The sequence below is a fragment of the Carassius auratus genome, chromosome 15 (assembly GCF_003368295.1).
Source record: "Carassius auratus strain Wakin chromosome 15, ASM336829v1, whole genome shotgun sequence".
In the NCBI taxonomy this organism is placed as follows: Eukaryota; Metazoa; Chordata; class Actinopteri; order Cypriniformes; family Cyprinidae; genus Carassius; species Carassius auratus.
In genome coordinates, this window is record NC_039257.1 from 7,653,522 (window position 1) to 7,797,700 (window position 144,179).

Sequence of the window (144,179 nt, forward strand, 5' to 3'; positions counted from 1 at the left end):
TGCAAATCTGCGCTTTACACACTTACCTCATGGTTACAAAACATGAAACTCATTAGTTTCAGGTTCATTTTTTGGGGGGAGATGTGTTTGTGGCTGCTTATGAAGCAGTTTTCATGTACTTTCTTTTGTGTCGATGTTCAAGTCTCTTGTCAGTGAGAGCAGAAGAAACGAGAAACATCCACTTCCCTTTAAATCCACAGCTATTTCTGGCAGTTTGCAGCTGTCTTGGTTTTGAGGTATGTCTGGAGAGACATGAGAGCAGAACAAAATAAAATAAAATAAAATAAAACTTTCAAGCTCTAGAAAATAAATAAATAAATAAATAAATAAATAAAAATATCTGATCCTCTTCGTAGAGCTACACATTGCCTCATTTGAAAATAAAATGAAGTAGACTCGCACTAGACTGCTACAGTTTCATACTCAGACAAACACTGCTGTTCATTCACGTAAATTCTGACCAAAAGCCGTTGAATTTGACAGTGTTATATCCTCTGGCAAACACAAAACAACACACTCATCTTTTTTAGACCTTGTACTTGCTTTCATTATGTTTTAACATTTTCTTTCCCATTAATATAATTATTCAAAAGATTTTCAATTTCCAAATACAGCCAAATTGTAACTCCAATTACAAATCCATCAGTTTATTTGATCATGTAAATTACATATTCTTCCTCTTCTCCTAATCATATGAAAATGAGATCCTCTTCAGTCTGATTTGGCCCTACAGTTTGTCCAGTGGAATTATGTGCTGATACTGCCACCCTGTGGTCAAAGATTGAAAGCACCTCATTTAAACCTGCTATACGTGACAAAGAGCTGCCGGGGCCCTCACTGTATTCACAATCAAAATAATGGTGACATTAGCAAACCGCTGTGAGGTCAGCTGATGTTCAATCAATGTGAAGTTGCATGATTTTTTTTTAAAATATACTTCCAAGGGTGTGAAGCAATGATTATGTATTTTGTTTATTTTATTTTATATAATTGTTTTCAAAGCAAAAATATATAATTTCATTCTAAAATTTTGCAACACACAGTATTTTCCTGTGTATTTCTGTGAAGCTGCTTTGAAACAATCTGTTTTATATGAATATCTATATAAATGAATTAATTACATTAATATAATTTAGCTCATATAAGTTAATTGATTAATATATATATATATATATATATATATATATATATATATATATATATATATACCGTAGCTTTAGGATGGACATAATATGGATGGACATAATGTTGTTGTTAATATGTATTCAATTTATCAATTACAGTTTTAAGACTATGAACTATTTACAATTAATAGGAAAAGGAAAAGTTTTTTTTATTATTATTATAAAATTATATAATTAATTATATAATTATTATATAATTTATTTGAATAATTATATTTAATTATTGTATTATTAAATAATAATAAATACATGTTTATTTAATGGCATGAAAACCTGGACATATAATACGTCAAATACAGTGAGGCTGGATTACACATGTGCTCTGATTGGTGGATTAATCGGTTTAGTGTCTCTGTGTTTTATTGACTTTCATACAGCAGCTGTCACCTGTCACTTTACAGGTATGTCTCATAGCAGAGCTTCAATGAAGTGAACTGAGAGAAGTCTGCCAAGAATGTGCAATATTTAACCTTTATTTTACTTCTGCTTGATGTTTGTACCAGATAATGTATTATTCTTTCTTACATATCAATCATATCCATATCTGTTTGATTTTCTGCAGGTTTTTAGCCAGTGATAGGATTTAAACCTTCTTTCATTTCTAAGCAAATTCATATTACACAGTCTAATGTTTAGTCAAATGTTTAACTTGCATTATTAGCTGCTTATTCCAGGTATTGATTTCTAGCTGCTAGCTAATCATTTTTATCATTTATTTTACCATCACATTGTCAGTTCAGTAAAATCAGTATAATCATTATCTTGTGTTGTATATGAGTAATCTCATCCCTCCATCCCTCCTCAATCCTTCATATGGCTCTGATTGACAGGCTATGATTTGGTTTACCTTATGATGAATCTTGCCCTGACTTTACTTTTTAATATTTCTCCATTTGTAATTATCTGTAAAATAAAAAATGCAATTAATAAACTAACCACATCACATTTAGACAAATTACAGTGTACACACGACTGACCATTAATATGTTTTATTGTTTTTTTAAATGCTCATTCTTTTATGCTCATAAAGGCTGCATTTATTTTATTAAAAAAAAAATAATACAGTGATCATTAATATTGATTGATTCACAGACGCACTGTGAAATGACTGGTTACATGAGCCTAAGCTCTTTTCAATAAAATCCATGCAAAAGTTAATATCAGATCATTTTAGAATACAGTATAGGATGTATCGAATATCCTTCAGTTTTATGCAAAACAGAAATATGACGAATAGAATATCAGACCTCTGTCATACAGTATGGCCAGAAATAAATGCAAAAAAAAAAAAAAAAAAAAAAAAGCTTTTTGCATAGTTGTCTTTGACACATGAAAACTGTAACAATGCATTTTACAAGGTAACATGATGTAACCTTGCTCTCACTCGAAATGTGTCCCCATATTAAGTCCTTGAATTTTAGTTTATCATAGTTGATCATAACTAGAGATGAAATAGCATGGAAATTTCATTTCATGATTATAGTGACCAAAATGATCACGGTTATCACAGAATCCTGTTCAAAAAGTCCTAATGCTACTCAATAAAATCAATTCACCAAGTTTTATGTAGAAAACCAGCAAATAACAAATAAAATTAGCATCAATATGTACTTTTTGTTTACGTAAACATTAAAATAATAACATTTAAAATGATGGCCAGATTTTAAAGGAGTGTCTTGCAACGTTATTTACAATGCACAAGTTCAAATAGAGTTTTGACAAAAAAGGTTTTATAAAAAGATAAAACTCACATATTTCAGCCTCTAAATAATTTTTATAAAAGTCAAAAAAGATAAATTCCTGACATTTACAATGCACATTATCCTTTATTATTAATAGTATGCGGTCAAATATTTCCCGTTGTGTCTGTCGTTGCTATGCAAATATGCAGCTTTACAGGGGGTATGGCTTATGTAAATGAGATGTAATTAGATGTAAATGAGCCCTATTGTCACTCCCAGCAGTGAGAACAGGTGAGAACTGCACAATCTTTAAAGGCTATTTTCTGCTTTTTGAGCTTTTTTGAGTAACTACCTTCAAATGGCCACAACTTCTCCAAATATTATCAGATTTCCATGTGTTACACATCGTTGGAAAGCTTGGAGACTACTCTTTCAGAATCTGTGAATAACTCAAAATGCCCCAGAACCGACTTGTGTCCCTACTTTCCGTGATTGGTCACATATTTAGCTTCGCCAACATTAAACAATATTCAAACAAAATACAGATGTTTATTTTGCTATGGGATCTACGCCCAGAAACTGCTCAATTATTTATTTAGGAACTACACAATTGTGCTGAGGCCAGTTGAGGACACAGACGACATCCTGAACTTCACATACAGATAACCCTCTCCCAAATAATTGACAAGGTAATCTGCCAGACAATGCACAAAACCACAGCCTATCAGAAAATGAGCTCAAATGAGGACACTGTAGAGACAATGTTGTCATTCTGTTGGATTACAAATGCAGATAAATGTGTAAGAATCATGAATTCTGTGTCATAAGTTATTCAGTAAGGAAATCAATGGTAATTGCAAAAATAAGCTAAAATAATGTCCAAAGTTATGCATTTGACAAAAGAATGCTATTTCCTGTAAATATTGCAATAACTAAACAAAAAAAGTTTAGTTTAGTTTAGCTTTGTTCATTTTATTTTGTACAACCAGGGTTGCACAAAGTGCTGTACAAGCATAATAAATAAATTACAAAATAATTTACAGATAATTACATCCTTGCTGAATGAAAATGCTTTGCTTCTGCATCACAGGAATATATTACATTTTAAAATATTCAAACAGAAAATAGATCTTTATTTCTGTTGGGTTAAGGAAGCTAACTAGTTTATTAAATACAGTGATGAAGTGAAGATTTTGAACTGTGTTTAGAATGTCCGCCATTCAGATGAGATCTTTCTGAAAACTGGCCAAACCAAAGCTTTAAGGAAATGTATTTAGTGAAAGTGACATACAGCCAAGTATGGTGACCCATAATTTGCACTCTGCATTTAACCCGTCCAAAGTGCACACACACAGCAGTGAACACCCAGACACACACACACACACACACACACACACACACACACACACACACACACACACAGAGCAGTGTTTACAGAGCAGTGTGTACATTATTATTTAAGTATGACAAGTTTGATTCTACAGCTGGTCCTGCACTGAATTTGGAGGATACAGAATGTGTTTGGGATGTAATATTCAAACGGACACCATTATTTGACTAAATTTGTCTATGTTAGTCTTAGTCACATCTAGTCTTAGTCACATCTATCTTAAATAAATCCAACTACAATGAAATGTAATAATTAAACTGAATAGTTTTTGTCATGTCAGTTATGTATACCCTTACGAAAAAGAAGTTTATTCAAGTGGGCTATTACTATACTTCTTTTAAACTAAAAATAGGGAAGTATGCTTTTAGTTTACTTTTTATGTACTTCTCAGAAATGGGCTTTATGTACTCCTTAGAAATATACTTAAAATGGCATTTAATATACTTGACTTATACTTACAAAAAGTCTGAATATATTTTAGCTATACTCCTAGAATCTGTGTTTTCATTATTATACAGTAGGGGGCGGTAGTACACGCACTACTGCGCACTCCTTCTGCAAAGAAAAAAAAAACACAAGTGAAGGAGAAAAATAAACAACAGACATTTACACATGTAATCTAACATGATCATCTGACATGAAACAACATCAAAACTGTAACGTTATGGAATAAAATGTTGTTAAGAGGTAATAATGACTGATCGATTCACGTTTTGATTATCATTCTAAATCCAATTCATAGTTGTTGTTTTTTCAGCTTTTTGTTCAAACTGTTATTTCATTTTTTTATTAAACTTACCCACATTAAAGTTTTTTTTTTTTATTTTATAAATAATGCATGAAGCTAGAATAAAATGTTTTTGTTTACAAGAAGATACCCTGTTCTTTCTTTGGATGTTTTGTATGTTCAGATATTAATATAACAAAATATATACAAATTCAAACCTAAATAGGGACATAGTAGTACAGTATACTTAAAGTATGATGTTTAGTTCACTTAAAGAAAATTATTATGAGTATACTTGCAGTATAAAACTACTAAACTAGTAGTTTACTGAGACGCTTCAAGGTGTACAAAGTGTTTAATTAGTAAACTACATATAAGTTCACTTTTAGTATAATTGCAGAACAAACTACAGAGGTAAACTAGTAGTGTACTCAAAGTTTGCTACTGTTATACTTTAAGTATACTTTTATATACCAGAAAGTGGGCCAATTTAGTCCCAAGGAGTATTGAAACATTACATTGGCATTACACTACATTACATATACTACTAGAACACTGATATTAAAATACTTTCTACATAAAGTGTAGTTAAAATATACTTGAACTTTACTTAAAGCTGCGGTAGGTAACTTTTGACGCTCTAGCGGTTAATAAACAGAACTGTTTGAGTCTTGCGGAAGAACATCGTAGCCGGAACTACTTCGAAGCAATCTAAAATAGTCCGAATTACTTACTTACTAAAATAGTCAGAATAAACACTTATTATAGGTGCACCCTAGTGATTCAGGACACTACACGGTTTGGAAAATGGATTCATGGTGTACTCGCTTATTATATAAATTTTTCTACATTTTGAACACAAACTAAGTTACAGACCGCAGCTCTGATTGGTTGTTTCTTACCGGGAGTGATGGATTTCTGCAAATGGCAATAGAACCACTGGGAGGAGCCAGAGGAGCTTGATTTTTTCACAGATTATCTGTCTCATATTCTACTGTCAGGACATAATGACAGGTTTAATAAATATGTAAAAAATATTTCCCTACAGCACCTTTAAGTATACTTATTAAACTTGAAGTATACTACTTTTTGGTAAGGGGAAGTTGTGGCCTAGTGGTTAGAGAGTATGACTCCTAAGGTTGTGGATTCGAGTCTTGAGCCAGCAATACCAGGACTGAGATGCCCTTGAGCAAGGCACTGAACCACCAACTGCTCCCGGGCACCGCAGCATAAATGATGCCCACTGCCCCAGGTGTTTGTTCACTGTTTGTATGTGTTCACTGCTCTGTGTGTGTGCACTATGGATGGGTTAAATGCAGAGCATTAATTGTGAGTATGGGTCACCATACTTGACTGTATGTCATGTCACTCTACACTCATGGTGAAAACCCAACAAAGGAATAGTTTGCTCAAAAATTAAAATACTGTCAGTATTTACTTATCAACAAACCCAAATTCCAGTCATTTGATGAGGAAATCCTTGAGTTAAATTCAATTAAATAATCAGACAAATTAACGAATCAATCAAGTGATTCAAATATTGAGCAAATATGTTAGTCTTGTTCCTTCGAATTATTAGTTGACCACTATTCTTTGCCACGTTTTTAGGGGAACCTAATTACTCTACATAGGCTATAAAAAGTCTACACACTCCTGTTAAAATTGAAATTTCTGAGAAAATGAATCCAAGCAAAATCAGTTACAGTAGATGTTCTTTGGAAAAAAAACTGCAGGCCTTCATTCATAAATCTGTTGATAAATGTATGAATAATGAGCTCAAACATACAATGAAGTCAAAGGAATGGCCCAGTCAAAATTCCAGATCAAATTCTATCAAAAACTGTCTGTGAAATGAATTGAAGAGGGCTGTATACATAAGATCGCCCCCCCCCCCCCCCCCAAACAATATGATCAATCTGGAGCTCTTTTCCATGGAAGAGTGAAGACTTTTTTTTTACCCTGTGTAGAATGACCCAAACTGCTCATTTACTGTAATATCTTTACTCTTGTAGCGCTGATGATTACTATGGACACCAACTTTGTGATCCATCATAATGGCCAGATCATGTGGCACACTCCAGCCATCTCCAAAAGCTGTAAAGTTGACATCTCATTCTTCCCCTTTGACGCTCAGCAGTGCCGTCTGACCTATGGGTCATGGACCTACAAAGGCAACCATCTTGACATTTTGAACATCATGGAGAGCACAGATCTCACAGATGTGGTCGACAACGTGGAATAGGAGGTGCTGGGAATGCCAGACAAGAAAAACATCATTCTGTATGGCGGCTGTGTAGACCCTTATCCGGACGTGATGTACACTCTGAAACTGAAGAGTAGGGCCTTGGTTTATGTGTTCAACTGGCTCATTCCCTGTTTGATTCCTCTGGGTTTCTATCTACCTGCAGACTCTGGAGAGAAGGTGTCACTGGGAGTTACGCTCTATGTGTTTCAGCTGTTGGTGGCTGAGATCATGCCTCCTTCAGAGATTGTACCCCTAATCATAACTGCTGTAACATGGTAACATTTGTATAAATATAAAGTTTTAATATAAAGGCATAAACTAAATATTGTAATATAAACAGTGCGGATATGCTATTTAGAATTCAGCCTGGGCATTTTAGACAGTTTTACATCTCTTATGTAGTTTATACATATATAAGTATTTATTGCCCCTATAAGTAGCTTTAAGTAGGTCTTACTAGTGATAACAATTTTTAACTTGACTATAATTACTGTACACTTCTGAGAAGCTTTCACACTAGCTAGGCAAGTTTCGGTAACTCCTCTAACACCACTAGCACTGAGAGAAGCTTCTTTTTTAGAACAAGTTTCATTTTGTAAACACCGGAAACAAATGAACTTCAATTCCTTTAAAGGTTCTCACACGTCTATTAGTCAGAAAACTATTCTAAACTATACTGACGGACAGTTTGTTTTTTACAGGCAGTACTTAATAACATTGTGACACTCTATATCTTTTTTTTCTAAATACTCTCAACATTGTGCAATATGATTTTATTCTTGTTGAATATTTATTCTCTAAATGTACTAAAATGATCATTAATGTAAAAGTTAAGAAACAACATAGCTTTCATCATTAACTGATAATCTGTCATTCTGAACTTTTCAGTCTAATGTAATCATTTCCTGGCAATATCATTGACACTAAACGTTACTAAACATTCTCTTGCATTCTACAGGAAACTATTACATATCCACGATGACCATGTTCACTCACTCCATCCACTGCTCTCACCATCTTTATTATTAACATACATCACACATTTGTCCCCAAGGCCAAACTCATCCCAAACTGGGCCAAGAAATGCATCCTGCAGTATCTGGCCAGGATTTGCTTTGTCTACGAAGTTGGCAAGAACTGCATGACCTCACAGCCAGAGAGACTACACGCTCAACCATCAAAACTGCCTGACTCCAACTGCAACATGCATGGCCAAGCTGGGAGGATGACTTTGTGTTCAAATTTGAGAGAAGTCAGAAATATACATTACCCCTAAAATCTACATTATTATAGTATACCTTAGTACTGTTAAAAAATAGATAAAATACTTTGAGTTTAAGTTTTTTTATGTGAGAAATAAGAGAATTCTTCAAAATGTCGCAATTTTGAAAGTGACGTGACAGACAGCCAAGTATGGTGACCCATACTCAGAACTCATTCTCTGCATTTAACCCATCCAAAGTGCACACACACCTGGAGCAGTGGGCAGCCATTTATGCTGCAGCACCCGGGGAGCAGTTGAGGGTTCAGTGCCTTGCTCAAGGATACCTCAGTCGTGGTATTACCAGCCCAAGACTCAAACCAACAACCCTAGGGTCAGGAGTCAAATTCTCTAACCTCCAGGCCACGACTTCCCATTCTGGTCAAAATGCAGAACTTAAGCACATTATTCCAAAAGTATTCCAAAAAAGCTGTTTTCTATGGATAATGTATGTTAAAGCAATTTAGCCTTTGTGATTGAACAATTGAAATCTTCTTTGCTGTTTACAGACATAAATAATTAAGTAAATACGCTAAACAAATCCTGTCCTCTCCTCTGATCTAAATGTCTGAAACAGAAGCATTAAAACACCGATGACAGATGTTGTGGATCTGTTTGTTGTATTGTTTTTCTCCATGTCTCCTGGAGCTTAACCTTCATTGTATCCTGCATTCTCAGCTGAAGTATGTCATACACAAGCAGTGGATCTCTTTTTCTGTCTGTGCATGTCAGTATCCTCCCTTTAAGTGCTAATAAAGTCTTTGTTAATTAAGTTTAATGTCTTTTCAAAGTAAAAAACATCTTACCCACAATACTATTTTTACTGAATATCTCTTTCAAAAAACTCATCCTGATATCTCTGGCTAACAACAATACATTTGTATCAAACTACGGCTATGTAAAACAATCGCCATTTGTGCGATTCAGTAAAATGAGGAAGTTCTCCAGAAGAGGAAGGATGTATCTTGTACGTATCTGTAAGCTTCTAAACTGTGAATGGTTTGACTTAAAATGGTCAGGGCACATTTTATTGCTTTATCTTTTAAATATAATTAGAAAATTTTTTGTTGTAGTTACAAGACTTTTTTCTAGACTTTTTTTCTAGTTTTTATATACGTACAAAGTATTTAGATAATGTTAATTTTGGACAATAATATTAATAAAATGGAAACAACTGTGGAAACAAAGACACCTACATCTTGGATGCCCTTGAGGTAAGCTAAAACATACCAAAATTTAATTTGAAAGTGAACTATCCCTTTCAAGGAGAAAGTAAGTAAACATATTGAAAACAAACAGGAAGAGAATGAAACAGAGCAGATTAAGTTGCTTGAACCTGATCTGACCAAAAACAACTGCAGCAGCATCATCAAATAAATAAAAGAAGACGAAGGAGAATAGGTTTTCACAATTGTGGGGCATGGCCAAACTTTATCTAACGCCAGTGTCAAAATAATCATCCGAGGTAATGCATACCTTCGTTTGGCAAAGTTAAACAGGTCCCGTTTTTGCCTGGAGTTTGCAGTTGTCTTTCAGTTCTTTATTGTTTCAGAAGGATGTTCTGTTTCAGATGTTTTAATGATTTCATAATCCCAGCAGAGGAACTATACTGGACAACATGCTATGTGTACTGCTACGTATACACTGCTACAATATGTATTTCATTGTATGATTTGAATATATACTCAAAGAATGACTCAGAAATTTAGACTGTGGTAAATGTCAGCAATGTCTAACTTCTTGAGTACATCTATTTGCAGACGAGCCTATGATGAACATTCCTCTTCTCAGTGAGGGAGAGAAGGCCGATCTGACATGTTCAGCTCCTTTTCCTTGTCCTAAAAATCCTCCAAATATAACATGGTGGATCAGGAAAAGAGACGGAAAAATCAGTGATTTAAAGGAAAACATCACTCTGAGCCCCTCCAAAAACCTTTCCCTCTCAACTTTGACTCTAACTCCAACCTGTGACGATCACAATGCCACTATAGGATGTGACGTGAGCTACGGAAGCAAAATCATCAGTACAAATAGGACCCTCGAAGTCACGTGTGAGTTTACAAATCTACATTTTAACTATTAAAACGTTTAATGTATAACTGTTCCTGTGTCTCAGTTGTAGAGCATTAAGTTAGCACTGCAAAAAGTTGTGGGTTCAATTCCCAAGAACAACACATACTGATAAAAAATAGAAATGTATAACCTGAATGCATCTCCCTTTCTTTTTTTTCTTTTTTTGCATACAAGTGAATGTGCTGTCAAAACTGATGATTTTTTTTCCCCACAGATATATTCATGAACCAAGCGTCTGTTGGATCTGTGACGATAACCACTGTGACAAAGGAGCATGCTGGGGTTTACAGCTGTATGAGGACATTTCAGAACAAGACCCTGAATGCATCCATCACTTTAAATATAATTTGTAAGTAGAACCACATTCCACTGATAACCTCTTACAACAGTCTTACAACATCACAAATTATGAAATGAAAATGTGCCAGCAACCATTGAAATACTGATCTGCGATACATAAATCCTTCAAACATCAGGAGAAGTTCATCGGGTGTTTGCAGGAGACGTTCCTAAAGTCATAATATGCCTTTACTAATCATAAAATCTAATTCATCACATACCAGGTGTTACAACTGATTCAAAAGGGAACAAGTCTTCCAGTCCTAAATGTAAAAACAACACACAGAATGACATCAGTAATGCTACAAGTCACCTTTATTTATATAGCACTTTAAACAAAATACATTGCATTGCGTCAAAGCAACTGAACAACATTCATTAGGAAAACAGTGTGTCAATAATGCAAAATGATAGTTAAATGCAGTTCATCATTGAATTCAGTTATGTCATCTCTGTTCAGTTTAAATAGTGTCTGTGCATTTATTTGCAATCAAGTCAATAATATCGCTGTAGATGAAGTGACCCCAACTAAGCAAGCCAGAGGCGACAGCGGCAAGGAACCGAAACTCCATCGGTGACAGAATGAAAAAAAAAAAAAAACCTTGGGAGAAACCAGGCTCAGTTGGGGTGCCAGTTCTCCTCTGACCAGACGAAACCAGCAGTTCAGTTCCAGGCTGCAGCAAAGTCAGATTGTGCAGAAGAATCATCTGTTCCTGTGGTCTTGTCCTGGTGGTCCTCTGAGACAAGGTCTTTACAGGGGATCTGTATCTGGGGCTCTAGTTGTACTGGTTGTCCTGGTCTCAGTATTACTACAGGTAATACTGAGCATTTACATACTGCAGAAACAGCATCTTTATTTCAGGGTGAATATGATTTAGCCATTTAGGAGATTTTATTCTTGTTTGACATTGTTGCGGAACCACACTGCTCTCAACCAATCAGATTTAGGGTGATGGTTAAGTTTAGGATTAGGGCTGGGGTTGAGGACTAAACAAAAGTATTATTAAACTAATATTTCCTTCTAATTTTACATTCAAGATAAAGCGGCTATTCAAGTGCATGTGGACATCAAAATGATAACAGCATTTCTGATGGGAATGTCAACTTCAGCAGTCATCTTCTCTGTGGTTTTGTGCAGTCAAGGGTCCTGGAAAAGGTATCACCTACATATATAAGTGAACAGCTAAAATGTGCAACACTTTCAACAAAATGCATAGATTTTATATACTGATCATATAAAGGTGTTTGGAATGGTTGTTTGATTAAGTTTCTGGTTGATGAGAAATCATGTGATTGTGAATACTGTCATCCGTAAACAGACACTCATTATTTTAATATGACACTCAAATAATTTACTGTGCTTTGATTCTGTCTTATTGCCTACACTCTTAAAAATAAAGGTGCTTTAAAGGTTCTTAACAGTGATGCCATAGAAGAACCATTTTTGGTTCCACAAAGAACCATTCAGTCAAAGGTTCTTTAAAGAACCATCTCACTGACATTTTTATAATCTGAAGAACTTTCTTTTGTCACAAAGAAACTTTTGTAAAGCAGAAAGGTTCCTCAGATGTTAAAGGTTCTTTATGGAAACATTGAGACCAAAAGGTTATTCTATCTCTGGCATTGGGAAGCACATTTATTCATAAGAGTGTACATAATATCTTTTCCTGCAGGGACAAGACATATGAAGTGGTGGCCACGAACACATACACTGAAGTTGTACTGGAATATTTTCAAGGAAAAAGTTTAAGGAGATACTGTATGAAAGAGTGAGATTAATCATTTGGATTAAATGATTTGAATTGATAATTTATAGTTTTTTTTTTATTATCATGTTGGATATAGATTTTTCTGAAATTGTAAAATATAATATATTAAGTCACTTCTTCACAAATTTAGAAACTTAATTCTGTCTGAGTTTATCTTTGTTATTGCTGAATGATTTCTCCTTGTTCAGAGATATTTTCTTTGACAAATAAAACAGTGTTAATTAATTCAAAGTGTTTAAATTTCATTCTTTCAGTGTTTTAGACTTTAGAGGATGTTATAGGACCAAAGGGAATTTTAGACTACTCAGGTTTACAGTACGTATATGATAAATGCAGATGAGAAGCTGTGAAGAACAGAATATATTCATTTATTTATTCATTCATTCATTCATTTATATACTTATATATAATTACTAGTAATACTTTAGGTACATTTGGTATAAGATTAAGGATGAATTTGTGCATATTGTGAATTAAAATGAATAAAATAAACAGAATTTCCTGACATTCCAGGAAGCCTTTTAGTAAAATAAGTCTATTTTTTTGTGTGTGTGTTCAAATACATTATTCACCATTTTTCTTTGTTCCTTATTCACTTAAATTCCTTAAAATTATTTAATGAAAAGAAAAAAAAAAAACACATTATATTTCCTTTGATGCCCATGAGCAGTATCATGAGGTGAGTGGGCAGAGCTTCATTGCAGTTCTTTATGTATTTAGGACGAATGCCGTTTTTAAGGCCCTGTCCCAATAATAGATGTGTATATATGTGGTCACAATACCCACACTAGTGATAATAGCAACTTGAGAGCATGGACATTTAACAGGAAGTAAGTGCACCAGACTGTCCCAGGTCTGAACAATGTTCAGTGCCCTCAACACACTAAATCCATACATGCCCTGAAATCCCAAGATTTTAAGGGAAAACTTTAAAGTGTAAATTAATTTAATTAGACATTACATATATTTTCTGTAATAAATAAAGTATTGAAAATTTTTTGGTTTTGATATGAGTGTGTGTATTTTATAAAACATTTGTAGCTGCTTTTTTTCACTAAAATAAAAGCACCACAATTAAACTGTGTCTTAGGAACTACTGAGCAGAAACCTATTTATTATTATTATTATTATTATTATTTTAAGTGCAAATAATAAAATGAACAAAAATGTGTAATTAAAACACAGTAAAAACTTTACTTGCATTTATATAATGCTATGTTGTAAGTGTGCCCCATTAGTTAATCAGAAGTTCTGTGCACTTGTGGTCCTTACACCCACTTGAACCAAATAAAGGAAATACATCAGACAAGTGATCAGTGCAAAGACTACAACGTGTGGGTATTGGGACCAGCCCAAATGCAATGTGGTGATCTGTTCACAAACAACTTTGTACTCTATTCAAGCTTGTATTAGAGCTGACCACTTGTGACCAGATCATGAAATGCATATTAATACCAGATGGAAAGGCTTTAAAAGTGAATCAGCTCCTTCCCCTCTTTTAAATCAAAAGCCTTAAGTAGACATTTTTTTTTCTTCTCTTGATGCTCTCTACATTTCTGGCCATAGATGCTTTCTTTCTTGTATCCTGCTATCCTGTTCCACTGTTTACTATAGTGATCTTTCAAATACACAAACCCCCAGCCGCATGCTGGTGCAAACTTATTTTTGAAGGCATTTTAAAGAGGAAGTACATAAGAGGAAGGGTGCATTTTGTACATTGTTACTTGTATGCTGCTTCTGCAGTTCGGAAAACGAACGCTTCTGAGAACATTGTGACGGGGTTAACTTGAGAAAACAGTAAGAAGCTTTCTCTTTAACGCCATACATATGTTCTGTAGTAGGTTCTGTAATATGTAGTATGTTTAAAAATGGTAAATGCTGAAGTATAATGTTGTTTTGTTCTGTGCAGATTTGTGGAACACATTTAAAATGCATATCATCTCTTGCTGTACAATCCTCTTTATTTTTGACATGTCGTGTACAGGTATACATCTTATATTGTGGCTTTCTAATGTTTTACATTTATCCTTATCTTTTTTTCAGTTAATTATGCTTTAAAAAACATTATTGTGTTAAAAATGCTCTGTTCAAATTGTTTTATTTAAGACAAATGAAAATGACAGATACAATGACTGGAAAATCACCTTCAATCCACCAGAAGTGACCGCCGTTTCAGGATTATGCGCTCTCATTTCATGTACCTTCATTCACCCAGACAAAGATCAACCTCAAATTGATCAGGAAAATGTGTGTAATAATCCAACTGAATGTAAGAATGAAACTGAGATACAAATCGAAGGAAAACAGCTATTTGAAACAGAACAGATTAAGTTGCTTGAACCTGATCTGTCCAAAAACAACTGCAGCAGAATCATCAAAGAAATAAAAGAAGATGAAAGAGAAATTGTTTTCAAAATTGTGCGGAATAAAAAAACTTTATCTAAAGCCAGTGTCAAAATCATCATTCAAGGTAATGCTTACCTTTATTTAGCAAAGTTAAACAGGTCCTGTTTTTGCCTGGAGATTGCAGTTGTCTTTCAGTTCTTTATTGTTTCAGAAGGATGTTCTGTTTAAGATGTTTTAATGATTTCATAATCCCACAGAGGAACTTTGCTGGACAACATTTCTTAAATAAAGAAAATTCAGCATATAGTTGTGTTAACCTAACTGCTACGTGTACACTGCTACAATATGCATTTCATTGTATGATCTGAATATATACTCAAAGAATGACTCTAAAATTTAGACTGTGGTAAATGTCAGCAATGTCTAACTTCTTGAGTACATCTATTTGCAGACGAGCCTATAATGAAGATTCCTCCTCTCAGAGAGGGAGAGAAGGCCGATCTGACATGTTCAGCTCCTTTTCCTTGTCCTGAAACTTCTCCTAATATAACATGGTGGATCAGGAAAAGAGGGGGAAACAGCACTTATCTAAAGGACAACATCATTCTGAGCACCTCCGAAAGCCTTTACCTCTCAACTTTGACTCTAACTCCAACCTGTGACGATCACAATGCCACTATAGGATGTAAAGTGAGCTACGGAAGCAAAAATCATCAGTACAAATAGGACCCTCAACTTCACGTGTGAGTTTACAAATCTACATTTTAACTACTAAAACATTAAATGTAAAACTGTTCATGTGTCTCAGTGGTAAAGCATTGCGATAGCAGTGCTAAAGGTTGAGGGTTCAATTCCCAAGGAACACATACATGATAAAAAAATAAATGTATAACCTGAATGCACTGTAAGTCGCTATGGATAAAAGTGTCTGCTAAATGTACAAAAATGCACTAAAACATTACATAAATAAAAAATCAGAAATATACAAAACTTTCAGTTCAGAAGAGCATATCTGTTACTGTAAGATTATTATTTATTTATTTTTGCATACAAGTGAATGTGCTGTCATTCACTTGTCATGCGACTGCTGGATCTGTGACGATAACCAATGTGACAAAGGAGCATGCTGGGGTTTACAGCTGTATGAGAACATTTCAGAACAAGACCCTGAATGCACTCATCACTATCAATATCCTTAGTAAGTAGAACCCACTGATCTATAATATAGAACTGGATTGCTCATGACATCATGAAGTGAAGCCGCCGCGCAGCCTTATTTGTAATCCCTAGTGTACATAAATGTTCTATTGAATTAATAGGTAATTGTATGATTTTAATGAAAAAACATCAACTAACAAGTCAGCATTTGTAAATCTGAAGTATCTCTGTACATTATTACAATGCAAACACCCTAGGCATGTAAATGGATATTTTTTTTATATCTAGAATTTCCTCTACTTATTAAAAAGCTACTTTTGTTACAGTAGCGAACATCATGAAAACGATAAACATCAGATGGACACAACCTCAACATATAAAACAAACGACAATGTACTTGTTCTGAAATCTGAATTTATTCAGAGAAATAACTGACTATATACAGCACGGATTTAAAGACATATAGCTTTATTTCCAAGATAGTAAGTCAAGCTTTATATATATATCATTTCAATTATAGAGCAATATTAACAACATAATCATATTATTCATTGTAACGTATTCAAATTTCTGATACTAATATGTTCATGTTTTAATAATTACTAAATAATTATATGATAATGAAATAAACTATATTTAGTATCGGAGCGTTACCTGTGTCGTCAGTGCGCAGCAGACACACAGACCTAAACAGTTTACATTTATAGCTTATCCTGCCCAAAAGACTGTAAACACTGCAGGTAACATCTGAAGTAAAAATTAATTTACATACACTTAACATAAAAACTAGTCCCTTTGCCTGATATGCTTCAAATCGAGTGATTTTAGGACAGCGGTTTGAATGTGTCTCATTGGTGCTCTCAGCCAGTAGGGATAAGTAAGATGGCGGATCGAACACTTCCGGTGGCTTCACTGTCTGTTGGCAGTTTAGAACGCGATGAGCGATCCAGTCATATATATACTGTAGATCAGAGGTAGAACCACATTCCACTGATAACCTAACAATATCACAGTCTTACAACATCACAAATTATGAAATGAAAATGTGCCAGCAACTATTGAAATACTGAACTGCGATACATAGATCCTTCAAACATGAGAAGAAGTTCATCGGGTGTTTGCAGGAGACGTTCCTAAAGTCATAATATGTTTTACTAATTATAAAATCTAATTCATCACATACCAGGTGTTACAACTGATTCAAAAGGGAACAAGCCCTCTAGTCCTAAAGGTAAAAACAACACACAGAATGACATCAGCAATACTACAGGTAATACTGAGCATGTACATACTGCAGAAACTGCATCTTTATTTCAGGGTGAATATGATTTAGCCATTTAGGATATTTTTCTTGTTTGACATTGTTGCAGAACAACACTGCTCTCAACCAATCAGATTTAGGGTGATGGTTAAGTTTAGGATTAGGGCTGGGGTTGAGGACTAAACAAAAGTATTATTAAACTAATATTTCCTTCTTATTTTACATTCAAGATAAAGCGGCTTTTCAAGTGCATGTGGACATCAAAATGATAACAGCATTTCTGATGGGAATGTCAACTTCAGCAGTCATCTTCTCTGTGGTTTTGTGCTGTCAAGGGTCCTGGAAAAGGTATCACCTACATATATAAGTGAAAAGCTAAAATGTGCAACACTTTCAACAAAATGCATAGATTTTATATACTGATCATATAAAGGTGTTTGGCATGCTTGTTTGATTAAGTTTCTGGTTGATGAGAAATCATGTGAATACTGTCATCTGTAAACAGACACTCATTATTTTAATATGACACTCAAATAATTTACTGTGCTTTGATTCTGTCTTATTGCCTACACTCTTAAAAATAAAGGTGCTTTAAAGGTTCTTAACAGTGATGCCACACTGTAAACCCCGACAAGTTAACTTAACTCAAACCGTTTGAGTAAACAGGTTGCCTTGATTTAAACCATGTAAGTTTTAAAACTTTGCATTCAAGTAATTAAGTGATTAACTAAGTGCTGATTGTGAATTAGTGATGAACAGCTGCTGTTAACAAACAGAATCACTGAAGAAAAGAGAAACACAAGAACTACTACAACTGACTTCAGACACAGACTTAGATGAAATCAACTGAAATAAAATACATGAAATCTCTCAAGATCTGATTAAACAACCCACAAACAGCATCAGCAGCTCCACTTATTAATAACCAGACTGACTTTATTTCTGTCAGACGTCTACAGAAGATCTTATTGAGAATGAACTAAGGTTTAGATGTTGATTTATTGTTTCATTTGAAGTAACCATGTTAGAGATCACTGTTTGCTTTAGTTGTGCTCTTGACCCCTGCCTTAGTCTTTTTTCTGGCTGTTATAACCGTGTGTTTCTAAAACACATTTGTTGTAACTCAAAAGCCCAGAAGAAATGCCATCAGGTGTTAACCTGTTAGAGTTGTGACGTTCGCGAACGAACCGATTCTTTTGAACGGCTCATAAACATGAACGATGGGAGCCGAGTCGCGACTGGAGAGGAGCCGTTCTTTCTATCGTTCTTTTTTCCTATGCGTGTTCATACAAATGAGCTCCGCCAGGAGACAGAACAGTTATAGGGGGAGGGGCGCACCCAGCGCAGGCCAACCCTTTATAGCGTGATGATATTAGTTATTAGTTGTGCATGCATTTACATTGCATTTTGTGTTCATTTAAAACTTATTTTAAAATCATTAAAAATGTTCTTTTGTGATACTGTACTTGTATAGAAATTTTTCACTAAAAGCTGTTTTCCACAGACATTCATTGCAGCCCACTTTGTTATTGTTCATTGACTTGAAGGGGTTGATGTCCTATTTGCAAAGTTTACAGTAGTAATAGTATGTAGTATGTAGACATTTCCATTTTATTTATTCTAATTTTATCTACTTTAAAAAAAAATAGTTTTCTATCAAAATGTTCTTGTGTGATAACAATGTTCTTGTGTGGAAGTGTTTGTAGTAAAAGCTGTTTTGCACAGAAATTCATTGCAGCCGGCTTCGTTTTTTATGTTTATTTGTGAGTAGGTATTGTATGAATAACATAAGTCAACGTAGTTTTACACACACACACACACTTTGTACTAAAGGTAAATCAAAATAATGATGTCACTGTCTAAGCAGAGGGATTTGTGCAACCCTATGGAATATAGTCCACACATGAGAAATGAGGTAACAATCAATATTTCAGAATAATTCAAACTCAGATATTGGTGTGTGATATCTGAGCTTTAATTATTTGACTAACAAATCTCACCTCATAATACCTCCCAGTGATTATTTCCAGGATAAACTGAGATGCTCCCAAGCTGGCTTCTTAAAACTGACTAAATATTTAAAAAGAGCCAAAAGAGCCATTCTTTTGAACGGCTCTTTGAAAGGAACGGATCGCGAAGATCCGGATCCCCTCAAAGAGCCATAAATCCCATCACTATAACCTGTACCTAGATGTAGGTTGTTATACTTTATATTGGTATAACAACCAATTATATATATTATTATGCAACTGCTAGGAGTCTAATCTCTGATGAAATATGGGTTGTGTAATTAAATTGACTATAGTGAAAGTGATTTTTAGAGCCAGTGGTTCTGTAATAATCAGTTAATACAAAGACTTTCCAAACAGTGTGGTCTTCTATGGTGTCAGTTAGTCACACACAGACATCAATAATCAGAATATGAACCTCAACAAGGGTGACCATAAAAGAAAAAAAAAAATGCTGCAGAGCATGCTGGGAGCCATGGATGAGTTTTGTACTACAACCCAGCATGCATTGCAGCATGTTTTTTTGTCACCATTGTTGAGGTTCATATTCTGATTATTGATGTCTGTGTTTGACCAGTTACTGGCATAGAAGAAAAATGTATGTGTACAAAATGTTTATGAAATCATTTTTATATTAACTGATTATCACAGAATCACTGGCTCTTAGTGTCATTTTTATTAGGTCCACTTCTACTAATTACACATTTGTTTAATCAGAGATTAGACTATGTATAGATCAATATTTGTGAATAATAATGAAAAATTATCATCACAGCTATAAAGTACAACAATCTACATCTAGGTACAGGTGAACACCTGATGGCATTTCTTCTGGGCTTTTGAGTTACAACAAATGTGTTTTAGAAACACACGGTTATAACAGCCAGAGAAAAGACTAAGACAGAAGTCAAGGGTCAAGAGCCCAACTAAAGCAAACACTGATCTCTAACATGGTTACTTCAAATGAAACAATAAATCAACATCTAAACCTTAGTTCTTTCTCAATAAGATCTTCTGTAGACGTCTGACAGAAATAAAGTCAGTCTGGTTATTAATAAGTGGAGCTGGTGATGCTGTTTGTGGGGTTGTTTAATCAGATCTTGAGAGATTTCATGTATTATATTTCAGTTGATTTCATCTAAGTCTGTGTCTGAAGTCAGTTGTAGTAGTTCTTGTGTTTCTCTTTTCTTCAGTGATTCTGTTTGTTAGCAGCAGCTGTTCATCACTAATTCTCAATCAGCACTTAGTTAATCGCTTAATTACTTAATTGCAATGTATATCTTCTTTCAGTGAACTCAACTGAATTAAGTTCAGAGTACTCGTAACTATTAGTTTTTTTAACTTAAATGGTTTAAGGCAATCAGTTTCCTCAAATGGTTTGAGTTAACATAACTTGTCAGGTTTGAGTGAGGCTGTGTCTGAAGTCAGCTGTTGTTCCTTTCTCTCTTTTCTTCAGTAATTATGTTTGTTAACAGCAGGTGTTCATCACTAAAGCTCAATTAATCACTTAATCACTTAATTGCAATGTATATCTTCTTTCAGGGAACTCAACTGAATTAAGTTCAGAGTACTCATAACTGTTAGTTTTTTTCAACTTAAATGGTTTAAGGCAATCGGTTTCCTCAAACGGTTTGAGTTAACATAACTTAAGGATATCTGTTTACTCAAACCGTTTGAGTTAAGTTTACTTGTCGGGTATTACAGTCAAGGCAATCGGTTTACTCAAACGATTTGAGTTGAGTTAACTTGTCGGGTTTTACAGTGCATAGAAGAAGCATTTTTGGTTCCACAAAGAACCATTCAGTCAAAGGTTCTTTAAAGAACCATCTCACTGACATTTTTATAATCTGAAGAACTTTCTTTTGTCACAAATAAACTTTTATAAAGCAGAAAGGTTCTTTAGATGTTAAAGGTTCTTTATGGAAACATTGAGACCAAAATGTTATTCTATCTCTGGCATTGTGAAGCACATTTATTCATAAGAGTGTACATAATATCTTTTCCTGCAGGGACAAGACATATGGAGTGGTAGCCACGAACACATACACTGAAGTTGTACTGGAATATTTTCAAGGAAAAAGTTTAAGGAGATACTGTATGAAAGAGTGAGATTAATCATTTGGATTAAATGATTTGAATTTATAACTTATAGTTTTTTTTTTTTATTATCATGTTGGATATAGATTTTTCTGAAATTGTAAAATATAATATATTAAGTCACTTCTTCACAAATTTAGAAACTTAATTCTGTCTGAGTTTATCTTTGTTATTGCTGAATGATTTCTCCTTGTTCAGAGATATTTTCTTTGACAAATAAAACAGTGTTAATTAATTCAAAGTGTTTAAATTTCATTCTTTCAGTGTTTTAGACTTTAGAGGATGTTATAGGACTAAAGGGAATTTTAGACTACTCAGGTTTACAGTACGTATATGATAAATGCAGATGAGAAGCTGTGAAGAACAGAATATATTCATTTATTTATTCATTCATTCATTCATTCATTTATATACTTATATATAATTACTAGTAATACTTTAGGTACATTTGGTATAAGATTAAGGATGAATTTGTGCATATTGTGAATTAAAATGAATAAAAAAAAAAGAATTTCCTGACATTCCAGGAAGCCTTTTAGTAAAATAAGTCTATTTTTTTGTGTGTGTGTTCAAATACATTATTCATCATTTTTCTTTGTTCCTTATTCACTTAAATTCCTTAAAATTATTTAATGAAAAGAAAAAAAAAAAACATTATATTTCCTTTGATGCCCATGACCAGAATCATGAGGTGAGTGGGCAGAGCTTCATTGCAGTTCTTTATGTATTTAGGACGAATGCCGTTTTTAAGGCCCTGTCCCAATTATAGATGTGTATATATGTGGTCACAATACCCACATTAGTGATAATAGCAACTTGAGAGCATGGACATGTAACAGGAAGTAAGTGCACCAGACTGTCCCAGGTCTGAACAATGTTCAGTGCCCTCAACACACTAAATCCATACATGCCCTGAAATCCCAAGATTTTAAGGGAAAACTTTAAAGTGTAAATTAATTTAATTAGACATTACATATATTTTCTGTAATAAATAAAGTATTGAAAATTTTTTGGTTTTGATATGAGTGTGTGTATTTTATAAAACATTTGTAGCTGCTTTTTATCACTAGAATAAAAGCACCACAATTAAACTGTGTCTTAGGAACTACTGAGCAGAAACCTATTTATTATTATTATTATTATTATTATTTTAAGTTCAAATAATAAAATGAACAAAATGTGTAATTAAAACACAGTAAAAACTTTACTTGCATTTATATAATGCTATGTTGTAAGTGTGCCCCATTAGTTAATCAGAAGTTCTGTGCACTTGTGGTCCTTACACCCACTTGAACCAAATAAAGGAAATACATCATGTAAGTAGACAAGTGATCAGTGCAAAGACTACAACGTGTGGGTATTGGGACCAGCCCAAATGCAATGTGGTGATCTGTTCACAAACAACTTTGTACTCTATTCAAGCCTGTATTAGAGCTGACCACTTGTGACCAGATCATGAAATGCATATTAATACCAGATGGAAAGGCTTTAAAAGTGAATCAGCTCCTTCGCCTCTTTTAAATCAAAAGCCTTAAGTAGACATTTTTTTCTTCTCTTGATGCTCTCTACATTTCTGGCCATAGATGCTTTCTTTCTTGTATCCTGCTATCCTGTTCCACTGTTATACTGTTTACTATAGTTATCTTTCAAATACACAAACCCCCAGCCGCATGCTGGTGCAAACTTATTTTTGAAGGCATTTTAAAGAGGAAGTACATAAGAGGAAGGGTGCATTTTGTACATTGTTACTTGTATGCTGCTTCTGCAGTTCGGAAAACGAACGCTTCTGAGAACATTCTGACGGGGTTGACTTGAGTAAACAGTAAGAAGCTTTCTCTTTAACGCCATACATATGTTCTGTAGTAGGTTCTGTAATATGTAGTATGTTTAAAAATGGTAAATGCTGAAGTATAATGTTGTTTTGTTCTGTGCAGATTTGTGGAACACATTTAAAATGCATATCATCTCTTGCTGTACAATCCTCTTTATTTTGACATGTCGTGTACAGGTATACATCTTATATTGTGGTTTTCTAATGTTTTACATTTAACCTTATCTTTTTTTCAGTTAATTATGCTTTTAAAAAACATTATTGTGTTAAAAATGCTCTGTTCAACTTGTTTTATTTAAGACAAATGAAAATGACAGATACAATGACTGGAAAATCACCTTCAATCCACCAGAAGTGACCGCCGTTTCAGGATTATGCGCTCTCATTTCATGTACCTTCATTCACCCAGACAAAGATCAACCTCAAATTGATCAGGAAAATGTGTGTAATAATCCAACTGAATGTAAGAATGAAACTGAGATTCAAATCGAAGGAAAACAGCCATTTGAAACAGAACAGATTAAGTTGCTTGAACCTGATCTGACCAAAAACAGCTGCAGCAGAATCATCAAAGAAATAAAAGAAGATGAAAGAGAAATTGTTTTCAAAATTGTGCGGAATAAAAAAACTTTATCTAAAGCCAGTGTCAAAATCATCATTCAAGGTAATGCTTACCTTTATTTAGCAAAGTTAAACAGGTCCTGTTTTTGCCTGGAGTTTGCAGTTGTCTTTCAGTTCTTTATTGTTTCAGAAGGATGTTCTGTTTAAGATGTTTTAATGATTTCATAATCCCACAGAGGAACTTTGCTGGACAACATTTCTTAAATAAAGAAAATTCAGCATATAGTTGTGTTAACCTAACTGCTACGTGTACACTGCTACAATATGCATTTCATTGTATGATCTGAATATATACTCAAAGAATGACTCTAAAATTTAGACTGTGGTAAATGTCAGCAATGTCTAACTTCTTGAGTACATCTATTTGCAGACGAGCCTATGATGGACATTCCTCCTCTCAGTGAGGGAGAGAAGGCCATTCTGACATGTTCAGCTCCTTTTCCTTGTCCTGAAACTTCTCCTAATATAACATGGTGGATCAGGAAAAGAGGGGGAAACATCACTGATCTAAAGGACAACATCACTCTGAGCACCTCCGAAAGCCTTTACCTCTCAACTTTGACTCTAACTCCAACCTCTGACGATCACAATGCCAGTGTAGGATGTAACATGAGCTACGGAAGCAAAATCATCAGTACAAATAGGACCCTCAACTTCACGTGTGAGTTTACAAATCTACATTTTAACTACTAAAACATTAAATGTAAAACTGTTCCTGTGTTTCAGTGGTAGAGCATTGCGATAGCAGTGCTAAAGGTTGAGGGTTAAATTCCCAAGGAACACACATACATGATAAAAAAATAAATGTATAACCTGAATGCACTGTAAGTCGCTATGGATAAAAGTGTCTGCTAAATGTACAAAAATGCCCTAGAACATTACATAAATAAAAAAATCTGAAATATAATATAGCATATCTGTTACTGTAAGATTATTATTTATTTATTTTTGCATACAAGTGAATGTGCTGTCAAAACTGATGTATTTATTTTGTTATTTTTTCAGCTGTAAAGAATCTAAATCAAGTGATGGAAGGTGACACTCTCAGACTGAACTGCACTGTTGAGAGTCACCCACCATCATCTGATCCTGTACGGAGTTTCAATGGAAACATAGAAATATTCATGAACCAAACGTCTGCTGGATCTGTGACGATAACCAACGTGACAAAGGAGCATGCTGGGGTTTACAGCTGTATGAGGACATTTCAGAACAAGACCCTGAATGCACTCATCACTATCAATATCCTTAGTAAGTAGAACCCACTGATCTATAATATAGAACTGGATTGCTCATGACGTCATGAAAGTGAAGCCGCCGCGCAGCCTTATTTGTAATTCCTAGTGTACATAAATGTTCTATTGAATTAATAGGTAATTGTATGATTTTAATGAGAAAACATCAACTAACAAGTCAGTATTTGTAAATCTGAAGTATCTCTGTACATTATTAAAATGCAAACACCCTAGGCATGTAAATGGATATTTTTTTTATATCTAGAATTTCCTCTACTTATTAAAAAGCTACTTTTGTTACAGTAGCGAACATCATGAAAACGATAAACATCAGATGGACACAACCTCAACATATAAAACAAACGACAATGTACTTGTTCTGAAATCTGAATTTATTCAGAGAAATAACTGACTATATACAGCACGGATTTAAAGACATATAGCTTTATTTCCAAGATAGTAAGTCAAGCTTTATATATATATAATTTTAATTATAGAGCAATATTAACAACATAATCATATTATTCATTGTAACGTATTCAAATTTCTGATACTAATATGTTCATGTTTTAATAATTACTAAATAATTATATGATAATGAAATAAACTATATTTAGTATTGGAGCGTTACCTGTGTCGTCAGTGCGCAGCAGACACACAGACCTAAACAGTTTACATTTATAGCTTATCCTGCCCAAAAGACTGTAAACACTGTAGGTAACATCTGAAGTAAAAATTAATTTACATACACTTAACATAAAAAATAAATCCTTCAAGCATGAGGAGAAGTTCATTGCATGTTTGCAGGAGACATTCCTAAAGTCATAATGTCTTTAATAATTATAAAATCTAATTCATCACATACCAGGTGTTACAACTGATTCAAAAGAGAACGAGTCCTCCAGTCCTAAAGGTAAAAACAACACACAGAATGACATCAGTAATGCTACAGGTAATACTGAGCATTTACATACTGCAGAAACTGCATGTTTATGGGTGATTATGATTTAGCCATTTAGGATAATTTTCTTGTTTGACATTGTTGCGGAACAACACTGCTCTCAACCAATCAGATTTATGGTGATGGTTAAGTTTAGGATTAGGGCTGGGGTTGAGGCCTGAACAAAATTCTTATTAAACTATTATTTTTCTCTGATTTTGGAGGCTATATATATGAATAAATATTGGGTTAAATGTTGTTCTAGACCAAAAGGAAGATTCCAGGAACATGTCCTGCTTGGCCAAATCTAGTACTCCCAACTCTGAACAATAGGCATGTCTTAATAAACTTTTATAGATATCATTAACAATTCTCTGTAAATTCAAGGTATAATAGATTTCTTGAAGAACTGGGACATCCCAAAGATAGTCACATTCGTGGCAGGAATGGTGTGCTCGGCTCTCATCTTCTCAGTGGTTTTGTGTTGTTGTGTGTCTTGCCACAGGTAGGCCTATCATTTACTTCCTTCTTCTCCTAAAAGGTGGCTGAAAGTTCGTCAAAATTTTATAAAGTTTATATGACTGGTTCATGTCTCAAGTCTCATCAACTGAAACTCTTTTCTTAACAGAGGCAAAAAACACAAAGTGCCAATTACAAATCCGGACACTGAGGTTAATTTGGAGGTAAGACAGAACCATAGGAACATAGGAACCGATATGTATAGTATTCAAATTTTTTAAAAGTTTAACTATAACTTTTAGTTTCAACACACTTCATTTGGAAAGATCAAACACCATTGTGTCATAATGTCTTTTATGAAACAAAAAAATTATCTTCTTTACTCTACCTAATATCGTTTGAAATGTTTGATTTTTTGTTTCTCTAAAAGCAAGAGCCTTAAAAATAGCTGACGTTGCATCAGGGCATCAGTGATGGGGCTCACAATCATGTATATAATAGTAATTTAATAATATTAATTAAAAGAAACTACAACTGATGTGAATGACAAAGAATATTCAAATATTGCACCAGTTTTGACAGAATCTTTTAATTACTTCCCTACCATAAATAAATGTCAAAAAATAAAGATATGTTTTGTATGTATCAGATGGTGCAGACAGATACAGCTCAGACTGGAACAAATGAGGAAACACCTCTTCAGGGACAGCTTAATGGTGGGAACCCAAACACGACTGGAGCGACAGACGGAGCAGAGGAGGATGAAGCAGTCAGGATGGAGGGAAAAGAGGTCGACTACGCCAGCATCGACTACTCCCTTCTAAAGGACAGACCGCCTGAGGAGGAAGAGAAGGAACCAACTGACACAGACTACGCTGAGATCAAGAAGGACAAGATAGGAGATGGGAAGCAAAAGGAAGTCCTTCAGGATGGAGATGACCAGATTGAAACACAAGACCAGATGGAGGGAGAGGAGACACGTTATTCTAACTCAGAGGAGCTGAAAATTTAAGGAACTACACTCAACAATACGACAATTTGTAAGATCATTTTTACATATAAAGTTCAGATGCTTAAGAAGTATAAAATGTATTTTTTTTTAGCTTTAATGTGTATAGCATTTATAGTTGGTAATTGCAACATATGACACTTCATTTGATTATTCTCGAACATCTGTTTATTTTATTTCTTTTATTGCGTGAAAACATAAATTTCCCATTTTTTGCAAGTTATTATTTTTTGTTTCTATATGCTTTTAATGTGCATTTAATGATGCTTCTGAGCTTTCTGAAACTGTTGCAAACTAATCTGAGTAAATTAAATAAAGATGCTTTTATTGGTACAAAAGTGTCAGATTCATAAATAATTCAGCATTTAAATTGTTTATTGTTATATGGAGCTGTTATTTGTCAGCATACAGTAGGGCTTTGGTGATTTGGCAATCAAGGATAGTTTCTGAATCTTCTTTCCGATTGACACTTGACCTGAAGCGACTTCTGCAGTTTTTGCAACTGAAAGCTTGCAAAAGTAAAATGCATTGCAATCATTTCACAGAGTCACACGTAGGCCTTAAAGCTAAATCCACAAGATCTGAATAACGGCAAAAATTATTAGCATTGTCACACAACTAATAACTAACTGTGAAGACACAAGTAACACCAGCATGAATAAAGTCACCAAAAAAAAGAAAAAGAAAAAGAAAAAAAAAAACATGCTACAATGCATCCTAGCAACCTACAAGCTTTTAACAGATCAACACAACATTGTACAATATGACATTGTATGTTCAGACTTGGCCTAACACCGAAATGTAATCTGCTTGTTTCTCCTCTGGAAAGGCGTTTGTATGAACAGGATTTGGTCTTAGATAACAGGATTAGAATGTTCCACACACTACTGAGAATCCGTGAGAGTGTTGTCTCAGTTGTCTTGTGCAGGTTGATATTTTCCACCATGTTCCTGTGGTCCACCACACTGGTTGTCATCCTGGGGTGTGTTTCCCAAAACCATGGTGGCTATAACCAAGTTAGCTACTTTGTTGGTTGCAATGCAATTTCCCATTGCCAACCAACTAAGTAGCTAACAGGTTAGCAGCTATGGTTTTGGGAAACGCACCCCTGTATGATCTGAAAGAAGGAATGCAATAGGATGGATGTAGTTTAAACCACATCAAAGTTTTTTATCTACTCAAATTAAGATTCATTGTTAATATTTCTGAAAAGAAATTTAAGTAACTTATTTTCACCTTCAGTTAGTAGTGTAATGCTTGGCAAGTCAGTTTTGAAATTCAGAATATATTTGCTCTAAACATGCTTTTGACTGGCCAATATGGAATGTTTAAATGCAACTATTATGACCCTGGATAAACTGCTCTATTTGTATAGTTAGATTTTATATTTGTCAGAAAATAAATTACATTTAGTTCAAAATAAAAGTATGTTTGTCTGTTTTAAAATGTGAAAATGCATTGAATAAAATAGTTAAAAATATATATAATTCATATTTTATTATTTATATAGTGTAAACAATCAAAGTCGAAGTCGTTGTCGGATTGGTTGAACCCCCTCACAAGCGCTTATCAGGATCATAAACATTGGAGTTTAAAAAGTATGTATCATATTGAAAGTTCAAGGCATATAATCTTCAGATACGTCCGAGAGTTTTACACCCCGGTCTGTTATGTCCTCATGGGCAAGCCTTGTGTAGGGAGTCTTGACTTGCTGGAAACTCTAAAAGAATCCATAGGGAAAAACTACATTTCAGATATAAGAGATGCTTTGGTGGATATGCTGATCAGCAGAATCAGCATTGCAGTCATTGGGGATGGAAATGCAGAAAAAGCCACTTCCATCAACTCCAAAATCTGAGCCAAGAAGATGAAGGAGCAGCCCGCTCTCCATTATCTGCTGCCCCAGAGGAACTAGCTGTAGTCCCCAACCTAAAGCATCCTGACTTTCGCTTCTGGGATCTGCCATCAGTCTCTAGTGACACAACTTTTGAGGCTGAGGATTATATAGAGCGATTTAAAGTTATGAGATACAACTCCATCATAAACGAAAAAATACAAACTATACAAATGCTACACATAAACATTGTACCTATACACAACTAACCTATAATAATAATAATAGTAATAATAATAATAATATTATTATTATCACATCATTTAATTTCATAGTTAAAATTATTTAAACCAATAAAATATATAATATATAGTAATAATATATACACCATGCAATAAAAATCTCTCATCAGATTTTCCCAAATAACATATTTTAGATAAAAAATGTCTGTTATTGCCAAAAGGTGACATGCTTTAATCTCTGTACATGCATAAGGAAAGTCTGGGTTGATTTGCATGAGAATGTTGTTTAGATGTACTTTAAGGGCAATGGTGCACTTCTGCTATTAAAAAAAAAAAAAAAAAAAAAAAAAAATAATAATAATAATAATAATAATATATATATATATATATATATATATATATATATATATATATATATATATATATATATAAACAACTTTAAGATCAGTTATGTTTCCTTTTATTGTTCTCTTGCAATTTTGATCATGAACCCATGGATTTATTTTAGCCTTTCATTTACTTCAATTACTTCATTTACTAAGTCAAAAGTTACATTTAGTGTGTAACACCACAACACCAAACCTGTACATGTGAATTACAGTGGGGTAAGCATACAGGAAGTTCAAAGACACAGGCCATAATACATTTGAATGTGTTTCTTCCTTTCAGTTTAACCTCAAACTGACTACTTCAAAAAGGCAAGAATTAAGGTTACATTAGTTCTATCTTTCTAAACTCTATTTCTGTGTTCTGCACTTGTGGTACTGATAAAAAATATAATAAATAAATAAATAATAATTATTATTATTTGGGACAAATTTCCAGATATCCAAAGTACTAAGATATGGATCTCTTTTTAAGAGCACTTTATTTTACATTATATGTACTTGCAATGTAATTAACTAAAAAACGACATGGTTAGGTTTAGACTTAGGTTTAGGGTTAGCACCTAGCTAATTTAATTACCATAACAAGTACATAGTATGTAGATGGGGAAAGGACTGTCTGTAGGGAATAAAAAACTACTGATCTTTCTATAATGGATTTCATATCAACATTTCAACATAATTATTAAACTCCCATTTCCCCGGATAATGCAACTTTAAGGAGTATAAGATCACTGGAATAGAATTACTGTTCATTCTGGGTGGCATCTTTTCAAGAAGAATTCAGAACCAACTGTCAGATCTTCTCCAAGATGTTGTTTGTGTTCTTTGAGGAAATCTTTGTTTTTGCTCTCTCGTTCAACACAAACAAATAAAATGATAACTGACCTCACATAGACAGGACATTGGCTTGCCTAATCTAGGAGCTACATCCTCCACCACCCTGATTTTTTTCCACAAGTTCAGACACCAAACCATAGCAGGATTCCATCACTTTGACCAGAACATTTTTGGTTTTGGTTTCTTCAGCTCTGTGTAGTTGTAGACACCACCTCTGGGTGTAGAATTTTTCTTCAACTATTCTACTTCGCGAATGATCTTTAGCACTTGCCTGTTCTGCAACTGCGGCTATTAATTCACCTTTGCACTCCTGTAAGTCCACAATTTCAGCACGAAAAGGTGGGACGATTTAATCTCTTCACTGGTGTTTAAATATGTTTTGATAAAAAAAAATTCAGTATCTCTCTTGTTGAGTGCTATGATGATAATCTCTTGAAGCTTTTTTTTAATATCACCTTTAGATTTTCTTGATGCTGGACTATTTATTGGTGTCTGACCATTAATTAATTATTTTAATTTCCTTTCCATTTCCTTAAAAGTAGAAATCATCTTATAAATAATTTGTAGGCCTAAGTTCAATGTGGTTTGGTCATTCAGCAAATTGTATTCAGTAAATAAAATAAAATAAAGTCTGCTGATAGCAGCTGTTTGACAACTCTATTAGAGGGGATTTTATTTTCTGAAAAGTTTTGACAGAACTAACCACTGGAACAGGAAGTGAGCTTCACACTTACATGACAGTATTAACATATATATATATATATATATCTTTATCTCTACCACGAATGTGTGACTTTAGCCTTGTTTCTTTTATGTCTTTAAGGTTAACTATGCAAATATGACAAGCTATAAATACACTTGGGTGAAGTTCTCCTTTTGTTTCTCGATTTGAACATTTTAAGACAATTATTGAGAACAGTGGGTTTGATTTAGAAGGTAAAAGGTTTTTATCTTTCTTTTTTTTTTACTGTGATAAAAATATTTGGTAGTTGTCAGTTTATTAGCATAATCAGTTAAGATGAATAGCTCATGCATGAGAAGCACTGTGCTTCTTCTAACAAAAATATTGTTGACATGGCAATGAGTCATTAATAGATTTTTTGAGAAATATTAAAAGGTGTCATCAAGTTCTTATATACAAGACTGTTACTGTTGAATGAATATGATGAATAAATGATTCGGTAACAAATTAAATAAATATATATGTAATTAAACGCACACACATGCTCGCACAGAGAAAATCAATTCTAAATAATTACCAAATTGAATGTAGCCAAAATTACACTTTGCAAAAAAAAAAAAAAAAAAAAAAGGAAAGGAAAGGAGAGACACGCTAAATCAACATCTGTGACTGCAAAAAAAAACAAATTTTCACCCACACACAACGGCAAACACCGAAAGTGCTGGAGCTCAAGAGAATAACATAATATAATATCTTTATTTTATTAGCAGCACACAGAATAATGCTTCCTGAAGAGATTCCTCTGCTTCTGCTTGGTGAGTATTGTATATGCTGATTTCTGTAAATGATTGTGCTAATTTATTGGTACACATAAAAGTCTCACTGATGGTGTTTTTTTTTTTTTTTTTATTGCAGTTCTTTTTGCGGGCTCCTGCATGAGTTCAAAAGAAGTCCTAGTTAATGTGCCTGAAAGAACAGAAACTACTTATGAAGGGTCATCTGTGACCATCCCCTGTTCTTACAAAAAACCAGTGGACACAAATTATACACTGCTGTGGTTTAAAGATGCAATTTATCTAAAATACCAGACGTTTGACGGGACTATTGTGTACAGTAACACAAAAGAACGTCCCCAGTCTCTGCATTACTCCAGCAGAGTGGAATACATCACTGATGCAACACCAGAAAACAAACAAGGAGACTGGATAAAATGTGATTTAAGAATAACCGATCTGCAAAAGACAGACAGTGGGAAGTACACATTTCGATTGATTTCAGACACAAGGTTCATGAGTAAAGCTCTGTCTCTCAAAGTTAAAGGTGAGCAAACATTTGATGCTGTGATAAAGGCTGTTTTCTTATATATATATATATATTTATATATATGTTCATCATTTATTCACCCTCATGTCTATCTATATTTCTTTAATCATGAAATAGATGTTTTTCAGAAAGTTCATGCTGCGTTTATTTATTTATTAAAGATTTTATTGGCTTTTAGACTTTAATATGATATGGACAGTACTCAGGACGTGAAGAGGGAGAGAGAGAGGGGAGGAGGGGCTGGTAAGATCAAGAAAGGTCCACGAGTCATGACTCAATATATGTATATGTGTTATATGTTGGCACACTGCCCATGAGGCCATTGGCAGTGACCATGCTATTGATTATTAAACGAAGAATCTGAATGGGAACACGGGCTTTATGAGGTTACCAATGGTTCCCGTGTGTCTCATAATCAGCCACAATTCTCCAAATATGAATAAACATCTTTTATTCACACAAATAAAACTACGACAGAGTGATATATATATATATATATTACAAAACAAAAAACAAAAACTGAACAACATGAGGGTGAGGGTGACTAATTTTTTATTTTTTTTATTATAGTTTTAATAATTTGATATTGCAACTTTTTATCTCACAATCTGACTTTTTTTCTTGAATTCTGAGTTTAGATTTCACAAATCTGTCTTTTTTCTTAAAATTTTGAAGATATTGTTGCAAGATATAAACTCAGAATTACAAGATATTTTCTTTATTTATCATTTATTTGTACAGGGACAATGCACAACAACAGTGTTGCGCCAGAGTTAGCTATAAAGCTAATTTGCATCTGCAGTCCCTGGAGACAAACTTGTAATTCTGAGAAGAAAAGACTGAATTCTGTGATATTAACTTGCAATAGGGGGTAAAATATCTAGTTTTGTCACAGAATAAGTAAGGAATAATTGACTTTGGGCAATTGAATTATTAGAAAAATGCACACCTTCGTGTCGTGGCCGTTACACCTCGGGGTGTGCATTATTTTTCTAATAATTCAAAGGCCGGAGTAAATTATTCCACTTATACTACGTTTACCACACGTCAAGACATCGATCAGAATACTGTATATACTTAAAGAGATTTGTCTGGTTTTTGTACTAGCTGTTGTGAGTAGGATTATTTCTTCCGCATCTCATCTAATTCCTCTTTTGCTAGTACCAAAATGTTATTTTAAAGCTGGTAATGGAGGCTTGAGCCATTTATAGCATTCTTATGCAGTCTTTCATTAGGCTAACGTACCTCGCTACTGTGCGTCTCTAAACAGGGCAGCGCTGACAACATCTTTTTGTGCAAACTGCATGACCGGTATTACGGTTTTACTATGTGAAGTGATATGGAACTTTAATGCAGTCAGGAGAGCTGCCTGGAAATACGTTCGCCGTGTGTTTCCCAGAAAATAACTGCACACAATAGAACGTTTGTCAGCCAATCAGATTCAAGCATTAAAGGCAGGGTAGGCAAAAAATTTATAAACAACTTTCTTCCAAATTCGTTTAAACTTTCTATATATATCAATGCATAATTAAAATGTAAGTACTCTGATATAAAGAGTATAAAAATCGAGTGACTCTAGACCGTTTAATCTGTATTAAACACAGCTCATTATTTCCATTCGGGACGAAACATAGGATTGGCTTAGGCGACTGTCACTCTCTCGCGACCATGGCAACCACACTTTTGCCACACATGACCTGCCCACTTGCGCACGTACGTTTGATTTGAGGAATTCAAGAGGCACGGATCCTAGGAATACCAAAACAATTGTAGAGAAACAGCAAGCATAATTCACAGTACCGGCCTATGCAGTTAGTGAAGGCAAACCAGGCAAAAAAAGGAAGACAGTAACAGTACAAGAAAAGGCAATGAACAAAAAGTCTTTGGATAAACAAAGAAATAAAACGTGAGTTAATATCGGCGTGGCTTTCCAGCGATGCGAGAACTGAGGGAACTCAAGGGGCTGAAAAGTGACTCCTTGATGGCTTTATTTCTGCTGGACAGGTAAATCTTTATTTTTGTATTTTTATCATACATATTTTTTTGTTTATTTTTTCATGAAGCATGTGTCATTAGCACACGTAGCTGCATAATATAGCTAACATAACATTACTTAGCGAGCCGTAGTAGAGACGATAAATAATCTATAGGCCTAGCTCAAGATGATCGCTATAGCGTGGCTTTGGAAGGAGCCCAGAAGGGAGGGGGTGGAGTGAATGGAAATAATGAGCTGTTTTTAAAACAGTCGTGAGAGGTCTACAGACACTCGATTTTTATACATTCTTTTTCAGAGTACTTACATTTTAATTATGTATTGATATATAAATAAAGTTTAAACAAATTTGGAAAAAAAGTTTTTTATATATTTTTTACCTACCCTGCCTTTAAACGGCCCTGTAGTACAACAGGAAATAAACAATTCTGGCCTTATATAGTTCCAATATTTACAAGTTTATTCATTAGAAATTGTGCTTGTCTTCTCAGAACTGTGAGTTTATATCTCACAATTCTGACTTTTTTTCTAAGAACTATAATAACTCGAATATATTTCTTTGTTGGAGAAATTCTAACCTGTTCTCATTCCATATTCTTTTCAGACAATCCTTGTAAGGTGCACATTGAACCATCAGAGCTGAAGAATCCAGTCCGTGAGTCGGACAAATTAACTGTTCGCTGTTCCACACTTGGTTCCTGTGATCTTCATCCTGAGTGGCTCGTTCATACATCAGGACAAAAGCAAGAATGGACGTCCACCTCATCTACTGATATGATTATAGAGACTGAAGAAGATAAAGAAGGCAGAAAGATCACCAAATTGAAGCTCAGTGTGACATGGAAGGATGACAGAAGGATTCTGTCTTGTCGTCGAGCGAAGAGTGAGGACAGCTTCCAGATCAGGAATATCACACTGTCTGTGGAATGTGAGTGAGTATATCATGTGTTTTTGAACAATTACTCTATATTTAGTGTAAACAGTCACTGACTGAGCATTATTCACTCCAGCTGCCCACTTCATCTCGTTTCTTCTCTAGATGCACCTAAAGAGGTAAAAGCAACAGTGAGCTCTGAGGATGTGAAGGAGGGAGATTCTGTAACTCTCTCCTGCACCAGCAGAGGTCAGCCTGATGTCAGCTTCTCATGGTACAAAAAAGAGAGAATAGAAAAGTCTCAACAAATGTCTGACTTGAAACTAAATAATGTCAAACCAGAAGACAGTGGAGAATATTACTGTGAAGCTGAAAACAAGCATGGGACACAGGAATCAAATATCATTCAAATTGATGTGAAGTGTGAGTATAATGTTTTATGTAAACAGAAACCTTTGAAGAACCTTATGAGGAACCATTATGAACTTCAGTACTTCATCTATTAAAATCATTTATTGTTAAATATGCATTTCTTGTGCCTGTGCACTGCATTATTCAGATGGTCCAGTGGGTGTCAAAGTGCAACCTGTTAACATTAAAGATCTCAAAGAGGGAGATGAACTGACACTCAAGTGTTTAGTCGAGAGGGGTAACCCAGCAGTCTATCAGTTCATGTGGTACAAAAATTCCCAAGAACAGAGTGAAACCAGCGAGACATTCATCATCAGTAAAGTTACTAAAGAGGACAGAGGATCTTACCGATGCCAGGCTGATAACGGGATCAGAACAGAAATATCAAATAACTTCACAGTATCTGTAAAGTGTAAGTATTTCTGTATAATATTTGTAGCACTTTATATATCTGCACCTCCAACAAACTAATAAAGTGATTTGGTTATTGTTTATAATTAAACATCTTCTAAATATTAAATCAAACTCTTAACAGTCAGCTTATAAATTTATGATAGTTAATTTTACTCCATGTCATTTAGAAAGCTTATGCAAAATTAACAAATTTCAATGCTATATATATCAAAAGCATGTTAGATGATAAATCTCTTCATTTATATTGTGACAATTCTCTTCACATTTTTATTTTTTCTTGTCGCTCACAGATTCACCAAGAAGCATCAAAATAGAGGGCTCGACCTCTGTAAAAGTGGGCACTTCACTGACTTTGACATGCTCAGCTGATGCTGAGCCTCAGCCACACACATACAAATGGAAGCACACACCTGGACTGTCTCCTGTCCCATTATCAATGGAAACTGGACAGTTAAACATCGAGAAAGTGACCATTCAACATGCAGGACAGTACACATGTGATATTACCAACACTATGGGCACAGGATCACACGCTGTTAAAGTTGATGTCCTTTGTAAGTCTGTTTTGCTCTAAAACCTATACCTTAACTAATCAAAGTTAATGATTTCACAAATAGGTAATTAAGACACTTTTTCTTTTAAACTCTGCAGATCCTCCATCTAATCTCAGTTTGATCATGCAGAGGGAAGCGAGAGAGTTTGAAGTGATCTCCATTATCTGCACGGTTCAAAGCAATCCTGTGTCACACCTGACAGTGACAGGACCTCGGGGGAATCTGACATATATTCAGAACAATCAAAGGGAAAGCACTGCATCTGCAAAAAAAATGACAGTCTACTTGAATGTTACAGAGTCAGATGCAGGAGTGTATAAGTGTAACGCAGAAAGTCAAGAGGGAAAACAAGAAACTAAACAAAAGCTAATTGTGTTTCGTAAGTAATAATCTTTTGAGAGAGATGAGATGATTTAATTTTACTTGAAAGTGACCAAACTGATAATTAGGACTTTGAGCAATACTTCTCCTAAATAATTTGAGTTTCATATTTTTATATATTGTGTATATATAGATGCACCCAAAAATGTGACTGTAAGTGTTAAAGGAGAACAAACATTTGGGAGTGAGCTGACCCTTACATGTGAGGCTCGCGCCGATACTGCTCCATCTTCATATGAGTGGAAGAAAGGCTTCAATGGCCAGTTAAAGACAATTGAACAGAAACATGAACAGAGACTACACTTTCTATCTCTGGAAATCTCTGACTCTGGTCAGTACGCCTGTATTGCTCAAAACTCCATTGGAAAAACACTATCTCCATTAGTAGAGATGAATGTGAAATGTGAGTACTTATTCTACTAGTTATTTGACACACCTTTTTTTTGGGGGGGGGGGGGGGGTGCTTCTTATTTTTTGGAATTTGTCTTTTCTGACAGATATAAGATTGTCCAGTGTTGTGTGATTAGTTTAACTAGTCTAATGAATTACTTTTGTCATTATAACTGGATTAATATCACACTGTCCAAATTTGTCATTGTGTAACAATCGGATCAAATTATCATTGCTTCCATTTACTAAATATTTTGAATATATTCATATAATTTTGCCTATAGATGTTCCAATCATAAAAATTGTCCATAACATGACAACATTAACTCAGTGGAATTGGGAGATTCCAGTCTCTCTGACCTGCAGTGCAGATGCACATCCTCCTGCCGAGGTCTACAACTGGTACAGAGAGGAGGACAACGTGACCGTACTTTCAGAACATCAGAACTTCACTGTTCAGCCTCAGAACCCAGGAATATATTACTGTACAGCAGCCAATGATATCGGAGAATCACGATCCGAAAACATCATGTTATTTATTGGCAGTGAGTATGAAATAACACATTTTAAATATGTATTTTCCAAATGACTCAAACTGCATTAAGCTAGAAATTATTCTGCCAGACTTTAGACATTACCCTCCATTTACAACTGCCTCTTTGGCATAACCGTGATAACCAAGCAATTTTTTGTGTGTCAACTAATATTTTAATGATATTTGTCAGGGTGTAGGATAGTTTTCTGCTCATCACTCCATGGAACCTTTATGAAAGCATAAAAATACTATGGTATGTTGAAAGATTTTTAGGAAACATAGTTCAAGTTCACATAGGCCTACTTGTTTCTCAGAAAAACAATGCTACAGCCTGTAATTATACTTTGAACCATGTGATCCTGCTTATTTACATTTACAGTAAAGACTCCAGGTCACCAGTTGGTGGAAAACACCTTTTTCTAATATTTTGAAATTGTACTGCAATACCTACATCAACCACTAGCTATATTTTATTCCGATTAATCATGCGGGGTTATTTTGAAAACGATGTCTTGATCTCTCCCCAAATCTCTCTTAATTTAGGTAACTCTCCTATGGTGTTCTACAAGATCATCTTCCCCATCATTCTCCTGTTGATTCTTATTGTTGTGGTTCTCTTCTGATACGCAGGTAAATACCTCTTTCTTTTTATAGATGTTAAAGTGCCCCTATTATGCCTTTTACGACTATAACCTTTCATGCAGTGTGTCATGTACTGTAGCTGTATGTGGACATAAACTATCTGCAAAGTTGTAAAGCCAACAGTGCATGATAGATAAAGTTATTGTCTGTCAAAAAGTCAGCTCTCAGTTGCCTAAACGAGTCATCGGGGATTTTAATCTTATTCTGTTACAGCTCTATGTCACACAGTAACACATTTGCATAATGTTCGCCCATGTTTTAGGGTCCTGCCCACAAACAGAATAAAAATTTCTGTGTGGTTAACATCATGTCGAGAAGACAATGTATCATACGCTGTGAGAGTAAATTTTGATCAAAACTCAAAATTACCACAAACTTATCAACACTTGACACTTACCACTGAGAAATGTCCTGCTTCAGTCATGCTTATCAATCAGTCTCTTGTCAATCAACCACTTCATTCATTTCATCATCAGATTCAGGCTTGAGTTGGTAAGCTAAGATCCATACCATCTTTTCTGTGTATTGACAAGTCTCCAGGCCTGTCATTCTGCAATGGCAATTGGCATTTCATTTCCGACACACGCTGTATGCGGTAGACCAATCCATAGCCACAGACAGATCTCTCTATGGATTTGGACCAATCACAAAGGACTGGGCCATCTGAGCAGTCACAGCAGATAGGGCTTACAGAAAGGAGGGGTTTAGAAAGACTGATTCTTTTAACTGCTTCGCACGAGTTGTTTATGAATCATTTAGAAATTAGGTAAAATTTAACATATTTTGAGAAAACGTACATGTTTTTTTTTTTTTTTTACCTTGCATGCATGTTTACTTGTTTTAGGAGACTCGTGAAACAATATTAGCAACCTTAAAAATGGCATAATAGGAGCAGTTTAAGTTAAAAATACAATAATACCAAATACTAAATTAACTTGTATCATTTACCAGTTCATCTGCATATTAGTGCAGCCCTATCAGGTGTTGAGTTTGAAGGTGTTAGTTATTCTGATTATTGCTCTTGTTATTTTACAGGACTATCATCAAGGCAAGATCATATCAACAAAGTGGAACAGATAATCCTTTGTGCTTTTTTCCAGTATTCCTGTCACACTCTTCTACAGTGACAAACTTACTTTTATTGGTTATTTTACTTCTGTTTGTTTCACAACTGGGCTACTCACAGTATAATATTGAAACCAACGTTACATGCATTTTTTTAAACAATGAAATGTATCAGTTTGCTTAATAAGAGATAAATCCTGTTTTGTTTGAAATACTTAAACACTTAGGGATCACGTAATGATACCCAGGAGAATCTGTCAGTGGAGGGCATTCCTGATTCAGGTTATGGAAGAGTTAATCAATCACGTCCAATACCCAATTCCCAAGATCCCACTCGAGCACAGGACCCTGATCCAAGGTAATAGCAGCAGAACTAATTGTAGATATACACTAATTGTAATGATATTAATTCATAGTTTTTTTTTTCTCTCAAGGCCGAAATCTAATATCCATACGGTGTATGCTGCTATTAAATTACCTCAAATGAAACAGGTGAGACAATTCCCAAAGCATCTTATCTGTTGAGTACGAAATAAGACATCTCTGGTCAGTTTTAAATAGTTTCAAATCTTGGGAGTTCTCATCACGAAAAAAAAAACTGTATGGAGTTTCCCACAAAATCCACCCTGACATGTCCAAAAATATAAAATAGGCTTACTATTGTAACTCAAGGTAAGACAAAAACATGGTTTGGACGAGTAATGATGTACTCGCTTAAAAAATAGTTAACATAATTATGCTCTATTCATAATAGTTTTATTGTATTACCATATGTCTACAGAACACACACACTTACAATAAGTTGTTCACAATAAAGATAAACCAGAGATTTTATGGAGCACTTTTTATTCAACTCTACAGTATATTGAGAACATGTGTTTTATTATTTTATCCTCTTCCTAGAATTCCCAATCAGAAAATCCAGATTATGAAAATGTTTCTTCTGCATGTGTGCCAAAATTTTCATTCACAAATATGGACGGTGAATCTGATACCAGTGAAGAAGATGAAGTGAATTACTCCACTGTGTCTGCTGTTAAAGAACCCAGACATAACCAGAGGAGCCGCCTTATCAGTTCAAGCTCTGATGATGAAGACAGAACTGAATATTCAGCCATTAAAACATAAACAAAAGGAGTTTCCAATTAAAGAAGTATTATATCCTTAATCTGTATTATAGTTATAATATTTTTTTTCTACAATGTTATCTAAAACTGAAAATATTATACAAATTTTTATTGTGATCTATAAGTGTGGCTTTTTAATTTTGCAGTGTGTTCCTATGCATTAATAAAATAATAACAAATATAATTAACAATGTTTTAAAAAATAGTATCTCATTATGTATCAATGTACCATATATTTGTGTGATCAACTAATGGGTGAAAAAAATGACAAAAATGCTGTGAAAACTACATTGTGTGAAAGGCAACAATAAAGCTTTGTAATCTCATTAAACATTTGTATTGGCCATTGTTGAACTGCCAAGATGAGAGCATTTGTCTGGTTGGACTGCATAAAACTGTGAATTAAAAACAAAACAAACAAACAAACAAAAAAGTCTCCAGAGCTCAGTGATTTCAAGAATTAAAGGGATAGTTCACCCAAAAATGAAAATTAGCTCATTATGTACTCACCCTCGATCCATCCTAGGAGTATATGACTTCATTCTTTCAGACAAATCCAATCAGAGTTTTAAAAAAAGAGTCAGAAAAAAAGTCCAAGTACAGATCATCAGTCCAAAATTAGTGAAATAAAGCCATCCATCCCTAATAAAAAATGCTCCGGGGGGTGAACAAGGCCTCCTGTATTGAATCGATACAATTTTTGTAAGATAATTATCTATATTCAAAACGTAATAATCACTTTAAACTAGCTTGCACCAACAGTTGTACACGGAAGCAGCTCTGGGAGGATGACGTAAGATGTTGCCGTTGTGCATGCGCACAAGTCTCATGAAAACCAATGTTTGTTTACAGCATCAAAGGAAGCCAAGTTTTCGTACTTTATCAAAGAAAACCAGTCTCTTCAACCCTCTACATTGCAAGTAAATCACTCGCATATGTGACTAAATCTTCACTCTGGTGACTAAATAATGTATAAAGTTAGCCAATGTCTAATAAATTCTCAGATTTTACTCGCCAGTGTGAGTTTGAGGCTAAGTATAAGTTTAGCACAGATATATATTAATTCACCGAACTCTCTCTGACTGAGCGCTTCTGAGTTTCACTCTCCATTGTAGCAGAAATGAGTCAAATCAGACAAATCAAAGAGTCTATCAGAGCTGTGTGCATTGAAACATGAGCTGAATTCCTCAGGAAGTAGTTCATAAATCAGTTCTAGTGCCACAAGAACCAAGCAAGATAACCAACCAACCAACTTGTTCACACAACAGCTTTCAACATTAACACCAATAGAACAATTATTGACAATTTTAATTCGAAGAAGAGATTGTCAAATTTATTGTTCGTGATTGGAATGCAACGCTGGACATCACATGTATACCCAGGAGATCAAGTTAAATACTTGCATTGACTCCCCCCCCCCCCCCAGCCAGTGAAACCAGACTGAAATTCCTAAGGGGGAAGGGCTTTAAACCTTTGTCTTCACAGAAAAGTCCTTTGCCAGAGAATGGCAAAGAAACCCTTTTTATACATTATATATGGACCAGAATGAACTCAAAAAAGACTTATGAATGAATCATTCCATTGCTTAACTCCATATTCATTTATGTGTAACCCACACATTTGACTATCATGTATAATCACTTATTGTGTATGTCTTTTGATAACTATAGGATACATAGTCATGTCTAGTATTGAAATAATCGCATTTTCTTGCTTGATATTGTCCTGACAATCATTTATTTGTAAAATATATCATAATCATGTTATAGGAATCATGTCCAAAATTAGACCCTGTGAGGCAAGAACCACATGCTTGGTAAGATAAACAAATGATTTATGATACCCACCCCAAGAACATATCTGATTGGTCAAGGCAACATTTGAGGGGTGGCCAACAGGAAAGTTTAAATACTTTGGATACGATTAAATTTTTGCTTTTAGTTCTAGTCTAGCTGCTGCTATTAGCCATGTCGGCTTTTAGTCTAGCATTGCTTGTGCTATCAGTCATGCGGGCTTTTAGTCTGCTTTTAGTTCCAACCTTGCTCGTGCTATCAGTCATGCCTGCTCTTAGCTTTTAGCTTGTAGCTTTGCTACCTAGCTTTAGCTATAAGCATCTAGCCATGCGGTTAGTCGTCATTGTTCTTTGAGCGCGGTTCCAGCGTGCCTGCCTACTGCTTCTATGCCACAATGAGAAGGAACACAACCTAGTCTCGTCAAACTTTATTTCTTTTCTTTTCCATTTGAGAGTTTCGTGTTCTGAGTTAAGTTTTGTAACGTCGAGTCTCCGACGCCTGACCTCGGATGCCCGTTCAACTTCAACCAGCGCACACGACTCTGCACTTTGAGCCAACGCCCAACAACCACGGGCTTCCCAAGACGTCACTTCACTACTGAACTTCCAGCCAATCAGCGACGCCGGGATACCCCTTTCAACGGGAGTCCCTTTCACAGGAAACTAAGGCAACGTATCCCCTGATATTTGTTGTGCTGGTGTATCTAATATAATTTTAGTCACATTGAGGAACTCAATGCAAGGGCTAATTACGTGATTGATGGTTGTTCATGTCTATGCAATTTAACCTACTGCTGTAAACTTGGGATTCCATATTTCCATTCTCTTAAACTCATCTTTCCTTAACTTTCGACCTTCCTACAACTTGTGTGAATGTGTGTGTGCGTGCGTTTATGTGTTAGATTAGTTTATATGTCTTAGATTTATCTAATAAAGCCTTATTCATATTGAAAAGAGAAGTATCTTGTGTTTTGTGCTTACAAGTTAATGTCTTAAACTGCCGATCTTGTTACTGTGCTAATTGATAGTGTTTTCACTATAGTTTGGATATTAGTATCCAGCGCAGATTTGATGTTAAACGGCTCGTTCACTGAACCGCAGGCGCGTCTCCGTGAACAGCCGTGAAACAGTGATTCTGTTCAAATTCCCTTTAAAATCTTAAATGATTCCCTTTGAGCTAAATTGACCTGTTTCCCTTACATTTATAATGGTGGAGAAAATGCGGGGAGTTTAATCTAAATTGTGAGCATAAACCAAGTTATTTAATCTTTGATTTTGCTAAAGGAATGAAAGATGAGAAGCATGCGAGACCTGAGTATGTGTGTGTGACGCGTGACGTAAGCAGCGCGCGCCCTCCCGCTTGAATGAAAGGAGCTAGAGGAGACTTTAACTCGAGTCCGTCTCCCCTTTGTTAACAGCAGTAAGTGAACTTAAAAGTAAACATCTGAGATCGTACAATAAGGTAGAAATTGAGCGTGTTCCTCATTTGTGTAATGCCTTGTTTTATAGCTGATTTGATTTCACTGCGTGTTCCAGTGTCTCAAACGCTATCTCAGTCACTGTTTGCTGAACGGAGCTAAACTGTTAGTGTTTCAAAAGGGATATAAATCGGTGAATAAAGAATAGTTTTGAGCGGGTTCCTCAATCTATTTATCAAAGTCCCCGTATTCATATTTCATATAGTTTGATTGCCAGTGCGTGTTCCACTGCCGAATCAAATTTGATATTCGACTCCCCTAAGTTAACGTTAAACATTAGAGAACAATGTTTGCCCATTTGTATCCGTTCACAAAGTGAATGCAATCTCGCGTAACACGGCGTGTGTCCGAGAGTAATTTGAATGGGAGTGTTTTAAAAGCTTGATCAAGTAAATTTTAACTGTGTACCAACAGCGAAGGAAAACTTTTATGTTTGTGTCCAGAAAAACTGGCACGGAGAATCAAATTGCTGAGATTGATATAATAACTACAGCAGGAAGCTGCTATTTGAATTAAGATAAATTTAACTCTATACAAACTGAGAGTTTAAGTGCCACATCGCAAAACCAACTGAAAGGCGGTGTTGTTATTTGTACAGTGTTGAAATGAGCCGACATTTCATGTAACATGCTTAACTGTATTTGCAACAATGCAACGATTCATGTGCTAATCCACTAGAATGTGTTTTGGTTGCCATAGTGACGACCGTGACCCGGAAGCCTAACGTACTTCCGGAGCAACTCTGAACTGTGCACGTGCAGCGCACAAACTCCGCGGTTTCGCTAAGCTAACGAAACCATTGCATTTACATTGAAGTCTATACTAAAGCCACTAGCCTCGAAGGTTAGCCGTTAGCATTACCATCCAGTGGTAGAATAATGTGTGTTTGGGCAACGCTGACGTGATTTAACCATTTTAAACATCTTAACTAACACTTGTTAGTCCCTTTCTTTTTATCGCTCTCTTTTCTCACTAGACCACTTATTTTCATTTTACTAGAAAGGGAAATACTGATCACAATTATTAATTGTCAAATTGAAATTTAATTGAAACATTAAATTTATTTTGAATCATTTAAAATTTCCCTCTCAGATCATTTCATATGAGCTTTTATTTCTAGTATTCTCTTTTGGGTCTAATTATTTTAGGAATGAATAAGCCTTGAACTTTGGAAGTTAAATAAACTTATTCTTCCTAATTTATTTATTACCCATCTGAATATATGCTATTCAGACCTTTACTTATTTGAATGCGTTTTACCCCTCTTCCTGTTTTGGTTATACACTTAACCACTATTGTTTTACGTATTGATTTCCTCTTTTTAATTTCATGTTTGCATATTTTGCCCATTTATTAATTTTTAAATTTTCCTATTTCTTACCATTTCTTTTGTGTATCCTAGCCTGGGAACGACAAACCTGAGCCCCAAAAGGAGACATTGTTATCCCTCACTACGAGTTCAAATAAATTAGAAAGACAACCCTCTTTCACTTAAAGTTTATTTTGTTTGATTAGTTGTGCAGCAACTAACACAACGCTCTCCTTGTAGTTGAGATAACCGCTACTGAGACTTACCATCTCCGTCCTCTCTCTCCTTTACTTTCCTCTTCTCTTTTTACATTTGTAGGACATGTAAGAACCATCAATCAATTCTAAGTGAAGTAAATACACAATCGTGCCAAAGACGACGAATCATCCTTATGAATTTGATTGTAATCATCCTCTCATTTGTTCTTCCTAACCTCCCTACATTTGGAAACGCAATCCAAGTTTTAGCATCTCATCCAACGTTGCGATCAATTTAATAGAGATACGTGTTGAGCAACTGTCGCCTCGCTGACTCCCTGGTGAGCGGTCCAACTGAAAGGTGTACGGTGTCAATCCTGTCAGACTAAGAAAAGAGATATCAGAATTATTATTGTATTATTTTGTCCAAAGCAAGAAATATAATAATATTGTTTATGTTTTTGATAACATTTAATTGGAAAAAAATAATTTTCCTCATTTGAAAAACAGAAATTTTGCTTGTCAGTTGAATTTGTTTTTCACCTCTGTCTCTCTTTTCCTCTTCCTCATTAGAGTGACAAAGTCTTCGCATCTCTAGTCTACTTAGACACCCTGAGACCAACACAGTCATCAACACATTTCACTAGTGGTTCACAATCACTGATACAACACTTAGTTGTCCCACCACACATAGGCTTTTACTCCACACAGATCTGTGTCAGTCTCTCTTCTTCCCAGCGTGCCAACATGCCGCAGACTGCAGACCCCATTTCCCATGGGGAAGATGTGAACATTTGGCTGAGAGGCATAACAGACAGCCTCACTCCAAAGACATTTGAACTGTTTTTATTTTTAATAATAATCCTAATCCTGAGAAGATTCCTGACACAAGATTCAAGCCAGAACAACAACCACGAGGAGCTAGTCAAGATCACAAGCTCACTAAGCTATGCCTTCACAACCCAGCTGAAACTGAGCGACAAGCACATCACCCACCTTCAAGAGGAGCTGACACGTGCTCAACATCGCATAGACAAGCTGGAAGTGAAAGTTCAAGATCAACTCAAAGCACCCAGCGAGAGGGAGCAGGATACAACAGAACAAGTTATGAAGCTCCAAGCAGCCCTGGCAGCAGCTCAGCTCGACCAGCAACATGCAACGTCTGCTCAGAAAGACCTGGTAAACAGACTCCAGTATGCCGAACAGCTACTAGAGAAAGCCAAGATAGACATCAGAAACAAGAATTCTGAAAATGGTGCTTTGAAAGACCACCTTGAAAGGTACAGAACTGAAACGGACAATCTGACCCAACAACTAGACGATACCAACGATGAGCTCTACATGGTCAGAAAAGAACTCCAAAATGCTTACAAGCACAAACTAGAGCCAAGAAAAGAGAAACATCTCTTAGCCTCATCACTGCTGAGCAGAGCAGAGTCCCACGTCCAAGAACTGGCATATGACGAAAGGAGCGAAGGTCCACAACCCAAAACCTCACCTGCCTTCGCCACACAACCCTTTCCTGCCAACGAAAGAAAACCTCCCGTCCAAGGCCTTGAAGCTGCACACGGGATGACCATCAAAGACCTCAACAAGCTGTCTAAAAACATCAGCAGGTTCAACCCGAACTCCACAGAGAGCCCCGACATCCAAGCTTATCTGCGAGATATCGAATTTCACCTGGAAGTGAGACCTCATGTGACTGACAGAGACTGGTTATACCTCCTTAGAGCCACGTCCAGTTCCGAGGTACGAAACTTTCTAGATCGACAGCCCAGTCAAACCAAGTCAAACTACCAGCGACTTCGTGAGGTCCTGATTAAAGAGTTTACAGACCCAGAGTCTGAACATGGACTGTTAACTGCCTTGGAAACCAAACAAGGTCGTCAAGAGACTCCACAAGCTTATTACAACCGACTCCGACAATCCTACTTTGGTGCACACAACAACTCTGACCTTGAAGAGGATGTGAACTTCAAAACCCTCTTCCTAAAGAATCTGCACCCTGGAGTCAGTCACCATCTAGGTGTCATGGCCTGTCCGAACTCCATGACCATCCAACAGTTGCGTGACCTAACACAGAAGGCCTATAACAAGCAGAAGTTGGCCTCAAAGAAAGGTAACAAAACATCCACACTCTTGAACTCTGTCAACAAAGACTCAAGCCTTGCACTGGACGACACCCAGTGGCATCACAACACCAGAGTCTTCCATCAAGAGCACAGAGAACGTGACGCCCATATCCACGACCGCTTTCAGCCCAACTGCTGGAAAAATCCATGGGACCAGCCACGCTTCTCAAGAAACCAAAAGGATAACATCTGGAAACCTAACCAGATATCCAAAGGTAATCACCTGACTCATCCAAGAGCAACTCGTGTGGGTAAGCGACAACAAAACCCACCTCAGCACCACTCAGACATGCACAGTGCTGAGTATGCACAAGAACATGACCGCTTACCATTAGAAGACACGGAACAAGTCATGGAACAACTAAGAGAGTTCCTTCAAGACAATTTACATGCATATGACCACAAAGTTGAGTCATGCTCGCTGTGACCAGCGACAGAACGGAAGGCCGGTGATCCCCTGGTGCACCACATCAGAGATGACAAGCACCTGTTCAACAACAACCCAGAATGAACAAGTCTTTCACGGCCAACTGTTGATGAAAAATCTGAGGTACTAAAGGACATCACCTCGGTCACTAACAAACTGTCAAATGAACTCCAACTCCAAGTTCCAAATTCCCTGTCTGTGCAACAGCAACCACCAGAGCACAGAAGGTCAGAAAGTCTGCTACAGCCAGAAGGCATCACAAGAAGAATGCAACATAGGAGACAAGTTTTGCAACTCAGCTTCACACAGCCATGCCAAACTGCCTCCGACTGTCTGCTAAAGAACTTCCTGCCTTGCTGGACTGACCCCTCATTAGACCATGGACACGCCCTCATCCAAACCAAGGATGCTGAGAGCCAGTCTTAAGTGACATGCTAGAAAAAGGGGGAGACAACACAGATTTGAACAGATCTGACCACACATGCACTACACCAGTAACACACAACATTACCTACACCCAGAGGTAAACACATCTACTGATAACACAGTCAACAAACATATTCTTCCCACAGGTAGAATATCCAACTTTTAGCGTAACAAAGTAACACATACCATCCATGAAGAAACGTGCAGCCATCCTCACAATAGGTAGAACACCTGACACTAAAGTGAAAAGTGAAGTGAAAGTGAAGTGACATTCAGCCAAGTATGGTGACCCATACTCAGAATTTGTGCTCTGCATTTAACCCATCCGAAATGCACACACACAGAGCAGTGAACACACACACACACACACTGTGAGCACACACCCGGAGCAGTGGGCAGCCATTTATGCTGCGGCGCCCGGGGAGCAGTTGGGGGTTCGATGCCTTGCTCAAGGGCACCTAAGTTGTGGTATTGAAGGTGGAGAGAGAACTGTACATGCACTCCCCCCACCCACAATTCCGTCCGGCCCGAGACTAGAACCCACAACCCTTCGATTGGGAGTCCAACCCTCTAACCATTAGGCCACGACTTCCCCCAAAGTTAAGGTTCACGACACACTAGCTGCACCTGACATCCTAGCTCAATAGTAGTTGTGACACATGCTAGGAAAACCCACAGCAGCCTTGTTTTGTTTTGTTCTTCTTTTACCTATCCTTCTCCTTCCCCTCTTTCCTGAGTAGGTGAAACGCCTAGACACCCTGTGGGGGTCGAAGGTCTGATATTAGGATTGACTCGCAACGCCTAATATCCGCCAGCCACTCTAAACTGAATGGAAGCCAGAGAGCTCCATGCATGATAGGTCAATTCATTGAATTGAAAATGAAATTACTAGAAAACTAATGGTAAACATGTAAAGTAAGACAACCTAGAAGAACCAAACAAAGTTAACCACAAATTTGATTGATGAATCAAAATAAAAACAATTTCCAAGACGATCTAAACTATCCTCAATGTGCTAAACTACATTGACTAATTGAACTTAACCACGTGTACCTAAATAACCTGATGCCTGCACCAGTACAGTAACTGTCATGGAGGTGTTGTCTTGCTGTTTGCTGTGTTTGTCTGCTTCTTCTGCCTTTGTTTCTCCAGCGATCGACGATGTCTTCACCTAAACACCTCGCCGATCGAAAGGGGGATATATGTAGCAGAAATGAGTCAAATCAGACAAATCAAAGAGTCTATCAGAGCTGTGTGCATTGAAACATGAGCTGAATTCCTCAGGAAGTCATAAATCAGTTCTAGTGCCACAAGAACCAAGCAAGATAACCAACCAACCAACTTGTTCACACAACAGCTTTCAACATTAACACCAATAGAACAATTATTGACAATTTTAATTCGAAGAAGAGATTGTCAAATTTATTGTTCGTGATTGGAATGCAACGCTGGACATCACATGTAAACCCAGGAGATCAAGTTAAATACTTGCATTGACTCCCCCCCCCCCCCCAGCCAGTGAAACCAGACTGAAATTCCTAAGGGGGAAGGGCTTTAAACCTTTGTCTTCACAGAAAAGTCCTTTGCCAGAGAATGGCAAAGAAACCCTTTTTATACATTATATATGGACCAGAATGAACTCAAAAAAGACTTATGAATGAATCATTCCATTGCTTAACTCCATATTCATTTATGTGTAACCCACACATTTGACTATCATGTATAATCACTTATTGTGTATGTCTTTTGATAACTATAGGATACATAGTCATGTCTAGTATTGAAATAATCGCATTTTCTTGCTTGATATTGTTCTGACAATCATTTATTTGTAAAATATATCATAATCATGTTATAGGAATCATGTCCAAAATTAGACCCTGTGAGGCAAGAACCACATGCTTGGTAAGATAAACAAATGATTTATGATACCCACCCCAAGAACATATCTGATTGGTCAAGGCAACATTTGAGGGGTGGCCAACAGGAAAGTTTAAATACTTTGGATACGATTAAATTTTTGCTTTTAGTTCTAGTCTAGCTGCTGCTATTAGCCATGTCGGCTTTTAGTCTAGCATTGCTTGTGCTATCAGTCATGCGGGCTTTTAGTCTGCTTTTAGTTCCAACCTTGCTCGTGCTATCAGTCATGCCTGCTCTTAGCTTTTAGCTTGTAGCTTTGCTACCTAGCTTTAGCTATAAGCATCTAGCCATGCGGTTAGTCGTCATTGTTCTTTGAGCGCGGTTCCAGCGTGCCTGCCTACTGCTTCTATGCCACAATGAGAAGGAACACAACCTAGTCTCGTCAAACTTTATTTCTTTTCTTTTCCATTTGAGAGTTTCGTGTTCTGAGTTAAGTTTTGTAACGTCGAGTCTCCGACGCCTGACCTCGGATGCCCGTTCAACTTCAACCAGCGCACACGACTCTGCACTTTGAGCCAACGCCCAACAACCACGGGCTTCCCAAGACGTCACTTCACTACTGAACTTCCAGCCAATCAGCGACGCCGGGATACCCCTTTCAACGGGAGTCCCTTTCACAGGAAACTAAGGCAACGTATCCCCAGATATTTGTTGTGCTGGTGTATCTAATATAATTTTAGTCACATTGAGGAACTCAATGCAAGGGCTAATTACGTGATTGATGGTTGTTCATGTCTATACAATTTAACCTACTGCTGTAAACTTGGGATTCCATATTTCCATTCTCTTAAACTCATCTTTCCTTAACTTTCGACCTTCCTACAACTTGTGTGAATGTGTGTGTGCGTGCGTTTATGTGTTAGATTAGTTTATATGTCTTAGATTTATCTAATAAAGCCTTATTCATATTGAAAAGAGAAGTATCTTGTGTTTTGTGCTTACAAGTTAATGTCTTAAACTGCCGATCTTGTTACTGTGCTAATTGATAGTGTTTTCACTATAGTTTGGATATTAGTATCCAGCGCAGATTTGATGTTAAACGGCTCGTTCACTGAACCGCAGGCGCGTCTCCGTGAACAGCCGTGAAACAGTGATTCTGTTCAAATTCCCTTTAAAATCTTAAATGATTCCCTTTGAGCTAAATTGACCTGTTTCCCTTACACCATCATGCAATCTGTGATAATTTTCAGTATATCTCAATGGATGCACAGCATACCTGTGTTTGTGTCTTGGGTGTGCCTTAAACTCTAATGTGAAGGCGCACGAATCACGTTGCTTTCTCTCACATGCGCGAAGTGAGAAAGAGAGAGAGCGAGCGAGTCTTACATATCATGCAGAGTTGATACGTCACATATAAACATTGTTCTTTGTTGTATTTTCCTGTCAAAATAATGGTCCTTTGGAATTTGTTTTCTTCATCTTTTTTTTTTTTAAACTGCCAGGTTTTCTGGAAGTTAGCGAAACTAATGTGCAAACGACAATCTCATTGGTTGGTGCTTACTTTTTATCGTCGCTGTTTTGATCTCAGCAAATAAGTTCACGGAAATGGACACAACCTGATTAATATTCATAAATCCAGCCACTTGTTCATCTTTAGAGCATTTTTTTTTTTACTTTTGTACTTAGTAAAAAAAAGTAAAAAAAAAAAGTACTTTTGCTGTTGTTATTAGTAGAATTCGGATTATTATTGTCTTTTCCCGCTTTTTTTTTTTTTTGTTACAGAAACACTGAATGACAAACAAAGCACCACCACCAGTCCTAAATTCAGTAAAAATTTCTGTGTATTCATACATGGTTATGATTTATAATTAGTAAAGTTTTATCATTAAATAGTACTGGATTATCCAGATATCATATTATAATGCCTGACTGACTGTTTTGGAGAATGAAAAGGGACCGTGTTAGGTGAGGTCTGATATCTCGCCATGCTCAAGGGGTGTCAGTCAAAACACAGGGTCTGATCAGTACCATCCAAAGAGTAAAATTTCTCTTAAAATAGGAGTAATTTGCAACCAAGATGCAAACAACACAGCTGTACATGGGCATTGCAGGTGATCAATTGGGTATTTGTTGTGAGAGTGGGTGTGTATGTGGTCTACAATAGAAAAATAATTGTAATGAGTTACATGTTTAAAAAATATTATTACAAAGACATTCACATTAAATACTTAGTTTCTTATTAAATTCTCAGGTTAAATATTATCAAAGAATCACACTATGTAAACAATGAAACATAACACCACTACCACCTTGTGGTTAGAAATGGAAACTGCTTTCATACTCAAACCACTTTATGAGGTAATTTGCATAAACTGCACAGAAGCATGAACATCGTGTCCATAAAGATCAAATAAACAGCGATTTAGTTGCTAATATGGCAGTTACACACAGTGGGATACTAAATCTGGCATTCGTTCACATCATTACACCATAGTTTGAGAGAACTCGAGTCATTATGATCATGACAGCACAGCAAGGCACATTCAAACGTGCTTGAACGTGCGATTAACACTGATAAATGTTTAAACAACGTGCTAACACAGACACAACAAACACATTTATAATGAACTGTTCAACTAGCAATTATTACAAACTTAAAGGGGGGGGTGAAATGATAGTTTTCACTCAATATCCTGTTAATCTTGAGTACCTATAGAGTAGTACTGCATCCTTCATAACTCCAAGGAAGAGGATTATTTTTATTATATTTATAAGAGAAAGATAGTCTGTACCGATTTTTCCTGGAAAAACACGAGTGCCTAGAGGCGTGACGTGTGGGAGGAGCTAAAGAATCACGAGCGCCAGTAGGCTTTTGCGTTGAGAGTGTTTGGAAGCTGTGACACAGATCCAGAGGCTGAAATTTAACAAGAGCAGCATCAGCAAAGGCGTCTCTGTGTGGTATGTACTGAAACTGTATATATTTGCTTAGCGGTTTTGGAAAATGACTAAGTTCCACTTTATGTCGTCTTTTTTTTTTTTTTTTTTTTAGCTGTACATGTGGAAAGTGCAGTTTGATGACAACATCGCATGTTGTTTACTTGATGTGCTTACGCGCTGATAGCCAAGTTAACAACACAGAGATATTTGAAGCAGTTTTACTCACCGCATGTGGTTCCAACACACGATCGTGACCCTTTTTCGTTGGGACTGCATTATCCTTAAGAAATAAACGATGTGCAAATCCGGCAACAAACTGGGCCTTGTTTGTAAAACAAGCATCTTCGAAATGCAGGGAACAAACAAAAACACTTGCACAACTCCGTTGTTGCTCTGTAAAAATAAACTCCATCCACTGGTCCCTTAATGCTGTTTCTCTTTTGGTAATCTGTGCAGGGTTGTCTTGGCCTGGCAACCAAAAACACACTTCTTTTGTGACTTTTCGCGATGCTCTCGCTCTTATCAGGGAATGCCTGTTGTGCTGTCAGTGCTCTGCTATACATGAGCGCGCTCTTCCGGCAGAAGTGCCTTAGGACCCATATAAGGAAATTCCGCTCCATCTAACATCACACAGAGCCATACTCGAAAAAAACTTTACGAAACTTTTAAAGAAGAAATAAAACAAATGTGATTAAAAAAAAAAAAAAAAAACTTTACGAAACTTGTGACAAACCGGAAGAAGTTTTTTTGGAACAAAAATACTCCTTCAAATGTACAACTTAATTTTTGAAACTTTGTCCATGTTCAGCATGGGAATCCAACTCTTTAACAGTGTAAAAAACTCAGTATGCATGAAATAGCATTTCACCCCCCCTTTAATAATCAGATAACTTACTTTTGTTCAGTGACGCACACATTAACCCACGTACAGTCAAGTACACTCTCGCACTGTCGCACATTCTGCGCTTGCGGAAGTGTCAAAGGTGGCGCACGCGCACAGACCCGACCTGTGTAACACTGACTGATGTTATGTACTTTCAGGTATATAAAAAGTTGTGCCATTTTAAAAGCATATACAGTATTATACAGTACACAGTATGTATGTCCGTAGAGTGGTGTGTTGTTGTTTTTCGAAATCATCCCTTCTTCTTCTCCACTTTTTTATTATTGATGGATGCGCTTTATTTTATTTCTTTTGGACTGATGAACTGTAACACCCGCTGACTCCCATTAAAAAGCTTGGAAGATCAAAGACTTATATTTTTAATATAGCTTATATTGGATTCTTCTGAAAGAAGAAAGTAATATACACCTACAGTAGGATGGCTTGTTATTCGTGGTCTAATAAACTTTACCACTTTTAACACTTTAATTAGCCACAAGTTTGTCATGAGAAGCAAATAGGCCTAATTGTTCATTTTTTTTTAAAAATTCTTTTATTTAGGCTATACATAATCTGAAAATTGAATAAATAAGCTTTAGGACCATATTTGGCGGAAATACAACTATTTAAAGTGTAAGGTGACGTGACATACAGCTAGTGATGGGAAGTTCGATTATTTTCCTCGAACCGGTTCTTTCGGACGGTTCGATTCAATAAACCGGTTGAAAAAAACGGTTCATCGGTTCTTTCACACTCGACGTAATGACGTCATTGGTGATGACGTAATGGCGTCACGTCTATCAAACATTCAAATATATAAAGTCAGTAATCATAACTTTTAGTCAGTTAAAACCTCGTAATCATGAAAAGTTTACATTTGAGTTTTGCAACAACACCTATATACAGTAACAGCCATAATGTGCATATGAGGATTTAAGTCTTGAAGATATAAAGTAAATAAATTAGGTGTCATCAGTGCAGAAACCATGATCCACTTACTAAACATAATCCATTGCGATGTATTTGTTATTAAATGAATTTACGTTTCACCAGATTGCCCTTCATCCAAGCCCTCGAAATACCCGCGCTCACAACATTACTAGTACAGAATCAGAATCAATCACCAAAAGAATCCCTTCGGTTCAGACATGCTGTGAGTCTGTTGGCTTCACGCTGAATTGCGCATGCGCAGTATCATCAGTTCATCGGTTCTCAATTCGGACGCGTCCGACAGAAACGATTCTCGGTTGAGTGTACTGATGATCCGAAAACCGAAGCAACCGGTTCTTGACTCGAGAACGAGAATCAGCTCATCGGTTCTCAAATCGGACGCGTCCGACAGAAACGATTCTCGGTTGAGTGTACTGGTGATCCGAAAACCGAAGCAACCGGTTCTTGACTCCAGAACGAGAACTGCTCCAGCAGTGGGCGTGTTCGTTCATTATCTGGCTCGGCTCGGTGTTCATCTTCAGTTCGGTCTTCACAGCATTTCATTCACTGTACTCTTTCAGTAAATGGATTACCCCGGGATATTGGTTTATTCTGACTCAGAGGGAGTGTCAGTCACGTTAAAAAAGTTAACAGCTTAAGTAATTTGTGGATTTATGCTTAATGGAGACGTGAACCGTTTCAAACGATTCAGTTCGATTTGGTGAACTGGTTCAACCAGTTCACTAAGAAGAATCGGTTAAATTGAACGATTCGTTCACGAATCGGCCATCACTACATACAGCCAAGTATGGTGACCCATACTCAGAATTCATGCTCTGCATTTAACCCATCCAAAGTGCACACACACATGTCACGGTTGGTAAACCGTGATCTCGGGGTGTTTACACTTTGTGGTGAATTATGTGTGTTCCGCATCTGCACTGATTAGTTGTGGGCGTCCCCGTTAATTGTATCAGCACAGGCCCGACGCCACAAGGGGGCAAAAGGGGGCAATGCCCCCTCAGATCTGACTTGTGCCCCCTCTGTTTAATTTTTGTATTCATGGTTAAAAATAAAATGTTCAACCTTTTGAGTTAAATAATAATTTAACCTTATCGCCATGGGATTTAGAATGTTCAGTGTTGTAACTCGTGACATCACTGCCAGATTTTCAAACGTCTTTCGCGTTGGTTGGCGCTGAGCCAGATACGGAGGAGCTCAATGCTGTCATATATCACAACTATGCAGTGTTTTCAACCTCATAATGTTTATTTTAGATTTCAGACATTTAAATAGGCTACACATAAGCACTGGTAGAACAACAGCCTACATTTGGAGTCTGTGAAAGCAGCAAAAACAATCTATTCAAATATAATTTGCCGACGTGTGTTTTTCATATCAGATAAACACAGTGGAAGTAACGTTAAAGTTTACTCTATTGTTATAAAGATTTTTAAACTACCAAACACACTCACTTACACATATTTGAGAATCGGAATATAGGATAGTTGATGACATGGTAAGTAAGTTTGTGAATATTTCAAATAAAAAAGGAAAAACGAAATGAAATATGCCTACATCTGTTATACGGTGTTATTATTGTGACTGCGGTGTTTCACGTGACAAATATGACGCGTTGCCATGGAAACATTAAGGGGAGACGTTCTAAAATAACTGTCGCCTTGAAAAATCTTACTCTCGGGAGTCAGTTAGAATGTTTTAAACTTAAGTGTGATTCAGTGCCAAATCAAGGAGACTGCAGCTCTTCTAAAAAGGTATAGGACATGATCTATCGTCATTACACTGTATAAAATTTGCTAGTCTCTGGTTACCTGCAGTTGCATATGGAGTGTTTTAGGGAGAGCTGTATTTAAAAATCTGTCGTTGCAAAGCGAGATCTCAGTGTGTATTAATCATTGATGGTGTAATAAAGTTAAGCCCCCTTAACAATTTCACATGCCCCCTCAGTAATTTCATCCTGCAGCCGGACCTGTATCAGCAACAGCTGCCACTCATTACTCATCCACTATATAATGGCTTGTCTCACGTCTTGTGATTGTGAGATCGTTGTTTAATGTTTGATGTGATTACCCTGTTCGTCTGGCTCTCCGTGTTGTTTGCGCTTGGATGTCTGTGTTTCCCTAGAACCTCATCCACTCTTCGCACGTTCACTCAGCCACGGACACATACCTTCGGCTCTATTCCCCGCAGTTCCTGTGCCACTCTCTCCTGCTGCCTCACGCCGTCATCATTCGGATTACTCACCTTACCTCCACCATCAGCTGGACTTCTCACCTCTTCACCATCCCCTCGGACTAGTGTCGCTGTCTCATCGTCATTGTTTGTTTATGTACCCACGTTATATCTTCTCATTAAAATCAGTAAACTTGCATTTGCTTCCAGACTGTCCTTTCACCCACCGTCACAACACAGCAGTGAACACACAAACACAGCACTGGGCAGCCATTTATTCTGGAGAACCCAGGGAGCAGTTTGGGGTTCTGTGCCATGCTCAAGGACACCTCAGTCATGGTATTGCCAGCCCGAGATTCAAAGCTTTAGGGTTAGGAGTCATATTCTCTAACCACTAGGCCACAACTTCCCCTTTGAAAAGCTGGAATCTGAGGATTAAAAAAATAATAATAGTATATATATATATATATATATATATATATATATATATATATATATATATATATATATATATATATATATAAATAAAATTGATTCTAAAGTTTTAAATGAAGTCCATGGCAATGCATATCAAAATTTGAAATTTTCTCAATTTTTAACCCATGTTGTCTCGTTTCCTGCCTTGTCTTGCCTTCGTGTTTTGTTCTTGGATTGGTTACCTGGTTTTTGCTTATTTTTGGATTACCCTGTCTCGCCATTCTGCATTCTGACTTTCGCTTCTGGGATCTGCCATCAGTCTCTAGTGACACAACTTTTGAGGCTGAGGATTATATAGAGCGATTTAAAGTTATGAGATACAAATCCATCATAAACTAAAATATACAAATGCTACACATATACACTGTACCTATACACAACTAACCTATAATAATAAGAATAATAGTTATTATCACATCATTTAATTTCATAGTTAAAATTATTTAAACCAATAAAATATATAATATATAGTAATAATATTTACACCGTGCAATAAAAATCTCTCATCAGATTTTCCCAAATAACATATTTTAGATTCAAAATGTCTGTTATTGCCAAAAGGTGACATGCTTTAAAGGGGGGGTGAAATGCTCGTTTTCACTCAATATCCTGTTAATCTTGAGTACCTATAGAGTAGTACTGCATCCTTCATAACTCCAAAAAGTCTTTATTTTTATTATATTTATAAGAGAAAGATACTCTGTACCGATTTTTCCCGGAAAAACACGAGCGCCTAGAGGCATGACGTGTGGTCGGAGCTAAAGAATCACGAGCGCCAGTAGGCTTTTGCGTTGAGAGCATGTGGAAGCTGTGAGACAGATCCAGAGGCTGAAATTTAACAAGCAGAATCAGCAAAGGCGGTATGCTATGTGGTATGTACTGAAACTGTATATATTTGCTTAGCGGTTTTGGAAAATGACTAAGTTCCACTTTATGTCGTCTTTTTTTTTTTAAGCTGTACATGTGGAAAGTGCAGTTTGATGACAACATCGCATGTTGTTTACTTGATGTGCTCATGCGCTGATAGCCAAGTTAACAACACAGAGATATTTGAAGCAGTTTTACTCACCGCATGTGGTTCCAACACACGATCGTGACCCTTTTTCGTTGGGACTGCATTATCCTTAAGAAATAAACGATGTGCAATCCGAAATGCAGGGAACAAACAAAAACACTTGCACAACTCCGTTGATGCTCTGTAAATATAAACTCCATCCACTGGTCCCTTAATGCTGTTTCTCTTTTGGTAATCTGTGCAGGGTTGTCTTGCCCTGGCAACCAAAAACACACTTATTTTGTGACTTTTCGCGACGCTCTCGCTCTGATCAGGCTGTGCTCAGCCTCTCAGTGCTCTGCTATATGGGAGCGCGCGCTCTTCCGGCAGAAGAGCGCGCACTTAGGACCCATATAAGGAAATTCCGCTCCATCTAACGTCACACAGAGCCATACTCGAAAAAAAAAAAACTTTCCGAAACTTGTGACAAACCGGAAGAGGTTTTTTTTGGAACAAAAATACTCCTTCAAACGTACAACTTAATTTTTGAAACTTTGTCCATGTTTAGCATGGGAATCCAACTCTTTAACAGTTTAAAAAACTCAGTATGCATGAAATAGCATTTCACCCCCCCTTTAATAATCAGATAACTTACTTTTGTACCCCCCCCCCCCTTTAATCTCTGTACATGCATAAGGAAAGTCTGGGTTGATTTGCATGAGAATGTTGTTTAGATGTACTTCTGTACATCTGTTAGTGCACTTCTGCTATATAAAAAAAATAATAATAAAAAATAATATATATATATATATATATATATATATATATATAAACTTTAAAATCAGTTCTGTTTCCTTTACTTGTTCTCTTGCAATTTTGATCATGAACCAATGGATTTATTTTAGCCTTTGATTTGCTTCGCACACTGCACAGCTTTTTAGTATAGTCAAAACACATAAATTACAGTGGGGTAAGCATACAGGAAGTTCAAAGACTGTGTTTCTTCCTTTCAGTTTAACCTCAAACTGACTAAGAATCAAAAAGGCAAGAATTAAGGTTACATTAGTTCTGTCATTCTAAACTCTATTTCTGTGTTCTGCACTTGTGGTACTTATAAAAATATAATAAATAAATAAATAATAATTATTATTATTTGGGACAAATTTCCAGATATCCAGACTACTAAGATATGGATCTCTTTTTAAGTTGCACTTTAATTTGCATTATATGTACTTGCAATGTAATTAACTAAAAAACTACATGGTTAGGTTTAGAGTTAGGTTCAAGGGTTGGCACCTAGCTAATTTAATTACCATAACAAGTACATAGTATGTAGATGGGGAAAGGACTGTCTGTAGGGAATAAAAAACTACTGATCTTTCTATAATGGATTTCATATCAACATTTCAACATAATTATTCAACTCCCATTTTCCCGGATAATGCAACTTTAAGGAGTATAAGATCACTGGAATAGAATCACTGTTCGTTCTGGGTGGCATCTTTTCAAGAAGAATTCAGAACCAACTGTCAGATCTTCTCCAAGATGTTGTTTGTGTTCTTTGAGGAAATCTTTGTTTTTGCTCTCTCGTTCAACACAAAGAAATAAAATGATAACTGACCTCACATAGACAGGACAATGGCTTGCCTAATCTAGGAGCTACATCCTCCACCACCCTGATTTTTTTTTCCACAATTCACCAAACAATAGCAGGATACCATCACTCTGACCAGAACATTTTTGGTTTTGGTTTCTTCAGCTCTGTGTAGTTGTAGACACCACCTCTGGGTGTAGAATTTTTCTTCAACTATTCTACTTCGCGAATGATCTTTAGCACTTGCCTGTTCTGCAACTGCGGCTATTAATTCACCTTTGCACTCCTGTAAGTCCACAATTTCAGCACGAAAAGGTGGGACGATTTAATCTCTTCACTGGTGTTTAAATATGTTTTGATCATTTTTTTCCCCCAGTATCTCTCTTGTTCTGTGCTATGATGATAATCTCTTGAAGCTTTTTTAATGAGAGATCACTTTTAGATTTTCTTGATGCTGGACTATTTATTGGTGTCTGACCATTAATTAATTATTTTAATTTCCTTTCCATTTCCTTAAAAGTAGAAATCATCTTAGAAATAATTTGTAGGCCTAAATTCAATGTGGTTTGGTCATTCAGCAAATTGTATTCAGTAAATAAAATAAAATAAAGTTTTGACAACTCTATTAGAGGGGATTTTATTTTCTGAAAAGTTTTGACAGAACTAACCACTGGAACAGGAAGTGAGCTTCACACTTACATGACAGTATTAACATATATATATATATATATATATATATCTTTATCTCTACCACGAATGTGTGACTTTAGCCTTGTTTCTTTTATGTTTGTAAGGTTAACTATGCAAATATGACAAGCTATAAATACACTTGGGTGAAGTTCTCCTTTTGTTTCTCGGTTTGAACATTTTTAAGACAATTATTGAGAACAGTGGATTTGATTTAGAAGGTAAAATGTTTTTATCTTTCTTTTTTTTTACTGTGATAAAAAAATATTTGGTAGTTGTCAGTTTATTAGCATAATCAGTTAAGATGAATAGCTCATGCATGAGAAGCACTGTGCTTCTTCTAACAAAAATATTGTTGACATGGCAATGAGTCATTAAAGTGTGAATAGATTTTATGAGAAATATTAAAAGGTGTCGTCAAGTTCTTATATACAAGACAAAATGATCATGAATAAATTATTTGGTAACAAATTAAATAAATATATACGTATACGTAATTAAACACACACACATGCTCGCACAGAGAAAATCAATTCTAAATAATTACCAAATTGAATGTAGCCAAAATTAAACTTTGCAAAAAAAAAAAAAAAAAAAAAGGAAAGGTGAAGCATGCTAACTCAACATCTGTGACTGCAAAAATACAAATTTTCACCCACACACAACGGCAAACACCGAAAGTGCTGGAGCTCAAGAGAATAACATAATATAATATCTTTATTTTATTAGCAGCACACAGAATAATGCTTCCTGAAGAGATTCCTCTGCTTCTGCTTGGTGTGTATTGTATATGCTGATTTCTGTAAATGATTGTGCTAATTTATTGGTACACATAAAAGTATCACTGATGGTGTTTTTTTTCTTGCAGTTCTTTTTGCGGGCTCCTGCATGAGTTCAAAAGAAGTCCTAATTAATGTGCCTGAAAGAACAGAAACTACTTATGAAGGGTCATCTGTGACCATCCCCTGTTCTTACAAAAAACCAGTGGACACAAAATATACACTGCTGTGGTTTAAAGATGCAATTTTTATAAAACACCAGACGTTTGACGGGACTATTGTATACAGTAACACAGAAGAACGTCCCCAGTCTCTGCATTACTCCAGCAGAGTGGAATACATCACTGATGCAACACCAGAAAACAAACAAGGAGACTGGATAAAATGTGATTTAAGAATCACCGATCTGCGAAAGACAGACAGTGGGAACTACACATTTAGATTGATTTCAGACACAAGGTTCATGAGTAAAGCTCTGTCTCTCAAAGTTAAAGGTGAGCAAACATTTGATGCTGTGATAAAGGCTGTTTTCTTATATATATATATGTTCATCATTTATTCACCCTCATGTCTATCTATATTTCTTTAATCATGAAATAGATGTTTTTCAGAAAGTTCATGCTGCGTTTATTTATTAAAGATTTTATTGGCTTTTAGACTTTAATATGATATGGACAGTACTCAGGATGTGAAGAGAGAGAGAGAGAGGGGAGGAGGGGCTGGTAAGATCAGGAAAGGTCCATGAGTCATGACTCAATATATGTATATGTGTTATATGTTGGCACCCTGCCCATGAGGCCATTGGCAGTGACCATGCTATTGATTATTAAACGAAGAATCTGAATGGGAACAGGGGCTTCAAAAATGACACTTAGCAAATAATAAAATAGTTCCTGTATTTGTACACTGTATTTGACTATTTGAAGTCTTTATGAGGTTACCAATGGTTCTCGTGTGTCTCATAATCAGCCACAATTCTCCAAATATGAATAAACATCTTTTAATCACACAAATAAAACTACGACAGAGTGATCATCATTAAGAATATTCGAAATAATAGTATCCTTTATTTTTGTCACTTTTTTTACCAAGACATATATATATATATATATATATATATATATATATATATATATATATATATATATATATATAAAAACTGAACAACATGAGGGTGACTTATTTTGATTTTTTTTTATTATAGTTTTAATAATTTGATATTTCAACTTTTTATCTCACAATCTGACTTTTTTCTTTTCTTGAATTCTGAGTTTAGATTTCACAAATCTGTCTTTTTTCTTACAATTTTGAAGATATTGTTGCAAGATATAAACTCAGAATTACAAGATATTTTCTTTATTTATCATTTATTTGTACAGGGACAGTGCACAACAACAGTGTTGCGCCAGAGTTAGCTATAAAGCTAATTTGCATCTGCAGTCCCTGGAGACAAACTTGTAATTCTGAGAAGAAAAGACTGAATTCTGTGATATTAACTTGCAATAGTGGGGAAAAAGTCTAGTTTTGTCACAGAATAAGTAAGGAATAATTGACTCTGGGCCATTGAATTATACAAAAAATAATGCACACCTTCGCGTCGTGGCCGTTACACCTCGGGGTGTGCATTATTTTTCTAATAATTCAAAGGCCGGAGTAAATTATTCCACTTATACTACGTTTACCACACGTCAAGACATCGATCAGAATACTGTATATACTTAAAGAGATTTGTCTGGTTTTTGTACTAGCTGTTGTGAGTAGGATTATTTCTTCCGCATCTCATCTAATTCCTCTTTTGCTAGTACCAAAATGTTATTTTAAAGCTGGTAATGGAGGCTTGAGCCATTTATAGCATTCTTATGCAGTTATTAATGAAGTTATTAGAAAAAAAAGTGAGAGTGACAGAGACAGAGAGAGAGAGAAAGAAAGAAAGAGAGAGCTGGTGTGAATTAGGCTAACGTACCTCTGTGCGTCTCTAAACACTCGTCAGGGCAGCGCTGACAACATCTTTTTGTGCAAACTGCGTGACCGGAATTACGGTTTTACTATGTGAAGTGATATGGAACTGTAATGCAGTCAGGAGAGCTGCCTGGAAATATGTTCGCCGTGTGTTTCCCAGAAAATAACTGCACACCTCAGAACATTTGTCAGCCAATCAGATTCAAGCATTAAACGGCCCTGTAGTACAACAGGAAATAAACAATTGTGGCTTTTAACTCACAATTCTGGCCTTATATAGTTCCAATATTTACAAGTTTATTTATTAAAAATTGTGCTCGTCTTCTCAGAACTGAGTTTATATCTCACAATTCTGACTTTTTTTCTCAGAACTATAATAACTCGAATATATTTCTTTGTTGGAGAAATTCTAACCTGTTCTCATTCCATATTCTTTTCAGACAATCCTTGTAAGGTGCACATTGAACCATCAGAGGTGAAGAATCCAGTCCGTGAGTCGGACGAATTCACTGTTCGCTGTTCCACGCTTGGTTCCTGTGATCTTCATCCTGATTGGCTCGTCCATACATCAGGACAAAAGCAAGAATGGGCGTCCTCCTCGTCGACTGATATGATTATAGAGACTGAAGAGGATGAAGAAGGCAGAAAGATCACCAAATTGAAGCTCAGTGTGACATGGAAGGATGACAGAAGGATTCTGTCTTGTCGTCCAGCAAAGAGTGAGGACAGCTGCCAGATCAGGAATATCACACTGTCTGTGGAATGTGAGTGAGTATATCATGTGTTTATGAACAATTACTCTATATTTAGTGTAAAGATTCACTGACTGAGCATTATTCACTCCAGCTGCCCACTTCATCTCGTTTCTTCTCTAGATGCACCTACAGAGGTAAAAGCAACAGTGAGCTCTGAGGATGTGAAGGAGGGAGATTCTGTCACTCTCTCCTGCACCAGCAGAGGTCAGCCTGATGTCAGCTTCTCATGGTTCAAAAAAGAGACAACAGAAAAGTCTCAACAAATGTCTGACTTGAAACTAAATAATGTGAAACCAGAAGACAGTGGAGAATATTACTGTGAAGCTGAAAACAAGCATGGCATGAAGAAATCAAATATCATTCAAATTGATGTGAAGTGTGAGTATAATGTTTTATGTAAACAGATACCTTTGAAGAACCTCATAACCATTATGAACTTCAGTACTTCATCTATTAAAATCATTTATTGTTAAATATGCATTTCTTGTGCCTGTGCACTGCATTATTCAGATGGTCCAGAGGGTGTCAAAGTGCAACCTGTTAACATTAAAGATCTCAAAGAGGGAGATGAACTGACACTCAAGTGTTCAGTCGAGAGAGGTAACCCAGCAGTCTATCAGTTCATGTGGTACAAAAATTCCCAAAACCAGAGTGAAACCAGCGAGACATTCATCATCAGTAAAGTTACTGAAGCGGACAGAGGATCTTACCAATGCCAGGCTGATAACGGGATCAGAACAGAAATATCGAATAACTTCACAGTATCTGTAAAGTGTAAGTATTTCTGTATAATATTTGTAGCACTTTATATATCTGCACTTCCAACAAACTAATAAAGTGATTTGGTTATTGTTTATAATTAAACATCTTCTAAATATTAAATCAAACTCTTAACAGTCAGCTAATAAATGTATGATAGTTAATTTTACTCCATGTCATTTAGAAAGCTTATGCAAAATTAACAAATTTCAATGCTATATATCAAAAGCATGTTAGATGATAAATCTCTTCATTTATATTGTGACAATGCTCTTCAAAATTGTCAAAAAATTGTCAAATTTTTTTCCGAATAATTCAGTGGCCCAGAGTCAATTATTCCTTACTTACTTATTCCTTACTTATTCTGTGACAAAACTAGACTTTTCCCCCACTATTGCAAGTTAATATCACAGAATTGTCTTTTCTTCTCAGAATTACAAGTTTGTCTCCAGGGACTGCAGATGCAAATGAGCTTTATAGCTAACTCTGGCGCAACACTGTTGTTGTGCGTTGTCCCTGTACAAATAAATGATAAATAAAGAAAATATCTTGTAATTCTGAGTTTATATCTTGCAACAATATCTTCAAAATTGTAACATTTTTGTGCAAAAAAATGTCTCTCACAGATTCACCAAGAAGCATCAAAATAGAGGGCTCGACCTCTGTAAAAGTGGGCACTTCACTGACTTTGACATGCTCAGCTGATGCTGAGCCTCAGCCACACACATACAAATGGAAGCACACACCTGGACTGTCTCCTGACCCATTATCAATGGAAACTGGACAGTTAAACATTGAGAAAGTGACCATTCAACATGCAGGACAGTACACATGTGATATTACCAACACTATGGGCACAGGATCACACGCTGTTAAAGTTGATGTCCTTTGTAAGTCTGTTTTGCTCTAAAACCTATACCTTAACTAATCAAAGTTAATGATTTCACAAATAGGTAATTAAGACCTTTTTCTTTTAAACTCTGCAGATCCTCCATCTAATCTCAGTTTGATCATGCAGAGGGAAGCGAGAGAGTTTGAAGTGATCTCCATTATCTGCACGGTTCAAAGCAATCCTGTGTCACACCTGACAGTGACAGGACCTCGGGGGAATCTGACATATATTCAGAACAATCAAGGAAAAAGCACTGCATCTGCATCAAACAATGTGACAGTCTACTTGAATGTTACCGAGTCAGATGCAGGAGTGTATAAGTGCAACGCAGAAAGTCAAGAGGGAAAACAAGAAACTAAACAAAAGCTAATTGTGTTTCGTAAGTAATAATCTTTTGAGAGACATGAGATTATTTAATTTTACTTGAAAGTGACCAAACTGATAATTAGGACTTTGAGCAATACTTCTCCTAAATAATTTGAGTTTCATCTTTTTATATATTGTGTATATATAGATGCACCCAAAAATGTGACTGTAAGTGTTAAAGGAGAACAAACATTTGGGAGTGAGCTGACCCTTACATGTGAGGCTCGCGCCGATACTGCTCCATCTTCATATGAGTGGAAGAAAGACTTCAATGGCCAGTTAAAGACAATTGAACAGAAACATGAACAGAGACTACACTTTCTATCTCTGGAAATCTCTGACTCTGGTCAGTACGCCTGTATTGCTCAAAACTCCATTGGAAAAACACTATCTCCATTAGTAGAGATGAATGTGAAATGTGAGTACTTATTCTACTAGTTATTTGACACACCTTTTTAAATTCTTAATTTATGGAATTTGTCTTTTCTGACAGATATAAGATTGTCCAGTGTTGTGTGATTAGTTTAACTAGTCTAATTAATGACTTTTGTCATTATAACTGGGTTAATATCACACTGTCCAAATTTGTCGTTGTATAACAATAAATCAAATAGTCATTGCTTCAAACTTCCAAATATTTTGAATATATTCATATAATTTTGCCTATAGATGTTCCAATCATAAAAATTGTCCATAACATGACAACATTAACTCAGTGGAATTGGGAGTTTCCAGTCTCTCTGACCTGCAGTGCAGATGCACATCCTCCTGCCGAGGTCTACAACTGGTACAGAGAGGAGGACAACGTGACCGTACTGTCAGAACATCAGAACTTCACTGTTCAGCCTCAGAACCCTGGAATATATTACTGTACAGCAGCCAATGCTATCGGAGAATCACGATCCGAAAACATCATGCTATTTATTGGCAGTGAGTATGAAATAACACATCTTAAATATGTATTTTCCAAATGACTCAAACTGCATTAAGGTAGAAATTATTCTGCCAGACTTTAGACATTACCCTCTATTTACAACTGCCTCTTTGGCATAACCGTGATAACCAAGCAATTTTTTTTAGTCAACTAATATTTTAATGATATCTGTCAGGGTGTAGGATAGTTTTCTGCTCATCACTCCATGGAACCTTTATGAAAACATAAAAATACCATGGTATGTTGAAAGATTTTTAGGAAACATGCTAAGTTCACATAGGCCTACTTGTTTCTCTGAAAAACAATGCTACAGCCTGTAATTCTACTTTGAATCATGTGATCCTGCTTATTTACATTTACAGTAAAGACTCCAGGTCACCAGTTGGTGGAAAACACTTTTTTCTAATATTTTGAAATTGTACTGCAATACCTACATCAACCACTAGCTATATTTTACAACCCCCCCCCCCCCTTTTTAAAAGTGAAAATGATACAAAATCACATCGTAGTTGCATGATTAAAGCCTAATTATTTAACAGTTTGTACTTCTTTAAGTAGTTAACTGGGCAAATTCTTGAATTTGGGTTAGATTAAGTCATGCGGGGTTATTTTGAAAACGATGTCTTGATCTCTCCCCAAATCTCTCTTAATTTAGGTAACTCTCCTATGGTGTTCTACAAGATCATCTTCCCCATCATTCTCCTGTTGATTCTTATTGTTGTGGTTCTCTTTCTGATACGCAGGTAAATACCTCTTTCTTTTTATAGATGTTAAAGTGCCCCTATTATGCCTTTTCGACTATAACCTTTCATGCAGTGTGTCATGTACTGTAGCTGTATGTGGACATAAACTATCTGCAAAGTTGTAAAGCCAACAGTGCATGATAGATAAAGTTATTGTCTGTCAAAAAGTCAGCTCTCAGTTGCCTAAACGAGTCATCGGGGATTTTAATCTTATTCTGTTACAGCTCTATGTCACACAGTAACACATTTGCATAATGTTCGCCCATGTTTTAGGGTCCTGCCCACAAACAGAGTAAAATTTCTGTGTGGTTAACATCATGTCGAGAAGACAATGTATCATACGCTGTGAGAGTAAATTTTGATCAAAACTCAAAATTACCACAAACTTATCAACACTTGACACTTACCACTGAGAAATGTCCTGCTTCAGTCATGCTTATCAATCAGTCTCTTGTCAATCAACCACTTCATTCATTTCATCATCAGATTCAGGCTTGAGTTGGTAAGCTAAGATCCATACCATCTTTTCAGTGTATTGACAAGTCTCCAGGCCTGTCATTCTGCAATGGCAATTGGCATTTCATTTCCGACACGCACTGTATGCGGTAGACCAATCCATAGCCACAGACAGATCTCTCTATGGATTTGGACCAATCACAAAGGACTGGGCCATCTGAGCAGTCACAGCAGTGAGGGCTTACAGAAAGGAGAGGTTTAGAAAGACTGATTCTTTGAACTGCTTCGCATGAGTTATTTATGAACCATTTAGAAATTAGGTATAAATTATATATATTTTCGGAGAAAACATACATGTTTTTTTTTTTTTTTTTTTTTTACCTTGCATGCATGTTAACTTGTTTTAGGAGACTCGTGAAACAATATTAGCAACCTTAAAAATGGCATAATAGGAGCAGTTTAAGTTAAAAATACCATAATACCAAATACTAAATTAACTTGTATCATTAACCAGTTCATCTGCATATTAGTGCAGCCCTATCAGGTGTTGAGTTTGAAGGTGTTAGTTATTCTGATTATTGCTCTTGTTATTTTACAGGACTATCATCAAGGCAAGATCATATCAACAAAGTGGAACAGATAATCCTTTGTGCTTTTTTCCAGTATTCCTGTCACACTCTTCTACAGTGACACTTACTTTTATTGGTTATTTTACTTCTGTTTGTTTCACAACTGGGCTACTCACAGTATAATATTGAAACCAACGTTACATGCATTTTTTTTTAAACAATGAAATATATCAGTTTGCTTAGTAAGAGATAAATCCTGTTTTGTTTGAAATACTTAAACACTTAGGGATCACGTAATGATACCCAGGAGAATCTGTCAGTGGAGGGCATTCCTGATTCAGGTTATGGAAGAGTTAATCAATCACGTCCAATACCCAATTCCCAAGATCCCACTCGAGCACAGGATCCTGATCCAAGGTAATAGCAGCAGAACTAATTGTAGACATACACTAATTGCAATGAAATTAATTCATAGTTTTTTTTTCTCTCAAGGTCGAAATCTAATATCCATACGGTGCATGCTGCTATTAAATTACCTCAAATGAAACAGGTGAGACAATTCCCAAAGCATTTTATCTGTGGAGTACGAAATGAGACATCTCTGGTCAGTTTTAAATAGTTTCAAATCTTGGGAGTTCTCAAAAAAACCCATGTTGATTCAGGTATTATTACAGACTCTTTTGCTTTCCATTTTTGCTTATAAACTCTGCTCTGTTTGGAGATCCTTTGATTTTACAACTCCATGATCAGGTCAATATTTCTCTCTCATTGTGACAACAATCTTCCAGCTGTTTGCTACTCCCACACCATATGAGTAGAAAGAATTGTCTCTCTCTGTTTACGAATATGACGAGACACACACACAGGCAGTGTTGGGCAGTAGTGTCGCTACTTTCTGAATCAAATTGCTTTTCAGTAGCGAAGCTCTTTTTTTTTTTTTTTACCAAGTAGTGCGGTAGCTTCCACACAAGCTACATTTTCGCAAGCATTTCTGAAGCTCAAACTCAAAGCGGGAAATACAACTGCTAAGATCGCTGATCCTGGATCAGTAGTGACGCGACGGCGCTACTTCATCTTGTTCGTGTTTACGGTGGATAGCAACCAACCATCTTTATGATGCATTACCGCCACCTTCTGCTCCGGATGGTAACACTCCATGGCCAGTCACGCAAAAAATTATTTGATGAAATGATGGCATAGGATGAGGTCGGAGAACAGTTAATCCCGAGGAGTGAGTTGCTGTGGCCGTACCTCGACAAGTACATGACACTGACCGAGATAACATAGAGAATATATGTTTTCAGATGCTGCTTGTAAAAATTATCAGGGTCCAGCCTGGCCATTTTTTTGTACTGTTTGGAGGTCTTGCATTTTGTTCTGCAAAAGCCTACAGTATATTAAACATGCCCATGCAACAGGTGCATACACTTACTTGTGCGCACATTGTTAATTACATGTATTTTGATTGCCAAATTGATAAGGAACACAAAAAACTATTAAACTAAACAATTACACCTGCCTATCTGTTTGACTGACCGTTTTGAGCACTGAGATAGCATTGACTTTTAAAAAAACGTGTTCAACATAAAAATTTTATTTTAAAAGTAGCTTAGATGTAGCAAACTACTGTTGATGTAGCTTAGCTTGCTATAGCTTGCTACATTTCCCAGGAGGGTAGATTCAGTGTAGTGAAGCTACATTTACTGTAGAGTAACTGGTAGCTTAGCTCACTACATTTTCCAAGTAGCTTGCCCAGCACTGCACACAGGTGAAGTGTGTATGTACTGCATGGAGTTTCCCACCAAATCCACCCTGACATGTCCAAAAATATAAAATAGGCTTACTATTGTAACTCAAGGTAAGACAAAAACATGGTTTGGACGAGTAATGATGTACTCGCTAAAAAAATAGTTTACATAATTATGCTCTATTCATAATAGTTTTATTGTATTACCATATGTCTACAGAACAAACACACTTACAATAAGTTGTTCACAATAAGGATAAACCAGAAATTTTATGGAGCACTTTTTATACAACTCTACAGTATATTGAGAACATGTGTTTTATTATTTTATCCTCTTCCTAGAATCCCCAATCAGAAAATCCCGATTATGAAAACGTTTCTTCTGCATGTGTGCCAAAATTTTCATTGACAAATATGGACGGTGAATCTGATACCAGTGAAGAAGATGAAGTGAATTACTCCACTGTGTCTGCTGTTAAAGAACCCAGACATAACCAGAGGAGCCGCCTTATCAGTTCAAGCTCTGATGATGAAGACAGAACTGAATATTCAGCCATTAAAACATAAACAAAAGGAGTTTCCAATTTAAGTATAAAAACTAAGTATTATATCCTTAATCTGTATTATAGTTATAATATTTTTTTCTACAGTATATAATGTTATCTAAAACTGAAAATATTATACAAATTTTTATTGTGATCTATAAGTGTGGCTTTTTAATTTTGCAGTGTGTTGCTATGCATTAATATAATAATAATAAATATAATTGACAATGTTTTAAAAAATACTATCTCGTTATGTATCAATGTACCATATATTTGTGTGATAATTGCAATTGGGTGAAAAAAATGACAAAAAATGCTGTGAAAACTACATTGTGTGAAAGGCAACAATAAAGCTTTGTAATTTCATTAAACATTTTTACTGGCCATTGTTGAACTGCCAAGATGAGAGCATTTGACTGGTTGGACTGCATAAAACTGTGAATTAAAAACAAACAAACAAAAAAGTCTCCAGAGCTCAGTGATTTCAAGAATTAAAGGGATATTTCACCCAAAAATGAAAATTAGCTAATTATTTACTCACCCTCGATCCATCCTAGGAGTATATGACTTCATTCTTTCAGACAAATCCAATCAGAGTTTTAAAAAAAGAGTTTGAGTCAGAAAAAAGTCCAAGTACAGATCATCAGTCCAAAATTAGTGAAATAAAGCCATCCATCCCTAATAAAAAATGCTCCGGGGGGTGAACAAGGCCTCCTGTATTGAATTGATACATTTTTGTAAGATAATTATCTATATTCAAAACGTAATAATCACTTTAAACTAGCTTGCACCAACAGTTGTACACGGAAGCAGCTCTGGGAGGATGACGTAAGATGTCGCCGTTGTGCATGCGCACAAGTCTCATGAAAACCAATGTTTGTTTACAGCATCAAAGGAAGCCAAGTTTTCGTACTTTAGCAAAGGAAACCAGTCTCTTCAACCCTCTACATTGCAAGTAAATCACTCGCATATGTGACTAAATCTTCACTTGGGTGACTAAATGATGTATAAAGTTAGCCAATGTCTAATAAATTCTCAGATTTTACTCGCCAGTGTGAGTTTGAGGCTAAGTGTAAGTTTAGCACAGATATATATTAATTCACCGAACTCTCTATGACTGAGCGCTTCTGAGTTTCACTCTCCATGATGCGATCTGTGATAATTTTCAGTATATCTCAATGGATGCACAGCATACCTGTGTTTGTGTCTTTGGTGTAGCTTAAACTCTAATGTGAAGGCGCACGAATCACGTCGCTTTCTCTCACATGCGCGAAGTGAGAAAGAGAGAGAGCGAGCGAGTCTTACATATCATGCAGAGTTGGTGCATCACATATAAACAGTGTTCTTTGTTGTATTTTCCTGTCAAAATAATGGTCCTTTGGAATTTGTTTTCTTCATCTTTTTTTTTTTTTAAACTGCCAGGTTTTCTAGAAGTGAGCGGAACTAATGTGCAAACGACAATCTCATTGGCTGGTGCTTACTTTTTATCGTCACTGTTTTGATTTCAGCAAATCAGTTCCTGCAAATGGACACAACCTGATTAATATTCATGAATCCAGCAGCTTGTTCATCTTTAGAGCATGTTTTACTGTTGTTATTGGTAGAATTCGGATTATTATTGTCTTTTTCCGCTTTTTTCTTTTTTTTTTTGTTTTGTTACAGAAACACTGAATGACAAACAAAGCACCACCACCAGTCCTAAATTCAGTTAAAATTTCTGTGTATTCATACATGCTTATGAATTATAATTACTAATGTTTTATCATTAAATGGTACTGGATTATCCAGATATCATATTATAATGCCTGACTGACTGTTTTGGAGTATGACTAAATGGACTGTATTAGGTGAGGTCTGATATCTAGCCATGCTCAAGGGCTGTCAGTCAAAACACAGGGTCTGATACCATCCAAAAGGTAAAATTTCTCTTAAAATAGGAGTAATTTGCAACCAAGATGCACACAACACAGCTGTACATGGGCATTGCAGGTGATCAATTGGGTATTTGTTGTGAGAGTGGGTGTGTATGTGGTCTACAATAGAAAAAGAATAAGAATTGTAATAAGTTACATGTTTAAAAAATATTATTACAAAGGCATTCACATTAAATACTTAGTTTCTTATTAAATTCTCAGGTTAAATATTATCAAAGAATCACACTATGTGAACAATGAAACATAACACCACTACCACCTTGTGGTTAGAAATGGAAACTGCTTTCATACTCAAACCACTTTATGAGGTAATTTGCATAAACTGCACAGAAGCATGAACATCGTGTCCATAAAGATCAAATAAACAGCGATTTAGTTGCTAATATGGCAGTTACACACAGTGGGATACTAAATCTGGCATTCGTTCACATCATTACACCATAGTTTGAGAGAACTCGAGTCATTATGATCATGACAGCACAGCAAGGCACATTCAAACGTGCTTGAACGTGTGCGATTGGCGATTAACACTGATAAATGTTTAAACAACGTGCTAACACACAGACACAACAAACACATTTATAATGAACTGTTCAACTAGCAATTATCACTAACTTAATAATCAGATAACTTACTTTTGTTCAGTGACGCACACATAAACCCACGTACAGTCTTTGCACTTTCTGAGAATGGGTTGGTCGCACTCGCACTATCGCAGGTTCTGCGCTTGCGGAAGTGTCAAAGGTGGCGCACGCGCACAGACCCGACCTGTGTAACACTGACTGATGTTAAGTATGTACTTTCAGGTATATAAAAAGTTGTGCCATTTTAAAAGCATATACAGTATTATACAGTACACAGTATGTATGTCCGTAGAGTGGTGTGTTGTTGTTTTTCGAAATCATCCCTTCTTCTTCTCCACTTTTTTATTATTGATGGATGCGCTTTATTTCATTTCTTTTGGACTGATGAACTGTAACACCCGCTGACTCCCATTAAAAAGCTTGGAAGATCAAAGACTTATATTTTTAATATTACTTATATTAGATTCTTCTGAAAGAATAAAGTCATATACACCTACAGTAGGATGGCTTGTAATTCGTGGTCTATAAACTTTTTTCCACTTTTAACATGTTAATTAGCAACAAGTTTGTTATGAGAAGCAAATAGGCCTAATTGTTCCCAATTTTTTATTTATTTATTTATTTTTTTTATTTTTTTTATTTATACATAATCTGAAAATTATGTATACATATAAAAGCAATGTATGTATTAATAAAATTGATTCTAAAGTTTTAAATGAAGTCCATAGCAATGCATGTTACCAATCAAAATTTGAAATTTTCTGAATTTTTAACCCATGTTGTCTCATTTCCTGCCTTGTCTTGCCTTCGTGTTTTGTTCTTGGATTGGTTACCTGGTTTTTGCTTATTTTTGGATTACCCTGTCTCGCCATATATATATATATATATATATATATATATATATATATATATATATATATATATATATATATATATATATACACACACACAGACACACATACACACACAAAATATTTTTTTATTTTTATACCTTTATGATGGCAACATTGTGCTCTACAATATGTGAAATTGAAAAGTGAAAGTTAAAGTCGTGACCCATACTCAGAATTGGTGCTCTCCATTTAACCCACACACACAGCAGTAAGCAGTGAACACACACCCGGAGCAGTGGGTAGCTATTTGCTCCAGCGCCCGGGGAGCAACTGAGGGTTCAGTGCCTTGCCCAAGAGCATTTCAGCCATGGGTATTCGGTGTGGAAGAAAGTACTGTTCATTAGCTCCACCCTTACTCTTAGCTTAAGACTTCTCTATATTCCATAGTAAAAGTTTGTCTCAGCAGCATTGTGAATAGGTTTTAAGAGAAAACTCTTAGCTTAAAACTTTTACTGCTATTTAGAACTTTTAGTGTTAAGAAAAAAGGTTTTGTGAATTCAGGCCCAGGTATACTAATTGCAAAGATATGGATCTTTCAATTGCACTTTATTTTACAGAATGTGTACTTACAATGTTTAGAGTTATGGCAGGTTTCATTCTCTTTGATTTTAACATTTTTGGTTTCCGTTTCTTCAGCTCTGTGTAGTTGTAGACACCACCTCTGAGTGTAGAATTCTTCTTCAACTATTCTACTTTGCGAATTAGCTTTAGCACTTGCCTGTTCTGCAACTCCAGCTATTAATTCACCTTTGCACTCCTGTAAGTCCACAATTTCTGCACTAAAAAGAGGGATGATTTAATCCAGTGGTCTCAAACTCAATTCCTGGAGGGCTCCAACCAGCTCCAACTCACACCTGCTTTGAAGTTTCTAGTAATCCTGAAGAGTTTGATTAGCTGGATTTGATTAGGATTGGAGCTAAACTGTGCAGACCTGTGGCCCTCCAGGAATTGAGTTTGAGACCAGTGGTTTAATCTCTTGACTGGTGTATAAATATGTTTTGATCATTTTTTCTTGTTGTGTGCTATGATGATGATCTCTTGAAACTTTTTTAATGAGAGGTCACCTTTAGATTTCCTTGATGCTGGACTATTTGTTGTTGTCTGACCATTAATTAATTATTTTAAAACTCCAGAATTCTTTCCATTTCCCTAAAAGTAGAAATCATCTTAGAAATGATTTGTAGGCCTTAGTTCAATGTGGTTTGGTCATTCAGCAAATTGTTAGATTACAGTATATATACATTATACGTGGTCATAAACACATCCTGAACATCTCCCATCTTTTCCTAGCTGCACCATTAGTCTGCTGATAGCAGCACATTAGACACCTCCAATAGAGGGGGTTTCATTTTCTGAACTAAACCACTGCCACAGGATGTGAGCTTCAAACTTAGATGACAGTATTAACGTATCTCTTTATCTCTACCAGGAAAGTGTGCTTTTAGTTTCTTTTATGAAGTAAATGTAACTATGCAAATATGACAAGTTAGAAATACACTAGAGTGAAGTTCTCCTTTTGTTTCTTGGTTTTAAAATTTTTAAGACACATCGAAGAACAACAAATTCAAGTTCAAGGTAAAAGATTTTTATCTTTCTTTGTGTTTTTTTTTTTTTTTTTTACTGTGGTAAAAATACATTTGGTTACTGTCAGATTACTAACCTTATCAGTTAAACTGTAAATCTCATGCATAAAAAGCAATATGCTTCTTCAAACAATACTTTTTTGGCATCTGATTATGTCATAATAGCGTAGAAATGTTTCTTTGGGCAGTCTTTAACTGTAACCATTTAATGAAAAAAAGAGTAGTCGTTTACAATAGCAATAAATGAGTTGCATCATGGGGCAGTAGGCCTGATTTGTTTGCTACTTTAAATGCAGTTTGAATAGAATATGGTGACAAAATAAATAATAATTTAAACACACACACAAAACAAAGAAAACAATTAGAAGTAATTATCAAATTGCTTGTTGCCAAAATGACACTTTCAGCATGAAAAGGGGAAGGAGAAACAGACTGATTCAACTGTGAGATGCAAATAATTTTTAATAACAGCTGTGACTACAAAAATACACATACTCATCAACACAAAATGTTACACACCAAAAGTGCAGTCAGGGCTTGTTCTGAAGAAACCGGAGCTCCACCGAATAATCTGTATTTATTTCATTAGCAGCAGACAGAATGATGATTCCTGAAGGGATTCCTCTGCTTCTGTTTGGTATGAATTGTCTATACTATATACTGAATGCAGATTTTTGTAAATTATTGCCCTAATTTATCGATATAAACTGAAAGTGTGACTGATGTTGTTTTTCCGGCAGTTCTTCTTATGGGCTCCTTCACCGGCTCAAACAATGAACTAATAAAAGTGCCTGAGAAAACAGAACAAATTGATGAAGGATCATGTGTGACCATCCCCTGTTCTTACAAAAAAACAAAGGATGGAAAATATACTCTGTTGTGGTTTAAAGATCCAGAATATAATAAAATATCACAAATGTTTGACGGGACTATTTTATACAGTAACACAGAAGAACGTCCCCAGTCGCCAGGTTACTCCAGCAGAGTGAAATACATCACTGATGAAACATCACAAGAAAACCAAAACATCTGGATCAAATGTGATTTAAGAATCACCGATCTTCAAACAAAAGATAGTGGGAACTACAAGTTTAGATTTATTGTTTCCAGCAACATGAAATATATGAGTGCAGCTATGAATCTCAAAGTTACAGGTGAGCAATGATATTCAAATGGAATTTATCTTACAAAAACAAATCTTTCTTCATTTATTCACCCTCAAATCTAAACGTATTACTTTCTTTTTTTTTTCGATGGAACACAAACAAGATGTTTAGCAGTTCTTTTTTTTTTTTCAAACAACGAAACTGAATGTGAAAAATGTCTCCAAAAACTTTAAATAGCCAATAATAAAACCCAGACTGTTTGAAGCCATCATGAAGATGCAGTTGCTTCTCAGGTATCTCATAAATAAACAAAGTGAATGCACTCCTCTGAGTTTTCTTTTTCTCCATGTCAAAAATTAAATTAAATTAAATTAAATTAAATTAAATTTTGCACAGCTATTTGTGGATTATGCGGCTTAGGGGGGACTTTGGTCACAATTGCAGAGGAAACAACAAAAAACCTGATTTTTATTTCCACTCTTTATTTTTTTTTCTTGCAAATACGACACACTTAAAATTTGGACTTTTCTTCTTAGAACTGAGTTAATATTTTGCAGTTATGAGTTTATTTTTCATGATTTAGATTTTTTTTCTCAGAACTCGTCATAATTGAAGTCATAATTGTGAGGTAAAAAGACAAAATAATATTTTTTTTTCTGAGACAGAAATAAGCTTTCACACACACACACACACACACACACACACACACACACACACACACACATATATATATATATATATATATATATATATATATATATATATATATATATATATATATAATTATTTTTTTCATTTTTTTTTCTTTCATTTTTTTTTTTTGGAGAACAGGTTCTGACTTACTTGTTTACACTCCTTATTGTTCTCCTGATTCCAGACAATCCTTGTAAGGTGCACATTGAACCATCAGAGCTGAAGAGTCCAGTCCGTGAGTCGGACGAATTCACTGTTCGCTGTTCCACATTTGATTCCTGTGATCTTCATCCTGAGTGGCTCATCCATACATCACGACAAAAGCAAAAATGGACGTCCTCCTCGTCGACTGATATGATTATAGAGACTGAAGAAGATAAAGAAGGCAGAAAGATCACCAAATTGAAGCTCAGTGTGACATGGAAGGATGACAGAAGGATTCTATCTTGTCGTCCAGCAAAGAGTGAGGACAGCTGCCAGATCAGGAATATCACACTGTCTGTGGAATGTGAGTGAGTATATCATGTGTTTATGAACAATTACTCTATATTTAGTGTAAACATTCACTGACTGAGCATTATTCACTCCAGCTGCCCACTTCATCTCGTTTCTTCTCTAGATGCACCTAAAGAGGTAAAAGCAACAGTGAGCTCTGAGGATGTGAAGGAGGGAGATTCTGTCACTCTCTCCTGCACCAGCAGAGGTCAGCCTGATGTCAGCTTCTCATGGTTCAAAAAAGAGACAACAGAAAAGTCTCAACAAATGTCTGACTTGAAACTAAATAATGTGAAACCAGAAGACAGTGGAGAATATTACTGTGAAGCTGAAAACAAGCATGGGACACAGGAATCAAATATCATTCAAATTGATGTGAAGTGTGAGTATAATGTTTTATGATACCTCTAAAGAAAGGTACAAAGGTTTTGAACTTCAGTACTCCATCTGTTAATATAATTTAATTTGATAATTTAATTGAAATGTAATACATTTCTTGTGCCTGTGCACTGCATTATTCAGATGGTCCAATGGGTGTCAAAGTGCAACCTGTTAACATTAAAGATCTCAAAGAGGGAGATGAACTGACACTCAAGTGTTTAGTCGAGAGAGGTAACCCAGCAGTCTATCAGTTCATGTGGTACAAAAATTCCCAAGAACAGAGTAAAACCAGCGAGACATTCATCATCAGTAAAGTTACTGAAGCGGACAGAGGATCTTACCAATGCCAGGCTGATAACGGGATCAGAACAGAAATATCAGATATCCTCGAAGTATCTGTAAAGTGTAAGTATTTCTATATAATATTTGTAGCACTTTATATATCTGCACCTCCAACAAACTAATAAAGTGATTTGGTTATTGTTTATAATGAAATAAATATTAAATCAAGCTCTTAACAGTCAGCTAATAAATTTATGGTAGTTAGTATTACTTCATGTCATTTAGAAAGGTTTTGCAAAATTAACTAATTTAAATTCTAATTATCAAAAGCATATTAGATGATAAATCTCTTCACATAAGTAAGTTACAAGAAGAACAAAAAGAAAGTTGAGGGAAAACAAGAAACTAAACAAAAGCTAAAAGTAATAATTACTATTAAATTAATAATCTTTTATTATTATTATTATTATTATTATTATTATTATTATTATTATTATTATTATTATTATTATTATTATTTAAATAAAGTTTCAATGACTTTTTGGAGACATGAGATGCTTTCATTTTACTTGAAAGTGACCAAACTGACATTTTGGACATTGAGCATTACTTCTCCTAAATAATTTGAGTTTCATCTTTTTTATATATTGTGTATATATAGATGCACCCAAAAATGTGACTGTAAGTGTTAAAGGAGAACAAAGATTTGGGAGTGAGCTGACCCTTACATGTGAGGCTCGCGCCGATACTGCTCCATCCTCATACGAGTGGAAGAAAGACTTCAATGGACAGTTAAAGACAATTGAACAGAAACATGAACAGAGACTACACTTTCTTTCTCTGGAAATCTCTGACTCTGGTCAGTACGCCTGTATTGCTCAAAACTCCATTGGAAAAACACTATCTCCATTAGTAGAGATCAAGGTGGAACGTGAGTACTCATTTATACTAGTTAGGCCTACTTGACATATCTAAGCTTTTAGTGACAAAAAATAAATAATAGAATGCTTCTTAATTTTTGGAATTTGTCTTTTCTGACAGATATAAGATTGTCCAGTGTTGTGTGATTAGTTTAACTAGTCTAATGAATGACTTTTGTCATTATAACTGGGTTAATATCACACTGTCCAAATTTGTTATTGTATAACAATAAATCAAATAGTCATTGTTTCCATCTGACAAATATGATGAATATATCCATATCATTTTGCCTGTTTTCTATAGATGTTCCAATCATAAAAATTGTCCATAACATGACAACATTAACTCAGTGGAATTGGGAGTTTCCAGTCTCTCTGACCTGCAGTGCAGATGCACATCCTCCTGCCAAGGTCTACAACTGGTACAGAGAGGAGGTCAACGTGACCGTACTGTCAAAACATCAGAACTTCACTGTTCAGCCTCAGAACCCAGGAATATATTACTGTACAGCAGCCAATGATATCGGAGAATCACGATCCGAAAACATCATGTTATTTATTGGCAGTGAGTATGAAATAACACATTTTAAATATGTATTTTCCAAATGACTCAAACTGCATTAAGCTAGAAATTATTCTGCCAGACTTTAGACATTACCCTCTATTTACAACTGCCTCTTTGGCGTAACCGTGATAACCAAGCAATTTTTTTGTGTGTCAACTAATATTTTAATGATATCTGTCAGGGTGTAGGATAGTTTTCTGCATATCACTCCATGGAACCTTTATGAAAGCATAAAAATACCATGGTATGTTTAAAGATTTTTAGGAAACCTGGTTAGTTCACATAGGCCTACTTGTTTCTCTGAAAAACAATGTTAAAGCCAGTTATTCTACTTTGAAGCATGTGATCCTGCTTATTTACATTTACAGTAAAGACTCCAGGTCGTACTGCAATACCTATATCAAATACTAGCTGTAAAAATTTCATACTGCGCATAAAGGTAAAATTATACATGAGCACATTGTAAATGCATGATTAAAGCCAAATGCGTCCACAGTTTGTACATTTTTAAGTGGCTATCTGAGTAAATTTATGAATTAAGTAATGCAGGGTTGTTTTAAAAACGATGTCTTGATCTCTCCCCAAACCTCTCTTAATTTAGGTAACTCTCTTATGGTGTGCTACCAGATTACCTTACCCATCATCCTCCTGTTGATTCTTATTGTTGTGGCCCTCTTTCTGATACGCAGGTGCATTCCTCTTTCTAAATGTTAAGTGAGAAAATATAATTAAATAAGCTTGTATCATTTATTAGTTCATCTGTATGTTAGAAGCCCTATCAAGTTTGAAGTTGTCAGTTATTCCAATTATTGCTCTTGTTATTTTACAGGACTATCATCAAGGCAAGATCATATCAGCAAAGTGGAACAGATAATCCTTTGTGCTTTTTTCCAGTATTCCTGTCACGCTCTTCTACAGTGACAAACTTACTTTTATTGGTTATTTGACTTCTGTTTGTTTCACAACTGGGCTACTCACAGTATAATATTGAAATCACCTTTACACCTTCACATGCCTAGAAAATGAAATATCAGTTTGCTTAATAAGAGATAAATCCTGTTTTGTTTGAAATACTTAAACACTTAGGGATCACGTAATGATACCCAGGAGAATCTGTCAGTGGAGGGCATTCCTGATTCAGGTTATGGAAGAGTTAATCAATCACGTCCAATACCCAATTCCCAAGATCCCACTCGACCACAGGATCCTGATCCAAGGTAATAGCAGCAGAACTAATTGTAGACATACACTAATTGCAATGAAATTAATTCATCGTTTTTTTTTTTCTCTCAAGGCCGAAATCTAATATCCACACGGTGTATGCTGCTATTAAATTACCTCAAATGAAACAGGTGAGATAATGTTGTTCTTTTTTTTTTTTATCAGTATCCCAAACAACTGACGTTTTTATGTTTAGAAAGTTGTCTATTTTTATTTTTAACAGAGAAAACAGTCCCCACAACAACAAAAAACTGGATGTATGGACAATGGCACTGCTACATCTACCCTAAATTATGTCACTTTTGATTTCAAGGGGCAAACTGAGCCAGAAAAAAGGTAACACAGATTAAAAGTTACAGAAGTTACACATATGTTAGAACTTTATATTTATTATTACATAATTTCAATGCTCATTTAAATATAAGACAGATGCACTAATGATGCTTTTATATGTATGACTGATTTTAGAGTACCTGAAGGTTCAGCAGTCTACGCAATGGTGTCCAAAAATAAGCAGAAAATGGTAAGACTTCACAATATGTCAGAATATTATAAGTTAAATTGTGTAGTTTGTGGCCCTCTAGTAGTTGAAAAATAAAACTGCATGCAAGAAATCTTCAGTGAATAATGTTGTTTTGTTTCCGCTTCGACTCTGTGCGGAAGCATGTGGTTTGTGGCAATGATGCACATATGGAAATCTAAAAAGATGACATCTCAGCAGAAAATCTTACAAGTAATTGAGAAATTGTACATTTCTACAACAATGCTGTTTACAAGCTGCCAGATCTGAATCTCTATGAATAAAATGCAATCAAAACCCAGTCTCAAGAGATAACAAGTTTAACCATGGCTTTGACTTTTTAGACAGCTGTAATGGGGATACAGTGTCTGTGGGAGAGAATGGGAGAAAGAAAGCGTTATTTCCATACATAAAAAAGGTGGAAAACATGGGAATAGTTGTAATATTTAATATTATTTTTTGCTATATTTATTTGTGCATTATCATATGGTGTTTTGTTTCATCTACTGTTGTAGACAGCCCATAGTATAACAAAAATATTCTATATTTCTTCATTGTGTTTGGGCCCTCCTGGACGAGCAAACATAGGCACATGCCTAGAATGTTTATGTGTAAATCGGGCCCTGCATATGCCTACAAAACAAACACACACACAATAATGTGTTCAGAATAAGGATAAACCAGAAATTGTATGGAGCACTTTTTGTACAACTGTATATTGAGAACATTTGTTTATTATTTTATCCTCTTCCTAGAATTTCCAGTCAGAAAATCCAGATTATGAAAATGTTTCTTCTGCATGTGTGCAAAATCCTCCATTCCCAAATATGGATGGTGAATCTGATACCAGTGAAGAAGATGAAGTGAATTACTCCACTGTGTCTTGTTCTGCCAAGTCTGCTGTTAAAGAACCCAGACATAAGCAGAAGAGTTCAAGCTCAAGCAGTTCAAGCTCTGATGACGAGGACAGAACTGAATATTCCACCATTAAAACATAAACACAAGGAGTTTCCAATTTAAGATTAAAACTAAGTATTATATCCTTAATTTTTATAGTTATAATATTAGTCTATATAATGTTGTTTGAAAGTGAAAATATTATATAAATAATGATTCTATAAGTGTGCCTTCTACTCCTTCACTTTTTATTTTTACAGTGAGTTGCTGTTTCATTAATATACTAGTGATAAAATAATAGTAATCATTCTTTAGAAATACTTTTTCATTATGCATCAATGAATCATATATTTGTGTGATCAATTCTTGAGTGGAAAAAAAAGCCTGAAAATGTAGTTTAGCTACATTGTGTGTAATGCAGCAACATTGCTTTGTATTTTAAACATTTGCATTCTGTACTGCTGAACTGCCAAGCTGAGAACATTTAACTGCTTGCATAAAACTGTGAATAACTGTTCACAAATAAAATAATTTTATATAAAACTTTAATTTGACAAAAATATAATTGAATCATATAGTCATATACAAAAATAGCAGAAAATAAATTAACAATCAGCATAATTTACAGATGTGACACTGCACCACAAAACCAGGCATAAGGGTCAATTTTTTCAAAACAAATTGAGATTTATACATAATCTGAAAGTTTTCAGCTATAGGACAATATGTAGCCAAAATACAACTATTTGAAAATCTGGAATCTGAGAGTGAAAAAATAAATAAAAAATAACAATTATTGCCTTTAAAGTTGTCAATTCAGAAATAATAATAATAATAATAATAATAATAATAATAATAAATATATTCATGGAACATTATCTTTATTTAATATCCTAATGATCATTTTTGGCATGAAAGAGCAATCAATTATTTATGCTAAAATATAGCCGTGCAACTTAAGACTGGTTTTGTGGCCCAGGGTTACATATGTAATTCAGAGTGATACTTCAGATACTTCAGAAGGATTTTATATTCTAAAGATAAATGCATGTATTATAAAAAGTATGTTACATATTGTGTTAGAAAGCATAATATCCTGATGCTACATAATATGCATGACAAATGTTTTATTATTAATAAAGTCTGACATTTTTGGTCTTCTTATTAACACTATAGTGAAATACTTTTTGGTTTTGACGTGTAGCTTTTTCATCAGACATTTTCATAGATTTCGCCTACTTCCTTGTTGATGTAATACGCTTCATAATCATAATCCTTATGGAATATTTATGAAATGAAAGTACAAAGCCAGACATCAGTAATTTTAGTAAGAATATGTTAAAGAATCTATTTCCAGAGTGTAACACAGTAATAGCAGAAATAAACAGTATACTCACTGAGTGGGATTTTGGATCGCTGAGGAGCATGAGGGGAACACATTTATGTTGTTATTTCGTTTAAATACCAGGTATATTTTGTTAATTTAGAAAAATGTTAAAGACTGAAAATCCACTTATTAGAGACTTTTATGTGGTTCAAAGTTGCTGTACCTCTTTGGCGAGGGCATTCGAGGTTTGGAGAAAGGTTTTTTTCCTGACTCTGGACTTGCATCTTTTGACCTGGGAACATATGTTGTGTGTAAGAAAAAGCTGATGCTGTAAGCTTTAATAATGCCTTTAACCTTTTGTTTCATTTCTACTTTATTTCCCGTGTGATTTAACCTCAAGTTTAATGTGTGTGATTCCTGACAGCTTATTATTTAAAAGAAGTAACAGATCATTAAAGATCACATAAGCAATTGCTTATGTCATCCAGTTAACTTCTACACAGCCACATATGGTAAGTGGTATGGCAACTTGTATTAGACATCTACTTTGTTTTCAGAATATACAACTAGCTTTTGTTGAAATGTGAAGTTATAAATAGATAAGTTATATCAACGGAAATAGTTAGGTAGAGTTTGTAGAATAGTAGATTTACCTTTGTCTCTTCTTGAATATGACTACAACAAGGATACAAGCCAGAAGGAACACAAGTGACGGTGTTAAGATGTAAAGACCAGTTATCTTGAGTCCAATAAACACTGGTTCTGCATCATGATGAAAAGGGAATAAAAATTAAATTATCATTATTTTAGCACATAACTGAAACTATTATAATAACTGATCTAAAAGGCAAGGCAATGGTGTAAGTATGAGCAACAGGTACAAGAAAAACAAAGCACATTCTTCATTTTGGATTAGATTCACAAGATTTGGAGCACAAGGGAATCAGTATGATATATAAATTATAATATATGAATGGGACAAAATGCTAATAAATTACTCACTTTGCACATTTAAGACAACAAATGACATAACGTCTCTTCCAGAAATTTTTGTCATACATATCAGTTTCTCGCCATGGTCTTCTTCTGCACCCAGAAAGGTTATGCTAGAATAGCTGATCTGATCTAAAGTAGAAAGTGTTTTGTTCCACTCTGTGACCTGCATGTTCTCATAGTTCCATGTGATGTTTGGATTCTCATTCTGGCAGGAATGGTAGATGCTACAAGTGAAGTTCTTTGGGATGCCCTCAGTGACATCTGCCAGTTCAGGCTCAATCGATATGTTATGATGAACACCTGAAATTGAATTGAAATCTTGTAATAGTTCCAACTCTGACATTTAAATTGACAGTACACAAATCAATTTATATTTGTGTTTACTCACATTGTACACCTAAAACAACAGAGGTTTTAATTTTTCCTCCAGAAAAATTTGCAGTGCAAATCAATTCCTTCCGGTGGTCTTCTTTTGCACCCAGAAAGGTTATGCTAGAATAGCTGATCTGATCTAAAGTAGAAAGTGTTTTGCTCCACTCTGTGACCTGCATGTTCTCATAGTTCCATGTGATGTTTGGATTCTCATTCTGGCAGGAATGGTAGACGCTACAAGTGAAGTTCTTAGTGATGCCCTCGGTGACATCTGCCAGTTCAGGCTCAACCGATATGTTATGATGGACACCTGAAATTGAAATTAAATCTTGAAATAGGTCAAACTGTGGCATTTAAATTATAGTTAATATTACACAAAGCGGTTCTGGTTTGTGTGTACTCACATTTAGCACTTTTATCTTTTGTAGCCGTCACATTTATTCCACCATAATGTGTTACTGAACACTGAATAATCAAATATACTGTCTTTACGACACCTGTGCGTGTCAGAGTGCTTTTCCACAGGCCATCTTTAATATGCTCATTGTCTATTTGATCAGATCCTTCTATACCATTCAGAGTGATGGTTGGTTTGCTGTATGGACACGTGTGGAAAGTTGAACATACTACTGTGATGGCGTCACCTGTCCTGTTACCTCCAAAAAATTTTATGCTGGGTTGCTGTGTACTTTCTACAAATAGCAGAAATGTCACAATTTGGCAACACACTCTCACAACTAGATCACGCGTTAAAGAAAGAAAAAAGTATTTACATACCATTGACAAGGATTGTAGAAGTGACATCATAAAATTTGTAGGTGCTATACCCAATGTTTTCAGGGTCGATCCATGCATATAATCTTTCTCTTTGATGGGACAGATCCACGTTTTTGATCAGCAGACTGCAATCCCTACTTAAGTTACTATATAAATCAGTTTTTCCTCTGAACTTTTTAATGACGTTGTTTTCATGCAAAGGATCGTAAACTAAAGGATAACCTTTAGAGACATACTGATACCACACAACTCTACGTGGGTTTTTGGGTGGTTTTGATGTGTAGCTGAAAGAACATGGTATGACCAGACAGGAACCTTGGAGACCATGAATATCTTTCGGCATTCTCACTTCCCATCCCAAAGCATCATAGAGCAGAACAACTGTGGGACAAAAGTTGGAATTATTACATGTTCATTTAGGCTGGAAATTTTAGCATTTAATTTGTCACATATTTTTTTTTCTGTTACTTTAGCACACTATAATACACTAAACTTAATAAGTGTCAGTAGTAAATGCAGCTAATGCCACTGCTGTAAACATTCAGTGTAAAGCTGTTTGGGTTTTTTTATATGATTGTTAAATCTTGTCATTGCTGATTCAATATAGTATGCAAAATTTATTAAATTAGTCGTAAAGTGTAATGGGCATGAGTCAATCATCATTTTATACTGTGATTAAAAATAACGTTGTTTTTCATAACTAAGCAGCCTAATGTGGAAATTTTCTTTAAATTCTGTAAATTAATATACATATAGAAACATTTACTGTGACAGAACATGCCCAAAACATACTTAAGAGAGGGCAACAGACAAAATACAGTACCTTGGAAAAGTAAATGAAGTAGAAGTGGTGCTTTCATGTTCCTGGGTCAATACAGAAACAAAAACCAAAGTTAAATGTCAATAATGGGTGAACTTCCAGCCTAACAGTTTATCACTTAAATTGTAGTTTTGACAATACTTTCTTTAATAATAATACATTATTTTTCATTCCTACCTTTTCAGTAGTCCTCTGTAGAAGAAAAGATAAGAACCTTTTACCAAGAGCAGCAAAATATGAGAAGTGAGAGAAAGGACAAGCATATTTTTCAATAAAGTGTGCTCCACATGCAGCAAGATGAAAAATATTTCTTGATCTTGTCATAGGTCATCACATCAAGGCGCTTGATGTGATGTGAGACCACAGTTAAAAATAGTATTTCCTGACATGAACGCCACAATTCGCGACTCTGACAAGTGAGGGTTCAGATCTTACACAAATGGTACATTAAAAACAATGTACAAAACGCCAAACTGAATGAATAAACACTGTAGTTGACCTTTGACCTCTGATGATTCATAAAGGCATTAACTGGTCATTCAAGTAAATGAGAAGATGTGTTCTTTGCATTTTATTTTAAAAACAAATTTGTACAGAATCATAGTCAATAGAATTTTTTTTTTTTGGTGATCCCCAGGGAAATGTGGTGAATGTGACTGAAACATATTGTGTTTCTTTTCTGGCAAATGCAGTCAAAATGTTAAAGTCAGTGCAAGCATTGCTGGTTGCGGTCTCTGAATGCAGCGGAAAGTTAGCAGCTGTGAAAAGATACTGAACTCAACACCTACAGACAATTGTTCTATTTATGACTGGAACAAATGCTGATTGGTTTTGGGGTTATAAATTATGTGACGCTTATAGAGATTATTATATAAATAATAAGCTGCTAGAATGAATGTCATTTTCAGATCTATTTTTAATGCAATTTTTATTTCTACTTATGTTTCACACAAACATGCTGCAAGCAAAGGTGAATGGCAGGGTAGAGCAGAGACAACAACTTTTTTACAATCAATAAAGTCAATACATGCTACATGCTAGTGTGCTTCTTGAGATCAGGGAAGTGAGGTTTAACCACACTGCTGTTAGCAGATGACCTTTGTTACACTAGAATGTGTAATGCTATGAATTAAAAAAAATCCTTTTCAACATGCAAAGACAATTCTTACGCACTTCATGTAATTCAACAAAGATCATTTTAAAGCAGTCAAATGTGAATTGAATTAACAAATTTAAGGCTAGATAATTAAAATGCTTCACTGATTAGTTGCCCTTGATAAAGTACGGCTCAATCCAAAATGCAGCAGCTAGAGTTATTGATACATTAGCTTGGTTCTGCCAACATTGCATTGGTTGCTTATTAAACATCTTATACATTTTAATATGTTGCTGATTACTTAAAGCCCTGAATGGATTAATGAAGACTAAATTAAATATTTAAGTCTAGGTTTATAGACCCATCTCCTTAATCTTTATGTTCTCACACATACATGCTGGAAAGCATTGATAAAGTCAATACATGCTACAGACAAATACGCTGCTGAACATGTTTTGTTTATTATCATCAGGCATGTTCATATACATTGAGCTTGTCCATGTAGTTGTAAACAGCCTCATAATTGTCACCCTTGATGTAAAATAAATAATAATAAAAAAAGACAGTGGTCAACAACTTATTTTAGATCATGTTATGTTTTCCACATTTTAATAAAGTGATTGAAAAAAAAATAATATACTCACTGAGTATGATTTTGGTTCACTGAGGAGCATGGTGAAAAAAAAAATATTCACAATAAGTATATCTGCATTTAACATGTCATCTGTTTCACGAGTTCAAACTTACATATAATTAGCTGAAGTATTATAATGCATATTTGGCATGCTGTCCGGGAAAAGGCTCAGAGCTCGGGAATGGCCCGAACCTAGAGTACCCCAACTCCCCCCGGATATAAAAGTGTAAAATGGACTCTAGCGGAGGAGATGGGGTGGAGGGGGGATGCTGATAAACCGTCAATGGAGACAGATAGTCTAAGTCAGCTGCATTTATACCCTAGGGCTGATTATCTTAAGTGGCTCCACCTATGCTAATTAGGCTAAGTATCTGACGTGCTCCCCTACACTCCATGCATTCACACTGACATACAGTTAGCTGAAGTATTATAATGCGTATCTGGCGTGCTGTCCGGGGAAGGGCTCCGAGCTCGGGAATGGCCCGAACCTAGAGTACCCCCGAAAAAGCAATAGCGGAAAAGGACAGCCGCCAGACTAAGGACCCCCCCCACCACCACCACCACACACACACTCACAATAGCTTTGAGATCTGGTGGGGGCTTATATTTAGAAAGCCAGCTTGTTGGCAGAGCCTATGTACTCCAGTGGGAGCAACTTTACATATTTGGAGAAATAGGCCCTACCGTCTGCTTGTATCATACTATGTGATTTGGGGAGCCCGGTTGGGAGGGCTCGATCCGTTACACAACTGGAGCACCTCACTGCATTGGAAAGCATGAACTCTACCGGCTGATAGAGAATGAGCAACGTGATTGGATAGCCCGACCAGGAGGGCCCGAGTTGCCTCGACTGGAATCGGTCATGGTGTTGGCATATGGGCCCTACTGGCAGAGGAGCCCCTGCTAATCAGTGGGCAACCAGGGCAGATAACTGACCGAGAGGACCCATGAAGCCTCCGACTGTAGATGCCGGATGGGTAGGTCCGCTCAGCTGAGCAGATAAACAGGCTTTGGGCCGCCAACAAAGAGGACTCTTGCGACACCCGATGGGAGATCAATATCACGGCATCAGATGGATAAGACCTGTTTGTGGGCAGCAAGTAAAGAAAACCCAACCAGGAGCACTCTCGCCGACATCTGACATGAACACAATACTCAACGGCATCAGACGGGTACGCCTTGTCGGCCAGGGAGCGGAAAATGGAAAACCGGACTGTGCAGGCTCTCGCAGCATCCGATGCGAGATCAGGACTCAGAACATCAAACGGGTAGGGCTCACCAGGAAGCGGGAAAAGATTTGTAACAGAGTTTGGTGCAAGGTCGAGACTCTTGTCGTCACCCATCAAACAGGAACGAAAAGTTAGGTGGCCGTGAGACTCTCGCCAACGCAGTGGTGGACAGTAACGGAGTAGCTTTACTTCGTTACTGTACTTAAGTACATTTTACAAGTATCTGTACTTTACTGGAGTAGTTTTATTTTGAGTAACTTTTACTTTTACTTCACTAAATTCCAAAGCATAAGATCGTACTTTTAACTTCACTACATTTCATAAAACATATCGTTACTCCCTATAATATATCACGTGCTCCGACACGCAGAAGCGGTGTCTGATTCATCATGAACGAACTGAGTCTTTTCAAAATAAACTTTAATCGGATCGCGAATCGCACCAAACGATTCGTTTACGAATTAGAATGATCCGATTGCAGCTGTTCTGGAGTCGACCACTCACTGATTCAAATGAACCGCTTAGTGCGAGTCTCCAGAAGTAAGAACCGGGAGATCTTGTGAGCGCGCGTGCGTCTGATGTTGCTAAAAGTAAGTTATTAATGTTGAAATTTAGGATTAATTATTGTAACTGAAAATCATTTTTAGGTCAAAATTGTCAGTTGTTTGGGAACTAAATCCGCTGTAAAAAGTGATCTGTTTAAGCCCACTGAAATGCTGACATGCAGACACATCAATCAGCGTCTCTGTGTTTTAGGTTAAAAAATAAATTAAAATAACCTTAAACTAACACAGATTAAATAAAATAACTCATGCATGTCCAAATTCCCCTCTACCGTAATATTAACAGTTTTATTAAAACGCTACCATGACATCTGTTTTTATATTGTGTATTAACAGTAACGTTATACATATGTATATTGTTTGGATTAACTAGACAACGTTAGACAGACATGTTTATTCATAACAGTACTGAAAATAAGTAAATATTGTAGCTGATACTATGTCTAGCTAACAAGCTTGCTGGTGCTAACTTGAGGTAATTTTTATAAATAATGTCCAAATATTTTTATTCAACCACCTATATATATATATATATATTAGGGGTGTAACGATACGCGTATACGTATTGAACCGTTCGGTACGACGCTTTCGGTTCGGTACGCGGTACGCATTATGTATACCGAACGGTTCGTTGGAGTAATTAATTATATTTGAAAAAAAAAAAAAAAAGAGAGAGAAAGAAATATAATGATATGCGTTCAACAAGGTAGCCCAATAACCCAAACAACGTAACAGGCAACGCCCCTGACACTCCCGAAGAAGAAAAAAACACCATCTTATATGTTTATGTTAGGCTACTCAGCAGGCGCTCGCTCACTCAGTACGCGCTGAAGGCTCGTTGCAAAATAGCCAATGCGTTTAACAGACTAGAAATGAGAAGATCCTCCAATAACCAACAGGTCTGGTGTTTGGGTGCACTTTGGATTCCCTTTAAGCTATAATGGTGATGGCAAGAGAGTGGTGGATAAATAAACAACGGTATGTCGCATCTGCAACATGACAGGGTACACCAGCGGGATTACAAAAAAAAAAAAAAAAAAAACCAGCGGGAATATCTGGGATATATGCGTCAGTACTATCTGGGAAAAGACGAAAAAAAGGAGAAACATGCACGCAGCAAACTATCCCTGCACCATTTAGACACTATAGCTTACAGGGAATCCAACCCAAACACCAGACCTGTTGGTTATTTTAGGATCTTATATTTCTGGTCTGTTAAATGCATTAGACATTTTGCAACGAGCCTTCAGCGCGTGCTGAGTGAGCGAGCGCCTTAGGGGCCGTTCACATATCGTGCCTAAAAACGCATGGAAAACGCTAAGCGCGTCTTTCTCCTGAGGCGTCTGTCTTTGCTAAGCAACAATGACGTGCTCTCTCCATGAGACGCGGAAATTTCAGCGAAGGATAAATGGATTTGCAGCTCTAAAAATCGCTTGCAGTAGCTCTGCTACTGAATTTATTTCAAAATTGCAATCCATATACAACTATGATCAGCTGTTCCTTCATCTTGGCTGAGCTCTCAACGTTGTTACGGGAAAGGATGAAGCTGATTGGTTAGTTCTTGTCACATGACCCGCGGTGCGCTTGCGGCATTCTGAAAAGTTGAGATGTTTTTACATTTTGCTGTATCTAAAACGTATCGAACCGAACCGAACCGAACCGAACCGTGACATCAGTGTATCGTATCGAACCGAACCGTGAATTTTGTGAACCGTTACACCCCTAATATATATATATGTATATAGATTACATCTAGCGACAAAAGAAACGATGTGATGTTCAGAACATGGTAACTAGTAATTATCAAAGAGGGGAAGAGATGCACCCCGTTTGGCCAGGGGTGTTTTTACACCACAGTCAAGGTTTGAGAAAGAAAAAAATCATTATGAAAATATAATTATATTTTCCTTAAAATGTTCTTCCTAACTTCAGGCCTTATTATCATGTCATATATAACTGTGATGTTCTGTAAAACCACAAACTTTAAAACACTTTCACAGATCACAGATTCCAAAATAATATTTGGTAGCACAACTATTAATAGTTCTAATAATAAATCATCATATTTTCATGATTTCTAAAGATCATGTGACACTGAAGACTGGAGGAATGATGCTGAAAATACAGCGCACATCACAGAAATAGATTATATTTTAAAGGATATTAAAACAGAAACCATTATTTTATATATTTTATTTTGATAATTTAGAATTATTACTGAAATACAACCTTTTTTTTGTTTCAAACAGTTCAATGAACAATAATAAATGAAGTACCTGGAGCTGACAATGAAGTAAATGTATAATAATTAGCAAAGATGATTAATTTAGCGCTGTAAACGCGCGTGTGAGGGGCGGAGACGCGCCGCGGAGCGTCAGACGCGCGTGAGGACCAAACACAGCAGAACGGTAGGAAACTTCACTCCTCTTATTACTTCTCTTTTACTATAGCGATTTATTTTTAGACACGTGATCTGAGTCTTTCATAGATTTGTAGAGTTATTAGAGTTATTAGAGAAATTGAGTTATTTATTTTTTTTACATTCTTTGGTCGAAGTTTTCAGATCGGTAATTCGGAGCCTGTTCGCGACTCTGTTGATTCAGATCGGGACTTCGGAGCCTGTTCGCGACTCCGTTGATTCAGATCGGCACTTCGGAGCCTGTTCGCGACTCGGTTGATTCAGAACGGCACTTCGGAGCCTGTTCGCGACTCCGTTGATTCAGATCGGGACTTCGGAGCCTGCTCGCGACTCGGTTGATTCAGATCGGCACTTCGGAGCATGTTCGCGACTCGGTTGATTCAGATCGGCACTTCGGAGCACGTTCGCGACTCGGTTGATTCAGATCGGCACTTCGGAGCCTGTTCGCGACTCGGTTGATTCAGATCGGCACTTCGGAGCCTGTTCGCGACTCGGTTGATTCAGATCGGCACTTCGGAGCCTGTTCGCGACTCGGTTGATTCAGATCGGCACTTCGGAGCCTGTTCGCGACTCGGTTGATTCAGATCGGCACTTCGGAGCCTGTTCGCGACTCGGTTGATTCAGATTGCCACTTCGGAGAATGGTCGGGACTCGGTTGATTCAGATCGGGACATCGGAGCATGTTTGAGATTTTTTTTAAATTCAGACATCGAAGCAGGAAGTGTTTGTCTAACAGTTAATTGGTGATAAATGAATATTTGGACTTGAGGCTTTTTTTTACTTGTCGATTCAGCATGTACATGGACCCACACACAAAGGTGGACACACTCTAGACTTAATCATCAGTAGAGCTCTAAAATTTTCATCCATTGTTATTAAGGACGTTAATAAAGGACGTTATTCAACCACACACACACACACACACACACACACACACATATATATATATATATATATATAGATTACATCTGGGGAGAAAAGAAAGGATGTGATGTTCAGAACATGGTAACTACAGTAATTATCAAAGAGGGGAAGAGATGCACCCCATTTGGCCAGTGGTGTTTTTACACCACAGTCAAGGTTTGAGAAGGAAAAAATCATTCACAGTTAACATTACTCTCATCAACGTAGTCCATATCAACAACAAAAATATATCTTGACTCCATATAGTGGTTATTTTGGAAAAAATCCCAGGTATTTTGAGCAGTAGGATTATAAAAAAAATAAAACAAATGTGCTAATATAAAATTAAATTAGCCTACATAAAATTGCAAACATCTATCTTTCAGTACTTTTTTACTTAAGTACATAAAAAATTTTGTACTTTTGTACTTTCACTTGAGTAAAATTGAAAAAGGAGTACTTTTACTTTTACTGGAGTAATATTTTATTTTACGTATCTGTACTTTTACTCAAGTACTTGATTTGTGTACTTCGTCCACCACTGCGCCAACGTCCAATGGGAGCTAAATACTCAAGGCATCAAACGGGTAAGCCTCTCCGACCGTAGCATGGAACAGGAAAGTTTATGTGGCTGGGAGACTCTCGTCGACATCCAATGGGAGCTCAATACTCAAGGTCCCAAACAGGTTATCCTCTCCGGACACGAGATGGATAAGGTAAGGGTGTGTGGCCCTGGAGGCTCGCGCCAGCATCCCATGGTGTTATGACCCCTGGCTCAAGGGAAGCAACAAAAGACAAGGGAAGGGACACACACAAACCAAATATTAAACTCAAGAAAATGTTAATTTCCCACTAAAATAAAGTAATAATAAATAATAAAATGAAAACAATTAAAAAGGAAATCACAATGTATTTGTATTCGTCAGTAATGTCAGTGTTTAAAGCAGAGTGCATGGTTGGAAGTGTAATACAATGTTGAGGCATAAAATGCAACAGAACAAGTCAAACAAAACAAAGTCCCAAAGCCAAAACAAAGTCCAAACCAAACAAAGACCAAAGTTCCGATATCCCCAAAGTTCCTCCTTTGCTCAAGTGGAGATCTCGTTTTAAAGGAGCATCTGAAGCACTGGTCACAAGTGTCTCCAATAGACTGACAATTTGTGGAAACAAGTACCAAGCTACAATATCAAAGACCAACAGCAGAGGTCGTCACACCCCTCCCCATAAGACAGGGACTTCCACAAAGTTCCCTGTAACAAAACACAAAACAGTCAAACAATAAGCGGTACCTAATTCAGGACCAAAGACAGCTCCTAAAAATTTCCAGAGGAACCACAAGTTAAATCCAAAATATTTTACAGGATCCAGAACACGTGACAGCACATCAGCTACCACATTTTCGGAAGCCCAGACAGAAGGACTATAAAAACAGAGACCACTGGACCAACCTCTGATTCGGACACTGCAAATAATTTAAAAGTTAATGGATTATAATCCATATACACATAACTGGTGCACTGGAATTTAAATGCATGGAAAAATGCTGCAATGCCCAAATAAGGGCTAAGTTGACCAAGCTGTGCATCAGACAAATGTTTCAACACCGAATAAAGGTGCTTTAAGGGAGTCTCCGAACTTTCACTAAAAATGACAAAATAGTCTAAATAGACAGCAAACCAATCTAAACCAACCAACAAACTAACCTTTTTCAGCCAACCAACAAACTAACCTTATTCAGCCAACCAACCAAACTTCTGTGCAGAATTCTAAGACTTATTTTAGGGACAGAACAATCTGCTTTCCAATGTCCTCTCATGACAATAATTGCAAGTCTTACTTGGGTCAAATTTTCCCGTGAAAACATGGTTAAAGTTAGACGAAGGCTTGGACAGAGACACAGCAGACTGAATGTCACAAGCATGCCAGTCAACAAATGCAGTTTTTTGTGTCAGTACAAAATCATCGGCCAACACAGCTGCTTCTTCTGGTGTTTTACCATCATGTTCATTGATATACGTAGCGATACGACGTGGGACTGAATTTCTAAATTGTTCCAACACTATCAAGTGAATCAAATTCTCCAATGTGTTAATGTCTACTGCTGTACACCAACGATTAAAATGCTTTCTCAGCTCGCGCACAAATTCTAGGTGCGTTTGCAGCTCTTCTTTTTCCTGCATTCGGAACCGCTGTTTGTATGCTTCGGGTACACAGTCATAGGTTTTTAAAACTGCGGATTTAACTTTTTGATAAACTTTACAATCATCGATTGACAGTGAACAAAAAGCTACTTGTGCTTTCCCCGTTAATAAACACTGTAACAGTGCAACAAGATTTTCATCTGACCAGTCTCTCAATTCTGCTATACGTTCAAATAGGTTAAAGAAAATATCAAGATCATTTTCATTGAATTTCAGTACAAGTTTTAGATTTGACACGAGTGAAAAAAAACATACTTTGCTCCTGACCAGGACCAGATAGCTTACCTTCTTTCATAAGGTTAAGCTTGTGGAACTCCAAATCCAGTTTTGCTTTTCCAAGTCCATCTTACCTTGTTCAGCACACTGTTTTAATTTCTCAAGCTCCATCTGCAAAAGCAGCAGCTCTTTTTGCTGTTCAAAATACAGAGATTGCAAATTAGATGCACCTGGTACAGATTTTTCCATCTTGGCTTCTAACAAGACTTTTTCAATCAACCCGGTCTTCAAAGTTACCTTAACATTTTCTTTGAGCCTTTTATCTTTAACCACAATTTCGTAATGTTCAGCGATGCTTAATAATTGCTCTTTAGTACACCAATCTAAAAATTCATGAGAAGGTGAACTAAAAAAACATCAATATCAGCCATGAGAAAGATCACCAGAAAACAATTAAGTCCACACAGTGCAATCAAACAACGAGAGCTTTCTCTTTACCTACCCATCCAATATTCTACCTAAATCAACCCTAGTCTACATGCGCTTACTCCAAATCCAATGGGATGGGAGGTAATGGGAGGTACTTATGCACTGTAGCCTGCTGGGTGAAAAACGCAACTGGTCAGACCAGTGATGCTTTCAACAACATGGATGTGCTCCCGAGATAATGTCTACTACCCAATTTCAGTGCAAATCTACACAAAAACCCTGTCTCTCCCGGTGGAATGGCTGACTCTAGACCGGGGTCTACAGACAGTAGGACGGCCAGCCCATCACCACTGCACAATATGGCCGCCAGCCCAGCGCCACAGCACAAGGTGGTCGCCAGCCCAGTGCCAAGGCGCACGATGGCCGCCAGCCCAGTTCCACTGTGCAAGATGGCCGCCAGTCCAGCGCCACAGCATAAGATGGCCGCAAGTCCAGTGCCACAGCACAAGGTGGCCGCCAGCCCAGCGCCACTGCACAAGATGGCTGCCAGCCCAGCACCACAGCACCAGGGGACCGCAAGACCAGAGCCACTGCCCAAGATTGCCGCCAGCCCAGTGCCACTGCACAAGATGGCCGCCGGCAAAGTGCCACTGCACCAGATGGCAGCCACAGGTGACTGTCCAGAGTCGAGTCAGGTCCCCACTGACCAGGTCCCTGCTGATTTGGGTGTCAGTCCCGTCTGCTTGGCTGTGGAGGGCTCCAGTTCCATCTGCGCCATCCCGGTGGGCTCAGGTTCCACCTGCTCCACCCTGGATTCCTGCACTTTCCGTTTCCTCCTGGCCTCTTTGTTTTGTTGTTGTTGTTGTTGTTGTTGTTGTTGTCGTTATTGTTGTGGTTTTGATTTTTTGTTGTTGTTTTGTCACTTCCTGTATCTGTTCCCCTCTATAGACCTGGCCCTAAACGATGAAGCATGTTTAGTCTTGTAAAACATTATACCAATAGACATGATTATAGCAGTAATGTTAATTGCAGTTATTTAGTATTCACTTCCAAGCAGTTTCTAAATATGTTACACGCTGCTAAATAATCTACTAAGGGAATCAGTCTCTTGAGACTGACTTCTGGTGTAAGAGGCCCCCGCAGGGGTGTGAGCGTCTCAGCCCCATTACGCATATGGGTGAAAGATACTGAGATCGATGCTCGCTGGGGACCGCTGCGCCCAGAGGGCGCTGAGGCGAGACGGGCACCGTGTACTGCGGTGTGCACCGCTCTACCCCAGCAGAGGCTGCCCTCTGAAACCCTGGGCTTTTGGCGTAAGGGTTTCTTGCCTGAGGACTTCTTAGCTTTTATGACTGCCCTAAGATCTTGTTTGGGCATAGAAGACCTCGGCCGAGAGTGTGGAGGAGCACGTTTCCGATGCGGAGGAGCACGAGAGGCGACGCTCTGTTTCTGGGCCTCGTGATACAAGGAGCTAGGGTGTGGCTGGGGCATCTCCTGCCGCTTGTTTGCGGGCCACTTGAAACTTGTCAACGACAGAATTGACTGCGTTGCCAAACAGCCCAGTAGGCTGAAACCCTGTCCCGCTCTTTTATATCGCACAATCGCTCGGGCGGTCTCCTTGGTGGAGCGGAGGGAGAGATCAGCGGTCCTTCTTAACTCTGATATGTCATGTGAAGCGTTCATCGAGCTTGCTTCGCTGCGGTTCAGTCATTTTTCCGGCGAGCCACCGTGCGAGTAACCACCTCCAAAAGCTCCTCATATTGGGGCGAATGGGGAGGTGAATCCCTGTCGACCAACTCCACATCGACCTCCTTGGAGGAAGAGAGGCAGAGCATCAATCCTTCTCCCTGGGTGGAAGGAACCGCAGAGCGTGCTTCCGACTACAGTGATTGGGCGGCAGATCTGGCGGAAGTGTAAGGAGATAGGGACTGGCCCGTCTCCATTCCCTCCACCAAATCCACTTGCGAACCCCACAAGTGCAGCCGCCGTTCTGCCTCGGCAGAAGCGGGACCAGCACCGCGGGGAACGCTGGCGAAGGCCCCCTCCTCGAAGAGGGCCCTCCGGGAACAAAGCAGCCGCACCGACATTCGCTCACAATGCAGACAGTCGGCCCCCTTGAGAGCCGACTCAGCGTGCTTCACTCCCAGGCAAACCACGCATAAGGTGTGTGTATCCCCACCCATTATATATCGGGGCAGGGAGGAACACACAACCTATACCGTGATTTGGAATTGCCTTTGCTATGCTTTGATTTCGCCTTGCTCTTCAGCATGTCTAGGAGCTCTGACTGGACAGACAACAGTAAATAAGACTCACAAGACAAACAAGTTACATTCACACACAGAGCGCTTGCTGAAAGACGCAAAGCTGACGCCAGCTGCACGGCACGTACTTTTATAGCTTCCTGGTCACATACGTCACCCCGCCTGTGACATCACGCTCTTCCATTGAAAGTGAAAGAAAGTGATGTGACATTCAGCCAAGTATGGTGACCCATACTCAGAATTTGTGCTCTGCATTTAACCCATCCGAAGTGCACACACACAGAGCAGTGGGCAGCCATTTATGCTGCGGCACCCAGGGAGCAGTTGGGAGTTTGATGCCATGCTCAAGGGCACCTAAGTCATGGTATTGAAGGTCAGAGAGAACTGTACATGCACTCCCCCCACCCACAATTCCTGCTGGCCCGGGACTCGAACACACAACCTTTCAATTGGGAGTCTGACTCTCTAACCATTAGGCCACGACTTCCCCGGCCACGACTTCCCGGGGAAGTTTACACACTATATTCAGAGTCGCTCACACTAAGTGCGTTCCCCAAAGCATGTTTGACGCAGCTCGAGTTCCTGAAGAGGAACTATGGAGTCAAAATAATCCCATATATATATATAAATAAATAAGTTTTGCAAATGAAAATTAAAGTATTGAGGAAATAATTTTGCTTTTTGCTAATACAAATGAAGAACTGCAAAAGATAATAAAGTATTGGGAGAAAAAAATGAAGTGTTGCAAACAAAAATAAAGAATTGCAAAACCTAAATAAAACAGCGCAAAAGCAATGATTTTGCAATACATATTTTCCATGGCCATATTTATCATTTAAATATATGACAAATGCACTAATGATGCTTTTAAATCTATGACTGATTTTACAGCAGTCTATGCTATGGTGTCAAAAAATAGGCAAACAACGGTAAGACTTCAGAATATGTCAAAATAATAAAGTTAAATTGTGTAGTTTGTTGCCCTCTAGCAGTTAAAAATAAATCTGCATTCAACTCAGTGAATAATATTGTTTAGTTTCCGCTTAGACTCTGTGCGGAAGCATGTGGTTTGTGGCAATGATGCGCATATGGAAATCTAAAGAGATGACATCTCAGCAGAAAATCTTACAAGTAATTGAAAAATGTTACATTTCTACAACAAATGTTTATGCACACGTGCCTAGAATGCTTATGCATAAATTGGGTCCTGCATATGTCTACAACACAATCACACTCACAATATGTGTTTACCATAAGGATAAACCAGAAATTGTATGAAGCACATTTTATGCAACTTTATATTGAGAACGTTTGTTTTATTATTTAATTCTATGAATGGTGAATCTTATACCAGTGAAGAAGATGAAGTGAATTACTCCACTGTGTCTGCTGTTAAAGAACCCAAACATAAGCAGAAAAGTTAAAGCTCAAGCAGTTCAAGCTCTGATGACGAGGACAGAACTGAATATTCCACCATTAAAACATAAACACAAGGAGTTTCCAATTTAAATATTAAAACTATAAGTATTATATCCTTGATCTTTATTACAGTTATAATATTAGTATATATAATGTTGTTTCAACTACATTGTGTGAAATGCAAACACACACACACACACACACATATATATATTGTCACGGTAGGGTTAGATGAAACACAAAGAGAGGGTGGATCCAAGTGCAGGTAAGGGATTTATTTAAACGGAAGGGTAAATACAAAATAAACAGTCATGAGAGACCAACAAAAACCAAAAAAAAGGGAACCGGATGAAACGGGGAACTCAGAAGAACAAGAAGGTAGAGGAAGTCTCGGGGAACGAGAGCATGAGACACAAAGGGTAAGGACTCCATGATGACAACAGAGAAGGACAGCTCTATATAGGGAAACTAATGACAGAGTATTGTCAACACCTGTGCGATTCTAATTGGAGTGCAATTACTGTGAAGACACAACCAGACTAGCGGAATTAAAGTGCCTATGGTGAAGTGCCTAAGGGGAAGTGAGCTCACTAGGGAACACCCAGGAAAACAAAGACTGGCAGCGTGACATTACCCCCTCCCCTACGGAGCAGCTACCAGATGCTCCACCTAAACCCAGGAAAACCCCAACAGAAAAAGAGGCAGGAGGGAGGTGGAACGGCGGCGGACCAGGGGGAGGGAAGGAGGGACAGAAAACAGGGACAGGAGCAACCAGGAGAAATGGAAAGGTGCAACACAAAACAAGGAGTCCAGGAGGGAGGCGGACAGGTGGAGGCTCAGGGGGAGGGAAGGAGGGCCAGACTAAACTAAAAGGAACAGACAGAAACAGAACTCAAAAAACACAAAACATAAGTCCATGAAGGACATGTTGAGGCGTCCACCAGGACGGAGCAGATGACCACCACAGCCGTGTGGTCAAGGCCAGAGCCCTCCAGGGCGGAGCGGAAGACCACCACGGCCTTGTGGTCAAAGTCAAAGCCCTCCAGGGCGGAGCGGAAGACCACCACGTCTTTGTGGTCGAGGCCGGAGTCCACCAGGGCGGAGCAGAAGACCACCACGTCCTCGTGGTCACCGCCAGAGTCCCCCAGGGCGGAGCGGACGACCACCACGTCCTCGTGGTCACCGCCAGAGTCCCCCAGGGCGGAGCGGACGACCACCACGTCCTCGTGGTCACCGCCCCGGGAACTGTATCGGGCACCGCCTCTGGAACAGCCTCGGGCACCGCCTCGGGAACTGCATCGGGCACCGCCTCGGGAACTGCATCGGGCACCGCCTCGGGAACCGCGTCGGGCACCGCCTCGGGAACTGCGTCGGGAACTGCATCGGGCACCGCCTCGGGAACTGCATCGGGCACCGCCTCGGGAACTGCATCGGGAACTGCATCGGGCTCCGCCTCGGGAACAGCATCGGGAACTGCATCGGGCACCGCCTCGGGAACAGCCTCGGGAACAGCCTCGGGAACAGCCTCGGGAACAGCCTCGGGAACAGCCTCGGGCACCGTCTCGGGAACTGCATCGGGCACCGCCTCGGGAACTGCATCGGGCACCGCCTCGGGAACTGCATCGGGCACCGCCTCGGGAACTGCATCGGGCACCGCCTCGGGAACTGCATCGGGCACCGCCTCGGGAACTGCATCGGGCACCGCCTCGGGAACTGCATCGGGCACCGCCTCGGGAACTGCATCGGGCACCGCCTCGGGAACTGCATCGGGCACCGCCTCGGGAACAACATCGAGCACCGCCTCGGGAACAGCCTCGGCCTCCGGAACAGTAGCGGGCATCGCATCGGGAACGGCCTCGGCCACCGCCTCGGCCTCCGGAACAGCAACGGGAACCGCATCGGGAACGGCCTCGGCCACCGCCTCGGCCTCCGGAACAGCAGCGGGCACCGCCTCGGCCTCCGGAACAGCAGCGGGCACCGCCTCGGGAACAGCATCGGGCACCGCCTCGGGAACAACATCGAGCACCGCCTCGGGAACAGCCTCGGCCTCCGGAACAGTAGCGGGCATCGCATCGGGAACGGCCTCGGCCACCGCCTCGGCCTCCGGAACAGCAACGGGAACCGCATCGGGAACGGCCTCGGCCACCGCCTCGGCCTCCGGAACAGCAGCGGGCACCGCCTCGGCCTCCGGAACAGCAGCGGGCACCGCATCGGGAACAGCCTCAGCCACCGCCTCCGAAACAGCAGCGGGCACCGCATCGGGAATGGCCTCATGGATGGCAGCGGCCCGCTCGGGAACGTTCTCCGGGTCCTGAGGAACAGTAGCTGCCTGTCTCCTCCTCCGCCCTCTACGATGGAGAGTCGGTGGCGTTGAGTCGGCCATCTTGTGCTGTGGTGCTGGGCTGGCAGCCATCCTGGGCTGTGGCGCTAGGCTGGCGGCCATCTTGGGCTGTGGCGCTAGGCTGGCGGCCATCCTGGGCTGTGTCGTTAGGCTGGCGGCCATCTTGGGCTGTGGCGCTAGGCTGGCGGCCATCTTGGGCTGTGGCGCTAGGCTGGCAGCCACCTTGGGCTGTGGCGCTAGGCTGGCGGCCATCTTAGGCTGTGGCGCTAGGCTGGCGGCCATCTTGTGCTGTGGGGCTGAGTTGGCAGCAATCTTGTGCTGTGGGACTGAGCTGGCGGCCATTTGGTGCCGCTGTACAGGACTGGCGGCCATCTGGTACCACGGCGCTGGCTCAGCCGATCTGCCTTTCCCCTCTCCTCTCGGGACATCTTGGGGAAATGGCCGCCCCCATCCGAATCTCGGATCGATGGGAGGCCACAGTGGCGATCGCTGCCGGACCTCCTCTCGACCGCTTGCTCCGGAGCGACCTCCCCTGGTCCCCCGGAACACCACTAGGCGAGATCCCTCAAAACCATTACGCTTGCTGGCTGATGAGTACATGGCAGCAGACATACCGCTGGATCCTTGATGATGGAGTCCTTCCTGTCACGGTAGGGTTAGATGAAACACAAAGAGAGGGTGGATCCAAGTGCAGGTAAGGGATTTATTTAAACGGAAGGGTAAATACAAAATAAACAGTCATGAGAGACCAACAAAAACCAAAAAAAAGGGAACCGGATGAAACGGGGAACTCAGAAGAACAAGAAGGTAGAGGAAGTCTCGGGGAACGAGAGCATGAGACACAAAGGGTAAGGACTCCATGATGACAACAGAGAAGGACAGCTCTATATAGGGAAACTAATGACAGAGTATTGTCAACACCTGTGCGATTCTAATTGGAGTGCAATTACTGTGAAGACACAACCAGACTAGCGGAATTAAAGTGCCTATGGTGAAGTGCCTAAGGGGAAGTGAGCTCACTAGGGAACACCCAGGAAAACAAAGACTGGCAGCGTGACATATATATTATTTTTATTGTATTTTTTTTTTTATTATTATTTTTTTTTCATTAAACATTTGTATTTGGGACTGCTGAACTGCAAAGCTTAGAACATTTAAATGCTTGCATAAAACTGTGAATAACTGTTCACAAATAAACTAATTTAATATGAACTTTAATTGAACACAAAAATATAATTGAATCATATAGTCATATACAAAAATAGCAGAAAAAAATTAACAGTCAGCATAATTTACAGATGTGACACTGGATCACGAAATCAGGCATAAGGGTGCCAATTTTTTTTTTTTTTGAGATTTGTACATTATCTGAAAGTTTTCAGCTTTAGGGCAATATTTAGCCAAAATACATCTATTTGAAAATCTGAGGGTGGAAAAAAAATCTAAATATTACCTTTAAAGTTGTCCATTTACAAATAATAATAATACTAATAATAAAAATGCATTGTACAAAATTTACATTTACAATATCTTCATGGAACATGCTCTTTATTTCATATCCTAATGATTTTTGAAATGAAAGAAAAATCAATAATTTGGACTAATACAATGTACTGTTGGCTATTGCTACAATATTGCCGTGCAACTTAAGACTGCTTTTGTGACCCAGGGTTACATACTGTATATAATTCAGAGAGATAAATTGAATTGTTTGCTCAACCAACCTACCTAAAGCATTTTATATTCCAAAGATGAATGCATATGTTATAAAAATATGTTACATATTGTGTTAGAACGCATAATATCCTGATGTTACATAAAATGCATGACAAATGTTTTATTATTAATAAAGTCTGCCATTTTTTGTCTTCTTATAAACACTATAGTGAAACGCATTTTGGTTTGACGTGTAGCTTTTTCAGACATTTCCATAGATGTTGCCTACTTCCTCGTTGATGTAATCAGCTTCATAATCATAATCCTTATGGAATATTTATGAAATGAAAGTACAAAGCCAGACATCAGTAATTTTAGTAAGAATATGTTAAAGAATCTATTTCCAGAGTGTAACACAGTAATAGCAGAAATAAACAATATACTCACTGAGTGGGATTTTGGATCACTGAGGAGCATGAGGGGAACACATTTATGTTGTTATTTCGTTTAAATACCAGATATATTTTGTTAATTTAGAAAAATGTTAAAGACTGAAAATCCACTTATAAGAGACTTTTATGTGGTTCAAAGTTGCTGTACCTCTTTGGCGAGGGCATTCGAGGTTTGGAGAAAGGTTTTTTTCCTGACTCTGGACTTGCATCTTTTGACCTGGGAACATATGTTGTGTGTAAGAAAAAGAAGCTGATGCTGTAAGTTTTAATAATGCCTTTAACCTTTTGTTTCATTTCTACTTTATTTCCTGTGTGATTTAACCTCAAGTTTAATGTGTGTAATTCCTGACAGCTCCAACAGCTTTTAAATAACTTTTAAATTAAGTAACAGATCATTAAAGATCACATAAGCAAGCATCAAAGACAGCAAATGCATAAAAATATATTATAATTAGATAAGCATTGCTTGCTTTATGTCATCCAGTTAACATCTAGTACACAGCCACATACAGTATGGTAAGTGGTATGGCAACACCTACTTTGTTCTCAGAATATACAATTAGCATTTGTTGAAGTGTGAAGTTATAAATAGATAAGTTATATCAACGGAAATAGTTATGTAGAGTTTGTAGAATGGTAGAGTTACCTTTGTCTCTTCTTGAATATGACTACAACAAGGATACAAACCAGAAGGAACACAAGTGACGGTGTTAAGATGTAAAGACCAGTAATCTTGAGTCCAATGAGCACTGGGTCTGCAACATGATGAAAGAGGAATAAAAAAAAACATATATATAATAATTTTTAGCACACAACTGAAACTAATATAATAACTGATCTAAAAGGCAAGGCAATGATGTAAGTATGAGCTAGAGGAAAAACAAAAACAAAGCACATTCTTCATTTTGAATTAGATTCACAAGATTTGGAGCACAAGATAATCAGTATGACACCATATAAATTATAATATATGAATGGGACAAAATGCTAATAAATTACTCACTTTCCACATTTAAGACAACAGATGCCGTAATGTCTCTTCCGGAAAATTTTGCTGTACATATCAGTTTCTTGCCATGGTCTTCTTTTGCACCCAGAAAGGTTATGCTAGAATAGCTGATCTGATCTAAAGTAGAAAGTGTTTTGTTCCACACTGTGACCTGCATGTTCTCATAGTTCCATGTGATGTTTGGATTCTCATTCTGGCAGGAATGGTAGACGCTACAAGTGAAGTTCTTTGCGATGCCCTCGGTGACATCTGCCAGTTCAGGCTCAATCGATATGTTATGATGGACACCTGAAATTGAAATTAAATCTTGAAATAGGTCCAACTGTGGCATTTAAACTGAACTTACAGTTAATATTACACAAAGCAGTTCATGTTTGTGTGTACTCACATTTAGCACTTTTATCTTTTGTAGCTGTTACAATTTTTCCACCATAATGTGTTACTGAACACTGAATAATCAAATATACTGTCTTTATGACACCTGTGCGTGTCAGAGTGCTTTTCCACAGACCATCTTTAATATGCTCATTGTCTATTTGATCAGATCCTTCTATACCGTTCAGAGTGATGGTTGGTTTGCTGTATGGACATGTGTGGAGAGTTGAACATACTACTGTGATGGCGTCACCTGTCCTTTCACCTCCAAAAACTTTGATGCTAGGTTGCTGTGGACTTGCTACAAATAGCAGAAATGTCACAATTAGGCAACACACTCTCACAACTATCATTAGTTAAAGAAAGAAAATGAATTTACATACCTTTGACAAGGATTGTAGAAGTGACATCATAAAATTTGTAGGTCCTATACCCAATGTTTTCAGGGTCGATCCATGCATATAATTTTTCTTCATGGTGGGACCATTCCAGGTTTTTGATCAGCAGACTGCAATCCCTACTTGAGCTACTATATAAATCAGTTTTTCCTCTGAACATGTCGATGACACTGTCTGGATGCCGAGGATCGTAAACTAAAGGATAACCTTTAGAGACATACTGATACCACACAACTCTATGTGGGTTTTTGGGTGGGTTTGATGTGTAGCTGAAAGAGCATGGTATGACCAGACAGGAACCTTGGAGACCATGAATATCTTTCGGCATTCTCACTTCCCATCCCAAAGCATCATAGAGCAGAACAACTGTGGGACAAAAGTTGGAGTCATTACATGTTCATTTAGGCTGGAAATTTAAGCATTTAATTTGTTTTCTGTTAGTTTAGCACAGTATAATACACTAAACTTTGTGTATTTCCTAAGTGTTAGTAGTAGATTCAGGTAATGCAACTGCTGTAAACATTTAGTTGAAAGCTGTTTGGCTGTTTTTATATGATTGTTAAATCTTGTCATTGCTGATTTGGTGTATAGTATTAGAAATGTATTAAATAAGTCATAAAATATAATGGCCATGAGTCAATCATATTTTTATACTGTGATTAGAAATAACGTTCTTTCCATATTGTCCAAGAAAAAAAAAAAAAAAGCACCATCTATATTCAGATGAAATTCAATGCGTGAGAGAGTTGTTCTTAGTCACAGTACTTGTCAATTATACAGCATTTGTTAGTCTGTCTCGTCTTCATTGGTAGGTGATCTGGATGTTGTAGTTTTTAGAGAGCCTCCATCTTGATCTGTAGTCATTTACCACCGCCAACTTGAGGCGATATAAAATTCCTACCCTTAACTTAACTCACCCTAGAAATGCCACACAGACACACAATTTACACTGTAAAGGCTAATGTTTCCGCACTATAATGCGTTTCACTTTTTTTTTTTCAAAATGCTGATACATTTTTTTTGATGTTGTGAGTGTAAGGCACATAGTAGGAATATTTTGACTGCTGTGAATAAAGTGTGTATAAAATTGTAGCCTATTAGTTTTTACATGATTTTGGTATTATCATCACTGAGCAGCCTAATGTGGAAATTTCTGTTAAATTATTATTAATAAACATACAAAAACATCTACTGTGACAGAACATGCCCAAAAAATGCCTAAAAGAGGACAACAGATAATATACCTTGGAAAAGTAAATGAAGTAGAAGTGGTGCTGTCATGTTCCTGGGTCAATACAGAAACAAATAAATAAAATTAATGTCAGTAATGGTTGAACTTCCAGCCTAACAGTTTATCACTTAAATTGTAGTTTTCACAATTATTTCTTTAATAATAATGATTTAATAATAATACATTATTTTTCATTCCTACCTTCCCAGTTGTCCTCTGTAGAAGAAAGGATAAGAACCTTTTACCAAGGAGAGCAAAATATGAGAAGTGAGAGAAAGGAGAAGAATATTTTTCACAAAAGTGTCCTCCACACACAGCAAGATGAAAAATATTTCTTGATCGTATTATAGCTCATCATATCAAGGCGCTTGTGCTGTGACACCACAATCAAAAATAGTATTTCCTGACATGAACGCCACAATTTGTGACTCTGACAATTGAGTTTACTACCATCATAATACACAAGTGGTTCATTTAAAAACAATATACAAAACGTCAAACTGAATTTAACGTATAAAACAGTTAGTAATTAAATCTGAACTTTTTATTGTGCCCAAATAGGATTAGACATTTTCTTTTCCTTTTTACAAAGATGATTATTTCTGATAACATTTGGTTTCATCACAGTCTGTTGATTCACTAGCAATATACTTTCAAACGTTAATGACAAACAAATTTGCAGTAATATATACAACAGCACAATTTTACTTTTTGCTGCAGTACTACATATTCTACAGATTTGCTGGTTTCTGGGGGGAAATGCACTTATATTATGAATAAACTGTAGCTGACCTTTGACCTTTATTTTAAAAACAAGTTTGAACAGAATCATAGTCAATTAAAAATGTATTGGAAATTTTGGAAAGAAATCTGTGTTTTGGTGATCAGGGAAATGTGGTGAATGTGATTGACTGTTGTGTTTCTTCTCTGGCAAATTCAGTCAAAATTCTAAAGTCAGTGCAAGCAAGCAGTGCTGGTTGCTGTCTCTGAGTGCAGCGGAAGTTAACAGCTATGAAAAGATACTGGCATCAACACATACCACAGCATACTTTGGTCTATTAATGCCTGGAACAAATGCAGATTAGTTATGGGTGATATAAAGCATGTGATGCATATAGAAACAACTTTAATACAATCAATAAAGTCAATACATGTTACAAAAAAAAAAAAGAAAAAAAATGACTATATTTCAGATTTTGCAATCTTCTGTATATTTATTTTGAACATTAAAACAAAAATCCTTGTTTGACTCATAAGAACTTTTCATACACATTGAGATAATCTAATTTGTACAGGCGTTTCTGGCATGGAAGTTAGGTGCGCTAACAAGGCTGCTAAAGACTGCAGCCTCGAGCCTTGGTCACTAGTGTGCTTCTTGAGATCAGGGAAGTGGGGTTTAACCACACTGCTCTTAGTAGCTGGCCTCTGTTACACTAGAATGTGTGATGCTGTGAATTTTATTATGTTTTCTGTTCAACGTGCAAAGACAAATCTTAACCAATTCAGTTAATTCAACACAGATTGCTTTAAAGAAGCTTTACAGTGATTGTAAATCCACATTTCCATTTTACAAAAAAAAAAAGGGGTTTTTAATTATGACAAATGCTTTTAATGTCAAATGTAAATTAAATTAATGAATTCAAGGCTAGATAATTAAAATGCTTTACTGAGTAGTTTCCCTTTATAAACAAACTACGGCTCAATCCAATATGCAGCAGCTACAATTATTGAGACATTAGCTTGGTTCTGTTAACACTGCATTGGTTGCTTATTAAACATCTTATACATTTTAATATGTTGCTGATTACTTAAAGCCCTGAATGGATTAATGAAGATTTAATTAAATATTTAAATTTAGGTTTATAGACCCATCTCCTTAATCTTTATGTTCTCACACATACATGCTGGAAAACATTGATAAAGTCAATACATGCTACAGACAAATACGCTGCTGGACATATTTTGTTTTGTTCGTTATCATCAGACATTTTCATATAAATTGTACTTGTCCATGTTGTTGTAAACAGCCTCATAATAGTCACCCTTGATGTAAAAAGATTGTAATAATAATAAAAAAAAAACAGACAGAGGTCAGTCAACAACTTATTTCAGAACTTGCTATATTTTCCACATTGTAATAAAGTGATTGTAAAAATAAATAATATGGTGAAAAAAGAAATCTGCATTATTCAACATATTGTACATTACTTTAGTTTCTCTATAGCCAGTCTACATAAGATGTGTAGTTGCCTTTCGAACGGTCTCTCCCGTTGCATGGAACACATTTGGGAAAACTCGAGTTTTACTATGTACTGAAGATTGTTTTGTTCACGTTTGTGCAGCTGCAAAAACCAATGGTGTTTTAGCCAGCCAGAAAGGGCAGAGCTGAACACTATATAAGTCAGCTCGGAGCACCATTCATCAGATCATTCTCCTTCAGTAACAAGGATCATCTATTCGCTGAATCTGCAATCAAGAAGCCAAAGAAGGAAGAAGCTCAACCTGCAGCTCACCGCCATAAAAGGGACGTTGCACAGCACCCCTCATTTAGCAGTTAGATATTTTTAGGCAGATAAAAGAGAATGCTATCCCCAATAATTATTATCATTGACAGCTTCGAACTAGACACATCTGGACCACGCCCACTCTGTCGCTCATTTGAAGACTGCTTTTAGTTTTACATTCCTTTTGGATTTGGCATTAAATTGTGCATATATTATGGGTTTTTCCCAAAATGTATGTTATTATGCTTAAAAATATATATTATCTAGGCTATTGTTACACCATCTAACATTTAAAGTGTTTTTGCAGTCATCAGTGTGCACTATTTGCTTGTTTTATTTATTAATTATTTAATTACATAATTAATTACCTAATTCATTAATTTATTCATTCATTAGAATGAAGCTTCAGGATGGAATAACTGAGCGTTTATGCTCTTGGTTTTTTTAGACAGTCCCTATCCTGCATCATCACTGTTTATCTGTTTATCTTTATACCACAAATATAATCCAAAATGCATAGATTCTGTATATTTCCACCAGAGGATTTGTTACTGCCTGCACCTGAACGAAACCTGCTGATCACGTTATAGAGGTTGAAAAATGCTATGCAGATATGCAGTTCCAACTCCGTCAGAAAATAAAGGCATGGCTGAATAGTGATAGCGAGATCTCGCGATATCTTGGTGGTCTACTGCGCTCAGCCAGTCTTTATGGAAATCGAAACCGAAACCAAAACTGATTTTATCGTAACCAAAATCCAGAAGAACACCACTTACAATAATAATAATACAAAAAATACTTAAAATGTATACATAATTATTATATTTTTTTAATAAAATGCTTGAAAGAATTTGCTCATTCAACCCAATGTATCAGAACTTAATGTTTTATTTTTTATGCATATTTTATGTTTTACTAATGGGAAACTTGTGTTTGGTTGTAAACATCTGTAGGCCTGTAAGTGAATACAGACTACACAGTCTGACACATGTTTTGTATTGGATTATGTTTTTAAACTTAAACTTCCAGTAGGATAAGATCATAATATTTTTTCCCAGTATACATTTCACACTGTTGTAATTTATAAAGTACTCTGCTTTATAAGACATTTAAAGGTTATAACATGAACTGAGTGAAACTAGATGAAACAATTGTGTGCTACATAGACCTGATCTGTTCAAACTGTATGTGTGCGCTCCCATATCATGACGTGTCTAGAGTAAATAATAATGTAAACGTAAGACATTGGCATGATGAAATAAAAACAGAAAAAGCAATGGCAGATCCCATATTTAATTTATGCTGTATCTGTATGCGCAATTGTTATGATTTCCTGACTACTAGGTGGCGCTGTCTGCATACTGTTCAAAGTACTCTCAGGATGGTGACGACATGCACAACATTTGGTTTCAATGCCTTAATGCATTTCTAAGAAGCAGCCTCACTTTCAGTTTGGAATGTCACTGTCTGAACATAACATTGACTCAATCATATTTAATAGTCAGGAACAAAAGTAGTAGATTTTTTTATTTGTAATATTTGTTTTGTTTTGTTTAAATCAGCTAAAACATATAATTCATAAACATAAATCATAGTAGCTGTTTGCTTAACAAATCTAAATACATCTGTAATTATAAAAGAGATGCAGATATGCATGACACATGTTTTGTTATTATCAATAAAATCAAACATTGTTAATATTTTTACAAACATTGTTTTGAACCCATTTTGTTTTGATGTTGATGTTCTTCAGATATTTCCATAAATGCTGAGTTCACCCATGTTGGCGTATTCAGCTTCATAATCATTGTCATAATCATTTTCCTTATATTTGAAGAGAGAACAGAGAGCCAGACATCAGTCAATAGCATATTTTAATATTTCTCATAGAAGTATGTTTTCTGCAGCGTAACACAATGTAAATAATGTACTCACAGGGCAGGATTTTGGATAACTGGGGTGCATGTGGAAAACATAAAAATGTTGTGGGTATTCCAATTTAATACCAAAAATATATTGTTATTTTTATCAATATATAAATTAGACATATATGGGTTAAAATGTGCTGTACCTCTTTGGTGACGGCATTCGAGGATTGGAGAAAGGTTTGTTTCCTGACACTGCATCTTTTGACCTGAGAACAGATGTCATGTGTAAGAAAGGAAGTTGATGCTCTGAGTTTTACTTTCTTCTTCACCGTTTGTTTGAATTCTACTAGTTTATTTTAGATCCTAGTTTATTTAACCTCCAAATTAATGCTTTTCACTGCTGACAGCTCAACCATCTGCATGATTTCTACATGCTGACTAAAAGTAATAAACATCACTACAGCATTTCATTGTGTCTTACCAGTTATCAAAACCAATTTTAAAATATAGTGTTTAAAATAAGGTACAGAAAATAAAACAATTAAATATCTTATCAAGCAGCAAAGGAGCAAAATAATTAATGCAAAAAAAGATGATCTTATCTATCTAGATAAGCATTGCTTCTTGTATATCATCCAGTGAACATCTAAATATAAGTGATATGCCAACTTAATACACATTTGGTTTGTTCTCAGAATATCTAATTAGCATTTGCTAGCACTTCTCTAAAGCAAACAACACTTCATGCTTAGACAAAAAGTGTGAAGTTTGTCATATTCACTGTAATCTATGTGTGAAAATAGTATACGTATTTAGTTGAGATATGATTGCCCGTTCACACAAACATAATGGGCCCTATTTTAACGATCTAAACACAAAGTATAAAGCGCACTGCGCAAGTGCACTCAGGGCGTGTCCAAATCCACTTTTGCTATTTTAACGACGGAAAAAAGATTGTCCCTATTCTCTTAATGAGTAATGGGTGTTTCTTGGGCGTAACGTGCAATAAACCAACCAGAGTCTCAGCTTCCATTCCCTTTAAGAGACAGTTGCACTCGTGCCGTGACAGATTTGCAATTTACACGGCGGAATTTGGCAAGCGCAAAGATAAAACACGTTGCTGAGATGAAATGATTGTGGACCTGCCTATACTAACATGCTCTTTAAGTAACAAAGAAAAAACATTGCGCCAGACTTTAGACCAGGTTTGGTATATGACGCAGTCTATTTTCAGCTCCTTAAATTTTTTGAACTTGTAAATAAAGATAGCATCAGTTAAGTAAATTTTACAAACAAATACTATTTTGTCTTTTTACTTTAAAATATCATGTTTAATTCAATAAGCTACTTGAAGTTTCATTTTTATTTATTTTACTTAAATACATAAGTCAATTCAAATGGAACTGCCTAGGTAGATATGAAAGTTAAAACTCATAAGTATATTTTACTTGGAACCGTTTGTTATGTTTACAGGATTATTTAAGTAAATATCAAAGTTATGATCCCATATTTCCCGTCAAGCAATGGGGCATGAATAATTAAAAATGTACACTGTTTTATGGTTGTTTTTGTTGTAAGTTGTTTATTTTAGTTGTTAGTTGTTGTTTGTTTTAGTAACATACTGTTTGTGACACCTGGAGTTTATTTTCTATTCAAAAAGACCCATTGATACTCAAACACTATTCACTGATTGTTACCGTCATTGTGTGTGGTGTACCAAGTATTGAGGTCCCTGTGTTCAGGTGGCTATTAATTTTTTTGAGTGGGCATATTATCTTAAAATGATAACAGTCTTACATGCTTACTTGCATGTTTGCAAGTGAACCAAATGCTTAGTAGCACGGTGATTTACCAGTGTTAAAGTTGTTAAAATAAATTGCTAAACTCGCAGATTTTATTAAATTCAATGGTTGAGTTTTACTTAAAATATATGAGTGCAAAATTTGCAAAATAAATACATTTGTACACTTCAGTAATAAGCATTAGGCTACACAAAGTAAAATGTACAAACAAAGAGTCAACAAAATTAACTGGGAATTTCCAAGTAAACTTAACTTAAAAAATGTCTAATTAAACCTACTAATAATTATGTTTAGGCTTTTACTTAGCAAATGTTTGTGAATTTACTAGAATTTTCTGAGTGAAAAAACTTAGCAAGCTTTTTTCAAGTAAATCCTACTCCACATTTTTTACAGTGTATTATTATGCCTATTTTCATTATTATTGGGTTTCTGAATCCACTTTAAAGTCTATAATATGTATAATATATATAATAAATAAATAAAAACTTTTAGGAATGCCTGGCCCAAAGAAACAAAAAGAAAATATAAAGAGCTACCTTTGTCTCTTTTTGTATACGATGACTCCAGCGAGTATACAAGTCAGAAGGAACACAAGTGACGGTGTTAAGATGTAAAGACCAATAGTCTTCAGTCCAATGAGCAATGGGTCTGCCTCATGATGGAATGGAGATATAAGGAATAATCATTATTATTAGCACACAACTTATGATATCATGACTGATCTAACAGGTGTAGCAATATGAGCTACAGAAAAGAAAAAAAATACACCAATAAAGAAAACAATGATGAGACAATATGCTAATACTGTAAATCACTCACATTGCACATTTAAGACAACAGATGCCGTAATTTCTCTTCCAGAAAATTTTGCTGTACATATCAATTTCTTGCCATGGTCTTCTTTTGCACCCAGAAAGCTTATGCTAGAATAGCTGATCTGATCTAAAGTAGAAAGTGTTTTGCTCCACTCTGTGACCTGCATGTTCTCATAGTTCCATGTGATGTTTGGATTCTCATTCTGGCAGGAATGGTAGACGCTACAAGTTAAGTTCTTTGGGATGCCCTCGGTGACATCTGCCAGTTCAGGCTCAATCGATATGTTATGTTGGACACCTGAAATTGAATTGAAATCTTGTAATAGTTCCAACTCTGACATTTAAATTGACAGTACACAAATCTATTTATATTTGTGTTTACTCACATTGTACACGTAAAACAACAGAGGTTGTAATTTTTCCTCCAGAAAAATTTGCGGTGCAAATCAATTCCTTCCCATGGTCTTCTTTTGCACCCAGAAAGGTTATGTGAGAGTAGGTGACCCGATTTAAATCTGAATGTGTTTTGCTCCACTTTGTAATTTGCATGTTCTTATAGTTCCATGTGATGGTTGGCTCTTTCTGGCAGGAATGGTAGACGCTACAAGTGAAGTTCTTTGCAACGCCAACTGTAACATCTGCCAGTTCAGGCTTAATTGTTATTTTTTGATGAACACCTGTAATTAAAATAGGTTCCCACAAGACATTTAAAGTGAAATTACAGCTAATAGCACACATAGCCATTCATATTTGTGTTTACTCACATTCTGCAATTTTGTCCTTAGTTGCTGTGACAGTTGTTCCACCATAATGTGTTACTGAACACTGAATAGTAAAGCGCTCTTTCTTTACGACACCTGTGCGTGTCAGAGTGCTTTTCCACAGGCCATCTTTAATATGCTCATTGTCTATTTGATCAGATCCTTCTATACCATTCAGAGTGATGGTTGGTTTTCTGTATGGACATGTGTGGAAAGTTGAACATTCTACTGTGTTGGTGTCACCTATCCTTTTACCTCCAGAAATACTGAGGCTGGGCTGCTGTGGACTTGCTACCAAAAGCAGAGAAATGTCAATAATAGGCAATTAGATAGGAAATCAAGCAAATTTTGAAAAAAAACAAAACAAAACAGAGTATTTATGTACCATCAACTTGAATTGTAGAAGTGACATCATAAAATGCGTAGGTGCTCTTTCCAACATTTTCAGGGTCAATCCATGTGTATAATTTTTCTCCATGGTGGGACTGTTCCAGGTTTTTAATCAGCAGACTGCAATCCCAACTATGTGTTCTATATAAATCAGTTTTCCCTCTGAACTTCAAAATAACATCATTTGGATTCCTTGGATCATAAACTAACGGATAACCTCTAGAGACGTACTGATACCACACAATTCTGTTTGGGTTTACAGGTGGGTATGATGTGTAGCTGAAAGAACATGGTATAACCAGACAGGAACCTCTGAGACCGTGTATTAGTTTTGGCATCCTCACTTCCCAACCCAAAGCATCATAGAGCAGAACAACTGTGGGATAATAGTTTGAGTCATTAATGTCTGCTTTTTCATTTATGCTTTTATTTTAAGCATTTTTTTTGCCTGTTTTCTGTTATTGTCTGATGGTTTAGGACACCATAGTACACTAAACTTAGTAATTTACATTGTGTGTCAGCAGAATTAGCTTTATATGGCTTCTATAAACATATAGTGTAAATATGTATGGCTAGCTGTTATCATATGATAGCTTAAAAATAGGAAATAGTCACACGTACTTTGAAAAAGTAAAAAAAGTGATGCGTTCATGTTCCTGTGTGAATACATAAACAAAAACCAAAGTTAAAGTTTAATATGGTTAAAATTAACAACATTCTGTTCAGCATAACTTATCAGTTTATCACTTAGGCTATCCACATTTTTTTCCTGACACTTTGTTCAAATTAAATGAGTAACTTCTGTTGACATGTAAGCAGTTAACAACTTATTTTTGCAAGATAAATGTTATATTTAGAAATATTTTTTATAAATATAAAATTAAACAGACAAAGATGAGATGATTTGCAGATGTGCAGTGTCTGTTGTCTTTTTCTTATTAACAGAACAGAACATGGATAAATATTTCATAATCTTGTGATAAGGCCACATTAAAATATCAAGCGTTTTATTATTTTAGAAGTGGATAAAACCAGGAGCACAGCTCATTCAGTCAAACTGACAGATAATTATTATTTGTTGCTCAGTATATTATTTGAAAATGATTTGTTTCAGTTATTTTGAATGGAAGCTCTCTAAACCAGAAGTACACCCATAATTTAAAACACAGTAGACCCTGTCCACTTCTTCTTAACATACTTAAAATTTTCATTCTTACCTTTCTAGAAGTAGTTTTCAGTAGTAGAGGACTGACAAAAGAACTTATTACCAAGAAGAGAAAATGTAAAATAACAGAAGTGAAAGAAAGAAACGGAAACTCATCTGGCCATCAGACCAACGCCCAGCAAGGTCAAAATATAGCTCTTTGGTCTTGTTCAAGGAAGGTGTCAGATTTCGCAACCCATTCTCACTCCAAAGGCGTCAAAAACCGAAGCATGGTCAAGCGCCCCTAGCGTCACTTTTATGACGCCAAATGTGCCTCTTGGCGTCGAATATCGAAGCACTACGACCTTCATTGCTTTCAGTGGGAAACTTTTGGCGTCAGAATTCGACACGACGAGGACATGAGATGTTTATCGCTATGAAATCACGTTCAAGAAGTCTCATTCAGCACACATCGCGATACTTGCTATCAGTTCCACAGTTTGGGTGAGTAGTCCTAAATACGCTCTTTTAATGCCTTTTATAAATGTATTCTGTCTTATTTATTAATCAGATTAGTGCCATATGTTTAATGGCTGTATTATATCGGTCATCCGCGGCTGTCTTTGAGTTTCATTGCGTTTAAATAAATGAACACAGCTGCTAATTAGTGTGATTAAACTATATTTGCCACGTGACGTGCCATAGACCTTCAATCCGTTTTATATTATTATTAATTTCAGGATCAATGATGTAAGTTGTATTTGTAGTAAAATCATGGTAATCACGACTCTTACAATAGTAATAAATGAAATGTGAAGTTAAAACACAGTAAACAGGACATTAGTAACTGTAACTGTAGTTTTACTATGGTATATTAATAATCAATACAACAATACAATAATCACCAAACCAGCTGTTTGTATCACTGTAGTGTTAATGTTTTTATGTGCTTTTATATGACAGATATCACAGTAATCATATGTTCTGTACCATGCTTTTAATACCTTTTAATGTAAATCCCCCCCCCCAAAAAAAAAAAAATCAAATTAAAAATAAATAATAAAACTGCATTTTTCCATTTTGCAGTTCATTCATATCAGTTTATATTTAAATATATATTTATATATATTTATTATATCTAAATATTTTGCTCACAGATCATTATTAACATTCTGTATATAATTCAATTTTATTTTCTCTCCCCTTTTTTTATTTTTTTGTATATTTTTAGCTGAAAAGACGTAAAGGCAGTCAGCCCAGTGGTGTTTTGGAGAGCTATTCCTTCAGAAATGGAGAAGACAGAAAGCTGCGGAGGCAGATATTTGCAGCAGTAAGTCTGTGATAGTTTGTCCCTTTTATCAAACATTCCTGCTGTTATAAATTGTACAGCATTTGTTGTTTCTTAAACTGTTGCACTGTCCAAATACCCACACTTGCCATCTTTGCACTTGACCACTTGATTACTTATTTGACGTCTTTCCTGTATTTGGCCTAGTGTTCAAGTGAGCATGATGACCACAAGTGTGTGTCGAACTTTTCATCACCTGATGACTGTGTTTCCCAATCCTGGTCCTGGAGAACCCCAGCACTCCATGGTTTTGGTGTCTCTCTTATCTGACAAACACACTTTTGAGGTCTTGGAGTCTTCACTGATGAGCTGATGAGTTGAATCAGGTGTGTTTGATCAGGGAGACATCTCAAATGTGCAGTGTTGGGCTTCTCCAGGACCAGGATTGGGAGCCACTGCCTTATGGGACAGGTTTAGTGTGTGTTAAGGACGCTGTGCTTTGGCATTATTAAGACCGGGCAAAGTCTCGTTCACACACTGTCACGTACACACACTCTCAAGTGGCCAAGACTGCAAGTGTGGGTATCTGGACAGGGTCAAAGTCTTAAAAATGATCCCTAAACACAGTCGCACATCACAGTCTTAATAATCCAGTTTAACACTTGTATGATATTGTACAAGCCCCAGGACGGTCTCATCTGACACTATCAAAAGAATTCATATGACTATAGCTTGCTATTAATTACTTGCTTTCAATAATGGATGCATTTAACATTTAATTATACAGCATCTTTACAGAGGTGTAATGTACAAGTTGCACGTAATTAATAATATTTCCTTCCTTCTGTCTTACAGGATTTTTTTGAGATAATGCTGTTCTTCTTTGTCAGGTCTGAAATATCGAGCTCAACAGCTCACTCAAGAGCCAACCCTCACAAACCTTCCTAAAAACTAAAAGAGCTATTACTGAGTCTCAGCGAATCTTGCCATGATCACCTCTTCCCAGGTACATTTGTTTAGAATATTTTTTAATCAACATTTACTCATCAAATGCTCTGGTCTTAATCTTATTTTAAATTAACTTAATTATGTTTAATGAGCAATGTTAATTGCACAAGGAGTAAGTAGAGATTATCTTGTTTCACAGAAGAGAAGGAAGACCAAGGAAATGATTTGCTCAGGATGAGGAATGAAGATGGCCATCTTGTGCTCAAACAAACAGAAGTCCTCTGGTATGTGTGTGTTGAAGCAATGCTGTGTTATACAACATTTTATGATGATCTCTCACAGAACTGGTCATGTCAGCCTTGATTTCTTTTTATACTATTACAATTACAGCATGTTAGCAAAGTGTGACTGGACATTTTTAATATGTTTTTAAAAACACACCACCTGTTTTAAGAGTAGACAAGTCTCATGAAATTGGTTTAGTTGATATAAACACCAATTGACATTATTTAATTGTTTTCTAAATGTTATGTTATAAATTGTGAATTGATAGTTGATTGGTTTGAAGCCAGGCCTTACACTGCACAGACTAAAACACGTTTGTGAGAGAAGTCAGGAACTTTAGAGAAAGATTCTAGAGGATAAAAACACATTTACTGCAACAATAGATGAATTCTAGAGTCTCTGAGAACTACACATGCTAATGGAGTCTCATGAGCAAGACCTTTGCCTCTGTAACCTTTTCTTAATTCTTGCAGAATGACATTTTTATTGCAGTATTGTAATTTGTACAGATGATCTCATCAGCCAAATGAGGGGTTTTGACCAAGTGATGCTCTTGAAAGGAGTGAAAGAAGAGGATGTGGTAAATTGTCTTCAGAGAAAAAGCTTCTCAAAAGGTCTTAAAGCAGCTTGAAGAATGGTAAGTGTACAGTACTGCAAGGGTAAAATCACACAGAACATAAGCTGAGCTCTCTGTCCATTAAACAACTTCATCTGGATTGCTTGTTTCACTTTGACCAGGTCTGGGATGTTAGGACTGAGAGATCCTCTGGCTGAGAGAAGCTACACCACATCAGTGCTGGATATCAACCACAAACTGTTTCCAGACACGAGAGAAGAAGAACACGATGGGGAGATGAAACCAGTTTAGATGTGATGATGGGAATCATTATTTTCTGGAACAGTATCTCATGTCTTATATGTATCACATGATCTGTATCACAGTTGACTGGATGGGACTGTGTGACTTTTAAGGACATTTCATCACTCATCTGTGAGAACTGATTTATATATGAGGTTAATGTATTTTTGATGATAATTATTTTCATTGAATCTTATTTGTCTTGATGCTACTTTATCATCTTTATAGTCTATGCTTCAATAAAATGAAAATGCTGAATATTGTGTTCTGAAGATTCTTGGTAAATACATAATTTTACTAGGTAGGCTGATATGTGTTTATTTTAGACTTGGAAAAACGACATATTAATTATTGGGATTATTTTTTATTTAAGACATAAACATTTTTGATCGAATTAATAACATCTGGGACATCAGTACACCAGAAAGTAATTTTTTTATATTTTAGTAACAAATATGCAAATTTTTTGTGAAATAAAGGGAGTTACGAGATTAATTATTTTGCATTACAAGATGGTGCCATGGGCTTTATTGTTACAAACACTTGAGGGATAACTGAGAATGTAGCAGGAATGATCAACGTGGATCTAGTAATGCATTAAAACCAAGAGCATGCACATTACTGATGTCCAGCACCTGAGGAGCAAGATACAGGGGTGAGGAGGACATTTTTACACTGATTTTTGCTAATTAGTTATATATATCTATATATATATATATATATATATATATATATATATATATATATATATATATATATATAAATTAATATTCTTAGCACTGCATGAATTTGTCCTTGTGTAATAGTGAAGTATCACAATGTGTATACACTGTCCTTGATTACTGCTTTACAGTGGGGAATAGATAAAGGCAAGTTGTTGCAGGTTCATCCATTATATTTCTTGCCATTTACTTAAAAAATCAAAGAAATAATCTATTATTTTCATTATTAAATCATTTCTTTCTAATTTTTCCATGTTTCATCAGATGGCCTCACAATGTCCTGTCAAAAGGTATAATAGCAATGATGTAAGAATTAGAAAACAGAGGACTGTGAAAACTGTCAGATATAAATGTGACTCAGCTCAGTTTGTTGTCCATGATGAGGAGAATACATATATGTAGGTTTTACTGCCCTTCTACCCCCAGGGGCCCAGTAGCACCCCCCGGAAGAGCCCAAAACTGTACATTTCAAATGGCTGTAAATCAGAGTCCAATTAACATATCAAAGAGGAAATGGGCAGGATTATTACTTATGCTATGCTGATAAAATAATGTTGAGCTCAGTTTTCAGAAATAAATGGAAAGCTGGCATAAAGGCATTTTAAATATTGCTCACTGTAAAATACCACATTTCAGCCTGCCTCTCAAATATATCATGGAGGTTTGCACAATGAACATATTTAGATGTCCAGTTTTCCTTAAAATAAATAATTTATTTTGTTTCGTTAATAAAAAGTTTTAAACTTCATTACCCACAAGCCTCCGTCGTTCTATCTATAGAAAGGCAGCACTAGGGGGCTGTTTTTTGTAGTTCATTGAAGTTATGCTTAGGGTTAGGAATAGGATCTCGCTAAAGATGTCATTTTTCTCAAGATAGTAACACTTCATTGTTGACTTAATATATTACTAATGTGATGATAGCAGCGAAACATACTTTTCAACATGATGCGCTGTTTAATATGGGTTAAAAGATAGTCCAACCACAGACTGTCCTGAAAATTCATAGCCAATGACATCAAAGCTGAGCAGCGGTGTCACACTTCCTTATCCATTTATGACCGATGTCTTTCGTTTTTCGGCTGAAGGGATAGATTCGGTTAACAATAGATTAAGCTTGCTACTTATTAGATTGTGTTTTATTAACGTCTTCACCTTCCTCCGTTGTTCAACTTGAAAAAAATTGGGCAATATTGATGTGCACATGCCCAATATGTCTTAAATATAAGACACATTTTTAAGATTTTTATTTATTTTTTGACCAAAGACAAATATATTTACTAATCAAATGATGTGCTTCTAAAATTTACATTGTATATTACATTGTGTTTTAAAGTTAAAATTGTTCACATTTGTGTTTCTGTGATTTACCATTCTCTACCATTTGAACTCTAGGAATAAAAACAGAAATTATAAATGAATGAATGAATGAATGAACAAATAAATACATAAAGCATAATGAACATGCATATTTTTGTAAGGATCTTCCATTATTTATTGATATGTCAAACTCATTTAAAGACAACATGCCCAAATTACTACACTGCATCCTCTGTCACCAAGCTCGTTTTTGCCACCATAAAGAATAAAAAGGCAGTTATGTTGTAAACATTAACTATTTTCAGTATGCAAATGAAAATGCTTTTATTAAAATACAAAACAGTAAATACAGTATGTCTTTCAGAGAACACTGGAAAAAGATAAATTATTTTAAAAATTAAATTGACCAAAATGTTATACAACACAATGTAAATGTTTCAAACTCACAAAAAACACCATGAAGACATATATGTCAAGTGTGCAATATCATCTATAAAACTCTATCAGCACAGCATCAAATAAACACTGATTGTCTGAACAATGAAAGACAGAGAAAGTGTTCAGGAAAACAAACACCTGCTAGCTTTGACATAACATCATGATTTCACTTCATGACTGGAGCTAGGGGATGACTGTGTATGAATATCTCCTTTACTAAAACTCTTAATTAAAGTCTAAAAAGTTTGCTGTATGAAGCTTGAAAAAGAGAACAAAATGCTTTATCAATACGAAAAATACTATGTTTAACTATTGTTTTCATCACTGGTTCTGTAATGTATTCATTATGAGCTTATAATTAAAACAAAGTTACATCTTCTGCAAAAATCAAACCACTGCAAAGTCTAATCACTGATCCAGGGACCATTTCTGTGTGTGCAGGGGTATAAAGAGTTAACGAGGTGAGTCCTTGTGCATGATGGAGAACTAGCATTATCTGCAAAAAATTATTTAGTTGGTTGGACATCACTTAAAATTCGTAGACAACAGCACTGGTATATCTTTATTTATAAAGCTATACTTGGCAAATTTCCACTGTACCTCTGTAACCTCCTCTCTGTTTGCTCTGGTACCTATCAGCTACGCTCCTCAAAGTGGTTGCTTTTTAATGTGCCACGAGTTACAACCGAATTGGGAAAAACTGCCTTTTCTTATTTAGCACCTTGGGGGTGGAATAATCTACAAAAAGAGCTAAAGTTAGAAACCCTTATGTCCTTAAATGAATTTAAAACTACTATAAAGAGTGTTGTGATGGAGACATGTTCTTGTTTTTCTTAAGAGTCTCATTGTGTTTTATATTTTTATTTTTAATATTTTGTACTTCTTTTATTGTTAAAATGTACTCTAGTGTTTGTTATGTATGCATTTGTTGTGATTTGGCTGCTACCTTGGCCAGGTCTCTCTTGTAAAAGAGATTCTGAATCTCAATGGGACCTCCTGGTTAAATAAAGGTATAATAAAATAAAATAAAAATCCTGTAAGACAGAAGGAAGGAAATATTATTAATTACGTGCAACTTGTACATTACACCTCTGTAAAGATGCTGTATAATTAAATGTTAAATGCATCCATTATTGAAAGCAAGTAATTAATAGCAAGCTATAGTCATATGAATTCTTTTGATAGTGTCAGATGAGACCGTCCTGGGGCTTGTACAATATTATACAAGTGTTAAACTGGATTATTAAGACTGTGATGTGCGACTGTGTTTAGGGATCATTTTTAAGACTTTGACCCTGTCCAGATACCCACACTTGCAGTCTTGGCCGCTTGAGAGTGTGTGTACGTGACAGTGTGTGAACTAGACTTTGCCCGGTCTTAATAATGCCAAAGCACAGCGTCCTTAACACACACTAAACCTGTCCAATACTGCTCCGGAGCGCTATACAAAGCTTAGTGTATCCCATCATGCATCATGTTTTGGAATAAATCGTCAGACTTTTTGCCGAGATCTCACAAGAGGTCACGGAAAGCTGTCCAATGTACAGTATGTGAAATATTGATAATTAGATATTAAAAATCTCTGTAAACACATAAGTGTCCCATAAGGCAGTGGCTCCCAATCCTGGTCCTGGAGAAGCCCAACACTGCACATTTGAGATGTCTCCCTGCTCAAACACACCTGATTCAACTCATCAGCTCATCAGTGAAGACTCCAAGACCTCAAAAGTGTGTTTGTCAGATAAGAGAGACACCAAAACCATGCAGTGCTGGGGTTCTCCAGGACCAGGATTGGGAAACACAGTCATCAGGTGATGAAAAGTTCGACACACACTTGTGGTCATCATGCTCACTTGAACACTAGGCCAAATACAGGAAAGACGTCAAATAAGTAATCAAGTGGTCAAGTGCAAAGATGGCAAGTGTGGGTATTTGGACAGTGCAACAGTTTAAGAAACAACAAATGCTGTACAATTTATAACAGCAGGAATGTTTGATAAAAGGGACAAACTATCACAGACTTACTGCTGCAAATATCTGCCTCCGCAGCTTTCTGTCTTCTCCATTTCTGAAGGAATAGCTCTCCAGAAACACCACTGGGCTGACTGCATTTACGTCTTTTCAGCTAAAAATATACAAAAAAATAAAAAAAAGGGGAGAGAAAATAAAATTGAATTATATACAGAATGTTAATAATGATCTGTGAGCAAAATATTTAGATATAATAAATATATATAAATATATATTTAAATATAAACTGATATGAATGAACTGCAAAATGGAAAAATGCATGTTTTATTATTTATTTTTAATTTGATTTTATTTATTTTTTTGGATTTACATTAAAAGGTATTAAAAGCATGGTACAGAACATATGATTACTGTGATATCTGTCATATAAAAGCACATAAAAACATTAACACTACAGTGATACAAACAGCTGGTTTGATGATTATTGTATTGTTGTATTGATTATTAATATACCATAGTAAAACTACAGTTACAGTTACTAATGTCCTGTTTACTGTGTTTTAACTTCACATTTCATTTATTACTATTGTAAGAGTCGTGATTACCATGATTTTACTACAAATACAACTTACATCATTGATCCTGAAATTAATAATAATATAAAACGGATCGAAGGTCTATGGCACGTCACGTGGCAAATATAGTTTAATCACACTAATTAGCAGCTGTGTTCATTTATTTAAACGCAATGAAACTCAAAGACAGCCGCGGATGACCGATATAATACAGCCATTAAACATATGGCACTAATCTGATTAATAAATAAGACAGAATACATTTATAAAAGGCATTAAAAGAGCGTATTTAGGACTACTCACCCAAACTGTGGAACTGATAGCAAGTATCGCGATGTGTGCTGAATGAGACTTCTTGAACGTGATTTCATAGCGATAAACATCTCATGTCCTCGTCGTGTCGAATTCTGACGCCAAAAGTTTCCCACTGAAAGCAATGAAGGTCGTAGTGCTTCGATATTCGACGCCAAGAGGCACATTTGGCGTCATAAAAGTGATGCTAGGGGCGCTTGACCATGCTTCGGTTTTTGACGCCTTTGGAGTGAGAATGGGTTGGATTTCGTCACAACAGTGCACAAATATCACACTCAAATATACAGTGCTCTCCACTAATATTGGCACCCTTGGTAAAGATGAGTAAAGTGAAAATAAATCGCCATCATTTATGTTTGGGATCTAAAATGTACAAAAAAAAAATCTTACCATTCATTGAAGAACAACAATTGAAAGTAGGGAGAAATCTCATGATGAATATAATGTTTTTCTCCTATACATGTTAGCCATAATTATTGGCAACCCTATATTCCAATTCATATTTAATTTTTAACATTGCCCACAGCCATGATGTCCTGTTCCACAGGATTATAAATATGACTCACAGCTGAAGAATTGCAAAGATTAGTAAAGTCTCGGGGTCAGAAAGCCAAGAAACTATCAAACAGCCTCTAAATCACCACATGTTGTTCTGTAGAGATTCAAGAAAAATTATCCTTGCTGAAAAGCTCCAGCATTTTCAGTTGACAGACGTGGCTGGAACTTCAAATGGCACCAACTTCTATGGTCAGAAGAAGAAGAAGAAAAAGAATATTTTTTGAAAACAAAGCTACCAGATGGGTATAGTACAAGAAATGAATTTTTGAAAAGGTTAAACAATAAAGGTGTATTTGCCCATATTAACTAAGGGTGCCAATATTAGTGGAGGGCACTGTATTTCCTGAATATAACACCATAATTTGTAACTCTGATCAGTTTCGGTTTAGTTTTCATGGACTTCCTGTTTGTATTCCCCTGCTTTGCAAGGCTTCATTTCTGGTTTCTCTGTTCCTGTTACTCACTTGTTGTCATATGTGACCCTGAAAAAAAAAAAAAAAAATTATACATCACCTGGAAGCTATATAAATAAGCTTTCCATTGATGTATGGTTTGTTAGGATAGGACAACATTTGGATGAGAAACAACTATACGAAAACCTGGAATCTTAGGGTGCAATAATAATAATAATAATAATTCCTTACATTTATATAGCTCTTTTCTAGGCACTCGAAGCGCTTAACAGTGTCAGGGGCAGGGGTGGATCTAGAAAAATATTGATGGGGTGGCGAGAAGGGGGCAGGATTTTTTAAGGGGTGGTAACATATGGCAGACGTCTATATACTGAATTTAGTCACTGATGAATTTACTGAATTTACTATTGATGATAAATAGTATGTACACACCACAAAAGGGCACAGGCTTAATCTCATGCAATCAATGTCTTGCATTTGAAAACGTTCATATAAGGAATAAGTGACCATACCCCATCAGCACCCCTACACTCACTAATGCATACAGTGTGCATCGACATGTAACTGAGATCATTATGAAAGATTAAGTGTTATTGAATTCCGTGACGTTCTGCTTTATACAGCAAGTGCCATTCGTGATGGAATCCGTCGATTCAATCCCTGTCGTTATGCAAACACAGACGGGGTGAATTTATGAACGAAAGTGTGAAAGTTCTGACACAAAACGATGTTGTTACGGATCCTAACACATTTTAAAAGTGGGTAACGTACCACTTAGTAGGCTAGACTACACCACTCAACATTAGTTAGCGAAATAACGTAACCTGATATTTATCATCTCAAAGTTAACATTACAACTATGCTAGCACTGTGCTTTTTATTATAGCTACATTTCCTGATAGATAGATAGATAGATAGATAGATAGATAGATAGATAGATAGATAGATAGATAGATAGATAGATAGATAGATAAGCCATATCTTTCCTCCTGTGTCTCCTTGCGACTCCTGGTTCTCAAAGTTTTCCTACTTGGACAAATCAGTCTTTTGCCGCTCTGGCGTCCTCTCGTGCTGGCTGCATTTACTACAGTCGGACACTGGAGATTCATGCTCGTAAATTTTCAAATTGGCCGTAACTTTTAATTAGTTGCTGCCAACTGGGGTGGCAAGGCTTCATTTTATGGCTCCCAAGTAGATCCGCCCCTGGTCAGTGGTATCCTCATCCACCACCAGTGTGCAGCATCCACCTGGATGATGCGACGGTAGCCATATTGCGCCAGAACGCCATCTTATTGGTGGAGAGGAGACAGAGTGATGAAGCCAATTGAGGCCAGGATGGTTAGATTCCAATGGGCAAATTTAGCAAGGATGCCGAGTTCACACCTCTACTCTTTTCAAAAGTCACCCTGGGATTGTTACTGACCACATGTCAGGACCTCTCATCGTCTCATCCGAAGGACGGTGCTTGTTGACAGTTATAGTGTCCCCATCGCTACACTGGGTCACTAGGACCCACACAGACCACAGGGTGAGCGCCCCCTTCTGGCCATACTAGCACCTCTTCCAGCAGCAACCTAGTTTTCCTAGGAGGTCTCCCATCCAGGGAATAACCAGGCTCAACTCTGCTCAGCTTCAGTGGGCAACCGGTCTTGGGATCCAGGGTGATATGGCTGCCTGCCATAAATAAGTAAATAAATAAATAAATAAATAAATATAATACAAATATTGAGTTGTCTTAATGATGTTCTTAGCAATGGATAAAACTTAACAAAAATTAAATTTTGATAAATTTATAATTTAATATAATTGACAAAATATATTCATGGAACATAATCTGTACTTAATATCCCAATGATTGTTGGCGTAAAAGAAAAATTTATAATTTTGACCCACACAATGTATTGTTGGTTATTGCTGCAAATATACCTGTTCTACTTAGGGTCATATATAAGCTGCACACAGGTTCTCAGCAGCCTGTCTTCTTTTTGCTCTTGGTTTGCTAAATTTAGTGCATTGTGTTGTTTAATCGCAATAAGTTAAATCAGAAACAAAATTAGTAAAACAATTATGCATGCAAATTTACAATACAATGCTTTGTTATTTATTATTATACTAACTCACTGTCAAATATATTGATAATTAAAATTAAAATGCAAAAAAAAATCAGTGCTAGAATTGATTCTACTTTTATATGTACAGTATTTATAGTTTACACTCAAACATGCTGGAAAGTGTTGATAAAAACAGAACAGACACAATATATAAAATCAGTCAATGCAAGCTATAGACTCAAAAAGAGAGTTTTAAAAATGTACAATCTGATGTATATCATTTTGACCATAAAAAAAACACTGTTAAACATTGTGCTGTTCATTATCATCAGACATTTTGATAGATGGTGAGATCCATGTTGGTGTGAACAGCCTCATAATCACAACCCTACATGTAATATAAAAAAAGACACAGAGGTCAGTCAATAACATATTACAAGGCAGCTTTTGAAATCATATAAATCATTTTCAGTTTGATAATGGTAAAATTTAATAATATACTCACTGAGGATTTTGGGTGACTGGTGTGCATGGTGAAAAAGAATAATAATAATAATTAAAAAAAAAATCTGCATTTATCATGGCAACTGTTAAACATAACTTTCATTATGACACTCAGTTCAGAAATGGAATAAGTATTGTTTTCCTCAGAAATTGCATAAGCATTATTTTGCTGGGTAACATGCTATGATTTTAGGCCTTAAAGGGGTAATTGATTGAGAAACATCCTCTAAGTTTCACAACTCAAAGGTTCCTCATTAGTCCAGAAATAGCTTTCATTGAAACCAAGCTGCAGAAGACCGATGTCTATTTCATCATTGCCTCTTTAGCCCTGCCCACCGGTTCAAGCATGATAAATACAAGATAGAGATAGGACAGAAAACAGCCTATTACTTCTACTTTATGATGTTTTTATGTAAAAATATTGATAATATTGTAAGCAGCTTTCAGAGAAAATTGTAAAATGTAGAAGAAAATAATGATTCATGACACCTTTAAGAAACACAGATGTGGTTCAATGTACCTCTTTTATGACGGCATACAAGTTTTGGAGAAAGGCTTGTTTCCTGACAGTGTACAAATGTTGTTTGTTCTGTGAAGAGAGTTTCATTAGTGAGTGGAGCATAGAAGCAAAAATGTGTGAGGTTTTTTAACATTAATTTTTTTTCTCTGTTCAGGGTGCAAAGACAACTGTAAAACATTTGTCAAATGTTTTCCTCTCAAAGCGTCAGGAAAGGTCAAATAAATAAAGTTAAATAAATGTACTGTACCTCATCAATAACTGAATCAATATTCACCTGTAAATGTTGTTAATGTAAATTATTAGTCATATGTGTTTTTTATGAGATAAATGTATAGAAACCTAAAATTCTTATGGATTAAGAAAAACAAATAAAAATCAAATACCGACCAGTATTCTGTCTGCAGATTTACATTGGTTCTGGGTGATTGGTGTCTACAAAAAAAAAAAAAAAAAACATGAAATCAATACAAAAAGGTATTGTATTGAAAAAAATTGGCTCCAGATGCTCCATCTGTTGAGAAAATTACATAGTTTGATTAAATATATAGTATGAATATAAATTATAATTATATAGTAAATATAGGAATAATTTCAACCTTTCAACATGCATTTGTTGCTTTTTGTTGACACCCTTGGCGCCCTTCACTGAATTATACACAATAATGAGTGGCCTAAATGAAAATAAATAAAAATAAAAATGCATGCTAGTATAACAGAGCTTTCTCTAAACTAACTTCCCTTTTCTTAGACAACTTTATTTTTAATCAACTATTCTTGAGGTCTGAGTTCCTCTTATTCTGATCATATGAACACATTTTACAAAGCTGTACAGCCAGAAAAGATCCAATAATGAACACTATGTCGAATTTAAAATTTTAGTTTCATTTTAAAATGTTTTGATTAAAAAAATTTACTTGTGCTATATATCTTTAACCTCTTAACTGTCACTTACGTTTTTGAAGATGGACTTCAATGTGCATGATACAAACCTACATTTTTATAATTCATGACTGAAAACATTTTGTAACATGATATTGATGTACCATTTACATGGTAATACAATGTCTGATTTTAAAATGGGTTTTAAAGGATGAATTTTGAGATTTTATGTTTTCAAGTGATATATAATTTCTGATGATTTATAAAATGTGAAGAAGTCTTTTTTTTAAATAAAGGTCAAAACTCCTGTTATAATGTAGATTTTTGAGGGTGCAGTCTTGTCATAAATTAATCTATTACGTTTGCTAAATAATTTTTAACAAAAAACATTGGTAAAATATATATTTGGGAGTGTTGGACCTTTCCAACGATATATAGTTTGAAAAGATTAGATTAGATTTTATTGTAATATAGTGAAGTAAACATAGGCATCCCGTATTTGGGACGGGGTGACAGTTTTAAGTATCTTAAATCATCACATCAACATGCTTGTTTTTAACACTTCAGTCAGATATAGTATTTCCTGACAAGAATGCCACCATTTGCGATGACTCTGTCAAGAGGGTCTGTTTTAAGATCTTTATAATACACAAGAGGTACTTCATTTAAAAACAATCATTATAAAAAAGATGATAGTCTCTGAGAACATTTGGTTTCATCACAATTATAAATTTAATTCAGTAGCGATATGCTGTCAATGATTCTGTAAGAATTGTGAAACAAATTTGAATTAATATATAAAGCCACACACAAAATTACTGTTTGCAACATTGCCGCATTCTATCTTAAAGTGTACATTTATTACTGTAACTGACCTTTGACCTATGATGTGCCAAAAGTTGTAGGTTTGCTTTTGACAATGGTGTCCCACAATGATCCAGGATGCTGTTTCAAATCCTGCCATACCACAAAACATCACGATTTTTGCATACGATTTAGTAGATGATATTAGTTGCTACAAAGCCATTTAATCTCTGTTCCTTGTCACCTATCTGGTTTCTCTGGCTCAAGCAGGGGCTGGCCGTCTTGGAGATCTGAGGGTGACAGTGAAAGCTTCTTCACCGGGCCACACCCCACGGACCTCTCACTCCTCCACAGCACATGTCCCGTGCAGCTGCGATTGGTTCTGCTGAGCCGTCTCACAGCGGTCCCAGCGTGTCTTTTGGTGTGTCGGCCGAGGACACATGTCGATTGCAGCATTGGGAGATGGGCTATCGGCATCTGAGGATAAGGATTCAGCAGTGCTGCCCCCTTCGGGCAATGTCACTACTGCGGAATCAGACTGAGAGTTGTCGGCCATGCTAGCCTGGGCAGCCGTGAGCATCGGGCTGGAGGTGACTAAACCGCTCAGCCCTGAGCACTCGAGTGGTTCCTTTCTTCCCAAAGGGTGTGGTTCAAATGCACTTGTACTGTACCTCTTTGGTGATGGCATACGAGGTTTGGAGAAAGGCTTGTGTTCGGTCACCGTACATGTATTGGTTCTGTGAAGAGAAAAGTTTTATTTTTAAAAATACGCCTTTAATAGGCCTTATTATGAATCAAAAATCAAATCTGTGTTGTCATAAATAGTAGAATGTGTTAGTGTGATTTTTTTTGGAAAATATCTGAATGTGTAAAGTAAACTATTAGTAAACTATTTGTTTGATTTTCATGATTGTAGTGTTACTGCTTTGATACCAACATTCAACATTATTATTATTATTTTAATTTAAATTTTTTGCACCACCAAGAATCAGCCACTTCACATAATGTGTTGCTCTTGAATTAATCATCATTTTTAACAAATCAGTAAAAGGACTGATTCTATGTAACTAGATACCACTTGTTAGTGATTTAGGGTGATTTGACAACTAACAGAGTAAACTAACAGTAAATCTGTCTTATATTTTACCTTACTATGTTGTTCTTACCTAGTTTTACTCCTGCTTTCCCTGTTACTCCAACCTGCTCTTCCCTCAGACCTACTAAAGTGCCTGGTGGATAAATAAAAAAAAATGATTTGAGACTAAATAAAATTAGACAAATAAGAGATAAGAAGATTCCAACCTTGAAAATCTATTCCAACGTGATCCCCTACATCAGAGAATACAGTTATTAGTGTTTTAGAAATGTAAACATTGTAGTCTATGTCAAACAATGTTTTTTTAAAAGAGAATTAATGAATAAAGAGGTTAATGTCATACATACCTCTCTTCAAATGGTGTTAATGACCCTCGCATATTATTAACAGGCTGTCTACAATCAGCAATGACAATGTGAGAAGCAACAATTACTTATTAAATAGAAATGTTTAATTCTAAACTTTCAATTTATGTAAAATTAATGTTAGCCTAAAGTAACAAACAGTTACCGTTGTCGTTTCCTGTAAACGATGAATGCAGTAATTGCGAGGAGAAACACAAGTGATGGAGCTAGAATGTAAAGCCCAATAGTCTTCAGCCCAATGTTTGCAGAGTCTGCATCTTTATGGACATGGGCTAAAACATTTAGACAATATTATTAGCGCACAAGTGAAATGATAACCAAACCAAAAGGCCCATGACTTCAAAAATCCACATACTGTATATGCATATATCACTTACATTGTGCATTTTTGTCTTTTGTAGCTATCACTGTTATGCCACCATGATATGTTACAGAACATTCAATGGTTGAGCTTTCTGTCTTTACAACACTTGCGCGTGTCAGAGTGATTTTCCACAAGCCATTTTTAAAAAGCTCATTGTCTATTTGATCAGATCCTTCTATACCGTTCAGAGTGATGGTTGTGTCAATGTCATCTTCAATTACTGTATATAACAAATTTAAAATAGCCAGTGTCCTACCAAAGTGCTTAAATAATCAAAAGGTTTTAAACAAAGTATTGGGTAGGGTAATTTTGATTATTAAATGATTATATTATATATTATTATATATTAAATTGAATGAATTAGTAAATTAATATTTACACTCAATAAGTTATTTTTGCATACTGTTTTAAAATATATAACAATGCTAATACAATTAGCAGAATACTACTTTAACTAGTGTAAATCTCTCTATCATGCAGCCTATAACATCTTCCTGCGCCCCTGCTACATTGTCTGTTTTTTAAATAAATAAATATAAATATAAAACTGAAAATATGCTTCCACTATTTGAGCTCTCTGATTGGTTTTAGAATAAAACCGCCAATTTATCTGAGATATTTTTACTGCATATGATACAGAACATCAGCAGTTGTGCTAAGCAGTGCCAGCACAAGTTATTTTCTTTGCCAGTTCATTCAATAAAGACAGTTAACAATCTAGCTTCTAAGTAATAAGTTATTAACCCAACAATAGCGGGGTCAGTCAATTTTTTTGCAGTGGGTCGCGCAAACATATGTTTGGTTGTGTGGGCCGCGAGTTGAAAAAGGTTGGGAACCACTGCTTTAAACCATTTTTTCCTCAAAATTCTGTTCCTGAAAGTCATAGTAATTAGCCATCTTCAGATAGCCATAACATTTGAAAGTTCAAGATATGGACCAAATATAAAAAGTTTTGGAATTGGCTTGATACTAGATTTTTACCCAATGCATTTGTTTGAGCAGAGGACCAACAATGGTAGAAAACAAGGAAATTATAGACTATGTTAAATTTAAAGAATAGACATGATTAATCTCGTTTATGTTGAAGCCACTTTCACTTCTCTGTATAGTTTCTGTTGGTTACATGGAACACCTGACGAAAACCAAAGACAGACAGAAAGTACAAAAAAAACCTGCAATTTAACTGGTATACCAGTTCCCTAAAGGACATTTCCATTCTTAAGACGTGCTTGTTAGAAAGCTATATTGGCTGCTATTAACAATCTGTTTCTTATAAAATGGCAATCGGGAATATGACAGGACATTTGTTACTTCGTTTAATTTTTCAAGGTAAAGTCTCTGTTTTCTATAAAGAGATCATCATTACTTTTCTATAATGATGATCTCTTGAAGCTTTTTAATGAGAAATCACTTGTAGATTTCCTTTATGCTGGACTATATGTTGGTATCTGACCATTAATTAATTATTTTTAAACTACAGCGTTCTTTCCATTTCCTTAAAAGTAGAAATCATCTTAGAAATTATTTGTAGGCCTAAGTTCAATGTGGTTTGGTCATTCAGCAAATTTTTAGATTACAGTATATATACATTATACGTGGTCATAAACACATCCTGAACATCTCCCATCTTTTCCTAGCTGCACCATTAGTCTGCTGATAGCAGCACATTAGACACCTTCATTAGAGGGGGTTTCATTTTCTGAACTAAACCACTGCCACAGGATGTGAGCTTCAAACTTAGATGACAGTATGAACATATCTCTTTATCTCTACCAGGAAAGTGTGCTTTTAGTTTCTTTTATGTCGTAATTTAACTATGCAAATATGAAAAGTTAGAAATACACTTGGGTGAAGTTTTCCTTTTGTTTCTCGGTTTTAACATTTTTAAAACAACAATTGAGAACAAAAGATTCAAGTTCAAGGTAAAACATTTTTATATTTCTTTCTATTTATTTCACCATGGTAAAAATACATTTGATTGAGAACAAAAGATTCAAGTTCAAGGTAAAACATTTTTATATTTCTTTCTATTTATTTCACTATGGTAAAAATACATTTGGTTATTGTCAGATTACTTACCTAATCAGTTAAGCATAAAAAGCACTATGCTTCTTCAAACAATACTTTTTTGGCATGTGATTATGTCATCATAGCGTGAAAATGTTGTTTGAGAAACATCAGTTGCATCATGGGGCTAGTAGGCCTGATTTGTTTGCTACAATAAATGCAGATTGAATAAAATATGGTGACAAAATAAATAATAATTTAAACACACAAAACACAGAAAAACAATTAGAAGTAATTACCAAATTGAAACTTTCGGCATGCAAGGATGAAAAAATAAAATAAATAAAAATAAAAAAGGAAGGAGAAACAAACTGAACAGAATCATATAACTGTATTTATTTAATTAGCAGCAGACAGAATGATGATTCCTGAAGGGATTCCTCTGCTTCTGCTTGGTATGAATTGTCTATATTATATACTGAATGCAGATTTTTGTAAATTATTTTCCTAATTTATCGATATAAACTGAAAGTGTGACTGATGTTGTTTTTCAGTTCTTCTTATGGGCTCCTTCACCGGCTCAAACAATGAACTAATAAAAGTGCTTGAGAAAACAGAACAAATTGATGAAGGATCATGTGTGACCATCCCCTGTTCTTACAAAAAAACAAAGGATGGAAAATATACTCTGTTGTGGTTTAAAGATCCAGAATATAATAAAATATCACAAATTTTTGACGGGACTATTTTATACAGTAACACAGAAGAACGTCCCCAGTCGCCAGGTTACTCCAGCAGAGTGAAATACATCACTGATGAAACATCACAAGAAAACCAAAACATCTGGATCAAATGTGATTTAAGAATCACCGATCTTCAAACAAAAGATAGTGGGAACTACAAGTTTAGATTTATTATTTCCAGCTACATGAAATATATGAGTGCAGCTATGAATCTCAAAGTTACAGGTGAGCAATGATATTTAAATGGAATTTATCTTACAAAAACAAATCTTTCTTCATTTATTCTTGTTTTTTTTTTTTTTTTTTTTTTTTTTTAAACAACGAAACTGAATGTGAAAAATGTCTCCAAAAACTTTAAACAACCAATAATAAAACCCAGACTGTTTGAAGCCATCATGAAAATGCCACTGGTTCTCATGCATTTTATATATAACCAAATGTAATGCACTCCTCAGAGTGTTCTTTGTCTCCATGTCAAACATTAAATTTGTTTAATGCACAGCTATTTGTGGATTATCTTGCTTAGGGACATTGGTCACAATTGCAGAGGAAACAACAAAACTGCTGTGTTTTTGTTTTTTGTTTTTTTGATTTTTTTTCTTGCAAATATGACACACTTACAATTTGAACTTTTCTTCTTAGTACTGTGCAATTCTAAGTTTATTTCTCGTAATATTTTCTCAGAACTCATGCTTGAAAAAAGTCATAATTGTGAGGCAAAAAGTCACAATTATCTATTTTTTTCTGTGACAGAAATAAGCTTTCATAGGTAATAATTTAAGTTTTTTTTTTTTTTTTGAGTAAAGTTTCTACCTTACTTGTTTTCACTCCTTATTGTTCTCCTGATTCCAGACAATCCTTGTAAGGTGCACATTGAACCATCAGAGCTGAAGAGTCCAGTCCGTGAGTCGGACAAATTAACTGTTCGCTGTTCCACATTTGGTTCCTGTGATCTTCATCCTGAGTGGCTCGTCCATACATCACGACAAAAGCAAAAATGGACGTCCTCCTCGTCGACTGATATGATTATAGAGACTGAAGAAGATAAAGAAGGCAGAAAGATCACCAAATTGAAGCTCAGTGTGACATGGAAGGATGACAGAAGGATTCTGTCTTGTCGTCCAGCAAAGAGTGAGGACAGCTGCCAGATCAGGAATATCACACTGTCTGTAGAATGTGAGTGAATATATCATATGTTTATGAACAATTACTCTATATTTAGTGTAAACAGTCACTGACTGAGCATTATTCACTCCAGCTGCCCACTTCATTTCGTTTCTTCTCTAGATGCACCTAAAGAGGTAAAAGCAACAGTGAGCTCTGAGGATGTGAAGGAGGGAGATTCTGTCACTCTCTCCTGCACCAGCAGAGGTCAGCCTGATGTCAGCTTCTCATGGTTCAAAAAAGAGAGAATAGAAAAGTCTCAACAAATGTCTGACTTGAAACTAAATAATGTGAAACCAGAAGACAGTGGAGAATATTACTGTGAAGCTGAAAACAAGCATGGCGTGAAGAAATCAAATATCATTCAAATTGATGTGAAGTGTGAGTATAATGTTTTATGATACCTCTAAAGAAAGGTACAAAGGTTTTGAACTTCAGTACTCCATCTGTTAATATAATTTAATTTGATAATTTAATTGAAATGTAATACATTTCTTGTGCCTGTGCACTGCATTATTCAGATGGTCCAGAGGGTGTCAAAGTGCAACCTGTTAACATTAAAGATCTCAAAGAGGGAGATGAACTGACACTCAAGTGTTTAGTCGAGAGAGGTAACCCAGCAGTCTATCAGTTCATGTGGTACAAAAATTCCCAAAACCAGAGTGAAACCAGCGAGACATTCATCATCAGTAAAGTTACTGAAGAGGACAGAGGATCGTACCAATGCCAGGCTGATAACGGGATCAGAACAGAAATATCAGATATCCTAGAAGTATCTGTAAAGTGTAAGTATTTCTATATAATATTTGTAGTATTTCTTTATATATCTGTACCTCCAACAAACTAATAAAGTGATTTTGTTATTGATTATAATGAAATAAATATTAAATCAAGCTCTTAACAGTCAGCTAATAAATTTATGGTAGTTAGTATTACTTCATGTCATTTAGAAAGGTTTTGCAAAATTAACTAATTTAAATTCTAATTATCAAAAGCATATTAGATTATAAATCTCTTCACATAAATATGTTACAATTAGCCTACATATTTCTAAAATAAAAACATTAATATTTTATTATATTAAACACATACAAAGCAGAAAGTTGAGGGAAAACAAGAAACTAAATAAAATAAATAAATACAATTATATTTCATAAGTAATAATATTTTATTATTATTATTATTATTATTATTATTAATATTATTATTTTTTAAATAAAGTTTCAAGGACTTTTGAGAAACATGAGATGCTTTAATTTTACTTGAAAGGGACCAAACTGATATGACTTTAAGCATTAATTTTCCTAAATAATTTGAGTTTCATTTTCTTATATATCATAGATGCACCCGAAAATGTGACTGTAAGTGTTAAAGGAGAACAAAGATTAGGGAGTGAGCTGACCCTTACATGTGAGGCTCACGCCGATCCTGCTCCATCCTCATATGAGTGGAAGAAAGGCTTCAATGGACAGTTAAAGACAATTGAACAGAAACATGAACAGAGACTACACTTTCTTTCTCTGGAAATCTCTGACTCTGGTCAGTACGCCTGTATTGCTCAAAACTCCATTGGAAAAACAGAATCTCCATTAGTAGAGATCAAGGTGAAACGTGAGTACTTATTCTACTAGTTATTTGACACACTATAGATTTTTGTGACAAAATAAATAAATGCTTTTTGGCTTTTCTGACAGATATAAGATTGTACAGTGTTGTGTGATTAGTTTAACTAGTCTAATGAATGACTTTTGTCATTATAACTGGGTTAATATCACAATGTCCAAATTTGTCATTGTATAAAAATAAATCAAATTGTCATTGCTTTCCATCTACCAGATATTGTGAATATATTCATGTCCTTTTGCCTGTTTTCTATAGATGTTCCAATCATAAAAATTGCCCATAACATGACAACATTAACTCAGTGGAATTGGGAGTTTCCAGTCTCTCTGACCTGCAGTGCAGATGCACATCCTCCTGCCAAGGTCTACAACTGGTACAGAGAGGAGGACAACGTGACCGTACTGTCAGAACATCAGAACTTCACTGTTCAGCCTCAGAACCCAGGAATATATTACTGTACAGCAGCCAATGCTATCGGAGAATCACGATCCGAAAACATCATGTTATTTATTGGCAGTGAGTATGAAATAACACATCTTAAATATATATGTTCCAAATGACTCAAACTGGAATCAATTATTAGCTGCATTTAGCTAGAAATTCTTCTAACAGACTTTAGACATGACCCTTTTCTACAACTGCCTCTTTGGCGTAACCGTGATAACCAAGCAAATATTTTTTTTAGTCAACTAATATTTTAATGATATCTGTCAGGGTGTAGGATAGTTTTCTGCATATCACTCCATGGAACCTTTATGAAAGCATAAAAATACCATGGTATGTTTAAAGATTTTTAGGAAATATGCTAAGTTCACATAGGCCTACTTGTTTCTTTGAAAAACAATGCTACAGCCAGTTATTCTACTTTGAATCATGTGATCCTGCTTATTTACATTTACAGTAAAGACTCCAGGTCGCCAGTTGGTGTAAAACACCTTTTTCTAATATTTTTAAATTGTACTGCAATACCTACATCAACCACTAGCCGTCAATATTTCTTACTGCACATAAAGGTACAATTATACATGAGCACATTGTAAATGCATGATTAAAGTAAAATGCTTCCACACTTTGTATTTTTTTTAAGTGGTTAACTGGGTAAATGTATGAATTATGAAATAAAAACAATGTTTTGATCTATTGAACACAAAGTCCATATAATATAAGTCTGTATAATGTTGTTTCAAAGGGAAAATATTATATAAATAATGATTCTATAAGTGTGCCTTCTACTCATTCACTTTTTATTTTTACAGTGAGTTGCTGTTGCATTAATATATATAGTACTATTGATTAAAAATTTATTAATTTTGTAAAAAACTATTTCGTTATGTATCAATGAACCATATATTTGTGTGATCAATTCTTGAGTAGATAATTGAAAAAAAAATGTTGTCTGAAAATGTAGTTTAACTACATTGTGTGAAATGCAAAAACATTGCTATGCATTTTTTGTTTGTTTGTTTTTGTTTGTTTGTTTCATTAAACATTTGTATTTGGGACTGCTTAACTGCCAATCTGATAACATTTAAATGCTTGCATAAATCTGTGAATAAAAATAAATAAATAAATAAAAAGTCTCCTGGGCTCAGTGATTTCAAGAAGGAATTGCACCACCAAGTTATATAATATGAGAAGCAAATAATTGTTCACATATAAAATAATTTAATATAAAACTTTAATTGGACACAAAAATATAATTGAATCATATAATCATATAGCACAAAAATAGCAGAAAATAAAATAACAATCTGCATAATTTACAGATGTGACACTTGACCACAAAACAAGGCATAAGAGTCTTTAATTGAAAGATTGAATAAAAGATTTAATTATTTTTATTTTATTTTCATTATCTGAAAGTTTTCAGCTTTAGGACAATATTTAGCCATGATACAACTATTTGAAAATGTATAATCTGATGGTAAAAAAAAAAAATCCAAAATGTTGGGAAAATTGCCTTTAAAGTTGTCAATTTAAAAATAATAATAATAAAACATACATAATTGAAATGTACAAAATATCTTCATGGAACATTATCTTTATTCAATATCCAAATAATTTTTTGCATGAAAGAAAAATAGATAATTTTGACTCATACAATGTATTGCTGGCTATTGCTACAATATAGCCGTGCAACTTAAGACTGCTTTTGTGGCCCAGGGTTACATATATAATTCAGAGTGATACTTCAGATACTTCAGAAGGATTTTATATTCTAAAGATAAATGCATGTATTATAAAAAGTATGTTACATTTTGTGTTAGAAGGCATAATATCCTGATGCTACATAATATGCATGACAAATGTTTTATTATTAATAAAGTCTGAAATTTTTGGTCTTCTTATAAACACTATAGTGAAACGCATTTTGGTTTTGATCGTGTAGCTTTTTCATCAGACATTTTCATAGATGTTGCCTACTTCCTCGTTGATGTAATCAGCTTCATAATCATAATCCTTATGGAAAATTTATGAAATGAAAGTACAAAGCCAGACATCAGTAATTTTAGTAAGAATATGTTAAAGAATCTATTTCCAGAGTGTAACACAGTAATAGCAGAAATAAACAGTATACTCACTGAGTGGGATTTTGGATCACTGAGGTGCATGAGGGAAAATACACATTTATGTTGTTATTTCGTTACCAGGTAAATTTTGTTAATTTTGAAAAATGTAAATGCATAAAATTCACTTATTAGAAACTTATATGTCATTCAAAGTTGCTGTACCTCTTTGGTGAGGGCATTTGAGGTTTGGAGAAATGTTTTTTTCCTGACTCTGGACTTGCATCTTTTGACCTGGGAACATATGTTGTGTGTAAGAAAAAGAAGCTGATGCTGTAAGCTTTAATAATGCCTTTAACCTTTTGTTTAATTTCTACTTTATTTCCTCCTGTGTGATTTAACCTCAAGTTTAATGTGTTTAATTCCTGACATTTTCAATATATTTTAAATAACTTTTACATTTAGTTACTGATAATTAAATATCACATAATCAAATATCAAAGACAGCGAATGCATAAAAAATATAGTGTAATTAGATAAGCATTGCTTGCTTTATGTCATCCAGTTAACATTTACACAGCCACATATGTTAAGTGGTATGGCAACTTGTATTAGACATCTCCTTTGTTCTCAGAATATACAACTAGCTTTTGTTGAAATGTGAAGTTATAAATAGATAATTTATAACAACGAAAACAGATAGAAAGAGACAAGTCTTTGAATATCATCTCATTTCATTTACAACAAATTTATCAAAATCAGCAGTATTTTAGTTTATGAACAATGAAGATAAATTGGGGAATTCCTGGCTTAAAGAGACATAAACAAAGAGTTACCTTTGTCTCTTCTTGAATATGACTACAACAAGGATACAAGCCAGAAGGAACACAAGTGACGGTGTTAAGATGTAAAGACCAGTAATCTTGAGTCCAATAAACACTGGGTCTGCATCATGATGAAAGAGGAAAAACAATTTTTAGGACACAACTGATATTAAAACTAATAAAATAACTGATCTAAAAGGCAAGGCAATAGTGTAAGTATGAGCAACAGAAAAAACAAAACAAAAAACAAAGCACATTCTTCATTTTGGATTAGATTCACAATATTTGAAGTACAAGAGAATCAGTATGATACCATATAAATTATGATATATTGGAGGGACAAAATGCTAATAAATTACTCACTTTGCACATTTAAGACAACAAATGACATAACGTCTCTTCCAGAAA

The 144,179-nt window shown here is 36.2% G+C and overlaps 7 protein-coding genes, 3 long non-coding RNA genes and 1 pseudogene across 19 annotated transcripts in view; 6 read left to right on the top strand and 5 right to left on the bottom strand.

Moving 5' to 3' along the window:
* The first annotated feature begins 7,009 nt into the window (after window positions 1-7,009).
* On the top strand, window positions 7,010-8,521 carry LOC113114588 (neuronal acetylcholine receptor subunit alpha-10-like; annotated as a pseudogene).
* A 959-nt stretch (window positions 8,522-9,480) lies between these two features.
* Window positions 9,481-12,895, top strand: LOC113114916 (uncharacterized). Of its 2 annotated transcripts, none has more exons than XM_026282025.1 (5): window positions 9,481-9,703; window positions 10,250-10,540; window positions 10,777-10,911; window positions 11,940-12,057; window positions 12,575-12,895. In XM_026282025.1, the coding sequence occupies exons 2-5, from the start codon at window positions 10,258-10,260 to the stop codon at window positions 12,672-12,674; spliced, it is 636 nt and encodes a 211-aa protein (XP_026137810.1). In that variant the 5' UTR covers window positions 9,481-9,703; window positions 10,250-10,257; the 3' UTR covers window positions 12,675-12,895. The 2 variants fall into 2 exon arrangements, with proteins under 2 accessions (XP_026137810.1, XP_026137809.1); XM_026282024.1 differs by lacking the exon at window positions 9,481-9,703 and adding an exon at window positions 9,751-9,954.
* Window positions 12,896-13,395: 500 nt separating this feature from the next.
* Window positions 13,396-27,967, top strand: LOC113114589 (sialic acid-binding Ig-like lectin 8). Its single transcript, XM_026281467.1, has 12 exons — window positions 13,396-13,431; window positions 14,580-14,654; window positions 14,777-15,140; window positions 15,468-15,740; window positions 23,476-23,549; window positions 23,673-24,036; window positions 24,364-24,654; window positions 24,999-25,244; window positions 26,097-26,180; window positions 26,556-26,673; window positions 26,797-26,851; window positions 27,277-27,967. Exons 1-12 carry the CDS (start codon window positions 13,396-13,398, stop codon window positions 27,637-27,639), a joined length of 2,343 nt encoding a protein of 780 aa, XP_026137252.1. The 3' UTR covers window positions 27,640-27,967.
* On the top strand, window positions 16,272-21,776 carry LOC113114917 (uncharacterized). The gene is made up of 3 exons (XR_003293806.1): window positions 16,272-17,444; window positions 17,666-17,783; window positions 21,454-21,776. It is a non-coding gene; the product is annotated as an uncharacterized LOC113114917 (long non-coding RNA).
* A 3,126-nt stretch (window positions 27,968-31,093) lies between the features above and the next one.
* On the top strand, window positions 31,094-85,021 carry LOC113114910 (B-cell receptor CD22-like). 6 transcript variants are annotated; one of them, XM_026282011.1, is made up of 18 exons: window positions 31,094-31,277; window positions 32,536-32,940; window positions 35,541-35,868; window positions 35,947-36,233; window positions 36,370-36,633; window positions 36,926-37,189; window positions 37,287-37,568; window positions 37,704-37,973; window positions 66,884-67,168; window positions 67,304-67,573; window positions 67,825-68,085; window positions 68,745-68,832; window positions 82,415-82,523; window positions 82,672-82,802; window positions 82,880-82,937; window positions 83,030-83,142; window positions 83,275-83,329; window positions 84,082-85,015. In XM_026282011.1, the coding sequence occupies exons 2-18, from the start codon at window positions 32,556-32,558 to the stop codon at window positions 84,322-84,324; spliced, it is 3,693 nt and encodes a 1,230-aa protein (XP_026137796.1). In that variant the 5' UTR covers window positions 31,094-31,277; window positions 32,536-32,555; the 3' UTR covers window positions 84,325-85,015. The 6 variants fall into 6 exon arrangements, with proteins under 6 accessions (XP_026137796.1, XP_026137797.1, XP_026137795.1 ...); XM_026282012.1 differs by lacking the exons at window positions 31,094-31,277; window positions 82,415-82,523; window positions 82,672-82,802 and adding exons at window positions 32,301-32,435; window positions 69,887-69,899; window positions 70,144-70,274; XM_026282010.1 differs by lacking the exon at window positions 31,094-31,277 and adding an exon at window positions 32,301-32,435 and having other exon boundaries at window positions 35,541-35,864; window positions 35,976-36,233.
* Window positions 72,257-73,107, bottom strand: LOC113114919 (uncharacterized). The gene is made up of 2 exons (XR_003293808.1): window positions 72,691-73,107; window positions 72,257-72,584 (listed from the first exon to the last, which is right to left on the bottom strand). It is a non-coding gene; the product is annotated as an uncharacterized LOC113114919 (long non-coding RNA).
* Window positions 85,022-85,102: 81 nt separating the features above from the next.
* On the bottom strand, window positions 85,103-88,817 carry LOC113114913 (uncharacterized). Its single transcript, XM_026282018.1, has 10 exons — window positions 88,693-88,817; window positions 88,519-88,559; window positions 87,696-88,076; window positions 87,323-87,610; window positions 86,935-87,228; window positions 86,553-86,846; window positions 86,204-86,312; window positions 85,774-85,842; window positions 85,621-85,639; window positions 85,103-85,498 (listed from the first exon to the last, which is right to left on the bottom strand). The coding sequence occupies exons 1-10, from the start codon at window positions 88,776-88,778 to the stop codon at window positions 85,436-85,438; spliced, it is 1,644 nt and encodes a 547-aa protein (XP_026137803.1). The 5' UTR covers window positions 88,779-88,817; the 3' UTR covers window positions 85,103-85,435.
* Window positions 88,818-105,850: 17,033 nt separating this feature from the next.
* LOC113114915 (sialoadhesin-like) overlaps window positions 105,851-144,179 on the bottom strand; it is a 52,924-nt gene continuing 14,595 nt past the window's right edge. Inside the window, exons 5-9 of one of the 2 annotated variants that reach the window (XM_026282023.1) lie at window positions 107,341-107,634; window positions 106,984-107,092; window positions 106,486-106,554; window positions 106,333-106,351; window positions 105,851-106,210 (exon numbers count right to left, since the gene is read on the bottom strand). In XM_026282023.1, the coding sequence (XP_026137808.1) occupies window positions 106,148-106,210; window positions 106,333-106,351; window positions 106,486-106,554; window positions 106,984-107,092; window positions 107,341-107,634 (554 nt within the window). In that variant the 3' untranslated portion in view covers window positions 105,851-106,147. Of the gene's footprint in view, window positions 106,211-106,332; window positions 106,352-106,485; window positions 106,555-106,983; window positions 107,093-107,340; window positions 107,635-142,411; window positions 142,901-143,022; window positions 143,042-143,172; window positions 143,242-143,783; window positions 143,893-144,134 lie in introns of those variants that run through there. The other variant, XM_026282022.1, reaches the window with a different exon arrangement.
* On the bottom strand, window positions 113,132-118,919 carry LOC113114914 (sialoadhesin-like). 2 transcript variants are annotated; one of them, XM_026282019.1, is made up of 10 exons: window positions 118,708-118,919; window positions 118,112-118,146; window positions 117,486-117,866; window positions 117,104-117,391; window positions 116,726-117,016; window positions 116,344-116,637; window positions 116,061-116,172; window positions 113,926-113,988; window positions 113,790-113,808; window positions 113,132-113,678 (listed from the first exon to the last, which is right to left on the bottom strand). In XM_026282019.1, the coding sequence occupies exons 2-10, from the start codon at window positions 118,140-118,142 to the stop codon at window positions 113,604-113,606; spliced, it is 1,554 nt and encodes a 517-aa protein (XP_026137804.1). In that variant the 5' UTR covers window positions 118,143-118,146; window positions 118,708-118,919; the 3' UTR covers window positions 113,132-113,603. The 2 variants fall into 2 exon arrangements, with proteins under 2 accessions (XP_026137804.1, XP_026137805.1); XM_026282020.1 differs by lacking the exon at window positions 118,112-118,146 and having other exon boundaries at window positions 118,708-118,918.
* On the bottom strand, window positions 127,474-131,897 carry LOC113114918 (uncharacterized). Its single transcript, XR_003293807.1, has 6 exons — window positions 131,783-131,897; window positions 131,643-131,669; window positions 131,396-131,464; window positions 130,877-130,892; window positions 130,247-130,759; window positions 127,474-129,994 (listed from the first exon to the last, which is right to left on the bottom strand). It is a non-coding gene; the product is annotated as an uncharacterized LOC113114918 (long non-coding RNA).
* Window positions 136,111-141,978, top strand: LOC113114911 (B-cell receptor CD22-like). 2 transcript variants are annotated; one of them, XM_026282016.1, is made up of 8 exons: window positions 136,111-136,232; window positions 137,321-137,365; window positions 137,465-137,878; window positions 138,506-138,829; window positions 138,941-139,198; window positions 139,339-139,602; window positions 140,159-140,428; window positions 140,696-141,978. In XM_026282016.1, exons 1-8 carry the CDS (start codon window positions 136,181-136,183, stop codon window positions 140,998-141,000), a joined length of 1,932 nt encoding a protein of 643 aa, XP_026137801.1. In that variant the 5' UTR covers window positions 136,111-136,180; the 3' UTR covers window positions 141,001-141,978. The 2 variants fall into 2 exon arrangements, with proteins under 2 accessions (XP_026137801.1, XP_026137802.1); XM_026282017.1 differs by lacking the exon at window positions 137,321-137,365.

Excerpts from the sequence above, each read along its gene's own strand:
- LOC113114916 (XM_026282025.1), top strand. The coding sequence starts at position 10,258 with ATGATGAACATTCCTCTTCTCAGTGAGGGAGAGAAGGCCGATCTGACA. Across the intron at positions 10,541-10,776 it reads TAGGACCCTCGAAGTCACGT|ATATATTCATGAACCAAGCG; the intron begins GTGAGTTTACAA and ends TTTTCCCCACAG. Across the intron at positions 12,058-12,574 it reads AGTCAAGGGTCCTGGAAAAG|GGACAAGACATATGAAGTGG; the intron begins GTATCACCTACA and ends CTTTTCCTGCAG.
- LOC113114589 (XM_026281467.1), top strand. The coding sequence starts at position 13,396 with ATGCCGTTTTTAAGGCCCTGTCCCAATAATAGATGT. Across the intron at positions 24,037-24,363 it reads TGTCAAAATCATCATTCAAG|ACGAGCCTATGATGGACATT; the intron begins GTAATGCTTACC and ends ATCTATTTGCAG. Across the intron at positions 24,655-24,998 it reads TAGGACCCTCAACTTCACGT|CTGTAAAGAATCTAAATCAA; the intron begins GTGAGTTTACAA and ends TTATTTTTTCAG.
- LOC113114910 (XM_026282010.1), top strand. The coding sequence starts at position 32,402 with ATGCTTCCTGAAGAGATTCCTCTGCTTCTGCTTG. Across the intron at positions 37,569-37,703 it reads ACAAAAGCTAATTGTGTTTC|ATGCACCCAAAAATGTGACT; the intron begins GTAAGTAATAAT and ends GTGTATATATAG. Across the intron at positions 82,938-83,029 it reads AATTACCTCAAATGAAACAG|AGAAAACAGTCCCCACAACA; the intron begins GTGAGATAATGT and ends TATTTTTAACAG.
- LOC113114913 (XM_026282018.1), bottom strand. The coding sequence starts at position 88,778 with ATGCTTGTCCTTTCTCTCACTTCTCATATTTTGCTGCTCTTGGTAAAA. Across the intron at positions 87,611-87,695 it reads TTCTACAATCCTTGTCAATG|AAAGTACACAGCAACCCAGC; the intron begins GTATGTAAATAC and ends TGCTATTTGTAG. Across the intron at positions 86,847-86,934 it reads TGTTGTTTTAGGTGTACAAT|GTGTTCATCATAACATATCG; the intron begins GTGAGTAAACAC and ends ATTCAATTTCAG.
- LOC113114914 (XM_026282019.1), bottom strand. The coding sequence starts at position 118,142 with ATGAACGCATCACTTTTTTTACTTTTTCAAA. Across the intron at positions 117,392-117,485 it reads TTCTACAATTCAAGTTGATG|CAAGTCCACAGCAGCCCAGC; the intron begins GTACATAAATAC and ends TGCTTTTGGTAG. Across the intron at positions 113,989-116,060 it reads GTATACAAAAAGAGACAAAG|GTCAAAAGATGCAGTGTCAG; the intron begins GTAGCTCTTTAT and ends ATCTGTTCTCAG.
- LOC113114911 (XM_026282016.1), top strand. The coding sequence starts at position 136,181 with ATGGCAATCGGGAATATGACAGGACATTTGTTACTTCGTTTAATTTTT. Across the intron at positions 137,366-137,464 it reads GATTCCTCTGCTTCTGCTTG|TTCTTCTTATGGGCTCCTTC; the intron begins GTATGAATTGTC and ends GTTGTTTTTCAG. Across the intron at positions 137,879-138,505 it reads TATGAATCTCAAAGTTACAG|ACAATCCTTGTAAGGTGCAC; the intron begins GTGAGCAATGAT and ends TCCTGATTCCAG.